The sequence below is a fragment of the Anastrepha obliqua genome, chromosome 1 (assembly GCF_027943255.1).
Source record: "Anastrepha obliqua isolate idAnaObli1 chromosome 1, idAnaObli1_1.0, whole genome shotgun sequence".
Lineage (NCBI taxonomy): Eukaryota > Metazoa > Arthropoda > Insecta > Diptera > Tephritidae > Anastrepha > Anastrepha obliqua.
Window position 1 is genome coordinate 168,468,532 of NC_072892.1, and position 130,260 is coordinate 168,598,791.

At 36.0% G+C, this 130,260-nt stretch overlaps 2 long non-coding RNA genes across 3 annotated transcripts; one reads left to right on the forward strand and one right to left on the reverse strand.

Moving 5' to 3' along the window:
• Positions 1–57,641: 57,641 nt before the first annotated feature.
• On the reverse strand, positions 57,642–117,702 carry LOC129240563 (uncharacterized). 2 transcript variants are annotated; one of them, XR_008582083.1, is made up of 3 exons: positions 117,650–117,702; positions 99,544–100,870; positions 57,642–57,959 (listed from the first exon to the last, which is right to left on the reverse strand). It is a non-coding gene; the product is annotated as an uncharacterized LOC129240563 (long non-coding RNA). The 2 variants fall into 2 exon arrangements; XR_008582082.1 differs by having other exon boundaries at positions 117,645–117,702.
• On the forward strand, positions 57,883–58,533 carry LOC129240558 (uncharacterized). The gene is made up of 3 exons (XR_008582081.1): positions 57,883–58,013; positions 58,082–58,290; positions 58,362–58,533. It is a non-coding gene; the product is annotated as an uncharacterized LOC129240558 (long non-coding RNA).
• Positions 117,703–130,260: the final 12,558 nt, after the last annotated feature.

Below are 130,260 nucleotides of genomic sequence, written 5' to 3' on the forward strand. Positions count from 1 at the left end.
AAGATATTTCGTTGATTTAACTGAGCAATTACGAATTGTTTCACTACGTTGTGTTTATAATTTTTTTTAAATAATTTTTTTATAAATACAATTTTTTATAAATTTTTGTTTTATAAATTTATTAAAAATTTTTTTTTGGTTTAAAATTTATTTTTAAAAAATTTACTCCTTAAAATTTTTTCTCAATTAATAACCGCTCTTGACTTTTCCTTATATTTCATTGATTTAACAGTTACCAATGTTACTCTACATTGTTTTTTTTATATAATTTTTTAAATGTTTTTTATAATTTTTTTAAATTTCTTTTACAAATTTAAATTTTTATAAATTTTTGGTTTATAAATTTTTGGTTTATAAATTTTTGGTTTATAAATTTTTGGTTTATAAATTTTTATTTTATACATTGTTTTTTGTTATAAACTCTTTTTCTTCACAATTTTTTTTCTTATAATGTTTTTTTTTGCAATTAATACCCACTCTTGACTTTTCAAAGATATTTCATTGCTTTAACTGTTAGTGTTACTTTAAGTTGTTGTTTTATATAGTTTGTTTTTAATAAATGTTTTTGTTATACATTTTTTTTTAATTTTTTGCTTGATACATTTTTGTTTATAAATTATTTTAATTAATTAATAAATTTAGTTTTTTATAAATTTTTTTTATTAATCTTTTTTTTTTTTTGATTAAAGCCTATCTTCAGTTTTGAAAGATTTTTCATTCATTTAACTGTGCAAATACCAATGCTACACTACTTTGCTGTTTTTATGTAATTTTTTTAATGAATATTTTTTTAAAATTTTGTTTTTATATAATTTTGTTTTTATAAATTTATTTTTAAGGAGGTTGAATTAGTTTTAAAGGTGACACACAGATGGCGCTATTTATCACTTTATCGCGTTGGCAATACTGAATATATATTCATGACAAAGCCTCATCCCTAGGCTTTGTTTATCAGTATCTGTCATTTCGCTGAAGTATAAACAACGCAGTGTTTTCGTGCTCCGAGTATGTCAACTTTCGTGCCGTCGAAACGCAATTTGCGGGAAGCTTTGCTTTTCTGCTTCAGTTTGAAAAAAAATACAGCCCAAGCCCGTGAATTGCTGCAGGAGGCCTACCCAGACCATACTCCGTCGATTTCAACATGTGAGTACTGGTTTCGACGATTCAAAAGTGGTGATTTTCACACCGAAGACAAGGAGCGTCTTGGCCAGCCCAAAAAGTTCGAGGACGCGGAATTGGGGGAATTGGTAAACGAGGACTCGTGCCAAACCCAAGAAGAGCTTGCTGAATCATTGGGCGTTGATAAATCAACCGTTTGCAAGCGTCTAAAAGCGATGGGAATGATCCAAAAGCAAGGACATTGGGTCCCGTACGAGTTGAAGCTGCGCGACGTCGAACGGCGATTTTTTACGTGCGAATTGCTGATCGAGCGACAAAATCGGGTGGTGACTGGCGACGAAAAATGGATCCACTACGATAACCCAAAACGCAAAAAATCATGGGGTTTGCCCGGCCACGCATCAACGTCGACGGCCAAGCAGAATATTCACGGCAAGAAAATCATGCTCTGCATTTGGTGGGATCAGGTCGGCGTCGTATATTTTGAGCTGCTCCAACCGGGCGAAACAATCACGGGGGATCGTTACCGACTGCAATTGATGCGTTTAAGCCGGGCATTGAAAGAAAAACGGCCGGAAACGGTAAAAAGGCACGACAAGGTTATTTTGCAACATGACAACGCTCGGCCGCATGTTGCTCAACCTGTCAAAAAATACCTTGGAACGCTTGGCTGGGAAGTGTTACCCCACCCGCCGTATAGTCCAGACATAGCTCCCTTCGATTATCATTTGTTCCGGCATATGAGTCTCGATTTGGCGGACCAGCGGTTCTCCTCGTACGAGGCTACCAAAATATGGGTTGAGTCATGGATAACCAAGCAGCGGCCAGAATTTTGGAGAAACGGCATCCGGAAATTGCCCGAAAGATGGGCGAAAGTTGTAGCTAGCGATGTCCAATACTTCGAATAAAATATTTTGTACCGTTTTTTCACAATAAAGCCCCAAATCTTCGAAAAAAACCTTTAAAACTAATTCAATCTCCCTACATTTTTTGTTAAATTTTTTTTAATACATGTTTATTTTTTATATAAATGTTTATTTTTATAAGTTATTTATTTTATAATTTTTTTTTTTCAATTAATACCCGCTCTTGACTTTTCCAAGTGATATTTCATTGCTTAACTGTGCAATTACCAATGTTAGACTACAATGTTTTTTTTCTTTAGTTTTTTTTCTTGTTGTTTTTTTTTTTCTTGCAGATTACACAATATAACTATATGTATGTATGTGCTTGCATATTTGTCGTCTTGTTTGTGTCTTGCCTTCACAATTGCAATGAAAACGAAACAAAGCAAAGCAGTTCTTTCGAAGGCAAAGCACAGCAACTGCAAGCAATTGTGTAATCACGCCTGCACCGCACTTGCTTGGCTATCGTGCCCAATTGCCTTGGCTTGTCTGGCTTTTTAGTGCAACATTTGCTACCCCCACCATCTCCTCGAAAACCGTGTGTCAGCCCCACAGCGGATGTCCTTATTTTCACTTTTCCCAAACGGTCATAAATATTTATAGCAATGCTTTATGGCGAGTGCTTTTGAAATGTGCACACACACACCTACAAATTCGTTCGTAAATACCCTGCAGGGAAGGCTGAGATTAATGAAACGAACTTTTTAGTCCACTTTGAAGGTAATCAGTGTTTCTAGGCGAGAAAGTGAATGGAAATTGAAAAATATGCGCTAAGTATTAGAAGGGTAAAAGTTGGTAAGCGGTGGATTTCTGCGCAGGGTAATTTCTTTGGTGAGTGCTGCTTCTATCTGTCTTTTCTCTCTTTCTTTCCTGTCATTGCAGTTGTTTTTGTTGGTTGAATAGCTAGCTATTATTGCATTATTGCTAGTGCGACTTTCTTTTGCTATTTTTGTTGCAATTGCTTTTTGCTGGCTGTGTGTCTGCTTGTGCCTGCAATAGCGTCGCGAATTCATCGGCATGGGTTTTGGATGCAGGCCAGCTAGTGTATTTATTTTTGGGGCCATCATTTTTAGTGCATTTTATTGCTACCTAGTTGTTGTTGCTGTTGTTGTTGGTCTTATTTATATTATTTTATAGCCATTTTTCAGTTGTTAGATTGTTGCTTTTGTTCTGGCATTTCTCTTCTTGCCTTTTGCTTTTTGCACTTTATAAATTTCGAAAATCGGCGCAGCTCGCACTCGTAGCTGCTTTGCCGATATTTTTGTGTGCATCCTTGCACGCTCCTCTAAATCAATATATACTATACGGATGCATAGCCCTCACACAGGCTGTCTGCTTAGTGGAAACGGCGCCGATTTATTGGTTATTCGCCTAAAATGAGCACAGCGTTGATTTACTTATGTACTCGTTTTTATTGGTAGTTTAGCTACCGCTAATGCAGCTCTTGGCACCTACTTCATGGCAATGAGACTCAAAGAAAGCTGCTTGCTGTATTTGGTTGGCGTATGTTTGTATGTATGTGGCGTACGTAGTTGTCGTACAGTTTGAAGTGCAAAATGGCTACTTGTGATGGCTATATTTTGCTGCCATATTGTAATAATGCGATAATGCCATAATACAAATTAAGCAGCGGAAAAAGTAGATTGAGTTGTTTGTATGGCGAAGGGAAGTTTAAGCAGTTGTCAAAAACGGAACCAAAAAAAAACAAAAAAACACAAGTTGAATATGAAAAGTGGAGCAAAATATTGCAGCCAAAAGAAAAAAAGAAACGTTTCTCGCCTTGAGTTGCTTTTTAGTTTTCTATGTGGGCAAATTCTCATAAAGTGACTCATTGAGGGCATACGAAGGAAAATATTTAAGTCATTAAGACATAAATAGATTATTGAATTGGACAAATTGAATAAATTTGCTGTTGTAAATTAGTTTATAGAGATGTAAAGTCGCATATGGAATACCAAAAATATTGAACACTGCATATTTTTGTGCATTGAATGCAGTGAAAACTGGAATGAGTCAAAGCAATCTAGGCGCACCGCTGGCACAGGGTGTCAAGCGCGAGTGCGCTTGAAATGAAATTGAAATTTGAAAGGTTGAACCAAGAAGCACCGATTGATTTGGGAACTCCTAGAACACTCAGGCTAAAAAGCACATTTTATTTAGAGCTCTGAAAAGTGAAAGTGCAGATAGTCAAGGAGAAAAGGAGAGAAGTAGCAAAAGGAAAAAGATAGCATAGAACAGAAAAATAATGGTAGTTAGACCTGTGAGAATTTTCTAGATTCTTTAGTAAATCTGAAAGTATCTTCCAGTTTGAGAGAACGAATTTTATGCGTTCTCGTGCCATCGTAATCCCAAATTTGCAGCCTAGCAAAGGCATGACACAGAAAAAATGCTCAGTGCTATCCGGCTCCTTTAAGCAAGACAGGCACTTCGGGTCATCGGGTCAGAATGTTGACTCCATGGATTGTGTCCTGTAATGATAGAGACCTTTAACCGAACATCTTTTCCTCCAAGTTTTAAAAGAAAGTCCGACAGTTGTGAGTGGGCTTGATTAAGGATTTATTAATTAATTTATATAAAAAAGAATTCGCAGAGAAAATTGATTTTATTGAAGAAAAGGAAATATAAATAATAAAAAAAAGTAACTCAGGCTTTGAAGAGATGTGGCTTTTAAATAAAGAGGTTTTGAAAGCTTTAGAAGCTTTACAGTTTGCCATCAAATATTTTGCTGCAGATTCATAGTTTTTAAGTAAATAATTATTATTATTTTTAGGCTACTGCGAATCGCGACCAAAAAAAATGTGTTGTACAAAGTCTGCGGAGGTGCCCTATATTTTAAGGCTTTTTAAAAATTTTAGCACATCACGAGACTTATTGCATAATTTATATGGAGCTACGGCAGTATCTCCAAGGTGCTGTAGCCGTTTTCTGCCGTATTACAGGACATTTAGAAATAATTTGTTCTGAATTTTCAGTGCTCATTTCACAGAATCGGCAGATGATGGTCTCATAGAGTCCAATTTTGTTCAAGTGGTATCTCAGGCTACAGTGGCCTGTAAAGAAACCAGTTAAAAGTCTTACGTAAGTAAGCCTTAAGTAAGTGAACACCCTGCTAAGTGAAAGAAGCTTTTCAGAAATTCCTCTGTCCGGCGCTAGGAATTGTTTCGCTTGGTGAGAGGTGAATAATAAATAACAATCACAAACACCAGAGACCCGACCGCTTGAAGATAGGAAGGTCATTGATGATTGAGAAAAATGAACAGCTGCAGGTTGAATTACACTCAGGGTACCCTTAACGACTTCCCTGCCCACACAAAATACACTTTAGAAATGCTTCACGTCCTCTTTTTTCCTCTGATACACTAAATGAGATCCATTTATGTCATAAAATATTATTTTCATTAATTATTTTACACAGATTTACATATATGAGCTTGTTTATTATATGAAGAATTTTTGGATATTTTGGTTATTGTATAGAGAAATGAGTCACATCTGACTGAGAGGACAGGGAAGTTAGCATGTCTACCTTGGCACTTCTGATATTTCTAATTAGTAATTTTAGAATTAGAATTGGGTATAAGGGTTTTGCAAAAAAAACGCTGTGCCAGGGAATAAAATTAACAAGAATCAAAGAGAATTTTGAGCCGCTTTGAATTTGCAATTTATATAAAATTAAATGCGCTATAAAACTGCAAAATTAAGTTTTAAAAAAACTCAATAAAAAGGTTTGAACTTTTAAAGAAAATTTGTTGTTTTTTTGGTATATTAAGAGACGTTTAATTTTTGCAAATGACTTAAAATTTTTGCACTCATATTTGATACTAGACAACTGTAGCATACAAAGAGGCAAGCAGTGATGAACGTAAAGGTTAAAATAAAGATTTCCATCACTCAAAATCTTTTTTGTTTTTTTTTTTCATAAAAAAATTATCCAAAAATAAAATTGGAGGATTAATTTTGCACCACCTTCTATGATATGTGTGTCTTATTAAAATTAAGAAAAAAAGAAAATTAGTTAAAGTGGTAAAAATGTCTTGTATTTATAATTTTGACCATCAGTGTGCATAAACAAGGAGACGCAAAATTAATCATCCAACTTCTTTTTTGAATAAAATTTTTACTAAATATCTACAAGAACAACAAATATTTTCAGTAATGGAATCTCTAATTTTCATTTAGCTTTTTATTTAGTAAAAAAGTTACTTCAAAATAAAATTGGATGATTAATTTTGCGCCACATTGTATCATATTTGTGGTCAAATATTTATATAAAAAACAAAAACTAAAATTAAGACGCCCAAAAAAAAGAAAGTTGTCAAAACTGGGCAACATATCATGTGCCAAGGGGGGCAAAATTACTCATCCAACTTTGTTTTTGGAGAACATTTTTACTAAATAAAAAAAATGAAAAAATGATTTTATTAAAAAAAGAAAAAAGTAGTCAAAACTGATCACAATATCGTATATTTATTATTTTGAGCATGAGTATACAAGGTGGCGCGAAATTAGTCATCAAACTTCGTTTTTGAATAACGTTTTTACTAAATAAAAAAATTGAAAAAAAAATTTTATTAAACAAAGTCAAAAGTAGTCAAAACAGCTGAAAATATCGTGTATTTATTATTTTGACCATGAGTATACAAGGTGACACAAAATTACTCATCCAATTTCCTTTTTGAGTAACATTTTTATTAAATACAAAAAAATTTATCATTAGAGATTTAGATTCCATTTAACTTTTTATTTAGTAAAAAAGCTACTTAAGAATAAAATTGGATGATTAATTTTGAGCCACCTGTTGGCGAATGAACTAAATTTTTATAAAAATTATTTAAATATTATAAAAAAAACGGAAAAGCCAAGCCAAACGTGTGCCAAGGTGGTACAAGCTCCAAGAATCCCAACAGTCTCAGACTTTCAATGCAGGTTTTAGTAAGTGGAAGTTTTCGAAAAAAGTTTGTATCTAATTTATCAATATTTCTTACATAGTACAGCAACTTTAACATAAATAATAAGAATTTCAGCCCACTTATTGCACCTTAATTAAAATAAAAAATTTTGGAAATAAAAAAAGATTATTTCTAGGTTATGCAAAAATGGTCAGTTATTTATGCCTCGCAATGCATACAATTCAAAAAATCCAAATTTCAAAACTCTAAACGTGCGTTTATTGCATTAAGCATAAGCAACCCGGCAAAGATAATTACAAAAAAGAAAATGTTTCACACATTTCACAAATCACAAGTTTTCACTTAGCGCTTTGATCTTTGGATATTTCATACTTTGGTCTTTATAAATAAATCAAACAAAGGGAGGAGAAAAGAAAATTAACATGAAAATAAAAAATTGTCCATATTCCACAAGAAAAAAAAATTTACATGAAAAGTAATAATTTTTTATATTCCTTCATAGTTTACAGTACTAAAGTTTAGCATCCCTTTTCAAATTTATGTCAAGTTACCAGTAGAAAGTATGCGAAACTTAATTCATTAATGCACCACTAATCGCTTCGCGTTGATTTATTCGAAAATCCATTCAAGTGATGTAACTTGGACGCAAAGCAATAAAAACAGCTGACCCACACACATTTAACGCAACTGCAAACTGCATAAATTCAAATCAAGGTTGTCACCAATGGTATGAAAATTAAGTACTGAAAGCAAGCACACAAACACCCACACGCACGTCAAATGCTTTTGTCCTTTTAAGGACATGCGAAACAAAACGCTTTGCGAGCCTTCAAAAAAAAAAGGGACAAAAAATACGCTTTCACTTTAAATTTGAGTGCATATGAAAAACGCACATAAATTAGTTTACACACACACACGCACACACAGCGGTGGCACTCATACAACGGCAAGTTTGTATTAAATATAAGTATACCTAAAAGTAGGTCATAGCATTGACCCAATTCGCATAGTTACAACAACAACAACTCCATATACAAGTGCCTGCTGTGTAAGAGCACAAAAACAAAAAAAATCGGAAAAAGATGGGTATAGAAATGCGCAAATACTGCAGCTGCCAACACGTACGTGTGTGTGTGTGTATGTGCATGGGGAAGTCTGTGTATGTGTAAGGGGAAGTGGCAGATGCCTGCAGACCCTTAATGCATACATACGAACACTTGCACAATGACACGTGTTAAGTGCAACTACTGCTGCTGCTGCTGATGTTGCTTAGGGAGGCAAAGGGGGTGGTAAGCGGGTGTTGGGCGGGGTGTGCTATGTAGTTATGTATGTACGTATGTACTCGTAGTTGTTGTGTGCTAACTCTGCACTTGCAACGAAATTTGCAGCTGTGCGCGCCGAGTGACCTTTCTTTTTTCAACGAAGGTCATGCGATAAACTATCCATGCGCCACTAAAACGTGTATGTATATGTAGATGCATAAGTAGAGTGTGGCCATAGCATACACACACGCACACACACAGTATGTTTTTTTTTATCCGAAGGGGGTATGAATAACTTTGTAAGCGTGTGTTTGTGTTTTTCAGTGCAACTATTTACTTACACACACACACACATACACATGCATATGCATGTAACTGCGGTGAGGCAGCATTGGCATGCATTTCAATGGCAGTTATTGATGTACATATGCATGTGTGTATGTAATTATGTATGTATGCACTGCTTTCTATGTGGTTTGGCATACACATGCGCTTATTTTTTTATTTGTATGCGCGTGTGTGTGTGTGCAAGGGAAGGCTTTACTTATTATAAATACAAAGCAAAAAGTAGTGAAAAGCAAAAAGGTTTGCAGCCAGCTAAAGTAGTGTAATGCAGTAAAAATATGTATGTCTGTATGTATGTATATAAATATGTAGCATACATAAATATATCCCAGCTTAAATATGTAATATTAATTTATTTATGTATAGCAAATTGACTGCTTTCTCATTGCTTTCACAAAGCGAATTTGCTGACCCATCATTGCATGCATTGAAAATATGAGAACATTAACATTTTTAGCGAAAATTGTTTCATAATTTTTTCATTTTTTTTATTGCCAACACAACAAAATAAAATGCGTTTAATTTTAATAAATTTTGCGAATCAGCATGAAATTTTATATTATAAGAAATAATATAGACATAAAAGCTGCTAAAAATAAATCTGCTTGATTGCTGCACAAAAAACGTTTTTTTTGTATGATTTCTTACACAAACAGACCGAAAAGCGAAATGTGTAGTGAAGATGGATGACTAAATTTACTTGAAAGTAACTTTCACTTGCACACAGAGGCTGTTATGTATGTACGTCTCAGCTACCTCGCACGCCGATCAAGATTTTAAGTGAGTGCGAAAACGCTAAAGCATCAATAGAAGAGAGGAGAAGAGAGGAGAAAAAATGCCGCAAATGTTAGAAGTACAACGCAATAAGCGCAAACATTTGTGTAGTTATGAAAAAAATAGCTGCAAATAATGTTACTTGGTCAGCAGCAGAGTATTTTCTCAATAGTAAAGTGAGTTTTATAAAATTAATATTTTTCAAAGATCAAAAAGATACTGACACGCCGGTACATACCAATCGGGTTAAAGACAAGATTTTTAAAATGTTATGTATGGTCAACACTCTTATATGGATGCGAGGCTTGGACATTGAAAACCGTAAGCATACACCGATTAGAGTTTTTCGAAATGTGGTCCTATAGAAAAATGTTGAGAATAAACTGAATGGGTATAATCAGCATATGGCTGCCATGGGGGTCGTTGACAGCCCTATATGCCTATCCTGTCTTGTGGATGACGACACTGCAGAGTATTTGCTCTGTAGCTGTTCGGCGTTGTCCAGAATTAAACTTGAGTTGCGATATACTGAGTATGGATAAAGTTCATACTCCTCCTCTTTCGGATCTCTGGATCTTTTAAGGTTCATCAATGAATCCAAGAGATTTGTGGAAGAGTGACCTCAAACTAATTTATCCGTCCTACCACCCACATTTTATCTTTTCTATCTCTCTATTCTTTCTACTGAAATATGTATATCCGGGTGTAGTACAATGGTCTTCTGATTGAGTGCTTGGACTTCTCCTACCCCTAACAAATCTAATCTAAACTAATCTAGTCCTGTGGATGAGGAAAAAAATCAAGAGAAGAAAAGGGATTTTTACCACAAACGTATTAACGACGGTTACTACATGGTGCGAAGACCTTTTTAACTCAACCTTACCCCCAAAAAAAAGCTTTCATTAAATGTATTATATCAGGCTCTATTTAACCTAAATGTTTCCTGCTTCAGGCTGGCAATTGATTGAAAGTCAAATTATTTCAGTACACTCTTTGCTTTGCTTACAAATTTCAAAATATCTGCAATAGTAGCATTCTTGATTTCATTCGGATCTTTTTCGGATCTGATGTCTTCTCTTTGCCAAAGCAACACCTGTGGTTTCATCCTTCTCCAGGCAGAGTTCTCTCTCATCCTCAATGTGAATTTTTGAGAGATGGTAATTTAAGTAATGGTGACCAGTGGATCTACGACCCTTCTAAGTCTGTCATTAACGACTTACCTGGCTGCCAGAAAACCTACTACTTTCCTGATGTCTACTTTATGCGTAAATCTTTTGATGTCTTATAAGCCCTTTGGCTTGACGTAGTCTTTGTATGACTTTCTAATGGGTAGTTCTTTGAGTATTCTCCCCACTATTTACCATGCACTCAGCTTCTGCTCAGTTGATTTGTTGTTGTAGCAGCATAAACATTCTCCATACTTACATACGGGGAATGCTGCTGAGTGACGGTCCTTGGCCGGATATAAATCCGGGTCGTTTCGGTAACGTAGAACCGACTGTCGTGGAAAAGTGCTCAGTTGATATTACAGTTTGGTTTTGGACCGCAAAAATCTGCTGCCGACTCCGCCCTAGCGAGTTCATCAGCAATTCCATTACCTTCCGTTCAAGAGTGAGGAATCTTACACACACATTCATATAAGTATATTACTCAAGAATATACAAAACTAATCACCCTATAATTTTTGCAAATGACAACGCACGGCAATCATATCTGACACTTGTGAACCAGCCAGTTGCAGTATATAGTACAAACAGACATGAATGTCGCAATAAATCTTTTTTCAACATCTGTCGCTCCGTTGGACACCTTTTTTAAAACCTTCGGTAGGGCACACGGGTCTAGCCTGTTTGCGTCCTGTTAGAGGATCCTTTAGGAAGCTACTTGGTAGCTCAAGTTGTTAGCTATAATAGAAATTTGTTAAATTCACGTTGAAAGTTGGAAAAGTCTGGCTCAATGGAGGACTATAAGTACTAAGACGACCGTCTTATCTTAGTGGGTCTGCATCTTTCTATAATATAAGAGTATCACATTGAACATGCAGTTATAACGTCATCAAGTAATATAAGGTGCGAACAGCTGTTGCGTGACTGGTCGATGGTTGCCCATATTGTGATTTCACAAGTTGGATTTCGTGTTAGTCATATGGGATTTTCAAGAGATATGTTCGTACACTACTGCCACTATGCCTATGTAAAAAAAAGAAAAAAAAAAACAATCAAAAACTTCCCATTGTCTTCAATCAATCCATTAAAAAGAAAGAGAGAGAGAGAGAGAGCGCCCATTCCAGCAGGCTTTAAAAACGCTTCACATCCAACAGAATTTATTATTTTCTGCTGGTAATTCTAATAGCAAAAGTATGAATTGGTCAAATCGTAGACGTACCCACTAAATTGTTTATAAGTGGCATATCACACATACATACATACATTTGTGCGCTTATATGATGATGTCACATAGCATTCGTTAAACATCGTATATACATATGTATGTATGTATTGTGGCGTAGGCTCCAATGAAGAGTCATTCAAAAAATTTGCTAGGTGCGCAAGCATGCTAACATGTTTATACACGCATGACGTATGACATGCACGCATCAGCGGCGTGAATGGTTAATGGTGCGCAAATGTTAAAGAAATATCTGAAATAAACAAATATTTAGAAGATGACTAAAAATTTCCTCAGCCTGTTTCATACACTTCTCAATTACTTTCTCCTTAGCTGCATGCGTCAATAACGGCAGCTCTCTTGGTTCTCGTTTAAGTACGTAAGGTGGGGAAAAATACTTGTAAATCCGTTATTTTCTCGGTAGAAGGCTGTAGTGATCGATATCTCGTAAAGTATCGATCGAAGAATTTAAAATGCTCGTTGTCAGGGTGACATTGTATTTTGAAAAAAAAACTATTTTTATTTATTCCATTCAGCTGGGTGTGTTACAAGGTGTTAACAATGGAAGCCAAATAAAAGAGAGAGTCGGTAAATTTTACAGTTTTTCTTTGATAAAGTTTGGTGTGCAAACTGTAAACTGTCAGGCTGCTGAATGGGTGAAAGGTGAATGGTGTTTATGATGCCGATACTGTAATTGTTATTTGGTGCAATTTTGGTTTCGTCGATTCCGTTCAGATATTTTTGAAGTTAAAGAAAATGTCGATAATGTCGATAAAATCACAGAAATAATCGTAGTTTGAGTGGCATATTAGTAGTCGTAGTAGCGCTCAGTAGCTAAAGATCGGCCATAACACAGTTTTATGGCATTTGCGCAAATATTCAACGGAAAATTAATGGAAATACTACAGTTTGTGGTCAGTTGGTTGGAGGACATGGCTTGTCGAAGACCTCACAGAAAATTGGAGAGTTTCCAACAATCTTTGTTTCTAGCAGCGACGTGCGATATCCACGCAAATCGTGCGTGCTGCAATAGCTAAATGGCCTTGAAGGTTTGTGTAAAAGCAAATGGTAATCATTTTTAATGAAAATTTATCTTTTTTAAATATTTACAAGATTAAATAAGACTAACCTCATTAAAAAAAGTATGATATTATAATTTCATATCTCTTTAACTTGTATCGTAACTTATGGCAGTACTAAGTATATAATTAGGTAATTTGCTATGCTTTCGTGATTGATTGTTTCTGGTAAAAAAAAAATGTAGGTCATAGAACACTTTTTTTTTTTAATTTCCAAATATTTTATTTCGCTTCTAGCGTTCTTCGCCATGTACATATACATACATATAAGTATATCGTCCTCCACTACAAGCCCTCGTACATCAAATTGTATGAAGATTTTCTTATCATCAAGCGCGCAGTCGACAAGTTCCGGCGATTTATTGTGTGGTATTACGCAAAGAATGCTATTCTGCTACTAAAAATAAGTTGACAAAAAATTTTACCCCAAAAGCTCACCGCCAACCTCAAAATATTTACCTACATATAAAAGTATTATCGCTGAAAATTTGTTGCCCAGACATTTATGAGCACAAAGTCTGAAGAGTATATCGCCTGCTAGCCGCACTTGTACGTCTACTGAAGTACTCACATCAGCAGTCAGCAATATACTCCAGACCTACTGATTACGCGCACAAACAGATTGCGATGAGTCGTTGAACTTAGTTCAGAAATATAATACATACATACATCCACTGTCTACTTATATATATGTATATATATATAATTGCATATTTGTATATGGAAACAATTTTTATTGCAGGTTTTTCTCGCCCTTTCTCTCTCTCTCTCGGTCTCTAGATGCTTATGATTTTCAATTATTTACTTTTCGTATGCAAATTTGCTTCTGGGTGGCATTGTTTAATAATAAAAATAATAATTTTCTAGTAATTACATTGCCACTTTGTTATAGTCGTAAACAACAATTGTTGGCTATTATGCCATTTATGTAAGCGTGAATATTATTTTCATTTTTATAGCAACATTATAAAAAACGCGCATTTTTGATCGTATTTTAAGTAATTGAATTCAAATGGTGATGAATTTGCGTATATATGTATGTATTTATATGCGATATATGCAATATTCAGTCAACGAATTTTATCACCAAATGAATTTTATCGTGAAATACCACTGGGACTCCATAAGTGGCTTGCATATGCACGCACAAACAACCGGCAATATTTTGATCAGTTTTGTATGTTTTCATTTTTGTTTTTGAATTTTTTTTCAATTTTCTTATAAAGGCATAACTCAGTGTCTAATAAAGTCCACATAAATCAAGGCTTCAAACTTTATACAAAAAGTAGTAAAATTTCACAAACTTTTCAGCATAATCCATAGTTTTAAATTCGAATTTCTAGCAAGCTTTAGGGTATGCAGTTTTATAGCTTATTAAATTTTAGCATAATAAAGTGCACGTTCAAAGTTGCTAAAAAATCGCTTTGATTTTTAATAATTTTTTTGTCACACGGTGTTGTGTGTTTTCTTCATATAAAAAAAGTCATAAATTGCAATAGCAACCTGTAACTCACAATTGAATGGAACGAACAGAAAATAGAGGAACCAAATTAAACTAGGACTTACGGCCAAGAAGGTGCTACTGTGTATTTGGTGGGACTTGAAAGGAATCAGTTATTATGAGACCAAACACTAAATTCAGATCTCTACCGTCAACAACTGGACCGTTTGAAGCTAGTGATTGAGCAGAAACGGCCAGAATTGGTTAGAATTGCCCAAAAGAAGAGATGTTGTCTTCCATCAGGGCAACGCAAGGTCACACACGTCTGCAGTGACTCATCAAAAATAAGGGGAACTTGGTTGGGAAAACCGCATAACACTAGGCTTCCAACTTTATACAAAAAGTAGTAAATTTCCACAAACTTTTCATCACAATTGCGCGGTTTTGAATTTCTAGAGATTTTTCCGGTATACAGTCTTATAGCCCATACAATTTTGGCATATATAAAGGCATAACTAAGTGTCTAACAAAAATCATATACAACTAGGCTTCAAACTTTATGCAAAAAGTAGTAAAATTTCACAAACTTTTCTGCATAATCCATACTTTTAAATTCGAATTTCTAGCAAAATTTTTGGTATGCACTTGTATAGCCTATTGAATTTTAACATAATAAAGTGCAAGTTTAAAGTTGCTAAAAAATCCCGTTGATTTTTTATAATTTTTCTCCCCGAACGATGTTGCGCATTTTCTCCATATAAAAAAATGCCATAAATTGCAGTATATTTGTATGTATGTGTAGATAATATTCAATCGACGAAAAGCAGCGGCATTGAAAAGATTTATTAAGGCATACTAAATATTAAATATTAAATACATTTTTTTATGGCACATTTTGTTTGCTGATCAAAATTTTGTAGTTTTAAATTTTTTTTGTTTATGTCTCTGCTTTTCACTCAATTCGCAGTATTTGCGGGCAGAGTTATTATCACGTCTATTTATAAATACATAACTCTATAAACCGGTTGCTAATTCATGTACAAAAGAATCGTTCAATTTGCTTTAGATACTCAGATGCATTCAATATACGTAAATGCTTAGGAAAGTTCGAGTTAAGTTTAACTGAGGAAGGCAGCAAACTGTGAAGCTACATCAAATCAAGGCCTTACTGCGAGTGAACAGAATCGGAAAAGAAGAAATTTAAAGATCCCATAAACCTCGCTAAGCACAAACTGAGAATGCGTACGTCAGCTACAATGGGGTGGGGATGAGTTGCAACTATCATCTGTGGCTTCAGCGAACATCATCACCATTTGCGGCTGTCATTGGGAATTCGAAATATTTGACGTGAACATAACACTAACAAATATTTCTATATACACATATATTTGTACGTATTTTTTATATTTTTTAAATTTTTTTCTTACTCGGAGGAAGCAGCGAAAGCGCAAATGCACACTTTTGCATATCTGCGTCAGCGCCATGCGTTCAATAGCGATTTGAAATTAGCGCTGAGCTAATCATCCGCACTAGAGAATTGTGAAGTCATATACATAAATAATCATAGTTTGCTAACAAAGTGGCTGGAATTAGTCATTATTTCACTGTTAATTGACGGTAGCAGCAAAATGACAGTTATGCCAGTAAACGATTTTCTAGTAGATTTTCTAGGAGGCTGCCAATCTAATTGAGACTCAGCGTAAAATATTGCTTCAGAAAAACGCACAAAGTGAATGGATGTGATTTGACTGAAGGGTGAAAGTATAGATAGTTAATATAGAGATTGACAGCTGTTGTGAAGCCTTTTTTAGCTATAAATTTCATCTTCGCTGTAGAATATTGTCGTTTTAGTGACCTGCTTGGAGGTAAAGGATTTTGAGAAAATAAGTAATAAACATAACGCCATCATTGCCATATGCGTCAACGGAACATAAGGCCACCTTGTATATAATTGAAAAAAAAGAAACAAATTACATATTTTCAATAGTTTTCCAAATGTGCCTTCCATGTTCGAATAAATTCTAAGTTTACAATAGTTGTAAAAGAAGTAAACAATTTTGTTGCAATTTCTGTAACTATAACAAAAATCAATAGTTTTTGTTTTTGCAAACCTCTAAAATAAATGTGCGCTATCTCAACCAATCAGTGATTGTTCTTTGATGAGAAAACACCGACAGGAAATAAACATCTGTACGCGCCATGTACAAAAATATGCATGAATGCATAGACCGAAAACTGAGTACACACAAATGTAATGCAATTTAAAAAAAAAAAGGCAATTGCAGGCTGCTTGGTTGTTCAAAAAAAAAATATATACCTATATATAAAAGAAAAAAAAAAAATTGAAAATATTTAAATTTAAATTAAAAAAATTTTTTTTTTAGCTAAAATTTTTTTTTGTATTTTTTTAAATTTATTTTTAATTGATATTTTTGTTACTATTTTTTAAATTTAAGTTAAAAAAATTTAAATTTAAATAAAAAAGAATTTTTTTTTAGGTAAAAAAAAATTAAAAAAATATTTAAAAAAAAAATTTTAATTAAAAAAAAAAATAAAAATAAAAACTAAAAAAAAATACAAAAAAAACTTTTTAATTAAAAAACAAATAAAAATTACTAAAAAACAGACAATTAAAGAAAATTAAAAAAAGCATTAAAAAAATTCAAAAAAAAAAAACCTACATGTTCACCTCTGTGTGTAGTAAAATGAAAATCTAGTTGCTCTTGGGTGAGTGGGTGTCTCAGTGGCGAACCGTAGAACGCATATAGCCTATATATCAAGCAAAAATACTCGTAAACACACACATGTTTACTTGCAGTTATACAACCACTGTTTCACACACACACACACATACAAGTAAGCACAATTTTCGTACCAAACGGTTTATGTGCCACCCATTTTAATGCTTTTGAAAATATTCAAGTAGCCACATGTGCACATACATACGTGTGTTTCTATTTATGTACTCGTATGCCTAAATAAGCGAAGTATAGCTGCAGAGGTGAATATACACACATAAAATATATATTTGATGTTATTCTTTTGCGGAATATTTGTATCTCTGAATGCCTATTTAATATGGGCAAACCGACCATGCCGCGCTTGTAGGCACGATAAGTTATTATAAAATTAAATTTTATGTTAAATTATTGTTTAATAAAATTAAATGTTTTATGAGACAATAAATTCCCTTTTTTATATTCTCAAAATATGCACTAAAAGTTATGTACGATAATATTTGCAGAGCATTCGGGGAGAGAAGTTGTAAGCGATGGTTGATAAAATAAAACAAAAAAAATTATAAGAAAAATAAATATTAAAAAGAATATTAAAAAAATTATGATAAAAAAAATATTTAAAGGAGTATTAAAAAAAATAATAAAAAAATGAATATTAAAAGGAGTATTGAAAAAAAAAAATAATAAAAAAGAAAAAAGAAGTATTAAAAAAAACAGCAAAAAAAAAAATATTGAGAAGAAATAAGAAACAAAATCCTTATTGAAAAAATTAAAAAAAAAATATGTATTTAAACAAAAAATAAATATTAAAAAGAATATTAAAAAAAAAAAAATAAAAAAATATTAAAAATAGTATTAAAATAATCATAATAAAAAAAATAGTAAAAATATATTAAAAAAAAAAATTATTATAAAAAAATAAAAAAAAATATATATAAAAAAAATAAAAAAAATGCTTCCAACTTCTTCTGCAACACAAAAACTGTAAACTAGAATCATTGGGTATTACCACGCCATTGCAGTAGTAGTAGCATAACACATGAGCTAAAAACTCCCAAGCCTAACACATAGATGAACCCAGCTTTAATGCATTCACCTTTTTTCAGTTAGTACTAACCTTAAAAAGACAGCTGCTCAAATTTCATGATATTCTACACATTAGTTCATGAGTTATTGTGCTAAGATTGATGCTATTTGTTATTTTCAAAGCAGTGGGTCAAAAAGGTTTTCGTGTTTTGATTTCACACTGCTTCTTAATGCAAGAAAACAGCGTTGAAGCAAAGCAATGACTTCAAAAGTGTTATGGGGATTCCGCTCCATCAGAAACAACACTAAAAGGATGGTTTGCGGACTTCAAATGTGGACGTAGAGACCCCGATGATGCACAACGCAGTGGACGTCCAAATGAGGCGGTAACACCAGAAAATATCAAAAAAATCCACGAAATCGTTTTGAATGATCGAAAAGTGAAGTTGCGTGAGTTAGCTGACATTGTAAAGAAATCGAAAGAATGAGTTGGCTTTATATTTCATGAACATTTGACTATGAGAAAGCGCTGCTCAAAGTGGGTGTCGCGTTTGCTCTCTGTTGACCAGTAACAACAAGGTGTTCATGATCCGGAGCAGTGTTTGGCCATGTTTAAACGTAATAAACTGGAATTTTAGCATCGATTTGTGACAATTAATATATTGGTTCACTCCGGAATCAAAACGATGGTCATCTGAGTAGATAGCACCTGGTGAACCTCGTCCAAAGTGCCCGAAAGCACAACAATCGACGTCGGTATTTTGGAAAGTGCGTAATGTAATATTCATCGACTATCTTGAGAAAGGAAATACCATCAAAAGTGGATATTATAAAGCGTTATTGAAGCGATTGAAGGCCAAAATTGGAAAGAAATGTGCGCATATGGCAAAGAAAAAACTTTTGTTTCATCAGGACAACGCACCGTGTGACAAGTCAATCAAAACAAAGGCGAAGCTACATAAATTGAGCCCTGAATCGCCCCACATCCACCGCAATCGCCAAATTTAAGTCCCAGAGACTAGTGAGGCCAAAATATTTAGTGCTGTTCGCAGACCTCAAAAAAATGCTTGTCGGTAAGAAATTTCGCTTGAATGTAGATGTTATCGCTGAAAAACTGAGACCTATTTGGAGGCCAAAGATAAGTCGCTCTACAAAAGTGGTATTGAAATGTTAGAGCGACGCTGGAATGTTTGCGCTATTTCTGATAGAAATTACGTTGATGAATAAAGCTGATTTTGAACAAAATACAAAAACGTGTTTTCCTCGTCCGGGCCTTTCAGCCCATGTGTTATACTCATAAGTAGGAATATGCCACGCATGAGTGTATAAGCATTTACTTGCAGTTTTTAATTACGCCTACATATGTAAGCAAATGCCATATGCTCATACTTAGTTTGACTTGTCATTGCCATCATCGACCACTCTCGCGACAGCAAGTGACGTTTCTCAAGTCAAAAACACAATGTAAGTAGAGCCACTGAGGCAACACTCGGCGAAATATGCGACTATTTTTCCGCTACTACACAAGCGTAGTTATGTATGTACATACATAAGTATGTACTTGTTACCTAGCCACACTTAGCAGAGTGCAGAGGAGTGAGTAGAGAAGTGACACATGTGTTCAAAAAATTAATTGGCAATGAAAGGGGGTGGTTGCGGGTGTGGTTGCTACGCTGTGCAATATTGACTATTGTCTGGTGAGTGAAATACATAGTATGCACATATAAATGGAACTAAGTAGATACTATGTATATTCAACTAGGTGCAGTCACATGTGGCGTATACGTAACCTTAAACTAGGAATGGAGCTATTTTGATTACGTATACGCAGCGACATGCAGTGATGGAACTTGAAGCTTACAAGCAAACGCAAATACATATATATGTGCATGCGTGTGTAGAAGTATGTGTGCGTTGGGGCGTGCGAAAGAACAAGCATACTTACATATTTACAAAAATAGATACATGTGTATGTGTGTGTGCACTTATTATATACATACGGCTAAAATGGCATGAGAGTGCATGCCAGATAGTGTACTTGTATACTTACACATGTATGGATGTGTATATAACATACATATGTACGTATGCACACACACACACAGCTCGTTATTTCACATCTAAGCATCTCCTCTAAATGCCATACGAAACTATTGCAAGGTCAAGTAGTTGTGCGCTCATATGATTTGTTCTCTCTCCTTTTAGTTTGCATAATATAATTTCTGCTTTATATTTTCCCATTATTCTAAATTGTATTTTTATTTTTCTCAGCATTTTTTTGTTTTCACCGCACGTTTTCCAATGCAACTACCTTTATGGCCACTGTCACTTTGTGTGATAATATGACATACACGAGCAAGTAATTGTGTTTTTTGTTGTTGTTTTTGCTTTTTTTAATTTTCTTCAACTTTCATACACTATGCATATATACGAGTACGTACAGCAAATGTTTGATGAGTAATATTATATTTTCCATATACATTTTTTTTACTCACAAATGCCTGAGCAATAAACATCTGTTGGCTGTTAAAATATGTTTGTATGTGCAATACACCTATGTACATAGTATACACCTACATGTACATATCTGTGTACATATATAAATATTTAGCTAATTCGCCTACTCGTTTCAAGCTAATCAAATGCGATCTTCTAAGCCTCACAATCTTTTGAGTGATGAAGTGCGGACTGTGGCTTTTGGACTCAAAGTGCATTTGGAGGCGCAATAAACATTTTGTATGCACAATTATTAATACATATTGATTTGTAAAAATCCGCTTGCATTTGCACAGATAGTGAAACATTATAGTCGTTTTTTGTCATTGCTTTAATGTGGGCTTTTCGCAAATTTGTATGCCCACTTTTGTTTAGTTTTTTTTTCTTACTCACAAAGGCAGCTCCCAATATGCTAGCACTTATTCGCTCGCTGTGTGTCTACGTATGTATTTGTGTACGTATGTATATAAGATGCTATCTGAAGCACATTTCTACACATTTATATGCACAACCTACATACGTAAACACTGTTCACTTGCTCATATGAATGCATCCGCTTGTATTGCGCTCGAGCTGATTTTTATCTTTTATTTTCATTTAACAGCAGGGGAAGTACAAATTTTTGCATCGGAACAACGCTGTGTCTAATTATTGTGCATACAAGCGTACAGATATGTATATGCATATGGTTGAATACGTATGTATGTATGTACTATATGTCTATTCCTATTCATTAACTTAGCTTCGGAAATTCAATATAAATTAAGTGGCATTATTTAATAGAGATTTAATTGTTTCAGTGGAATTGAAAATATAATAAAAATGACAATGAGACACTAAATGAGTTGCCGCGTATGTATGTATTTATGTATGTGTAACAGTTTTTGAAAATAAAACATGTTTGCGCTTAGCGAAAATTTGAAGCAAGAAAATGTTTGCAAAGGTTTAGGAAATTTGGATACGTTTGGGTTTCATATGAGTTGCTTTATGTGGCTAATTCATAAATATTAATGAGCTCAAAATATTTTATTGTGTATTTTTTACTAGCAATAGAGTGATGGACGCCGTGGCTTAATGGATTGGTGTTTGACTAACATTCGGTAGTGATCGTGTACGAAGTCCTTGACATGAGAGAAAAATTTGCAATTATTTTGAAGTAAGAAAAGTTCGTGGAAAGTCAGTGTAATGGCACCACTGACGCATATCGAGGATATATATTTTATTTTTAGCACCTCTTGAAAGAACAACCACCAAGTTTCAACCAGATCGGTTTATTACTTTGTGTTTGGCATTCATTTGAATCGAGGAAGTCGAGTGATTTTCCGTTTCTATAACAACAACGCACCAGCTCACGCCTCAGCAGTTATGTACGCAAAATTATTGGAGGCGTTCTCACTTCGCAAAAAATGGAGGCGTTCTCACTCGTTTCGCATCGCCTCTATTATCCAAACTTGGCTACCGCGGATGACTCGAACTACTATTTGTTGCCCGATTTGAAGAAATGTCTGTCGGAAAAAAGATTTTATTTAAATGTGAAAGGGATTGCAGAAACGAATTGCTTTTTCTCAGACTTGGACAAATCCTATTATTCGGAAGGGTTCAACAAACTAGAACAGCGTTGAATGAAGCCTATAAAATAATGTTATTATTATGTTAATATTAAAACAGAAGAGACCATTGATTAAGATGGGAAAAGGCAGCTCGGTCTGTTTTAATCTACAACAGGAGTGCAGTGTAGCGCTTTCTTGTTACAAGTGATACATCCAGATAAGAAGAATCTTTGACCGATTAACAGTTCAAAGTTTTTCGCGCTTTTTCATCGGAGTTGAGCTTATATTTGTTTTAACTTCATGAGCCCATATCCTATTCATTTTCTCCATATCCTAGGAAGCGAATAAGTCTAGTTGACAGCACGAAAAACTAAAATTTTAGTGACTTGATGTACATTCTTCTCTAAACATACTGATCTAGATGATAAACGAAAAAGGCAAAAAGGCGCAACGAATACATAGAGCTCTATCAAGACTTATGCCAAACATAGGAGGGCCATGCGAAGAAAAATGTCAGTTACTCTCCTTAGTAATCACGTCTGTTATAATGTATGAGGCACCGACAGACGCTTTTTGTCCTGTCTGCCCTGACATTTTGTCAACGTTTTAGCAACGAAAGAAATGAGCTGTTCTAGGCCTTAAGTGAATCCCCAACAGAAGTGAATCTCATAGCGCAAATGTGCGATAAGGCTGAAAAATGGCGTGCTTTTAGCGTAGCTGCAGCGCGTATAACAAAAATGAAGAGGAATGGGCCCGAAAGTCGAACTTCAAACAAGAAGAACTGACGCAATAGACTGCTGGATGTGGCGATGAGTCCTCGCAAGGTGAACACGGGACCTATACTGGCACTCACAATAGACTGATGATTTGAGTTAAAGTACTCGATAACGGCCTTTCCATGCATTATTTACAGGTAAGGTTCTGAGAGGAGCTATCGTTCAGAAGAGAGAAGGTTGTAGTTAGGGTTACACTCGCACACTGCCGCCCAACTGGCCAAGTAGGCTTTTGACGTTTGCCTCGTAATAGAAAAAAAGATGATAAATGGATTTTATATGGGATAAAATATTCGAGCTCGCCACAACAGAAGCTTGAGCTGAATGAAATGAGTTTTGCAGGTTGAACTAAACGAGTGCCGTAAGAGAGATCTATAAAAATATAGATTGAAAAATTGAGATAACTTGACGTAACTAGAATCAAATAACCAATAGGACGGAAAAGCACAGGATTTTGGAACTAATTTGCATTAAAATTAGGTGAATTTAACTTTGTTTTGATAATAAAAAACATAAGCATGTAGTAGAATAGCCAAAAAAAATGTGTTTTCTTGTTGCTAACCCCTAAATTTGCTCTGAGGTCAAAAAAATTATGCAACTTTTTTTTATTTTTCATTTATTTAGCATTTCTTCGTGCCGTCATCACTTCACTGGCTTGGGTTTCATGGCCCGAAATTATTGAGGAATAGTAAAGATTAATTAAAACCGTTAAAAAAGCAATTTAGAAAAAATGTTTACTTTTATGATAAATTTGTTGAAAAAAAAATGTTGGCTTGACTTTAACCAACAGCCAACTAACAGTGGAAATGTTAATATTAATTAAAACTGTTACAAATCATTTTAAAAAATTGTTTACCCCTATGAGTAAATGTTTTTAAAGCTTAATTTTTTTCAGCCAATAATATAAATTCTGAATTTTTTTAATATTTCGGGAATAACCAACAGCCATCGAACAGCGGAAATATGAAGCCCGTAAAATAAAATAAAGAATAACTAAAACCGTTAGAAATCAATTTAGAAAAAATGTTTACCTCTATGAGTAATTGTTTTAAAGATAAACACCTTTTCGGCTTAATTTTTCAATCAATAATATAAATTTTGAATTTTTTTATATATCAGGAGTAACCAACAGTCAACTAACAGCGGAAATATGAAGCCGAAGCCCGTAAAATAAAATCAGTTAGTAAATCACATGATTCACACGCCTTAACCCACATATCGTGTAAAATAATTATATATTCCACGTTATGTAAATCATAACGAATCATTTCGACAATTCGACTTGGCACAACAACTGTGAAGAGCCGTAAAACTCTATGAAATTTCACAAATGCAGTCGAACAGCGACACACTGAGCGCAAAGCGCATCCAACAGCTATACTAGAATACATATATAAAATGGTGCTACTTATAGTATATCTGCAGTACTACATACTTACATATTTGCATGTATGTATGTACACCTGTCTTTCGGTCGGCGATTGACTGTGAAAAAGGCGAGCAAGCAAACATGCTGTGAAAATTAGTTACGATGTGTAAAGTTTAGAAATGGGGTGCTGCTGCTCAATCAAGCAGTTTTTGTACTATTTGTTGTTGTTGTTGCTGTTGTTTGCTCAGTCTTGTTTTTGCTGTTTGCTTGTTATTGCACATAGCTGGTGCTATCTTTCAAGCAGCACGGCAAATCAGCTCTACTCTAATTCATGCCACACACATATGAATGGGCTAATTGTGCACACACACACATAGATATATACATATATGCATATGTGTATACATAAATATATGTATATACGATTGCCTGCATTTCTATTTTGTTAGTTTTACATTAGATTTTCGGTTATTTTGCTATTCTTTTTAATCACCATTTCCATGCCTCTGTCATTCCTCAATCATTCGTTGCAAATGTTGTTATTTTTAGTTGCTTAAAATAAATGTGCATACATTTTTCTAAAGTATTTCGTTTTTTTTTGCTTTTTTGTGCTTTCTATTTTGCTTTAAAAAAGCAAAAAGAAAAGAAACTATCTAAAAAACAAAATCCGAAAGAGATTTAATTTTAGCATTTCACGCCAAATGCTGTGGCTAGCGTTGCTTGCAAGTTTAGTCACACACACAGGCACATACATATAAATAATAGTGCATATATATATATACGTGTGACGACGCGCGCATGTAAAATAGCTAAGCACTTGTGCCCGTATGTGTGTAGTGTGGCTGGTGTTTGTGTGTGTGTGTTACGCACACATACATATGCAGTAACATAGTAGTCGTGCCAACGAGGTTCGAAATTGTAATAATAACACCACTGACAACAGCAATGAAAGCAAAAAAAGCAACAACAAAAAAAAACAGAAAACCAACAAAAAGGAAAAAAGACAGCCCATGAGTGAAAAGAACAACAAAAACAGAAACAATAACAAAAACTGCTTGCAACGTGAAGGTGAATTTTGTGCCATTGCATAATAATACAAAATGCGGGGCAACGCGGCGATGCAGCTGGGAAATTTTGTTTCATCAAAAGTGAAAGAAGTAAAAACTGTGTTATATATTTGAAATTAGCATTTCGGATTTATATATTTTTTATAATCAAAAACGTTATAAAGAAGCCGAATATTAAAGCTTAACTTTATTTTTGATATTTTTATGCACTGCACTATAAAATTGATGTAAAAGCAGGTACATATGAAAAAATACACACACACACACAGTTAGCTTAAGTGTGCAAACATCGGGACAGATGTTGTATTTAGCTGTAAATGGTAGCAGATGTTTGCTAACCCTGTCTTTTTTTTAATATAAATATTGTGCCTGTTCGTGTAACTCACTTTTTCAAACAAAGTTTGCGCCAAAGTGCAATGAGTTTGAATTATTAAACATCAAGAATTGCAGGATTGTTTTTTAAATTTTTTTTTATTCTTATTTTTTATATATATTTTTTTATTTTTTTCACTTAATTTTTTTATATATTTTATTTTATATTTTTATTTTCTTATTTTTTTCTTTAAGTTTTTATATGTATTTTTTTTTTTTATTTATTTTCTATTTTTATTCTTTATACATTTTTTTCAATTTTAATTTTTTTTATATATTTTTATTTTTAATATTAGTTTTATTTATTTATTTATTTTTGTATATTTTATTTTTTCTTTTTTTATATATATTTTTTAATTACTTATTTTTTTATTCTTTACTTTTATATAATATATTATATATTTTTTATCTTTATTTACTTAATTTTTTCTTTTTTTATTACTTTTTAGTTTGTTATATATTTCTTATTTTTATTTACTTTCTGTGTTTATTTGCTTTTATTTTTACTAATTTTTTATATTTTTTTCTTATTTCTATTTTTATTTTTAATTTCTGTTTTGTTTTATATATTTTTTTATTCTTTATTTTTTATTTTAATGTAATTTTTTTCTAACTTTATGTTGTTATATATTTTATTTTATATTTGTATTTCCTTATTTTTTTCTTTTTTTTTACTCCTTAGGTTTTTATATATATTTCTTTTATTTTTATTTATTTTCTATTTTTATTAATTTTTTTTTATATATTTTGTGTATTTTTCATTTAATTGTTTTTTAAATTTGGTTTATTTTGATTTTAATTTTGTGCATTTATTTATTTTTTTTTTTAATTTTTTATATTTAGTTTTATTTATTTTATTTATTTATGCTTCCTATATACTTTTTTCAATTCTAATTTTTTTATTTTTATTTTTCTATATACTTTTATTTTTAATATCAGTTTTATTTATTTATTCATTTTTTATATTATTATATTTTTGTGTTTAATATTAAATTTTTATTTGTTTATTTATTTTTTATGAGTACGAGAAGGCAACTGCCTGCACTAGCTAAGCGTACTGTGGCGGCATTTGCCCTTACCCATGTGGATATGTGGCTAAGAAAGCAACAAACTATACCTAGGAAGGTCCCAGAATATATTTAAATCCTTAGAAATCTACTCAAAATGTTTGCCATGTCATGTGAAAAGAAGTACTGATACATAGAAAGCATTGGCATTTTAGCCTGGAACTCAACCACTAATCAAAGTGTGATCTATTGACTCAAAATGTCATTGCTAATAGGGGGCGACGTTTTTTCATTCTTTAGCCTATAGACGTATTTCGAATATTTGATTATATTATTTGACTTATTTCCTTAACCCAAATATCTGCACAACCAGTTTCAGTTACGATGACGTTTTAAATAAGCCGTGCATAGTTCGCTTTCAAATAGACAGATAAAAGGGCATGTCATGTTAACGAACGGACATGGATAGGATGCTTCTTTTTGAGCGTGAATACTAGGTTTGGGGAAAAAGAAATCCATTATTTTCCCGGTAGATGGCTATAGTGATCGATATCTCGCTGAAGTATCGATCAAAAAATTTAGAATTCCTGCTCGTTGTTAAGGTGTCATTTCTCACTAAAATCTTTTCTTGGTTTTTGTTTGCTCCATTCAGTTGTGAGTTACAGGGTGTTAATAATGGAAATCAACAAAGAGAAAATTCGATAGATTTTATAGTTTTTCTTTGATAAAGGCGAAAATGCAAGCCAGGCCGCTGAATGAGTGAGTTGTGAGTGGTGTTTATGGTGCGGATACTGTAACAGCTGATTACGTGGATTTTTGGTTTCTTCGATTCTGTTCAGGTATTTTTGAAGTTAAAGAAAATGTCGCTTATGTCGAAAATGTCAATAAAATCACAGAAATAATCAAAGTTGACCTTAGTACTCGTAGCATAACTCAGGAGCTTAATTTTGGTTTTTTTTGCTCCTCCTCACTCCTCTAGGGAGCATAGGGCCTCGACAAGACTTAGTCTTGCGTTGGTTTCGTTAATCTGTTTGGATTTCTGACAGGGTAGATGATTAGCCTGCCGCCAAGTATCGACCAGGAGCTAAATATCGTCCATAAAATAGTTTTAAACCATTCGCGAAAAAATTTTACGCAAATATGGGCTTCCCAAATTGTATTCTGTTACCTCAAATTGAATTCTTAATCCCAAACTATCCAAAAACTAAATTTGCATTAAATTATGAATAAAAAAAAAATAGAAAAAATTTGCTCAAAAACGTTTGTGAACTAAAAATTTGCCTCCTTTAGAAACAGTCACTTCCCAAAAAGAATTAAAACAAAAAAATTTCATTATAAACCACTTTAATGAAGTAAATAAATGGAAAGCTGTGCGGAATTAATCCAAATTTGGTACAAATTCACATATACAGTTAGCCCTAACTATCTTTCCAAGTGACTCAGCGAGTGACGCTCGAGTCTCGAGTGCTATTCACAGTGGTAATAGGAGCAAATTTGTATAAAAACTAATATTTTAGTGAAGTTTTGTGCCTGACACCATTTGTTTGCTACCAGGAGATAAATCAGCAAATAATAGATGCAAATTTTTCTAATAGCGGCCGACATTTGGCAGACAGTGGCAAATTCCAAATGCATTTCTAAGGTGGAAAAGCTGCTCATAAAAACTAGTGGCTATTCAGAGCCGATATATCATTGTTAGGGCCTGCATTTCTGAGGCACCGCTGGTATGCGCACTAAAAGAGAAGCTAAAAGTCGCTTATTTGCTGCAAGGGTGCCTTAATTCACGAAACCAAAATGTTGAGAAAAACGGCTTGAAAGTTTTCATTGTACTATGCCTGCCTAAGGAAAGGTACTATACAAATTTTCAGCTAATGTTTAATATTAATATGTATCGAAATTAATTCTCTATTTATTTTTAATTTTAATTTTGTTTTATTTTCTATTTTAAAATTGTTTTTTTTTTATTTTTATATATTTCTTTTTTTTATTTTTTTTTATTTTTATTTTTATTTTTTTTTTTATTTTTTTTGACATATTTATATTTATATTTTTTTGAATTAAGACATTCTTGCAGCAGCTGGATGATAATTTTGAATCTACGAAACTTCTAGTATTTAATTTTCTTCGCCACTATTTGGACTAGAGGACAAATTTTCATCTAATGCGCGTAGAAACTAAAATCCATTAGAAATAATGCAACATTTTTCTCACTTCCAACACAGAAAACCAATTTTCGCTTGACAAAAAATTATTTTAAATTCTCAAATTCCAATAGCGAGCAGGCCTGTTACATCAGCTTGTGAAAAGATTTTCAAATGTCCCTTGCACAAAATGTGAACAGTTTTTTGTTTTTTCAATTTTTTGTGTTTTCGAAAATATTATTTTCAGCGGATATGCGATACCACTTTTCACACATAATATAGCAAAACATGCACGCACACACATACATACACACATATTTACACGCTCTGTTTGGCGCTTTCAAGCAATCACGTGTTTCAAACCAATACAAATGCATGCACCCACATACATAGCTGCCAGCTGCCATATGTGTACTTAGATGTGTGCTTCGATATTATTCACATAAGACACACACACAAACACTCACACGCGCGCTTGCAACGGAACAAACGATCCTGCCTGCAATTTAGAACCTAACCACACCAGCGTGAAGCAGAAAAACGCGTAGGCGTACACGTGATTTTTGAGCAAACGTCGTTTCGAGCGCAGATTTTGAATGTCCCTTTTGCGTTAGTGCTGCTATCAGTTAAAAAAATTAGTTAAGTCACCCTTTCTTGCGTGCTGCTAAGTGAACGCACAAGAAACTTGTATTCAATAAGTTTTTCTTCTAGCTTTTCTAACTCAACACAGCGAAGTCGTATGTGGTTTGCGCTAATTAGCAACTGTCACCGACTGGCTGCTTGCTTGGGGAGTAAAAATAAAATTTTGTTATTTGCTGCGCACAGCTACCAATCACAATAATTAAATGCGGCTGTTGCGTTCGAATTTGCTGCTGTTGAAATTTGAAATTAAATTTTTTAACTTTGGCGGTGGTGTCTAGTGGTGCTCCACTTGCTGCTACTGCTGCTGCTGTTGTGTCGGCGTATAAATCAACACTGACAATCGACAATTTGAAGAAAGTGCAATCGCGTTGCTGCTGCCGCTGCTTTCTTGCGTGTCGTGCCCGCTTTTCAACTGCTTCAACGGCCATGGCTGCTTCTTCACTGCTACTTCGTCGTTGCCGCCGTTGTCGTCGTCGTCGTCGTCTTTCGTTAGAATTTGCTTGTACGCCATGCCATTCGTGTGCGTGTGAGGCGACAACAACAGCAAAACAGCTGATGCAATTCCCTCTTGGCATTTTATGGTATGTACATATGTCGCGCATGTTGTTGTTGTTATTATTTAAGTGTTTTTTTTTGTTTTTTTTTTTGTTACGATATATTTTTGTTTTTGCGTTTTTGGTCGTTTTAACGAGGTTGGTGCTGTGGCGAGGCGCGCGCACGAGGTTTCAATTTGAATTGTTTCGGATTTTCGATTTTTCATGAAACTGATTCCTTTCGCTATTATTGTTGTTGTTTTGCATTGTTAAACGTGCATTTGATTTGACAATAGTCTTTAAAGTCTTTCTTGTTATTGGTATTGCAATTGCCTTGGCCGAAAGCGTACCATCGTCATAAGCGCGCCGCCATACGAACAGCGTTGACCTTCAATGCATGTCAATGCGTTTGCAGACCGTCAACATTCGTACATCTAAACCACGTACACACAAACACCACAACGCGCTCGCGTTTTAAATGCACGGAAAAATTAAACCAACCCAACCGCGTCAACCGCCCAGTTGGCTACTTATTCGTCAATGACTGCTGTTGGCTTAGTTGGTTGGCTGAAAAGTCGACGCGCCTCACGGTAGCGCACGAAAACGACACGAACAGTGCCAGCGACAGCGACAATGCCAGCTACAAATGTTAACTCACTCGACGACGAGGAAGTGAGGAGAAGCAAAAACGCAGAAAAGTGGCAATGATGTCAGTGTGACAGTAGCTGTGGTGGCATCATGGTAAAAGACGTGCTGGTGACAAAAATGTCTCATCGCCCAGCAGCTGCCAGCGCCAAAGACGTCTAAGGTGAAATATACTATGTAAGTGTAAGTGAGCGCATTCGCTTTCAGCTTGCAGCTTGCAGCGTGCCACATCGATATTGCAGCGGCGTTGCAAGAAGAGCAACAAATACCTTTGCACACCACTGCAAATGGCAAGCTCAAGCGACCAGCGCTCCACCTGCAGCCCTGCGTGCAACACATTTGCCATTACGCGTGCGAGGCACACGACTCTTGTCTGCTCATATCTGCCTGCCGAGCACTGTCATGACTACGTTTGTTTTTGTTGTTACTGCTTTTTTAATGGGTTTCTCGCTTCAAGTGCTACCTTCGTTGCAGCTGCGTTTGTTTTTTTTTTTTTGTTTTCGTTTTTTGCGTCTGCCACCACTCTCGACCACTAACCACGCGCGACTCATAACTTAAATCGCCAAAGGCCACCGTCAAACTTAAGCTGCAGTAACTAGTCGAGCGTGTGTTTGGCAAGCGCGCAATGCTAGTGGCCCACTAGTTGCTGTGCAAAAGCTCGCTCGTACTCTCACGCCCACTCTCCCATTCGCTCTCTCTCACGCCTTCGCTCACTCGCAACGCTAACTGGCAAATGGGGCTACAACTTTAAGCAGCTAATGAGCTTTCGCCCCAATGAATGCAGCAGCCACGCGCGCTCTCAATGCAATTGCAGCGAGCTCCATCAGCTGTTTGTGTGATGATGCTGACAAGTTGTTGCTTTAAAAGTCTATTTTTATTTTTCATAAGTTTGTTCGCTATTTTTGTGAGCATTGCCGATTGGCAGCGCAGCAAATATTTTTCCAATTAATCGAAGCAAGCTATGTGTTTGTGTTCATGTGCGTGCGTGTGTGCATCGCATAAAGCTTTTTGTTTTACATTTGTAAACTTGCTCAACTTGCATCACTAAAGTTTCACTTGAATCAATTGTCTGAGCGCACGAGAATGCAGCTTGCAGTGCGCTGCTAAAAGGGCAGTTCGCGCTCTCGTGCTCACCTACTCTTGAGCGCGCTCGCTGCTTCTCACAAGCAACACAAATGCACAAATGTAAAATAGATATGTACGTGCACTCACTCTACTTCAAGGTGATTCATTAGTACATACGCGCAGGTGGGCGCGAAGCGCGAAGGGGGAAAGTTAAAAGATATAAAATACTTTTATGTGAAATGCCTCAAATATCAAAAAAAAAAAAAAAAAAACATGACACAAATATTCTATGACGGTCGCACTCCTGAGATTATGTGAAAATATCGATTTGACAAACGCTGCGCCAAAAAGAAAAACCTTTTGCTTGACACCATTCGTGCAAGCACAAAACAAAAACTCATAATCAATAATGGCTGCAACAACAACAAATGCAAGAGATAACTGGTAATGCATTGCGTAAACGATATCGCCCATTTCTACGCTTCGTCTAAAATGAAATACCCAGCAATGCTGGTGCGATTGAAGGTTCCAAATGTCGAGCTGCCGTCAAGCGAAATTCACTTCAATGTGGCAAAATACCAATTGCTGCCAGCAACATCAAGAAAAGTGTTGGCAGTGCTTAAAAAACAAGCGCATGCAACCTTCACCCATGAAGGCCTTGCTCCTCAATGCCACCCTGCTGGTGTGAGCCTTGTACGGCGAATGCAAGACCTTTGAGTTTTTTCGGGCACTCGCAGGCTCGTGAAAATTTCGAATGAATTTGGAGCAGATGTTGAAGGTATATGCAATTTGAGTGATGCATTTTGATATTTTAATTTGATAGAGGAGAACAAATATATATTTATGTATAAAATGTTTATGGACAGTAGACCAATTTTGAGACTAATAAATACATTTTTATTTTATTTTTTATTAAGCACCCAAGACAATTGGTAAGTTAATTCTTATTATTACTGGGGCGTGATTTTTTAGGTATTATCTTTTTAAACATTTGTCAAACATCTTCAGTTTGGTCTATAATTTAACCATAAATCGTCTTACAAACGAACAACGCTTGCAAATCATTGAATTTTATCATAAAAATGCGTGTTCTGTTAAGAAAGTTTATCGTGCGTTGCTTCCATTTTATGGTCAGTTTAATCGACCCACTCAAGCGGCTAATCGAGCTATTGTGACTAAATTTAGAACCAAATTTACATTATTGGACATCAAGCCACCAACACGTAGAGTGGGAACTGAAGAAAATATCGCAGCTGTATCGGCCAGTGTTAATGATGACCATCAATTATCGATTCGTCGCCGTTCGCAGCAATTAGGCCTGTGTTACTCAACAACGTGGAAAATTTTGCGAAAGGATTTAGGTGTGAAGCCTTTCAAAATACAGCTGGTGCAAGAATTGAAGCCGAACGACCTACCGCAACGCAGAATTTTTGGTGAATGGGCTCTTGGAAAGTTGGCCGAAGATCTACTTTTTTATCGAAAAATTGTGTTCAGCGGCGAAGCTCATTTTTGGATCAAAGGGTACGTAAATAAGCAGAATTGTCGATTTTGGAGTGAAGATCAGCCAGAAGAATTGCAAGAGCTACCAATGCATCCAGAAAAGGTCACAGTTTGGTGCGGTTTATGGGCTGGAGGCATCATTGGACCGTACTTCTTGAAAGATGCTGCGAATCGTAACGTAACTGTGAATGGTGAGCGCTACCGTGAAATGATATCCAACTTTTTTTGCCCAAAATGCAAGAACTTGACTTGCATGACATGTGATTTCAGCAAGACGGTGCCACATGCCACACAGCACGCGTAACAATGGACTTGTTGAGAGGCGAGTTCGGTGAACATTTTCTTTCACGTTCGGGACCTGTCAATTGACCACCCAGATCGTGCGATATAACGCCTTTAGATTATTTTTTGTGGGGCTATGTTAATATAAGGCTTATGTCTATTCAGACAAGCTTGCTTCAATTAACGCATTGGAAGACAACACTAAAGCATTTATATGTGAGATACCGGCCGAAACATTGGAAAGAGTATGCCAAAATTGGACTAAGCGGATGGACCATTTGAAGCGCAGTCGCGGTCAACAATTGCATGAAATAATCTTCAAACATAAAATTATATGGACTGTAATTAATATCGATTTAAATAAAAATTTCTTGCAGTTTTCTGAATTTTACGTGTGTTTTTTTGAAAAGCTTTCCTATAGCTCTTAAAAAATCACCCTTTATAACTAACAAGAATGTGATTTGTAGACATTTCAAAATCCGCGACCTCAACTTCAAAAAGACTTAACGGTACGCTTTCCACCGAGAGCCGAATGGAGCAAAGAGAAATTGATTGTTAGTTTCAATGTCGAAATCTACATTGACGGTTCTAAAATGAACTGCGGTGTGGGAGCTGGCCTCCAATCGGAACCGTTCAACTTATCGAAACCAATTTGACCTCCTGACTATGCCATCATGTGCCAGGCAGGTCTACTAGCAATCAGAGAAGCTTGCAAATCACTACGACACTACAAAGAATTTAATGCAAGAGTAGGTATCTTTTCAGACAGTCAAGCAGCTACGAAGACCTTAGATTCCAATTCAATTTCATCCAAACTAGTTTTACTGTGTAGAGAGGAACTAGAACTGCTCGTTCATTGGCTTCAAGTTACTCTGATATGGGTTCCCGGTCATAGGAATATAAATGGTATTGAGATAGCTGTTGAGCTAGCTAGGAAAGATTCAGCACTAGGCATAGCAGAGGCGATGGTAGTTGCTACCCCCCTCGTTACAATAAAATCATCCATGGTTTTAACTACTATGCTTTAGCCGAAAGAAGGTGAAAGCAACTAACTACAGGTACTACAACAAGAAAAACATGGCGTTGTACAACATCCAGAGGACGAATTACTTGTTAGGATGCTCTCGCTCAAACATTTCACTTATTACTGCATCCCTCTACAGGTCACTGGAAGGTAGGGGACGATGTAGCCAGACTTAACCTTCCTTTCAATCCCATCTGCAGAAGCTGTCAACCGGACGCGGGTGAAATAAAGTATTTTCCACTATTTATGGGAATGTCCAGGTTTACCCAGAGCAAGACTTCCTTCTGTCAGTAAATTAATGAAATATCCCACAACAAATCCGTAACCGAATTTGCGCTCCTTTACATGGTAGCTGTAATAGACGTCGCAAGGTTCTATGCTTTTCTTGCCTTGCCCCATGCATCGCGTCTCTTGAATGGCAGTGATGTCGGCCTTTACTCTCACGAGTATATCAACCAGCCGGGCAGTGGCACCTTCCCCATTAAGGGCCCGGACATTCCAGGTGCATGCCCTCAAATCGTAGTTCTTAGTTCGGTAGTCATTAGTATAGGAAGCAATCATTCGAGGCTTTATACATCTTTTGAAGGCTTTATACACTTTTCAAGTGGCGGATCCCAAACCCACCGCACAACCAGCTATCCTGGGACGCTTTGCCTTCTCACGTTGGCTCACTCTCGAATGGATGTTCAGAGGATACTTAGGCTAGCCCCCATATGTAGAAGAATCGCCCTGGCCACTCCCAAGTGAATGACGATCAGTAACTTTCTTCACTTGCGTGGACTTTTACAAATAGAACCAGGCCTAAACTGCGTCGGAGAGAGATCAGATGTCCTCCTCCATCTCCTGGCTTCTCTTGATGTGCCCAACTGGCACAGATTAGTACGAGCAAGAAACGAATGGCGCGCTTTGTTAAAGTCGCCAATCAAGAAGAAGAAGAAGACGAAGAAGAAGCAGAACAAGAAGAAGAAGAGTAGAAGATTTTACGGCAGCTTGACTGTCAGAGGATTTCGCGCGCCTATAAGTATGTCATTTTTAACAGCAAGTTGAGAAATTCGGTTATAATTCAATACCTGCACTTTTCAACCGGGTTATGAAATCTTATATTGGAAGGGCTAATTGCTTGCACATTGCAATCATACATCATGTTTTTTCCCTACTACAGCTAAACTCTTCTCATGGATTACTTACACCGCAAAGCTGAACACTTTTGGAATAAATGACAGTTAGCTTCCTCGCTCGGGGGTGCGTTCACAAACAATAGGTGCTCATCTCAGAGCTGTGCCTGGCATTTTTACAATTGCAAAGCAAAGACAAGCTGGCCTTTTAATATTCCACTGGGTGCACCGAAACCAGCGGTATTAGATAACCGCAAAGAAATTCACACATCACTGAGAGGGTAATACATAATTTAGATACCTCTCTTCTACCAACTTCTCGTCTCTCCTCGCTACTCTCATTTTGATATTCTTTTCTTAAATCCCATTCATACGAGTTTTGCAAGTAATTTGCTCTATATACATACAGACGTACTTATTTTATTTTTACTTGAATGGCCTTGGAACGAAAGTTTAAAATTACACAAAGTAGAGCACTCACTTTTATTTTTGTATTCTAAGGAGGCATGAAGGTCGTAATGAGAACATGTAACCGCACACATACGAAGATATTTGGCATTTGGTGCAGAGTTTGCCAAAAATTTGTGTTTGCCAAAAGTGGTTGAAGGTGAAATGGCCTGCAGTGATGACACAGTCTTACCGATAAGCTGAAAGTGCAATATTACACAAGACCATCATATCAATACCTATGAAGATATCCTTGACCTCCTGAAGTGATTTATTTTCGACTGTGAGACAGCAAAGCGCTTGAATGCTTACACAAGTACATACATACGTACGCACGTATTTGAATATAAAAATCTATGCCTGAGCGAATGGGGAACTTTAAAAAAATATTTAATTTACTGGGATCATTGGCTCAAAAATGAGCTACGCTCAATAGCAGTGGGATGATAGCTTAAAGCAAACAATTGAGCTTTGGCATTGTTGTTGGAACAATATGCTGGAATAACAGTTCTTGACCAAATTTAAATCTGGTGCGTTTCTCTTTCAGAGTTTTGTGTTTGCTGCATCAGCCAGTACTATGTTTCAGCACACCAAAAGGGGAGTAAAAATAAATAAAAATCGGCAGATTCTTCGGTGAAGAAGTGAAAAGTCGTAGCAGGCCACTAAAACATTTGTGCTGTGCTGTTGATTGATCTAGCAGAGTGCAGAAAGTAATAGCAAAGCAGGAAGATGCTAAGTAGCGAGGAAAGGTGGTAGATCATCGGTGGTTTCGCGGAACGAATTCTCCGTATAAAAAAACGGGACTTGGACGCAGGCACATAGGCATAGGCCTTTGTAATGAGGAAGATGTAACGCCACTCTGAAGTAATGCGAAAGCGGTTCCAGTTTTTTAGTCCCCAAACTTATCATTGCTGCGGCATCAACTTTGATGATGCATTCGGCATTTTAAGCCCCTTCAGCCGCAAAAAAACAAAAAAAAAGCAAAGCAGGAAAGCAATTCGAAGAGTCAAGCACTGGTAGTTCGAATGCCATCGTTGAAAATGTCAATAAGACCAGGCAAATTGTGTAGTAGGACAAGCAGGCGAGTACTTATCCCATTACCCAGGAACTTAAGAATAGCTACAAAATATTTGAGAACAATTTGTATCAGGCTAATCTTAAAAATTGGCTCTGTGTATGGAAGTTATGTGAATTGGAGAAAAAGTTACTTTTGAACCGAGTCGAAAATTCCGACTCTTTGCTGAAGCGTAAAGATTGCGACCCATTTCTGAAAGAGATTTTATTACGAAATTTAAGGGGTTAAAAAAAAAATTTTCAAAAAATGGGTAAAATACAGAAGTTAACAACCGCAAACGAGGGTGCTCAACTCGTGGTCAGGCGGCCTAGATGATCGCCAAGCCCTGTTCCCATGATAGTTGGTTCTACGCTACCGGAAGGATCCCGATTTATAAGTATACCGGCCAAGGACTGTCATTCCAGAAGCATGTATGGGGAATGTTTATGCTGCTACAACACGATCCAATAACAACAACATCGTCAACCCATCCCAAGCCAACCTAGTGAGCAAGAAGGATTTGCTGTGTATTTGATGGCGTTAGAAGGGAGCCATGAGTTCGATGCAAGATGAGTTACTCTCTGAGTGCGCTAATGACTCAACTGGAACACCTACCGTCAACAGCAGACTAGATTGAAGCAAGCGAATGGTCAGAAGCGGGCAGAATTGGTAAATTAGATGGCTGTTGTGTTCTACTAAGGCAATGCCAGACCCCAAACTTCTGTGACGAAGCTGAGGCCCCTCTGTTGGGAGCTACGATTGAAATCGTTTTATAGTCGAGGACGAGTATTTTACGGTTAGCAGTAGCGATTACGATAAGCATTAGCAAAATTTTCTCGATAATATAGAAAGCAAGCCGGTTTCATAAAAAGCTATGAAAATGAGCCGATGAAGTTTTTCACCAAAAGGGACGAGAGCCTTTTCTAAAGCAAAATACTGATGTTAGCGTACCAAACCAGGGGATATTTGACTTAATTCGAAAATTCCTAACTACACTCATTTCATCGTAGAAATAAAGAGGCACATTTTTAGAAATTTCTATTTACGGATGTACTTATATCGGGTGTTTTTTGAAGAGCTTGAGAACTTACAAATGATAATACAAAACAGAAATATTGTTGGAATGACTTTTTTTATTATAATCAGATAGATTCATTTTGTTAATTAAAACAACACAAATATGTGCTTACGCAGATGACATTGCTATTCACTCGAGGAATACGAACGATTTAATAGAAACATTTTTAAAAATGAACAAAATTGCGAATGGCGCAAATGAGAGCTTGTAAACGAGAGCAAAACCAAATATTTGTTGAAGTCGAGGCGACCTACATAGGTGTACAATTTTCATGTGGGCGCTCATACTTTTGAAAGAGTGCAGCATTTTAAGTATTTGGGAGTTATGTTCGCATGTGGCGGTGATTCAACTTCTGCAATCAGGGATCGCATCAACACCGCCAACAAAACGTATTATGCCCACCTTAACTTGTTCAAGTCTCGGCTCTTTTCTAAAACTGCAAAGCTAACTATGTATATACAAGACACTTATCCGTCCAATCTTGACGTACGGATGGAGGTGTGGACTCTTACATTGCTGATTGCTACCATGGAAAGAAACATTTTAAGAAAGATTTTTGGCCCAATAAGAACAGATGGTGGTACCTATAGAATCCGGTACAACTGTGAAATAAATGATTTTACTCAGAACGAGACAGCTGTGTGTTTTGTTAAAGCGCTGCGCATAAGATGGCTAGGTCATGTTACCCGTATGCCTGCTGATGGTGGCATGAAAAAGCCTTGACAGGAAAGCTAATGGCCGTAAAGACCAAAGGCAGACCGAGGAACCGTTGGATAGACGCAGTGGAAAACAAAGTCGAGGATTTGGGAATATGTAACTACGAAGCAAAAGCTCAAATCAATCGCTTTGGAGGAGCATTGTGAAGGAAGCTTTAATGCACCTCGCGTTGTAATGCTGTGAAAGAACAAGAAGGATATGACAGATAAGTTCATGGCAATTATTTTTTGAATGTGATATCCGGCATATGTCTGGCGCGGCTACGAGTTACTTAGTCCATTCAATCAGTCCAATTTTTGACTAGTTTTTTCAATACATCTGGCTGTATAGCGCAAAGGGCGGCTTGAACATTGACTTCCAATGCTTCAAAAGTTGCTTGTTTGTTGGCATAAGCCAATAACTTAACACAGCCCTTTAAAAAAGTAATCCAGAAGCGTTAAATCTTACGAACTAGTGACCACGGGACCACTTCTGGAAAGAATGTGGTAACCAATGATGGATGATTTTGCAATGAAGCGATTCTTAAGCGCCGTCTTATTGCAATCAAACGACATTGACGTTTAGCTGATTAATATTTGGAAACAAAAATTCAGTCAGCACGGCTCGATTGCGCTCGCTGTTTATTGTTAACCGACTTCCTCATTTCGAAATGAAATAAGGACCGATGATGTCGCTAGTACTCCATTAACTCGCGAAAAGATGATTGTTTTTTTTTTCAAAGAAAATTTCTCAATTCTGGAAGTGTTGGTCTGGCTTAGGTAGGTGCAATGGTTGAAGTGTGTCTGGCACTCCTCAAGTAGCACTGAAACACCGTTTTGATACCATTAAGAGACCTCCAACAGGCAGATATCTACAGCCAGCCAGAGCTTTTGATATAATGGAGAAGATTGATGGTATTTAGGTTGCCGCACTGCCGCAGGCTGCTGAATAAAGGAGCATCAAGTGAGCTTAATCGTCTAGCTGTCAAACCCGGACATTTCGCTGCCAAACCTTACTGAACAGAGAAACAGAAAAGCCAACATTGATTATAAAAATTGTATTTGATAGCTGCCGGATGCATTTTAATTTGAAGAAAAGTTGATGGATCGCAATGAAATCCTCGCCATTGTGAAAAAGTACCCTTATCAAGCACCCTATCATATATGTAAATATGTATAGCCCAGCAAGGTGAGGGAGCGCCGGCGGTAAATAGAATGCAATGCGCTCGTGTGCCGTTGCCAGCTGTGAGGTGTAAGCAATTAGACGATTGGGCGAATTGACTGTGAGCCAATAAATTGTAAGCGGGCAAGTATTTTTAAAACAAATGCGGAATGCTTTTTAGCCATGCCAAAATGAGCTGGTTAATACATACATACTAATGATGTATAAGTAATATATATATATAACATATGTCTTTTTTCTTGTACATTATTATATAACGGAATGCCAAAAAACGCTTAAGTGTATGTACACTTGAGTTCAAAATAATAAGCGCGCGATGAATTACCAAGTTTTAACTATTTTTTGTATATTAATAAATTTTTTTTTTTTTATATTTTTAGTATAAAAGTGTAGTGGATTCTACAACAAAAACCTTAAAACTTAAACATCTAACAACCACCAAGAAACCATTTGATGTGACCCCCTGCGATTTTTTCTGTTTGATCGAGTCAAAAACCTATTACGGCCGCAAGGAATGAATTAGACTGGTCAAAAGGTCTGATTTATTTAAAAAAATATGAGTTGGAATCAAGCTTGTGAATAATGAGGATGGTAATTTTTAATAAGAACAGCTTTGACACAGAAAATAAAATGTGCTCAATTTGTAATTTAGGCTAGCTTGAAAACATAACACATTTCCTGGCGCGCTGCCCAATATTAACCCTTTAGGGGCGAGTGTCGGCATATAGCCGTACAAATTAGTAGGTGCTGCAAGGCTCGCGACATCTGTCAGTCACGTTATCATTCAAAGGCATTAAGGGCTATTAGCGATGAAGTCTTATCTTCCTTATAATGTAAACTTACGATGTGAGACGACGGTGGAGTCAGAACGAATTTCAGTTGTTCGATTCAGTCTCTCAGCGTCACTGCCAGAGGAACCAGCAGGCTTTTTAAATATTTTATATTTTATTCTATGCACGATGGCTAAGCGATCTACATAAAGTGATATGTTAGATAGTGACAGTTCTGAGGAATATTACTTTGAATCCGATAAGACGACGGAAGATGACGGCATTACTTCGTCAAGTGGCAGTGAACTCCATGCAATAAGGAATCCACTCAGGCATTTTAACATTAGCAGTGATAGTAGTTTGTTTATAATTATTTTTTGATTTTATCAAAATTTCTCTTGTGTTAATTAAGACTTTAGTTTTTATAACGTTCAACGTATTTAATTTCATTATTGGGCACTCCAATACCTCACGTCGAGCGGCTCCATTCCCAAAGGGTTAAGAGAATATAGAAAAGTCTTTAACGGAAAATTTTGTTTAAATGATTCACAACTGATTGAGATTCTCAGTGGGGCTAATGAGCATTGGGATAAACTTTTGCATTTGGTTTTAAAACCGGAAATCGGATAATTGTTTTGCATGAAAAATAAATCGAAAGATGGCTCATGCCATTGTCTTTAATTAATTTGAAAATATCTGTTTCCCTTAATACCGGAATGGGTAGGTAGGTGAAATGGTTGAAGTGCCACTCTAACACTCCTAAAACTAGCACTAAAGCACGGTTTTGATACCTTTGGGGGACCTCCAATGGGCAGATATCAACAGTCAGCCAGAGCTGTTAATGTAATGGAGAAGATTGATGGGATTTAGGTTGGCGCACTGCACCAGACTTTCGAAGAAAGGAGCAGCTGGTGACTTTAATCGGCATAGCTGCCAAATCCGTAGAGTTACAGAGAAGGTGTTGAATAGTCATCGTCCCTGAAAGGTCCCCACAGCTTCCGCAATGCGGGTTAAATTGTAAACCGATCCTCCGATCGTCCAATGATCGGTAAACACAGCTACGAATTTGGAAATTGAATGACGTGCAGTCCCCAGAACTTTCTAAGTCCTCCGTCTATTGTATTGGGGCCAAAGTGTTTTCGAAGTACCTAATGACCGGGTAGGAGGTCTCTGAGGCAAACTCAGTCAATCTTGGAGCCATCAGTGAAGACAGAGGTACAACCTTCGGTGCAGAATTTCTCCCCGGTCCAAAACTAGAATAAGTAACTATTAATATTTTGTATATTTTACTTTATATCCAGGGTTCCTGGGTTCCAGGCCACAGAGATGTACCAGGGACCTGTAGGGCTGACCAACTTGCAAGAGATTGTATGTCAAACATAAGTGGGGGTACCTCTCGCAACTTGTAAGCTTCTTATTAAGGACTCACTAATCAGTTTTGTAAATCAAAGATGGATTAGTGCCAATGCTTAGTGAAATGGCTAGGCAAACATGGCCAAGGCTAAATCTATGTCTGTCCAAGAATATTATAAAATTGAGTAGACTTCAGATTAGGACCTTAATAGAGCCCCTCAGGACATTGTCTCATAGGAAATCATGCAAAGAAGAGTAGGCGTTTACATGCATGATTTCTGTAGTAGCTGCAGGAATGAAGAGGAGTTGGAAACAATTCAATACCTTTTTTGCACATGCCCGGCTCTAGTCAGAAGCTGGAACCGATATTTAAGATGCTACTTCTTAATGAATATATAATAGATAATCTATACACTTTAGGTATCAACAACCTTTTACGCTTCGTGAAAAGCTCAGGATGGTTCAATGTGGAAAGCGAAATGTAGCCCAGCCCCTGTGGCTCACAACGGACCCATTTCGGGGTCTAAGTAGCATCGTTGTCTCTAGGTGCAATGCGGCTGCCAAAACTAAACCTAAACCTTGTATACAAGGTAGCACAAAATTAATCACCCTGTCGGAAGATTTATAATTTTTGTAAATGACGTCGTACGTCAATCATATTTGACACTTGTGAACAAAAAAAACAAGAAATGCAGTGCGTACAAGCTAAATACAGATTTCCATCACTCAAAATCAATTTTTTTTTATTTAGTAAAAATTGAATGATTAGTTTTGCGCCACCTTGTATGTTCTACTCATAGTTACCATAGCAACTTAATGAGCTCTGCTGAAAGTCCTTTCAAATATACTTACCCTATAATCAAAAAGTACCGGGAAGGTGATGTTCACTATTTTCTTCGATTTCCAAGGCGTAGTGCACCATTCGTACCTTCCATCGGGCCAATAAAGAATATTATAAGGTTGTCAAAAAAGTCTTGCGGTATTTTTATTGAATTTTCAATTGTTCATAAAATTGGTTATAATAATGCGATTTAAGTCAAATATGCGCCGTTTTGTTCGATGACGAGTTCCCAACGAGATACCAACTTCATAATGCCCCTCTTATAGAAGCTCGCTTCCCTATTGTCAAAAAACTCGGAGAGCCAATTTTCACAGGACTCTCTTGAGGACAACTTCCGACTACCAAGCTCGTTCGCGATGGACAGAAATAGGTGGTAATCACTTGATGCGAGATCCGGACTATACGGTGGATGCGACAGAGCCTCCCATCCGAGCTACCGGAGCTTCTGGCGCGTAACCAAAGATGTGTGTGGCCTGGCGTTGTCCTGATGGAAGACAATTCGGCCTCTGTTGATCAAAGATGGCCTCTGTTGATCAAAGATGGCCTCTTCTGCATGAGTGCTGCATTCAAGCGGTGCAGTTGTTGGCAGTACAGGTCCGAATTGAGCGTTTGGCCATAGGGGAGCAGCTCATAGTGGATGATTCCCTGCCAATCCCACCAAACACACAGAAGAACCTTCCTGGCCGTCAATCCAGGCTTGGCCACCGTCTGGGCAGCTTCACCGCTTTTCGACCACGACCGTTTGTGCTTCACGTTGTCGTAAGTGACCCACTTTTCATCGCCAGTCACCATCCGCTTCAAAAACGGGTCGATTTTGTTGCGATTCAGAAGCGATTCGCATGCATCCATACGGGCAAAAATATTTTTTTGCGTCAAGTCGTGTGGCACCCATACATCAAGCTTCTTTTTGAATCCAAGATTCTTCAAATGGTTTATAACGGTTTGATGACTCATGCCCAGCTCTTGGCCGATGCTACGGCTGCTACTATGCCGGTCTCTTTCGATCAATTCAGCGATTTTATCGCAATTTTTGACGACAGGCCTTCCGGACCGTGGCGCATCTTCGATCACCTCTGCACCAGAACGAAAACGTTGAAACCATCGTTGTGCGGTGGAAATGGAAACTGTATCGGGTCCATAAACTGCACAAATTTTATTGGCAGCATGAGATGCATTTTTGCCTTTATCGTAGTAGTACTGTAAAATATGTCGTATTTTCTCTTTATTTTGCTCCATGTTTGCGACGCTATAACTCACGAACGACTAAAAGCAAACAACAATTAATCAAACACGTTTTAGCACGTGAAAAGAGCTTTCCAAAAAGCTCTAGCGTGAACCGATGCGACGAATACAACTAGAACTACGCGCTTGCAAAGACAAGCTTGCGGAAATACCGCAAGACTTTTTTGCCAACCTTATATTTATCCGTTTTGAAGGATTTGAAAGATGCTGCACGTCGCAAACAGTCGGAAAGGTGAGCAAACAATTCATGGATTTTGCATGATGATAACGCACCATCGCACCGAGCCCAAATTGTGCTGGATTATTTGACCAAACACCAAGTAAATACCATCGTGCAAGCACCGTATTCACCTGATATGGCCCCGTGCGACTTCTTTTTCTTTCTCAAGTTGAGATTACCATTTCGTGGAAGGAGATTTCAGTCGATAGAGGAGATCAAAGAGAATGCGACGAAGGAGCTGGGGGCCATCCCTTCGTCGGCCTACCGGGGGTGTATGGAGGACTGGTTAAACGTTGGCAGATGTGCGTTGCCTCAGACCGGTCATATTTTGAAGGAGATAAAATAAATTTGCCTGAAATTTAACTCTGTTTTGTTTTATTTAAACATTCCTGGTACTTTCTGATCATCCAATATATATTTATTTAAAAAAAAAAAATAATAGGTAGACTTTTATTTATTCTGGCTGAGTCAAAAAAATGAAAAAGAAGCGTTGTAAATATTTCAGTTACTTGTTTTTCCATTTTCTCCCGCAAAAAAATCTCAGCTCTAATTAGTTTTTAGTTGCTAGTTTTTCTTTTTCATATTTCCCCATACAAAAACAATTGTAAGCTCATTTTATTATCAATCATAAAGTGCTTGTTAGACACACATTAAATATGATTTAAAAGCATACATTTGTACATACACACACACACACACACGTGCATTGCTGTTCGTAAACTCATGGCACCGTTTTTTTGTGTTGTATGCAATATAAATTCATACATACTTACATATATACATACACATACATACCATACATGTACATACTTACATCCATACATGCATATACAATACATACAAACATATATGTACGTGCAAATGCGGCTTTTACTTTTAGAGCGCATTAATCGGTGCAGCGTTAAATGTTGCATGTTTGCGCACAAATGCTCGGTCTCGCTTACTTACTTTGACCGTTACCAGCAGACTTAGACTAGATAGTACGAGTATTAATATGCGCTCATGTACATAATCTAAAATTCAAGTATGAACAATGCGAAACCTACTTTTTCCATTGCTTCAGACTCACAAATTATTTATGCAATGGCGTAAGAAAACTAACAAAAATAGCACAAAAACAAATTATCGAAATAGAGAGAAGAGGAGCTACAATTTTTAGCACCAAAGTTTTTTTTTTTAAATCGATAGATATTAATGGTGGTAAAGAGTAGCAGCACAAGCATAGTAACATTTGCTATAGAAATATATGGCCTTGAATGCCTTCAGAGGATCCTTGAAAGTCATTCAAAATTTTGTTCAATTGAAGTATGAGAAGACGGTTTCTGCATAGTTGTTTTTTTGTTTGTGCTAATGACGGCCTCTGCTGCTTTAAACATAGTTGTTGTCTTTATTTGTGCTATTGGCCAACGTGGTCGAATGGGTTAGTGCGTGACTGCCATTCGAAAGTGCACAGGTTCAAAACCACGGGCATGGAACACCCGAATTAACAGAAACAGTTTCTTCTAATAGCAGTCGCTCCTCAGTAGATAATAGAAAGCCGCTTAGTGTATCCATGAAAAAACCTCTTCATAAGAGACCATCTGCATTCGGGCGTAGGTCCCCTAATTTGCAGAAAACATCAAGACGCACACTGCAAATAGGAGGAGGAGCTAATAGCTAATTTAAGAAAACGAGACTCAAACTAATTTCAGTGAGATTATCATCCGGTTGTGGTCCTTCTGCTTAATTTATAGGGTAAGCTAATCAAGCTGCTGATTTTTTTTTCTTGTTCACTCCACTTGGGAGCACAGGGCCTCGACAAGACTCAGTCTTGCGTTGGTTTCGTTAATCTATTTTGATTTCTGACAGGGTAGGTGATTAGCCTGCCGTTACCAGTTCTAAATAGTAAGAATACCTACCTGTCGTTGTTTAGGAACAACGCATTCTTGCTGCTTAGAGCGCCATCTGTGTTTCATATTTTTCTGGCAGAAGGATCGCACAGATGGTTGAGGATTTCGCTAAATTTGGTGTTTATGCGCTATTACCATGATTGCCCGCTTCCTCTTGCTGGCGCCACTGATGCACTGTGTAACTGTGTGTTTTTCTTTGTTTTTTGCTTGTTTTAACAGCCACAATGCAAGCAATGCGCTGACTTTTGTGCGGGAGAAGGATTGGAAGGATACAGTTTTTGGGGCTGAGGAATGCCCTTTTGTTTTTTGTTTTTACGCGGCCTCGGTAGTCTAGCTTAAGTGCACTAGCTTGCCAGCCCAGAGGTTGTGGGTTCGAATCTCACGTAAAGCACGGCCCTCGCACCTCTCCAAACTTACTTACTTTCCAGCAGCTGATGCTGTTGGTAATAAAAAACGAACTCATCTCGCTAGTAAAAAATGACCTTAAAGAAGTCCCAAAATAACTTTAGGGCTCCAGAAAGGTTCCAGATTGCTGGCCACAGTTTGTCGCAACTTACTCGGAGTCGAATTGCATTGAAATATTATTACCCACTGCTGCCTATGTTTGTGTCATTTCAGTTGCGGCTCTATTGAGGCCATGAGGAAAGTGACTTAAGGAATTCCACTCTATTGCAGAGGGTTGTAAATTATTAAGGGCCTTGAAGAACACCAGAAGAAGCAAACAAAGGTCCAGAAGAAATACCTTCAATTGTTACAACGCAATTTCAATTATAAAAGTCTGACTTAATGCAATTTCGAAGCATTGAATGAAAGCCCATACAAGACCGCATAAAAATCAGTAAAGAACGGAATTAGCTTGGAACCCATCGGAAAAAGGCGAAATGCCGTATTCACTACAAACAGAAAGAAACGCAATTGTAGATCGATTAGAAACAAAACCAGTTTGCCTATGTAGTTACAATTACACTGTAGTTACAAATACACTATTTTTAGATATTTTAGAAATTCGAGATCAAAGATATAAAAAAATCTGAGGTTGATTACATAAAAATGAGGTGTGATAAGTAAAGGGTTTCCCAATAACAGGTGTTACAGGTGAATGGATTGTGCTATCGAGAGATGATTAACGATTTTTTATGGCCAGAATTGGATGGTATTGATCTGGACAACGTTTATTTTCAACAAGAGGGCGCTACATGCCACACAAGCAACGAAATCATTGATCTTTTACGAGAAAAGTTTCCAGACCGTGTTATCTCTCGAAGAGGTGATCACAATTGAAAGAGTAGGTCTACGCCAACAGCCCAGCGTCAATTCAAGACCTCAAAAATGGAATTCGTGAGGCTATCGAGGACATAGTGCAGCCAGTTTGCAATTCGGTTATGGAAAATTTCATGAAAAGGATATTATCCTGTAAGCGTGGTCGTGATGGAAATTTGCCTGATGTTATTTTCCACTATTAATGGCATACCTTCCTCTTTATAATGAAATAATAATATCCGATTATTTATATTAAAAAAGAGCATTTTTCTTTGAATATCAATAAATATAAATATAAATTTGTCCTTTCGACCAACTTAATTCCTTAAGTATTTTGGTGGTACTAGCAGCTTTTCGTTTTTATATATATTCTCTCTGACTTGGTGAAGATTTTTTACAAACATGTTTATGTCCTCTATCCACATTTCGGGCTGTATACTATCTATTCGCCAGTTCATATTAGCATTATTGGAAAATTTTCTTAGTTCTTTAACCCAAAGTCTTTATTACCATTTGTGTCTTGTCTTATTACCATTTGTGTCTAATAATTAGGAAGACGGTTTTCTGAAAAAAAAACCTTGTATTCTAGTCTCAAGATGGAGTATATTTGTGGGTATATGAGCAGGAAGTTTTGATATCCGTTTGTCAAAAAACCCATAGCCCCACACTTGTGCCGCATACTATTGCAGTAAGGGGCACCCTGCCAGAAATAGTCGCCATTTCGCTTCTACTGATATTTCCTTCTTGCTGAAAAAAAGTGGTTCACGTAGCATTTATAGCATTTTTCGACACAATTGTTCTCCTTTATACGTGGTCTGTTAAATTGAGTTGTGGCGTTAATTCAACGCCTAAATTGAAAAATCGGGATACAATCTGTATTTCTTCACTACCACAATACCACTTCTCAGGTTTACTAATCTTCCCTCCTCCTCTATAACCATTATTACGTTCCAGCGCCGTTAACCTCAAGTTTGGACAATTTACAATACTTTTCAAGTTTATTTATCATTTCCTGTAACTTGATAGGGCTATCCACCAGTAAGATATCATCCAAAAAGTCTGATATTTTTTCCTTTTTTGTTTAAACCACATTCTAAGCAGTCATGAAGATCGTTTAAATGTAACGTAAATAATGTCGGCGACTGTAATCCTCCCTGCATCAGTCCTGAATAAGTCTTACACACTTTCGAAATTTCACTCCCATTCCATATGTCAGACTTCGTATCGCTTTAGATATTTTCTAAAAACCGTACTACTTTTGTTGATAGTCTAACGGAATGAAGCTTATATATCAACGCGCTTTTGGACACTTTGTCAAAATCTGTCTTAAAATCTACGAATTACGCATAAACCTGCTTTCTTTTTTCAAATTTAAAGTGCACAAGTTAAGTTATATATATTGTTCACTGTGGAATAACCCCTTCTAATGCCTGCTTGGTATTCATTCAAGGCCACATACCTTTCAGTCTTCAAGATCTTAGCGAGATGTATTGATCTCAATCTCAAACGAGATTCCGTGGTAATTTCCGATTTGAACAGGATCCCCATTTTTAAAGATCGGATCCCCATTTTTACACTCATCCTAAAACTCAAATCTGCTTTACTCCTTTCAAAAATCTTAGTGTAAGTTTTTGCCTAAATAGATATAAATTTATCTGGAGCATTTTGAAAAATTCATACGGGATTCTATTTATAGCTGGAGTCTTATTTATCTTTACCTTATTTAGCAAATATTTAACTTCCAGTCAGCATCGAACAGCTCATCAATGCAAAAGTTTGGGGCGTAGTAAATTTCACGAGCACCCATTGAGGGGTTTAATAAATTTTCAAATTTGTAATAATAAAATTGTTATATTTGAATATTTTATTTTGGAAATATACAAGTTTTTTTTTTATTAATTACTTAAAATATACTACTGAGCTGGTTCGGAAGGTCACGGTAATCCGGTCGCGCACACAAAATAGATAGCGTCAACACGACGTACGCAAATTGGGCTTCTAAATTTATTATAAAAATTAAATTCTAGCTTAATTATTGCATTATCAGCCATTAATGTGTGAATGTGTCTGTTAACTACATTGCTAAGATTTAAGTGAATTTTCTAATAGTTAATTTATATACTCTTGTGACCCCTTCGGTGGTATGTTGAAATCACTGTAACAGTGATTGTCAAAATGTGTGCATGTAACGCCTAAAAGCAAAAAAATAGTGACAAGCGTGACGACCAAAGCAGAAGCATAAAATCAGTTTCTATTAAAATCAAATAAAAATACAGCATTCAGGGTGGATATATTTATATATAATATGTACATATATAATTTCCTTTAACTCCGGTTGGAGCGTAGGGCCAGAGGATATGCTTCAGTTCAGCAGGCTCCTACTCTTCAACTGAAATGCTGCTTATTAATATACTTTTAGATGCTCTTTTAATGCACTATTCTACATGCAAAACGCTTCAAAACAGGCTTTTATATACTCGTACTATGCCCACTTTTGTATCTGTCGCAACACTCATACGCCGTGTAGCCTACTCGCTCGTTGCCATAGCGCAATATAACAAAATGTCTCCCAAAAAATTTTCTCCACATTGGAACCACACGCAACTGAAAACTCATACAAAAATATGCAAGAAAAAATTCTACTGAAGCGCAGGGTAGTATATCTAATGAGTGCCAATTTAATTTACTCAATTAAATTGAATCGAAGCGGAACGAATCGAATCGAATGCAACTAAACGGCATTGACAATTACATAAAATGCATAAATGTCGTATTCATATGCAGTTATATTGCAAACATATACATATAAACAACGTACATACAAGAATACACAATTGAATGATGAGTGATCTTCGAGCCGAGCACGAGAATGTGTATAAAAGAGCAAATATCCAACAGTGTGGGCGGCGTGTGAACTTAAATCGTAATTGATAATGAATTGCTCAAATTAATAATTGTTTTCTTATTTGCAATAGCAATTAAATTGAATACGTTGAAGAACGCTATGAATCAAACAGAAATTATAAAAATGTCGAACAAGTACAAGTAATGTTGAAAATATGCAATTTTTTTTAAATTCACTAATTGAATTGTTTTTTTTTTTCGTTTTTTTTTTGTTATTGTTGAAAAAATTTCATTCTTTCTGTATTTTTCGTAAAACTAATTATTTTTAGTATGGCTAAGAAAATACTTAAAATTTAGACAAAACTCAAAACTGGAGCTTAATGCTATACGAATAGTTTTTGTTTTTTTTGAAAATATGTTAAATGTGTAGTTCATAAATTAAATATGGAAAAAATAACTAAAATTAATGATTAAATACTTTACTTAATTAGAAAATGATAGGCAAATGCGCAGTGAGTACTCACCTCTATGCAATCGGCATTCTTTTGTACAGGCTTCCGTTGAGTGAGTTGGAGTGTGAGTGCGCTATGGCTGGCTGCTGCACTTATTTGAAGCGCGCACACGCACGCACACATGCAAATAAATAAAGTGATATTTCAGGCGTTTATTGTTGCTGCTGTTCACATACAAGCTGTTGCCATACATGCACCAACAACTGAGATACCACCAGCTGTGTTCACTGATTCCAAAACGAAAATTTACGAAGCGAGCACAGGGTGTATCCCAGCAGCAGATGCACACGAATCGTTTATTCATCAATTATGTTTGCTTAGATTGGCGCTTTGTTATGTTTATTATTTTGTATTATTGAAATTTTACGAAAATTTTATTTTTCTCAATGCGAAATATTTTTGTTTACACGATGCAAATAAATGCACGTGGGTATGTTGTACTGCACGTAAAATAAAAGCTTGCTGCCATCTGTCCAATGTATTTGTATGTGTGTGTGTTTAGGTATGTCAGTGGCCTGCGCTGGCTTTAGCTGTGACAAGCACCTACGAGTGCTGCTGTTCGCTTGAAATACTCAGTACTCGCACAAGTTTTGTGTGCGAATGAGCTTTTCGTTTACGAAGCACGTTTTGTTATTTATTTTTTATTTTGGTTTTGGTTTGTTCTGTAACACAGCATGCCACTCTAAATGCGGGCTTTGAATGGAATTTTATTTGAGTGCTTTTTGATTTTGATGCGGCATGACAGAAATTTCTGACTCATTTCCATTAGTTTTTCATTTACTAATTTGAATGCATAATTTGTTTTACTATTTTCTCGATTTATTTTGCAATGAACTAAACAGCGATTTACTAGGGTCTTTTTTTAAGTTTTGCTGCATTGTTTTTTGCTTTTCAGAGGAGGCGTAAACAATGTGGCTACTTAAAATATTTTTCTTACTAAACTTCCTACAAAATTAGATCAACAGTTAACAAAAAGCAAAAAAAGGAAATATTTATATGTGTACAAGGTGGCGTAAAATGAATCTTCTTATCGGAAGATTTATAATTTTTGTATATTTGTAGAAACTATTTTTCCTACCAAATTTCTTACAAAATTTGATCAAAAGTTTAAATATATACAAGGTGGCGCAAAATTAATCACCCTATCGGAAGATTTATAATTTTTGTTTATTTATATAAATACCAAATTTTCTACAAAAGTAGATCAAAAGATTACCAAAAAAAAATTTAATATAAATGTACAAGGTGGCGCAAAATTAAGCACGCTATCGGAAGATTTATGTTTTTTTGTGTATTTATATTAATAATTTTTCCTACCAAACTTCCTACAAACAGAGATCAAAAGCTAAACAAAAAAAAAATAATATAAATGTACAAGGTGGCGCAAAATTAATCACCCTATCGGAAGATTTATGATTTTTGTTTATTTATATTAATAATTTTTCCTAGCAAACTTCCTACAAGCAGAAAACCAAGGCTAACCAAAAAAAAAATATAATATAAAGGTACAAGGCGGCGCAAAATTAATCACCCAATCGAAAGATTTATAATTTTTCAAATGTCGTTGGACGGCAGTCATACCATATTTGATGTTTGTGAATTAGACAGTATACAAATTGAGCGCGTAAAAAACAAAATATACATTTTTTTCACTCAAAATTTTTTTTGTTGTGAAAATGTTATTCAAAAACAAAATTGGATTATTAATTTTGTGCCACCTTGTATATTTCGTAGCCCCAAAGCTTTCAATGAACAATCGTTGCTTTTTTTTTACAATATTTTGAAACAGTATTAGAAAGAGTAAGTTTGAAAAAGATTAAATTCGAATGACTAGACTGAAACTCAAATAAGGTTCCAGAAATGTATTAAATGAACTTTAATGAAATGCTAATTTTTAACGCTTTTTAATTCATAATATTAATTTAAATTTTTTTTTTTAATTTATAATTTAATTTAAATAATTTTAAATTTTGAGCAGCGCCACTGATTTGAAATAATAAAGTTGAAAGAAATTACGAACGGTGTGCTGTGTGTGGGCTTCAATGCATAGCTGAGATTATTTCACGAAAATTACCCCTTAACGATTATGAAGAGAAAATCTCATCTTCTCCCGCATAGACAAACCAAATTTCAAACGGTGGTCTGATAAAACTTGAATCAAAGTTCTTTGTGAATATATTTATAAAAAATTAAAATATTTTCCAAATTATATTTTTATCCTTTTTTAAAACTTTCGGTTGTGCACCCGGGTCTGGCCTTTCGTTCTATTCGAGGAACCTTTTTAAAAGGTTATATCCATCGTTAGAAAATTTAATTTTAGGAAGCTACCTGGAAGTTCAATACCTCAAATTCCCTAAAAGCTATCAAACTACCAAGAAAAGGCTAACAAATGTTAGTAAAGGCAGGTGTACCTATTGCTTTTTGGTAAATATCTTTTATGATAGAATGTATGGAAAATTTACTTCTTGGTATTCCGCATACATCTGTGCAGAATTGCATTGAACAATACCACTTCTGCGTAAAACAAAAAAAAAAGTGGTCAATTAAAGCCACTCATAATTAGTTGTCAACTTGCTCTAAGAGCTGGGAGTTGATGCTTGCCACATGAGAAAAATTATTCACTCGACATGCAAAGCTATACCCTACTGAAGGTCTACTTTGCCAGCATGGATTAGAAGTAGCAAGCGATTAGACTTTGCTGATCGCAGCTAAACGATTTTAAGTGTGACTTTTTCATAAGAAAGTAGGAAGAGAAAAGTGGAAGTAGAAGTTAGTTTAGAGGCAAACGTTGGCCAAACGTTGGCTGACAAAAAGTTAAATAAGCGTAGACTTGCAGTCTGATATTAATACGACGACTTTACTTGGTGTATTTATGCGGCACGGCGCTTTATCAGTCGCAAAAAGTAAAAAAACTACGATATCACAAGATGAAATGTGATCTAGAGCGATACAATACCTATACCTATAGTCGTATGCTGATCTCACCTAGCACCCTACTCGCTGACCTCACCTACCACCCATCGCTTTAATACTATTCTTCATACTTAACCATGCACTCTTACTAACATCTGTAACATAACACTGTACGTATTCCCTTAACATTTTCTGTTATCATTTAGTGTAAGCCTTCATTATCTTCATAGTTAACTAAATTCTCTTACTCACTTTAAAATTAATTTCTTTCGCTGATATTTGCAATGATCGTGTCGAAACTTCGTGTGATATATTTTTGTCAGAGACGAGTTGAATAAGGAGACTAGCTTTGGTGGCAAACTGGACTAGCTGTTGCGCCAGCAGTAACAGGAGAAGTAACAGACCCTGTAATGGGGAAATAGATTTCGATACTGTTTGACAAACTACTCTTGACACTATTCAGCAAACTATCTCTGTTTTACTTTTACAATTAAAAAAAAATTATTTGTAGACTGATGTTGAGTAGGTCACAAAATAAAAAAAAAAATATAAAAAAAAATCAGAAATTTATAAATGAAGAAATTATTGCTTTTAATAAAATTTTAGTGCTCTTTTATTACTTCAAAAATATTTTGGAAATCTTTTGCATTTTTTTATATTTTTTTATGCATTGTGCTTTTTTGCTTCATATCTCAAAACAATTATCACGTGAAATTCTATAAAAGCTAACGTCAGAGCATAAGAAACGCCTTGTTTATTTATAGAAATCCCTTGGTCTCGACTAATGTGCCTTTCGCTCTTTAATCGCTTAATGAGTTTGAACGAACAGCACTCGCGTGCGTTGGACATGCTCTAACGGACCAACCCAAGTACCCGAACAACAAAAGTGCTTGAATTAAAAACAAATACAAAAAAAGACAAAAACAAAAAAAAAATACAAAACAAAATAGGCATCACAGTGTCAATTTGTAATTATTTTTTGTTTAGTGTTAAGAGAAATACAAGGAAACAAAATAATTGAATTAATTAAAAATTTTTTTTTTAATTTTAAATTTTGAATTTTTAATAAATTTAAAACTTTTTTTAATTTTAAATTTTTCATTTTTATAAATTTCAAATCTTTTTAAATTTAAAATAATTAAAATTTTATTAAATATTATCTTACCTTTTCTCGATCTCTGACCTACACTAATAAACATTTTTTTTATAATTCATATTTCACTTTGCTTGCATTTACTCTGCTTTCAGCTACACCGCAAGAAACAGTATCCCTATAGCGCCACTCACATACAGATACAAAATACCAACAACGTTCTTTACGTATACGTGCATATGTAGGTACAAGGTGGCGCAAAATTAATCACTCCATCGAAGCAACTGGCGACGTGCGTCACTCATTTTTGACACTTGTGAACTAAAAAGCTACAGCACACAAAGAGGCAAGCAGTGAAAGGCGTAAAATGTCAAAATAACAATTTTTTCCACTCAAAATAATTTTGTTATAAACTTTTTTTGTGAAATTTTTTTTTTCAAAAACAAAATTTTATGCTTAATTTTGCGCCACCTTGCGTATGCAGCAGTGCGTCAATGTAGTTTTTATGCAGTCTTAATCGCCTTTGTAAGTTGAACGTCGTTTTAGCTGTCAATTGGTTTAAGATGTCATTTAGTTGCTTTCTTCACTTTTCACTTCGGATTTATCGCGCGTTTATTTTTAGCAGTTAATCAATTTTCACGCGATTAGTACTCATTTTCATGCCGAGATTTACGTACAAGCATAGGTTGGAGTATTTGCTTGTGGTTGATAAAAAAGAACACACACACGCGCGCGCACAGTTAGGTTGCAGATTTGCTACTTGTTTGCACAGCAGTCACCGATGCGTGTTCTTGTTACACACATACAGTTACACATAAATATTTATATATGTATGCAATTGCAAACGCGTCACCGAGCAAATATGAGTTCACTTGCAAGCGAAAAAGTAAATGTGGTTTAAAGTCAAATTAAGGGCCAAAGGTTAAAAGTGAAATATACACAAATGCTGAATATTTACAAATAGATAATTTTAACTTATAAAAATTTTAACTTTTTTCCTGCATACTTTTCGTTTAAAAATAACTTACTTTCGCTTTTTATATCGTTTGCGCTTAGTTACTTTCCACAAGTACTAGTTTCGACGACGACCACGTCAACATATGTGACGAACTTTCCATAAATCAGGCGCATATCCCTGTAGATATGCAACGGAAAAGTGGGAAATGCTGTTATCGGCATCGGGTTGATACTGCTTGTCGCATCACGAATATAGGCTACAAATAGGCGCACACACACACACACACAGTTAGGCACTTCGACATAGGCACGTGTTTGTTTGTGTCTGTGCCATAGCACTCAAGGCTAAACGGGCGAGTGGTTGTCTCCCACGCCAAAGCGAAGCGAAGCAATGCTGGAATTCAAGCAAAAGCACAGCGACAAAAATACGCCGACAAAAGCTCCGTAAAGAGTGAGGCTTTTGAGTGTACGAGAGTGTGTGTGCATATTTGGATGTGTGCGTGTGTGTGTAAGAGAGAGAGAGAGAGGAAAAAAGACACAGTAGCGAGCTTTCGCGTGAAGTAAACAACTTGCGTTGTGTGTTTTTGTAGAGATTGCACGCCAGCTTTGTTCATGTGCGCTCTTCCTTGCAGTCTCTGTCCTTCCTTCTTCTCCACTTTTGCGTGCTTCCGTTTATTGCTTTGCTCTTTTATTCGCTGCAATCCAGTTGAAAAGTGAAATTTTTATATTTTTGATGGCTACATTTCGGAAGCTTTTCGCTCCTATGTAATTAACTAACTTCACCAACACACCAACACCACTTGCCGCGTACAGTGCACAATCGATTTCCGTAATTACAATCCACTTCGTATGCTTGCGCAATTTGTTATTTATCACATTAACCTTTGACCTTTAACATAACTTATTGAATTCGTAAATAAATAAAATCACATACCTGATTGATTTGCCAGTGCGCAAAAACAACAAATAATAGCCGAAAAGTATTGCTCCCAAGGTCCATTCCGCCAGTTGCTGATTTACATATGCATCTATTTTGTCAGCTGCTGATGCAATTGCACAATTGTCGCTATTCAAATTTCCTGCCTCAGTGTTACGCAACCTCTCGTGTCCTTGTACTCCTGTGTTCTGTGCCCTATGGGTTCCTTGCCCGTATGGACGGTATGGACGTTGGGATTGCATGGACGTCTGTTTCTGTTTCTGTTGCTGTTTCGGGTTCGGCTTCTGTTGCTGTTGCAGCTGCAATTGCCTTCGCTGCATGTCATGCAATCATGAATTTTCAAGTTCAAGTTGAAAGCAATTGCGCATGTCCGCCATATTTGCTTTATACTACATATATGCTCATGCATACATACATACATATGCACCATATACAAGGCATATACGAGTGTTGTTATTGTTACTTTTCTATTTGCTTACAAATAGTGCTGCAATTGACCAACAACCACCCCGCTGATACATATTTTGCATTCACTTTCAAATCGACGGTCACAGGCGAATGCAATGGCTATGTATTTGTAGCTACTGAGCGTAAGTAGAAATGCCGAACTAGAGAGAGAGAGACGTGTATGTATACGTAATACTCAAGAGAGAAAGTGCGCGCATGTGAACTATTGAAACTGGCAGGCGGTTCTCATAACTATTTAAATAATGCCTTCCGCCTCCCTTTACATTTGTTCTCACTGCACACATTTCCGTTAACATCTCCGCGTTTCCTTTGCTCTCTTCATTCAATGGTGGTGCTGCGCTTCTGCTTGCGGTAAACGTCGGCGTTGATGACTTTGTTAGTTCCTCTAACCTCTAATGCTGTTGTCGTCATTCATATTCCGCCCATGCTTCCTCTTCCATTTACGCGATTTGCCATTCGTGATATTTATGTTGCTGTTTTTTTTTTTTGTTTTTGTCTTTGCATCTTCTGCAGTTATTTTCATTCTTTCTCACATTCGTATGTGTGTACCCCTTCCTTTCAAACGGGATGTGGTGTTCAGTGTTATTGCTGGCAGTTTCTAATTAAATTTCCTTACAAGCTGACGCATTTTGCAACTGAAAATATAGCAGAAAGAGAGAAAAAGTTTTACATTATTGAATGATGCAAAAGTGATTTAAATTTTATATCCTCAAAACTGATAGAAGAAATTGTAATAAATACTCAAATGTTTTCTCAGATTTACTACACGAAGCTGGAATATATAAAATTTATCAAAGGCGTTCATTCATATAATATGCATATAGGCATACAGGCACACATATGTACTTATATGTGTATGCAGCCCCACACGCATTAATACACCAAAACAAGTTGTTGTGTATTGATTGGAAAATCGATAAAATTGACGCTAGTCAAGGACATTCTTCCTTCTTCGAGTTTAAATAGGTTTCTGAATATTAAAAAAATGCATACAAAATTGTACAGATTGGAATGAAAAAATAATTTTTTTTTTTCAGTTAACGGCAAATATATTTTTGTTATACAGACTTTCAAACCCTTTGCTAAGCTGCTGCATAAAGAAGCGAAGCGAATGGATCTGGTAATAAACGAGGACAAGATGAAGTTTCTGCTGTCCTCAAATAAGCAGTCAGCTGAGTTGCTTATCGACACCCACGCCACTGTTGACAGTAATAAAGTGGTAATGCTTTGAAAGTAAGTACTGGCGGTGGCGCTATGTTCCACACTAGAACTCTCGGAATTCACGATCATAATGACTGGTAATCATTTCAGCCTTTAATCCAACGGATCATCTACTTTGGACTAAAAAGACAATTGAGTAGTAAAGCCCTATCTCGACGAACAAAAATCGCATCTCATAAGTTCCTCATCATGTCCGTCGTATTGTATAGGGTGGGCCATGTAAACGATGCAGCAGCCAGCTTCCGTCGGCTGAATTCTGCTCGAAGACATTTAAAGCGCGGAATGGCAGCAGGCCTTATGGAGAGCGAATAGCGAATATATTGTAAAAGGCTTCTTAAAACAAGTTAAAGTATCAAATGAAAATTGCTTATCGCCTTATTGCCTATATCCGTTTACAAGGTGAAGTCCAAAAAAAAAAAAGACTGGCGTCATAAAAATGCTTGTGATGTTTATCAAAAATGAACCGAAATCATAGTTGAAATTCATGAAATCGGAATTGAATATCTCCAAAACATCGATTTGTCGCATTTTAACTGCTCATTTGGGCTTACGAAAGGTCTGTGCACGTTTCATTCCGCACAAGTTAACTGAGAACGAGGACCAAAAATTGCTCAGCATTTAACATTCGAAAGACCTCATTAAAGAGAGGAGAAATTATAAGAACTTCCTTTACAACATTGTAATTGGTGATGAAACGTGGTGTTTCTAACATCAACCTGAAACTAAGTGTCAAGGTGTCGAATGAAAGGTTCCAGACGAGCCACCACTCAAAAATCGCGTTTGGAAAAGTAAAAAATCAGGTCGATGCTCATTTGTTTTTACGATTCCAAAAGAATAGTTTACAAGAAGTTTATGACAACGGGCCTAACCGTCAATGCAATTTTCCATCTTGGCGTTTTGAAGCGTTTGTTGCATCGCATTCGTCGAATTCGCCTTGTGTATCGCGAAGGAGGAAGCTGGCGCTTATTGCATGATAATGCACCATCTCATCGATCCACTCTTGTGACTGATTTTTTGACTAAAGATCGGATTTTAATCATCAATCAGCTATTCGAAAAAATTCCATTTGGCCTTGGAAGGAAAACGTTTTACGCCAGCAGAGGCCATCCAAAAGGCTTGTACCGACATTCTGAAGAACACTCCGGTCAATGACCTGAAACACTCTTTCGAAAAGCTTTTAGATCGCGGAAAATAGTGTATTGAGGCCAGAGGAGACTGTTTTGTCGTTTCTATTTTAGCTCAGTTTTGTTTATTTTGGACTTTATCTTGTATATATACTATATGCAATTGTACAACGCTTCTAAAAATGAATAAGAATCGTTCATGACGCATAGGCTTGGAATCTCACAACATCCGATGAGGCGTCCCGTGGAGTGTTTGAGAGAAAGATTCTGCGTGGAAGATTTTTGGACCTTTTCACGTTGACGACGGCGAATCACGCAGACGATGGAATAATGAGCTGTATGAGTTTTACGGCAACATAGACATAACATAGACAAATCAGAATCGGAAGTTATATTTTTGAGCTCATGCAAGAGTTTTAATACTTAGGCGTAGTACTCAGCATAAATAAGGATCCGTCCTTCTCAATACGCGAACGTATTCAGGCAGCTAACCGAGCATATTTTGGCCTTATCGAACTTAAGAAGTCTTAATTGATATCAAAGGAAAAAAGCTCCAGTTGTATTAAACGATAATAAGACCGCTTCTTATCTGCGGCTATGAAAAATATATCCTTAAAGTTAATGACGTGACATAATTTACTGATGCGCTTTGAAAGAAAAATTCTCAGAAAAATATTCGGCCCTATACGATTAGAAGACGGTACATACCGTATACGGTAAACCACGAGCTCAGTGTTTTAATCGCGGCACGAAATGTAATGTAGGTTGATAAAGTCGCAAAGATTCCGGTGGTATGCACACGTCCTAAGACTGAGCTCAGCGAAAAAGCGACCAAAAAAGTATTTGAAGTAAACTCTGAAGTAGCAAAAAGGAGAGACCGGCCAAGGAGATGATGGTTGCAAGACGTAGAAGATGATACACGAAGGATGAGAATCTCACAATATACTTGTAGAGCGAAAGCGGGCTGACGGGAAGAGTGGAAGCGTATTGTAGAGGAGGCAATGGTCCACCCCGGACTGTAATGCCAATATAATGATGATGATGAGACATAACATAGTGCAACGCATAAAGACGCAGCGCCTCCTTTTAATTGGACATGCCATTCTATATTTTGCTAGTTTTTTTTTCCTGCTCACTTCACTCGGGAGCATAGGGCCTCGACAAGACTCATTATATACGCAATTCAATATTCAGCAATTCTCAAAATTACCGTTATATGCAAAGTTGGCGTTTTATTGCGAAATACCTTGTTATTTTGCAGAGAGTTAGATACGGGTACCGGGTGTTTTTTAAGAGCTTGATGAGTACTCAAAATGATAATACAAAATAGGAATATTGTCGGGATGAATTTTTTAGTTTTGTATAAAATGGTAATTAATTTCAGGGCATTTATTTTTCAAATAAATGGCTCACAAGAACAGTCCAATTTTTGACTACTTTTTCCAATAAATCTGAATAATAAATCTAAATGAGCCCAATCAAGACAAATGTGACGTAAGAGATGGCCATTTGGCTTCAATTCTTGCATGAGCTGGATTTTATAGTTGTTGTTGTTGTTGTTAACAGCATAGGTAGCCCTGTCAGTGTAGGCATATCATCGTTCGTCTTCGTCTAGCTCATCTAGGGGTAGGCCCAGGAAACATGCTGTTTCGACAGGTTGGGTCCAGAGGGAGAGGGGGGTTAGATGAGTCGGTTTGAGGGGGCATGTGAAGAGGTGGTTAGTGTCGTGCGGGGCAGTCACTTAAGCCAACATAATTATGTAAAATTTTCCACGCAGTCGAAGGAAAAGAAGACCAACAAGTTAATAATGACGAAAAATCGACATTTCGGTTTCTTTTTCAACATTTCGCTCTATGAATTTCGCGAATAGATTTTTTTTTTTCAAAGTAAATTTCCACAATTTGGAAGCGTTGTTGTGGCGTTAAGCGCTTATGATGACTTGCCCAATTTTATTGAACAGGGATGCCCACACAATTTGCCATTCTCAGCTTAAAAAACACCCGATACAATATTATTGAAGCGTAAATAATAAGATCTCTGACCTGATCTTTTGGACCTGATTATTCCCCATGTTTGAGAAAGTTTCTTATTGATTTTAATCCAACAAAAATATGGAATAAAAATTCTGAAGATTTGAGATTTTATTGTTGTAGTAGTTTACAGGATGTACAAGTAGGATCACACCACCTACTTAGGCGCCAAGTTGACGGTCGAGGGCATGGGTGATAAAGTGCTCTGAGGTTTCACCGTTCAACTCGCTAAACGGCAGACAGCTCGGAATTTCAGTTTACTCAGATTTAGGGGTTAGGGGTAGTCAGAATATTCAAAAAATTAATTATAATGTTTTAAAAATATTGTGTGAAAATTTGAAGTGAATCCGACAAATACTTTTCGAGTTATTCAACAATTAACAATGGGCGCTTGGGCGCTCCGGAAGCTGCTACGCCGGTTGAAGAACTATTATATGGCCCAGGAATAGATGACATAGAGTAAGTAAATAAATAAATAACTCGTATACCTCTACATAAATCGATAGCAAAACTTCAAATGAGTTTTCCTCAATTCTATGTTTTTTGAACTGATGATCACCATTTCTTAAAAATCGCTTGGTCGACTTCAGTAAAATTTATACTGCTTTTGAAAAGCATAAAAAACGTCTTAGGCGTCGATGGACGAGCGAGAATGGAGAGTAAAATTTCAAGGTCATGCAACGTTTCGGGCATTTTCGTTCCGCGAGAGAGAAAAAAGATGTAACGTAGAGGAAAAGGAGAGGGAGAGCTATTCCTTATATATATCTTAGATACACTTTAGGCTATTTTTCCTGAGTTTTTCATCGTGGTTGCTAATTTCTAGTGAGAAATAACACTGCCTACTTTTTGGCGCTTGTTTGTTGGTGCAAACTTGTAGGAAATATATTTTTGGTGCCTACTTTTTGGCGTTATATTTCCTTAGTGCCTACTGTTTGGGGCGTTTTTTGTCCCAATTTTTTGGCGTTTTTAGTGCCTACTTTTTGGCGCTTATTCCGTTTCCTGGCTAGTGCTTGTGCGTACTATAAAGTGCTATCCATTCTGGCGTCGGATTTATTGATATTGCTCTGCGGTAATTTGTGACGTTGCTGCGGTCCTGGAATCGTTACGCTTGTGCGGGTGCTAAACGCTCGGAGTAGTGCGCGTTGTTGCCACGGTTTGTGTCCGGCGTTTACCTATACTGTTCAACCTTTCTCTGTTTTTTGTAAATTTTGTCTATTTGTATTCTCTGCAAATACTGTGAATTTATTTAGATATATATTCTTTCCCTCTCTCTCTCTCTCTCATTCTCTCTGGGGTCTCTCCCTCTTTCTTTGTCTGCATTGAAGGTTTCACTTCTGTTAACAATTTTTTTGTTTAACAATACGTTTTTTTTTTTGAACATTTCGATTTTTTCAAAACAATTTATTATCGGGTTTTTCCTCGAAAATCTGACAAATATTTCCTGAGGCCGCCATATTGTTAATTTTGAAGGAAGAAAAAGCTTCGATCAGACACAAAATTATCTATTAATAAAACTAATTTCTCTTGTCCGATTGATTTTAGATGAATTTCCAAGGTTTTGTGATGAGCACCGCAAGGGACTTCTGGAGAAACGGGCTCCACACAAACAGCGATCACTTTTACAATTATTAATTTTTGACGTGATAACGTCTTATAATTCAATTTAATCGTCGTTACCTTGCTTGAACTGCAAGCGAGAACGCGGAACGAACGACAAAGAGCACAATCGGCCCCCGCGTTCGGCAACGTTCGACATCTAGCTCTGTCCTACTTGAGTGAGCATATATATGTATGTATATGCGCATGTGTATATAAATTCACATATTTGTATTTGCATATGCTTTCTTTCTGTGTGCATGGTAATGAACCATTTCTCTGTTGAGAGTAAGACGATGACAGGAAAAGTAGGAAATATGAAAGGGAGTGTTTCGAGTGTAATGTTTCTTGAAAAAGTCAAATCGATGATGGTGCCTCTTCGTGTTGTGGACTTATTAACGTCTGACGCACAATCGAAATTGAACATATCTTTCATGAATTTGATAAATGTTTCGTAATTTTTCACGTTTGTGTAAATGTAACTTGACCTATTCTATTGCGATTCGATTTACCTCCTTCTCTATATCCATACAAAATATCTATCAAATAAATAAAATTAAAATTTTGTTTTGAAAATTGCAACCATTCCATCAATATTTTCTTATGACGTTGTTACGTTAAACTATCGTCAGTAAACCGACTTTACAGACAACCTCTTTTTTTTGAAATTTTGCAGAAGTCAAGTCGAAACATGATGTATTAGTTCTATGTTTTTAGTTTTGTAAAATAAAGCAATTGACTAGCAAAAAAGAAAAGCTTATTGAAAATCATCATTTTTTCGTGCCTCTGACAACCCCTAACCCCATAAAGCATACAAAAAATGCATTCCAACAATATTTATGTTTTGTATTATCGTTTTCAATTCTTAAGCTTTTACGCAACACTCGATAAATATTTATGAGTTCATTTTTTTAAGATTAATTAAAATTGTTAATTTAATGTTTATAAACTATTTACCCATCAAAGTAGGTTAAATAAATGCATAATAATTTCAAGAATTAATTAGGTACGCTCAATAGGTACATATGCATAGAGATACACATCCATACATACATACATATTTTGTTTTTTTTTTTGTTCTTCTCGCGATTATGTTACAAAGCAAATATTCGTTCATTCAACTTTGGCGTGCGTGCTTTTTCAGTTGTTTGCATTTTCAATTACATCAATGCATATCAACTAGATGTGTGTACATGTGTGTGTATGTATGTAGTACATATTTATGTATATATATGTACATGGAATGTAATGTACGAATGTACGAATGCATCGCTCACAGTTATTAATATTTATAGCCTGTTTATGTGCGCATTATTTTCGCTATTTGGTAACAAATGTTGAATTTTATTGTTTATGTTAATTTTTCTCACGCTTTGTATGTTCAAAGGTCATTGCTTTTGCATGCAAAAAGAATGCATTAAGCGAAATAGAAATCCTAGGAAATATGGATAAGAGGACAGAATCAAATAAAAAAAAATTGAAAATTAGAAAAGTTTATTTGTCAATTAAGGGGCTAGGGCTAGTCAGAGGCACGAAAAAATGATGATTTTCAATAATTTTTTGCTAGTCAATCTTTTTTAATTTACAAAAATAAAAGCATAGCATTAATGCATAATGTTTCGACTTGACTTTAGCAAAATAAAAAAAAAAAATTTTAATTGTAAAAGTTGTCGCCGTTTTTCCAGAAGTCCCTAAAATCAATCGGACAAGAGAAATTAGTTTTATTAATAGATAATCTTGTGCCTGATTGAAGCTTTTTTTTCAAAATTAACAAATGCAGTATTTCGAGAAAAAAACCGACATTGAAATGTTAAAAAAAAGTGCGTTTAGCGTAGTATACATAAAAGAAGTGAAACTTTCAAGGCAGACAAAGAAAGAGGGAGAGACCAGAGGGATAATGACAGAGCGAGAGAGAGAGAGAAAGAATATATATCTAAATAAATTCACCACATTTGCATAGAATAGAAATAGACAAAATTGACAAGTAAATTCCCCTTCATCGCTCGACATATTGACAACTCGTACTTTTACGATAGATAAAGGGTGATTTTTTAGCTATAACCTTTTTAAACAGTTGGTTTAAACAGCTGACGCACGTTTCGTGTTTTGTTTCACTGTCAAACATCTTCAGTCTGGTCTATAATTTAACCATGAATCGTCTTACAAACGAACAACGCTTGCAAATCATTGAATTTTATTATAAAAATGCGTGTTCTGTTAAGAAAGTTTATCGCGCGCTTCTTCTATTTTTTGGTCAGTTTAATCGATCCACTGAAGCGGCTATTCGAGCTATTGTGACTAAATTTAGAACCAAATTTACATTATTGGACATCAAACCACCAACACGCTTACGTAGAGTGCGAACTGAGGAAAATATCTCAGCTGCATCGGCCAGTGTTAATGATGACCATCGACTATAGATTCGTCTCCGTTCGCAGCAATTAGGCCTGTGTTACTCAACAACGTGGACAATTTTGCGAAAGGATTTAGGTGTGAAGCCTTTCAAAATACAGCTGGTGCAAGAATTGAAGCCGAACGACCTACCACAAGAAGATCCACTTTTTTATCGAAACATTGTGTTTAGCGACGAAGCTCATTTTTGGATCAATGGATACGTAAATAAGCAGAATTATCGATTTTGGAGTGAAGATCAGCCAGAAGAATTGCAAGAGCTACCAATGTATCCAGAAAAGGCCACAGTGGGGTGCGGTTTACGGGCTGGATGTATCATTGGATTCTTCAAAAGATGCTGCGAATCGTAACATAACTGTGAATGGTGAGCACTATGCAAGAGCCCAAAATGCAAGAGCTTGACTTGCATGACATGTGGTTTCAGCAAGACGGTGCCACATGCCACACAGCACGCGTAACAATGGACTTGTTGAGAGGCGAGTTCGGTGAACACTTTATTTCACGTTCGGGACCTATTAATTGGCCACTCAGATCGTGCGATATAACGCCTTTAGATTATTTTTTGTGGGACTATGTTAAAGCTCATGTCTATTCAGACCAGCCTGCTTTAATTAACGCATTGGAAGACAACAATAAAGCATTTATATGTGAGATACCGGCCGAAACGTTGGAAAGAGTATGCCAAAATTGGACTAAGCGGATGGACCATTTGAAGCGCAGTCGCGGTCAACATTTGCATGAAATAATCTTCAAACATTTAATTATATGGACTGTACTATCAATTTAAATAAAAATTTCATGCATTTTTCTGCACATTTTACATGTGTTATTTCGAAAAACTTTCCTATAGCTCTTAAAAAATCATCTTTTATATATATAATAGACATTCGAATTCGTAGGTTTTCTACGACGTATTCTATGATAGGGCCGATTGTGTGGATCCACAAATTTTGTAGCGCAAAATAAAGGTAAAGAAATGAGAAGCATTTCAAAATAAGATTTATAAATATGTAAAATAGTTTCGGTTGATTTCATAGTATCTTCCCTTTCCTGCCTTTTCCCATAGCATCTTAGGATTTCATATGAAATGAGAACTGTAAATTCAAAGTTAAAGTTATGAAATGAAAAAAATTGCCAATACAAACACTTGGTAAAATACTTGCCTTCTTATTTTCCTTAAACTATCAGGAAAATACTATGCGACCTTAGTACAGAGTTTGGAATGAGATTTCTTCTGATTTTTCTGGTTTTTAATTTTTTTTTTTCAATTAAAGATGGCGAAGGGAAATTTTATCACCTAGCGACGCAGTGATATACCATAGAAATGCATCACTTCAATTCATCTATAAGTAAATTTAGTTCATATACTTTATTTCCGTTAGCACAAGCAGCGGTAAAAGCCTAAGTTAAGAATAATGAGGCCTTACTAAAAATTCGGCAAGAACAGTAGAACTGGCTCTTAGTAGATGAAGGAATGGTGTGTACTCGTACATAAAAATATAAAAATAAAATGTATATGATATTCAAATAGACAGCGTTTCCAATAGAATGATACATCACTAATATACCTACATGCCCAAAGGAATAAGTCCAAATCCATTAGTTTACTTAGCAGAAAATTACAATTTCCATCCGGGCATCTTTCAGTATTCTTATTTAGTACCACCACATTTATTTATTCCCGAACGAAGTGAAGGCCAGCAATTCATTTACCGCGTGAGTTGGCAAACATTGGAACGTTTACCACACAAGTAAAGCTGCCAGCAGAAAGGGGATCATTAGAGCACAGGCGACGGACCATTCGTATCTCGAACACTCAATTTGCACTCCCAACATACACAACTAACTACTGTTGCTGGGACGAGTCCAATGTGTCCAACGAAGTCATCTGCCGAAGTTAATTCAAAAAAGAAGAAGAACACAAAAAAAAAAAACAGAAAAAAATGTATTTCAAACATGCCCAAGCAGCCATAGAATAAAGTACAGGCAAACAAGGCACACTGCATTGGCTCATTAGAAAGTGAACGGCGCACGAAATGGCATAAAGGGGGCATAAACAGCTGTGGTGGTTGTGCGACAGCAAAGTTCGTTTGTTGTTGAAGTGTGCCGGAGAGGAAACGACTGTAAACGATTTGTTGCTTTTTTATTATCACCATTTCGCTACACATTTTTACTTGTTTTGGTTCCAATTTGTTGTTTTTAGCGAAATTCTGCGGTGTTCTGCCTCTGCCTCTGCCTCATTCAGAGGCGACCGATTTGCGTCAATGTGTTTGTATGCCAAAAGCAACTCGTTGTTGAGCGTGCGCGAGTATTTGGGTTGTGCTTATTTTGTTGTTGTTATTTGTCTCAAACAATTTGTGCGAGTAACGAGTTCGACTGGTTTTTGCCTTTTGTTTTTGTTTGCTGTTTGAGTTTTTTGTTTTTTTTTTTTTGCTTTGTGTAGTGTGAGAGAAAAAAGTATCTATAACTAGTTTTTAACCTTGAACTTGAAATATATTCTGCCTCTGTCGCTGCCTCTTCTCTCGTTTACGCCACTGCGCTGCCACTGCACACACACACACACATTTGTATGAATATTTCATATTTCAGCAGCTGTACTCTGGGGTACTCTCTATTCGCAGTATTTATTGTTGGTCTTGCCGGTGGTGATGCCGGTGGTTTCAAGTACCTCACGGCTGTTGGTGGTTAGTTTGTTGTTTGTTTCTCTAGTTGGATAGGCTCTTTTTTGCGCTGACTTTGCTTTGGCTTCAACTTTGCTTAGCCATTAACTTCGGCTGTGGTGTTTTTCGCTTGGAATCTCTTCATTTTTATGCCATGCTCATATTTTATTACCATCTCTGTTGTGTTTGTTGCTTGCTTTATTCAATTCACACTTTTGCAATTGTTCGCATTACAAACAAGTTTATCTTAAAAATGTAATATGTACATACATATGTACGAGTATGTATATAATTTCTCACACAATCGGTTCTTCTCCATATATGTATGTATGTATAGGTATAGTCATATGTACAATGTGCATGCCATACTATTTAATTTCAATTCAATTTCAATTTAATTTATTTTCTAATTTCAGACCAGTTGACGAGTATTTCCGTATTCTGCGTTCTAACATTTCCAGCATTGACTTTTACGCTGGTTTGCTCCACAAACAATTTATTATGTTTTTAAAAAATTTTGTGCATGCCGAAGTAGTGGTAGTAGGCTTTCCATTGAAACCGGGGGGCGGAAATAGAACTTTAAAATAATAAAGAATAAGCCTTTTCTTATGCCTCAAACAAAATACGGACGGATATATGGAAGTGTGCAGTTCACGTGCGATGATGCCAAGCATGGCTAAATCGGCTCTTCTCATAATTCCGAGCAGCATTTTGGTTTTAATGCTGTTACCTACTGCCGTTACATGATCAAAATTATAATACTCTTGGACAAAAATGTTTCGTTTAATGCATGAAGTTTCGTACTCGTATAACGACCAATGAAAAGGGGTCTGTGTCTGTGTGTACCTTTCGTTTCAGTAAAGACACATTAAACAAGTAACAACAGGTTTGCAATTCAGATTTTTTTTTATTGATTTGGTCTCCAGATTGTCGAATTTTGATTATAGATTTTCCTATTCTAGAGACCAAAATTGAAGAAAAAATACATTGTGTTTGTGGTTTTTACTCCACTGCTAGTCAATTTGTCGTGGTTTTAGTAGCATCGTTGCTTTACTTGTGTTCATACATTTAACAACACGTGTTGAATCGTACATATGTATGTGCATACATATATTACTTTTATTGTTCTGATTTTTTTGTTGATTGATGATTGATGTTTTGTTTGGTTTGTTTTTTTTTTTGTTTTTTTTTTTGTTTTTTTTTTTTGAAGCGTCTAAAGGTGAATAGCAATGATATCGATAGCATGCAAAACGTGGCGCAAAATTAATCACCGCATCTGAAGATTTACAGTTTTTGCATATGGCGTCGTACGTCAAAATATTTGGCATTTGTCAACTAGTCAGCTGCAGTATTCAAACAGACAAGCAATGGAGCATGCAAAAATCAAAATAAAGATTTCCAACAGTCAAAATCGAGGTTTTTATTTACATTTGATTTATTTAGATTTATTTTATATTTTTTGTTTAAGCAAAATTGCATTATTAATAAAATTAAAAATAAAAGATTCTCGTCACTCAAAACAATGTTTTTTTATTTAGTAAAAAAGTTAGTCAAAAGCAAATAACTTTGCTTGTAGGAGGAAGCATATTGAGGAGCTGACTACCAAAGACCTTATGGAGTTGCAGTTTGCTTTACCGCCAGAAGATTTTAATGAGCTTTCAACAGGCGAGGAGGTAACAGACGGGGAGGTAACTACAACCTTCTGGTGTAGTTAACATAAAGAGATGCTGAAAGCATGGGAGCTCTTCATCATACATTAAAAAGGATCACCGAAAAAAAGGATGGCGAAACGTGAAACGGATTTTATTTTATTTTTGTCTGGTTATTTTAATTTTAATTTTTTATTTTGATTTGGTAATGTCAAACTAATCGGTTGAGCTATCCGATGAGATGATGTTGTTTCAGGCACGACGGTCTGTTGTTGCGTGTCTGCAAGTTTTGTATTTTGATAAAAAATTAAATTCGCTCATAAAAGTCGAAGTACTTTTTAAAATTATGCTTTATATATAAACATTTTTTTTATTCATTTATATATTTATTTTTATTTCTGAATTTTTATTTTTTATTTTTATTTTTTGTTTTATTCATTTTTATTTCCTATTTTAATTTTTTACTTTTATTTTTTTTATTTTTTTATTATTTACAAAAATATTTTTTTTTTTACTTCTATTTTTTATTTAAAATTTGTATTCATATATTTATTTTTATTTCCGAATTGTTATTTTTATTTTTATTTGAATTCATGTAATATATAATATTTTTTATACTCATTTAATTATTTTTATTTATTTATTACTTATATATTTACTTTTATCTTTTTTTATTTTTTTTTTATAATTTATTTATTTACAAATTTATTTTTATTTTTTTTCCTTTAATTCCTTTTTCTTACTTTAATTTTTTATTTTGTATTTATTCATTTATATATATATTTTTTAAATTAATTTTTATAAATAAAAAAAAAATTTTTAGCTTCTTTTATTTATTCAATTATATATTAATTTTTCTTTCTGAATTTTTATTTTTTTATTGTATTTATTTACTTATATATGTATTTACTTTTATTTTTTATTTATTTTTTTATTATAATTTTTTTTTTAATTTAATTTTGTTTTTTCCTTTTATTTTTTATTTAAAATTTGTACTTAGGTATATATTAATTTTTATTTCTGAACCGTTATTTTTATTTTTATTTTATTTTTATTAGTATTTATATGTAATATATTTTTTCTTATTTATTTATTTACTTTTATCTTTTTTATTTTTTTATAATTTATTTATTTACATATTTATTTTTATTTTATTTTTTTCCTTTAATTCTCTTTCCTAACTTTAATTTTTTATTTTGTATTTATTCATTTATATATATATTTTTTAAATTAATTTTAATATACAAAAAAAATTTTTTTTAGCTTCTTTTATTTATTCATTTATATATTTATTTTTATTTCTGAACTTTTATATATTTTTTATTGTATTTATTTACTTATATATTTACTTTTATTTTTTATTTTACTTTTTTTGTTTATATATTTATTTTTATTTCCTATTTCCTATTTTAATATTTCACTTTTATTTATTTTTATTTTTTTTAATTTTTTTTTTATTTAAAAAATTGAATTTAATTCTTACTTTTATTTTGTATTTAAAATTTTTATTTATATATTTATTTTATATCTGAATGGTTATTTTTATTTTTATTTATATTTATTTTTTTATTTATTTACTTATACATTTACTTTTATCTTTTTTATTTATTTTTATAATTTATTTATTTACATATTTATTCTTTTTTCTTATTGTAATTTTTTTCCTTTAATTGTTTTTTTACTTTAATTTTTCATTTTTTCATTATTTATTTAATCCCCTGTCGCATTTTCAACAACACCAAAACAACCAACTCTAGACAGCTCTTTGTTAAAGAAGAATTTTTATATTTATAATTAAAATTATTTTCTACAAAAAAATAAATATTTCATAAAAACAATATATTTTTTTTTTTAATTTTTGGTTGTTTCCATTGCAGATTGCTTGATTTTGTCCTGTGTTCTATTCCTTAAAAATATTGCATACATACACCCCGCGTCAAAATAGTAGCACATCAAAATTTTTACTGATTTTTGTTTATTAATTAAAAAAATAGAATAAAGTTAATAACTGGCGCTACGTTCTTTTTAGGTTTTTGCCCGTACTCCTCATCCTATTTTTGGTGTGAGTCTTGATATTTTCTACAAATGGAAGCACCTACACTTTTACGCCACCTCCGAACCGCAGAAGGTTTTCATGAGGAGCTTTTTCATGGCAGAAACACACTCGGTGGTTTGCCATTGCCCGCCGGGGGGCGACAGATATTAGAAAAAATATTGTTTCCATTATTCGAATCTATGCACCTTCGAATGGTAGTCCCGCACCAACCCAGTCGGTTATGGCGGCCTCCATATAAAAGTATAGCTTTTGTATAAAACTATTGCTCATTACCTAACAAAAACTATATAAACTCTGTTTTCAGAGTTTTACGCTAAAATTATAAAAGTTCCAAAAACTTTTCATGCAAATTCCACGGATTTTAATTAGAATTTCCAGACAGATTTTTTTTTTATATAATTGGTTTTTTAAATTTTATACGAAAATTTCAAAAATTCCACACCATTTTCACCAAAATCCACGGACTTTCATTAGAATTTCCAAAAAAAAAATTTTTTATATAATCGTTTTTTCAATTTTATTCAAAAATCACATCACTTTCACCCAAATTTCCCGGACGTTAATTAGAATTTCTAGAAAGTTGTTTTTTTATATAATTCGTTTTTAAATCTTATACAAAAATTAAAAAAAAGTCCACATAATTTTCATGCAAATTCCACGGGCTTTAATTAGAATTTCCAGACAGATTTTTTTGATAAAATGGGTTTTTTAAATGTTATATAAAAATTAGAGAAATCCCCAGAAGTATTTCCAGAGAGATTTTTTTATATAATTATTTTTTAAAATTTTATATAATATAAAAAGTAGAAAATTTCCACATCATTTTCCTCCAAATTCCACGAGCTTTGGTTAGAATTTCCAGAGAAATTCTTTTTTATGTAATTAAGTTTTGTTTAATTTTATACTAAATTTAGAAAAAATTTTATACTAAAATTAGAAAAAATTTTATACTAAAACTAGAAAAATTCCCCATCATTTTTAACCCAGGCTTTATTAAAATCTCTAGAAAAGTTCTTAGTATACAGCTTTATAACTTATTAAATTATAGCATAAAAAAATACTAATTTGAATCTCGTTAATTTTCTGTATTTTTTTTCCTTGTAAATTTTTCCAAATAATTAATGTATGATATTTTTTTATATGGAGAAAATGTGCAGCATCGTCGGAATTTTTTTGCTATCAAGGGAATTTTTCAGTAACTTTAAATTTGCAGTTTATTGTACTAAAATTTGATAAGCTAGAAAACTGCATACCAAAGATCTTTCTAGAAGTTCTAAAGAAAGCCATCGAATTGAGATGAAAATTCGGGCGCATACTTTTAAAATAAATTTTGCATAAAATTTGGAAAAGCTTACAACTTCAAACTAAAATTTAATCAGCTGTAAAACTGCCCACCAAAAATCTTTAAAATATTAAATTTGTTTATCAAACGATTCTGTAATGAAAACTTTTCATTCCCCGAGGGCCCACTCTATATTTTTCAAAATACTACGCGCTCATGCGCTGATATGATGTTTACTTTTGTATTTCACTACGAAGTACTAAAGCATTTGATTCCATCTACTGATAACAATTCAATATGTCAAATGTGCATATTAATTTTAATTAATTCAAAATACTTTAATCTCTGTTTTTTTTGTCATTGCAGTTTTTATTTTCAAATTCCACGAGCAATGCCCCATTTCAAGGCTACAGAGAGGCCCATAAAAAGGCTGGAAAACAAACAGCAATGCGAATAGAAATTCTGAGAAAATTACTGAAAGTCTTGCCAGTGAATAACAAACGGTTGTTGTCTGTTTTTGATTGCATTCACTCTACGATTTTGCGCAGGTTATCTGTCAATCTTAGTGCGATATTTATTTGCTTTTTGTACTTTTTTTACTTCAATAGCTGCCGTTTGCCTTTTCGCATCTGTACAAATGATCTAATGAAATTTGCTGTCACACACTAAAGAGAGAGAAAAAAAAAACAAAAACAAGAGTAACAAAATAGTTTCATTTAGCTGCTGCTATTAAAATTTTAATTATTTACCGAGCACCTAGCAACAAACTTTACATTCATTGTGAGCATGCAAGTGGCTAAGTGCTTTGGAAATTGCTAATTTGCTCATTGATTGTCATAAAGTATTTAAGTAAGCAAAAATCTGTAGTTGTGTGATTACGTGAGTAAATAGTCGGATGAGGGTGTTTGCATAAACGTTTTTACTTAAAATGCAAAATTTTTTATTATGCACGATGAACGGAAATTGTTTGAGTTTTGGATGCAAATGAAAATTATGAATGCTTACATTAAAAAATATAGGTTTGGAAATAGAATTTTTCAACAAAAAAAAAAATAAAACCAAGAAAAATGAAAATTATGAATACTGTTATAAAAATAAAGGGTAGGTAGGTAGGTAGGTATAGTGGTTGTCGTTTGACACACCTAGGCCTGCTGTAGGTCCATTGTGATACCATCGAAAACCGAAAGCTTCGTCTGGAGTTTGAAAAAAAAGCACTTTAATAAGGAAATATAATTTTGGAAACTAGTTTTATTCACTGATGAGTCCAAATACAGCATATTTGGATACGACGGCAAAGCCAAAGTTTGGAGAAAACCAAACACTGCCATGGATCCTAGGAGTCTGATTCCGACTGTAAGGCATGGTGGTGGCAGTGCCATGGTTTGGGGAGCAGTTGCATCCACAGGAGTTGGAAACCTCGTTTTCATTGAAGGAAATATGGATCGCTTCCAGTACAAGACCATTTTGGAACAAAACCTGATGCTATCCGTGGGCAAACTAGGCTGCTGTATTATGCTCCACGGCAACTATTGAACATGTTTGGGAAATTTTGGAGCGAAAGATTCGGAAGCACTCTATTACTAGTGTTCCAATCCTCAAAGAGAAGCTGCTGGAGGAATGGCAGAATATCTCCGTGGAGGAGCTTGAAAACTTAGCAGCTTCAATGCCCAGACGTTTGCAAGCAGTCATCGATGCTGGTGGTGGCCCAACAAAATATTCATTTACACAAATTTAATCAGTTTTCCTAGATAGTTCTTATTTTCTAAGTTCGTATGTACACTTTTATCAGTGCCGTTTTTTAGTTTTTCGTGATTAACTTTTAAAGTAAATACTGAAAATAATTTTTTTTTTTACATTTGTTATATAATTAGACTTAAAAGAAAACTGCAGCATTACATTTCTTTTAAATACTTTAGATCGGGAGAAATTAAGAAATAAGGGGTCGTACGGAGAGTTTTGTCCGCAACTGTATATTTTTATAAAAAATTAATTAAAATTAAAAAAAGAAATTACTATAATTAAAACTACATTTATGGAACAAAATCAAGCTGCCCACAAGTTGTCGAAATATAATGTATTTATAATATGATATTATGACCATTAGTGTATGTATGTACTTGTGCTCTTGCCAATATATATATACAAATATATGCATTTGAGCTGCGGACGAATGCACTCAAAATTTTTTTTGTGCTTTTTTCACTCTGTTCACACTTTTTATCTTTTTTCAGTCATTTTTTAGTGACTTATCTGTTACTCACACTTCGCGCTGTTGTAGTTACATACCAGCGGATGTATCGGTAAATAAAACTGTAGATGCATATTTGGGTGTTTTAGAGCGAGAGAGTTAGCTATTCATTTGTGAAGGAATGCATCGCATTAATCAAAATAATAGTTTCTGTTTTTTTTTTTAATAGTTGCGGAAAATGTCCCTAAATAAAATATACAACCCGATCGTGAATTTCCTTTCAAAAAATCAACCCCATAAATTACACTACAGCAAAAATAAAATTTACCACATTTCTTTTTGTGTTTTATTGCAATTTATGGGAATCGGTTACAATGGAATTCGCGTCAAGGATATATATATTTTTTAAATTTTTATTTTTAGTTTTTGACAAAAAAGTGTCGTTGTCAAACAAATAAATTTTAGGGATGTGAAATGGAATTTTATTAATCTGAATTTCAAACTTTGTTTAGCGATTTAAGTGAGCAGTGGCTTTTTTACGCTTTGACTTTTTAGTTGGCAACACTATTTGTAATGATAACAATTATTGACATGCAATTATTTTTAGTGAAGTAATTTTTATGATAGCGCTGTCATTTTAATGTGTTTTATTTAATTTTTAAAATGTATGCCTATAAAAAAGACCTTTGCAGGTAAATTTCACTATAACACCTTTAAATTTTCTGGCTTCACCTCTCAAGCAATTTCTCCTCATAAACCCATCATCTGCCATTCGGAAATGGCGAAAAATTTTAGCAATTTGTGCAAAAACATCAAGACGCACACCACAAATAGGAGAAGGAGCTCGGCCAAACATCCACCTACGGTTTACTAAATGGCTCGATTTATGTTAGAACGCTATGGAAAATACTAAAAATTTGCTTCAGAAATGTAGAATCACCTCCTGTAACGATTAAAGCTCGCAAGAATAATTAATTGGTGTAGCCATCTATCAAATACAGCTCCATACAGTTGGAAATGAGCTAAAAACTTGGGTTCATCGTATCGGCTACTGCAAGGCCAGCTGTGGATGTGATTTTCGGGAAATATTGTTCTATTACTTGCACTTTCTAATTGAAAAAAGGCCTTAGTTTTTTGCTTGAAGCTATTTACAGTTACAGACGTTAGATGATCCACCCTGTATATGCATATTTTTTCTATAAATCTTTCTTTAAACATAATAGGTCTAGGTAGAATATAAGTAGGATAGTAAAAACACTTTGGCTAGGTTTACATTGCTAAGTACCTCCAAACACGAGCGGGTTTAAAATTGTGACTGACTGGTGCTATCTACGAAAAACATTTGTTTTATAATCTGTTGCATCACAAAAATCACAACATTTTGCTAGTTTGCTTGCACCATAATAATATTTTAGTTCCACCTAAACTAGTACTGATGATCGTCTTGTAGGTGCCCAAGTTTCCGGTTAAGTAGTACAAATTTCATTTGATCGACACTGATAGCATAATTTCATTGTATTGTACGTTTTTTTTTTCAATTTCAAACGTTTATTAACAAAAAATGGTTACAAATTTAATCTTGAAAATAATAGCCATCGCTAGCGACACATTTTTCCATCTCTCAGGCAATTTGTGGATGCCGCCCCAAAAAAATTAGCCGTTTTTGGTCGCAAACCAATCATCGAGACATTTTTTGGCTTCTTCGTTAGAATTGAAACGCTGATCGGAAAGTGCGCGGCTCATCGATGCAAACAAATGATAATTGGAAGGCGCCAAGTCTGGTGAGTAAACCGCATGCACCAGCGGTTCCCAGTCGTACGTTTCCACCAATTTCCGGGTCGCTCTTGTTCGATGTGGCGCGGTGCCATCGGTGATTGTCATCAAGAAAAATTACTTTGTGACGCCGATCGGCATATTCTGGGCGTTTTCGGGGTATAGCGCTGTTCAAATCGGCCAATTGACGTTGGTAGCGCGCACTGTCAACTGTTTCACCTGGTTTTAAGAGCTCGTACCAAATCATGCCACGCTGATCCCAGAAAACACACAGCATTGCCTTGCGGCCGAAGCGATTTAATTTGGCCGTTGTTTTTGGCTTGTGGCCGGGCGGACCATACGATCGTTTAAGCTTGGGATTGGAGAAATATACCCATTTTTCATCACCCGTAACGATTCGATGCAAAAAAGGCTTCCTTTTGAACCGGGAGAGCAGCATTTCACAAGTTGTTTCACGATGTCCGCAAATCGTAGTTTGAAGGCACGAAATTCGACATTTTTAAGAGCGACAAAAATGCATTGTTGTATCAAACGTAACAGACAATGAACTGAATATTGATGACAGATGACAGACGAAAAAAATAAGACATTTAAGAAAGGTTTAAAAATACTCTTAACGACATCTATGGACTAATAGCTGAAAGTCTCAAGTATATACCTGGTAGTTCAGCATGATTTGCAGCCTTCTGTTTTCTCCAGATTTTTTTCAGTGATCACTGCACACAGTTCAAATCAGCTGCTTTTTTTATTTTGTTCTTCTTTGGGATATATGACACTATTTTTTTTTTTAATTTTTAAAAGTATCGAGTAAAGTACCGAGTTCATGTTGTTGGAAGCTTAGAGGGGAAGTTTAGGTTAGATTGACCTGGTTGACTTGGTTGACAATCGGGTGCCTGTCGTTAGCTTCGGTAGGAAGTATGACGTTTTGATCTCAGATAGAGATCAATGGTTAAGTCCAGAGAACCTATTAACGGGATATCAGCACACTTTCTACACCGACGGATCCAACACCAGTAATGGAAGCGGATCTGGATGGTACTTAGACGAAGACACTAACTACTCTTATGCCTCAGGGTCACGGTATTTTTTACGAAAGTCTATGCCATCTTGAATGTGGCGTACTGGCTAATTGAGAAAAAGTAGCAGGGTAGCAGGATTGGAATTTGTAGTGACAGTGAAGCTGCACTGAAAGCCCTTGCTAACCCACGCTGCTCTTCGAAGTTAGTCGGTGAATGTAAGACAAAACTGAACAGTGTTGCAAAACACAAAAATGGGTGCCTGGACATTGCGGTTTTACAGGGAACGAGTTAGCTGATAAACTGGTTAATGAAGGCTCTGCAAGTATGCCACTAGGCCCTGAACCCTTTCTAGGTGTTAATTCCGCATCGATTAAACTATGGATTGACTACTTCATGAGGTCTACCCGTAGAGAACGTTGGTCTGGGTTGAGCTCGTGCAGAGTAGCCAAGTGCTTTGTGAAAGAACCGAACAGAAAAATAGCGACCTTTCTCCTAAAACTCAGCAGAGAGGACCTGAGAGTACTGGTGGGTGTAATTACAGGGCACAACGTGTGTGGTCAACATATGGCTACGATGGGGGTCGTAGACAGCCCGATATGACTATCCTGTCTTGAGAATGACGAAAGCATTTTCTCTGTAGCTGTCCTGCATTTTCCAGAATCAGACTTAGGACATTGGGTTGCGACACACTGAGTATGAACAAAGTTCATACTCTTCCTCTTCCGGATCTCTTAAAATTCATCAATGAGTCCATGAGATTTATGGAAGAGTGACCTCAAACTAATTCATCCGTTTTTACCACCCACCTTTTATCTTTCCTATCTCTATTCTTTCTACTGATATCTATCCAGGTGTAGTACAATGGTCTACTGACTGAGTGCTTGGACTTGTCCGGGGGGGCAAATCTAATCTAATCTAATCTAGCCTCGCATAGCCCGGTTTGGCTCATAGCGATACCAATGGAGTTCATTGGTTACGCGTTTTGAAATAATCTATCCGCATGGTGCCTGTTTCTATTGCGAATTCAAGCATACATTTCCAGCCCACTGCTGATATGTCTTCCAATCCATCAAACTGTTCTTTGAATAACGTAAGATATCTGCAAAGAAGATGCGCTACCGTTTCCCTTGAGCCCTACATTTCCTGCATTTTTCACTGTCCGCGATTCCTATCTTATAAGCAAACGCTGCTACTGAGCTATGCCCCGTCAGCACACTCAGTTATAATAGAAGGAAAACCACATTAAGCAACATTGTTATATTTTTTACTCGGCAGCGAGAGTAGCTGGGTTGAAGCCTGGCAGGCATTGCTCCCATGAAACTATTCGTTTAAAGTTTTTTATTACTTGGTTCTGCAGAGGTTAAGGCTTAAAAGCATTTCTGGATTATCTGCAAAATATCAATCTCCAAACACGAGCAGCAAACAAATCAAATGGGATCTGGTTTTGAAAACGAACTTATTGCGTAAATCGTCGCTTGTTGCTTTTCAGAAACTAAAGATCGTTTAAGTTCTTGTCGTCAACTTAAGAACAGTAATTGCGTTAAGTGGTCTATTCGAATCGAAATGGGGCTAGTAACATCATTCTTAGGAACAAAAACCAAAAATTAAAAATTTGCAAATAATGCCAACACTCGAAAATCAAGGTCAAACTCTGACTCGATGGTTGCAAGCGCTTTTTGACAATCACGTTCGGGTTTTTCGATCAGGCGCTCCATTTTTGTTAGTTAATGTAGGCTTCGCGATGAAAATGCATCTCACACGAGGAATTTACTGGAAGTAAATTTTCAATATTTTAAAACGTTATTCAATCGGAGAGCAATCTATTTCGTGCAGCGCAGATATGAAGTTGAGTTAGTACTCTTTTGAGCGCAATATAACTGTTAGGGGGGAAATAACATGTGATTTGAAAAGAGACCAGCAGATGACCCACCTTTGACACGAGTAAGTACGAGTATAAGCAGAGGAAATAGGAATTCTGTGTAAACTTCCTTTCGTGTTCATATGTTTATGTATATATGTACTCGTATGCCTTAGTAAAGCGCTTCATAAGCTTGAAACGCAACACCTTAGGCTTTTTCGTACATAAGCACGTGCATATGTACCCAATATCGAGATTAAATATCACAGCAAGTTTGTATAGAGAATATTGAGTTCTACTGTTTGGCTTAAATTACCAGATGGTTGCACAAGCAAGCGCTGACGTATCACGTAGTATAAGTGAGCAATCTTTTGTGTGTGTATGGTACATATGCACGTACATACGTACTTATATAAGTGAGAAAGTACGAAGGTGTGTATACACCAGTAAGTAAGTAAGTAAGTAAATCAGCTTAAAAGCGCATCACCAGTAACGAGTGAATTTACTGCACACGTATGGGCATCCATATGCGTATATAGCCAAATACATACATACATACATACACACTCGCTCGTATATTGCACGCGCATATATTTGCATTTAATTTTTATTTGTACAAATATGGCATATTAATTGAAAAGGTACACTTTCTTGTGTGTGTGCGTGTGTGTGTATTAGATGTTATATTTAAACACACAACACAAATGCACATCTTCGAAAACGAATGTAGTAAATACTTGCAAACATTGTTTTCTGCTATAGAATCGAGCTGTGCTACATACACACCTATGAAACTGTAAGTTTGCAGGTATTGCGGCTGAGAATAATAGCACTTTTGTGTGCACTTTTGAAATCAAATCAAAGCAAAAAAAGTGTAGGTACGTATGCATATATGCACTTACGTATCTACATATGTATGTATATAGGTTCGTATGAATGTATGTATGTAACTGAAATGCAATTTAGCCTATTTTTATATGAGCTACAGAACAAAGAACTTATTTTGCCTTAGAATTGACGTAAGAACTTTCGTATTTACACACACATGCACCTATACTTATGCATAATTGTATGTATAAATGTCTATAAATTTGCAAAAAATGAAACGTTTATTCAATTAATAATATTTATAGCCATTATACGCATATATAAGGGCATTACATATACTTTTATTGCCATTAGAATTTGAGCGATTTTTGGGAGGTCGATGCGAAACAAAGGCATGCATTTTTTAGAAATAATCGAAATAGGTGCATAAAAAATTTTTTTTTTCACTTATTTATTAAGTGAAAAATTAAAAGAGACCTACTATTTTACAAAGAAAGAAATCTATCAGAACATACGGCTAAAAAAAGAAAAACAAATATTATTACGGAACTAATCCGCAATCGGTATATTGTGACCGACCAAAACGGACTTTGTGACCGAAATCGATGCCTCTATTTATTTTGAACAGTTTAGTCAAGAATGATAGAAACAAGATTGCGCCCATCAGCGAGTGTGTGACGTCATGTTTGCCAAGTTGTGCAGTGTTGCCAACTATTTGCTCTTCGCAATAAATTTAGTGCGTTTTTATACCCAATATGCGAAAAATGTTTAAGTTTCGTGTTTGTTTCTTTTTTTAATTTAAAGCTAGCGAAACTTTAAACTCAAAAAAAAACCGTATTATTAAACAAAAGAAGGTTAAAAAAGGGCACTCTGAGAAGATTTTAGTGCTAATGAAAATTTGTTGGTTCTTATAAAATTTGATATTTTCAAAGTGCAAATTTAATTTTTTGCTCCTTTTAAGGTTATGCATCCTTTTCTCTCAACTCTTCTTAATATTGAACACCTTTTCACACATTTTAAAAAGCGTTTGAATTTACTGAGTGCGGATTGAAACCATAGAGCTGTAATCGTTTCTACCGATCTTCAATCCTTAGTGGGACATAGGGCAGCATTAAGAGGTGTATTCATAGTAAAAATAAGAAAAAAATACCAGAAAATACTAAAGAAACCATAATGACATTTTTACAAAAAAGTACCTTACCTTGTTACATAACCTCAAATATAGCAAAAGAGTCTCGCTTAACAAAAAAACTCATAAATTAAATTGTAACACATTTATTTAAAAAAAAAACACGCATATTTTAAAGACAATTTGTTACGCATACAAAGTTCTTTGAGTCATTCAATAAAAATTCGTTGGGTTATTTTCTTTGAATGGGCATTTTAGTGCGTTTGTATATCCAAAGCTAGGCAACACTGCAGTAGCGAGAGAGAGATTTGACTGTTGGAAGGAGAAGAACACCAACAATAACCGCAATCGCGAGCAATGCGACCAGAAGTTAAAAAGAGTAAAGCTAAATAAAACTGAGTGAATTATTGAACTAATTAAAAAAAAAGTATATTTTACAAATTTATAAACATTACATTTTAATTAGAACAGGCTAGAAAAATGTCGTGAAGAAAGAACGAAAACTCCGAGACTAAATAACAAAAAAAAAAAAATTCTAAATCAAGTTACGAAAATGGTAATCTGGCCATACTGGTGCTAAAACGACGTAACTCATTGTCAAATTCGCTGAGAACAAAGTAACGGTACCACGATAGGCGCCATCTCATTATTCTTTCCATCATGAGTTTAGAATATAAATGCCGATTAATCACCGATTTAGTTTTTGAATAACTTTTTATTAAATAAAAAAAAAATGATTTTGACAAATTGTAATCTTTTGACTTTTATGCCCCGCATTGCTTGTCTGTAAGTTTCAAGCCGACTCCCGACGGCAGATATTTTTATGAGGAGCTTTTTCATGGCAGAAATACACTCGGAGGTTTGCCATTGCCTGCCGAGGGGCGACCGCTATTAGAAAAATGTTTTTCTTAATTTTGGTGTTTCACCGAGATTCGAACTGACGTTCTCTCTGTGAATTGCGAATGGTAGCCACGCACCAACCCATTCGGCTACGGCGGCGCATAGCAATAATTACGCGTACTAAAAATAAAAAATTGCACTTGTCAATCCATATCTAATCGCATGCATACAAACGTGAATATTGCACCTAAGCGCAGAAATTAATTTTTCTTTAAATAGAATAATCATTTTATTTATTTATACTTGTGAATTCTTGTATGCTTGCGCGAATGCAGAACTAAGCCAATTGGTGCAACGAATTACTAGGGGCGAGAGCGCCATTTAATTTTTATTGCGATTTGGCGTTGAAAGGCGTCGGCTGTGCTTTGGAATTTTATATGGACGTTAAGTAAGGAATTTCACATATATGTGCATATGTATATACATATAAATACATACGTACATATGCAAGTTGCAGCGGCAATAAGAAAAGCGCAGTGTCTGCAAACCGAAATATTTAAAATCCATAATATTCTTACTTGGCATTAGGAATGCCCGAATACTGGATTGAAAAATGCTGAAGAAAAACGTTTAAATAAACAAAAGACCTAATTTTTCCTCATAAGTTAATTACTTAATGCTCTGTGTACCAACATTCATACATATATTGTTGTTATTGTTTACCCATTGTTTGCAATTGGAATGAATTGTTGATTGAAATTAACGCTATTTGCATATTCGTCCAGAAATAATAGCAAAGATTATGAAAATCGAAAAATTCCACAAATTCAAAAGCCATACATACATATGGACATGCATGTATGCATGTGTATGTATAGGTACACGTATGAGTGTATGCAGATAAGTGAGTGAATACAAACCAAGCAGTCAAAAACCATGCATAAACTAGCAATTGATGGAAAAAGCGCTCCTGAGTAGTTTTAGAGTAATTCCAATTGTACCAGTTGCAAAGTGACCAATTGAAGGCATGAGGACAATAGCAAAATAAGTATTCTTCTATTAGAATAAAACAGGTGCTCTTAACCAAATGGATGCAATGCTAGTTTGTATTATTGATATTGCGAAGCAGTTGGAGAAATATTAATTTTAGTTTTGTTTTTTTAAATAAATAATTACACAGGCCAACAACCAAAAAACTTCTTCGATAATTTTAACTAATTAAATTGTAATTTGGTGTCCTGATTACGAAAAAAATTACTAAAAAGTTATATCACCCATCAATTTTTCACATTTTACAATTAAGTAAAATTAAGGTTTATGTACCAAAATGTATCGGATATATTTCACAGTCCTGCGAGGTACAGTTTCTAAAACATTTTTTTAATTTTTTTTTTGAGCAAGCTAAAGTTTTTTTTTTAATTTTCCACAACGGCATCGCAAAGTACTTTAAGGTCCTTTTTTAAAAATATTTTTACGATTAATATAAACAAAGTTATTCTATTTTGAATTGGAGACTTTTAGATATGCAAATTCAACCTTTCTAACTCTCTAACGCCCCTGTAAAGGGCGAATTCAAAATAGTATAACTTTTTTTATATTAATCGCAAAAATATTTTTAAAAATGGGTTTTAAAGCTGAAGAGTAGTACTTTGCGATGCCGTTGTGTAAAATTAAAAAAAAAAAACTTTACCTTGCTCAAAAAAAAATTTTTTTAGATGGCCAAAATCTGCATTTTTTGACTATTTGACCTTAAATTGCCAAAAATCCTGACGTGCTGGAACATTTTCAAGGTCATATTCGTTCTCAGCATAAAAAACCTTCAAGAAACACCCATAGCGGTTTTAAAAGCTGTAAAAAAGCGAGATTTTGCAGGCCTGTGTTATTTTCTAGTACCAGGGCAGCTAATACCCGTATTTGTAACCTGCGATCCATCTTTAAGTGCCAAATCTGTCCAGAAAACAAATCAGCTGTTCACTAATCTGCGTAACAAGCGTCTGTCCCTATCCAAGAGGCCAATAGGTCAAAGAGAGATGAAGCTACAGGCATAACAGCGGGGTTACTGTGGCCGCAAATAAGCAAGAAAAAGGCAAAGGAACTGCTTAGCCTCTCAAGAGAGGATATCTCGAAGGTCATGGCTTGTATTGCTGGGTAGGCATTTCTTGAGACTGGGAGCTTTCTCCCATGAATATTGTAGAAGTTGTAGAGATGAGGAAAAGGAAGAAACAGTTGAGCACTCCCTTCGCAATTGCCCAGCCTTAGCTAAAATCAGAGCAGGTTGACTAGGTAAATACTTTTTTAATTATCTTACACAACTATCTGGCGTGGGGATGGGACCAATCCTGCGCTTTTATAAGAGCCAAAAAATGGTCCCACGAAGAAAAGGGAATGAGGATCCCGTGTCGCACAGTGGTATCACAACGGACCTGTAAGGTCTAAGTGAGTTGGTCGTACAGCGTCCGATGGTTTTAATGAGGGACCTATCGACGACGGTCCGACACCACGGTGCTCAAAAGCACAACGGATCAAATCAATGCGTTGATCAGCGCCCCAAAAATGCAAAAAGCATTTAACAGTACCAATAGGCAGTGTGGGATGGACACACTGACCGCCTTGGTGGGGTTCGAGGTCTATTTAGACCTCTGCAGTACTATGGATCCGGCGCTCGGTTGCAATGCAACTCTACGTCGAGCCAAAAAGGCTCTACCCGCATTTGGTTGTTAAACCACGATACTCCCCGAGGACCCCTGTTCGCCGTGGTACCAGATTTAAGTCTCCGGTCAGGCTTCATAGCCAAGACTGCTACCAGTTGAGCTTCCATACAGGTCTGGACTGGTGGCCATACCCCAAACTCCAACCCCGATCTCACGATGGAACACACAGACTAAGAACTGGCTAAAACTAATCAACTGAACGCCCAAAATTTCTTCGCCGTTTAAAAACCTCTCGCGCATATTGCCCTAACATTTCGACATTCCGACGGCTGGCAATCATACCAATCACATCATACCGTCCATCAGTCCACACAGATCCCTAATGTCTGAGTACATCGGATATTCACAGAGGACACGCACCCAGTCCTCTCTTGCCGACCCACACGTACATTCCTCACTTGTAGTCAGGTGCCTCTCATGCAAAAACGCATTAAGAGGCCCATGTCCTGTAAGGAGATGGTCGTACAGACCGAATACTGCCATAACTTAACCTAACTGTTATACTACAATTTGAATCAGAATTAACTGCACCGATAATCCCGATTAACGCCGCCGTCTGTCTAGGCTATAAGAAAAGGGAGAATTTAAATAAAGGACAAAGAACGGACCTGAAGCTAACTTCAGACTGAAGCCCAAATATCGGCCGACCAAATAATCAAAAAAACTTTGTGTATTTCATTTAAGTTTCAGCTTCGAGTTCAACTAATTGAAGAGGAAAACAGGGCTCGTAGCATCACATCCGTGGACGTATAACTCGTTACTGAAATATCATTACTACTACTAGAAACTCAGATGTCTAAACGATCGACTTATGATTTCAAAATCATCCCGTTCGCAAAACTTCTTCTGCTTCTTGATTGGCGCGATAACCGCCAGTCATTTCTTTCTCATGCTAACCGGCGCCTTAGAAACACCAACTTAAGCCACCTGATCTTTCCAACGCAGAGGAGGCCTTTTTCTTACTCTGCTACCACCAGCTGGTTGGTGCCGCATCGAATATTGCGGAGCCAGAGCGTTGGTATCCATTCGAATGGCATGACCCAGCCACCGTAGTCGCGTAAAGCTCATACAGCGCATTGTTCCACCGCCCACGATACTCGCCGTCACCAACGGGCAAGGGTCTAAAAATCTTCCGCAGAATCAATCTGAGCGCTACTATCAGAATTGCAAGTAACATCTCTGAGCCGTTCGATACCAAGCGAGGCTTCAGACAAGGCAGTTCTGCATCCTGTGACTTTATCAAACTCTTACCGGAAAAATTGTTCGCGCTGCCGAGCTAAACCGCACTGGTACTTCCTCAATTCCTCAAGAGTCCCATGATACCAACATATGCCGGGGACATCGGCATTATCGGCGAAACCAACCCGCGTTGTATGCTCGACATACTCCAGTTTAAAGAGAGAGGCGAGCAATGTGGGTGAATCAGAGTAAAACAAAGTATCTGCTGGCAACACAAAGGAGTCGTCCCGTCTTGGACAGTAATTGAAAGTTGTTAAGGACTTTGTCTCTTTGGGACCACCATCAACAACAAAAATGACGTCAGCTTGAAGTTCGAGCGGAGAATAAATCCATCGAACAGGTGTTACTTTGGGCCCCGTAAGCAGTTGAGAAGTAGAGCACTCTATCGAAGCACCAAACTGACACTAGTCAAAACGCTCATCATTCCCGTCCTGCTTTATGCCGCAGAAGCATGGACGATATCAATAGCAGATGAGAAAGTTCTGGGAGCCTTTGAGAGAAAAATTCTCTGTACGATCTTTGGTCCGCTTCGCGTTGGTAAGCAATATCGTGTGCGGTGGAACAGGGTACTGCATGAGCTATATAGGGGCATGTACGAGTACATAGTTAAGCGTGTAAAAATACAGCAGCTAAGTGGGCTTGGCGAGGTCACCCTTATGAACGAAGACGCTCCAGCAAGGCGAAGATATAACACCGTTAAACAAAAAGGAGGACTTTGAAGGGGAAGGCGAATCGACGACGCGGTAAAACAAAACAGAAGACTTCGAAGAGGAAGGCCAAATGAAGGAAGACGCAAGGCGAATTTATGACACGGTGCCCTAAAAACGAAGGCGAAAGCCACATCTTCGTTGGAAGGACTCCATCTTCGTTGGAAGTACCACATCTTCGTTGGAGGGAACCCATCTTTGTTTGAAGTACCACATTTTCGTTGCTGTAGAACCTGTCAGCCCTCAGAGTTTCTAACTGGCACCAGGAAGCGCAGACCAAAAACAACTGGCTCGCTATTTGGGATTCGGCCAAAACCGACACACGGTTGGAGCGCCACATAAGTAAGTAGGTAAATAAGATATTTTTGAACTTTTCACTTAATAATTTTTTATTACTTCCGCAACTAGACCGAACCTGGTGATTTTCGTCACAAATTGGACTAGTACGTTTGGTCTGTATTACGGACTAGTTCACTAACTGGCATGCATTGGTTGTTTACTTTAAAAAAAAAAGTTGAAAATTGACATTTCAAAGACAGTGCCATAGTAAAAGTACCCACAGAAAACAATTACTAAAAAATTACCACAGCTGGAAGGCGAACTAGTAGATTTGCCTACAGGGAAGATCCACAAATATGTGGGAGTATGTGTTTGATTAGTAAATTCGCAGAAAAAATAAAAAAAAAACCAAAACTTCTCCGCTAAACAAAACAACTGAATCCACTAAAGCCGTTGATAGAGCAACCCATCGCGTAATACTTCAATTAAGCCATCCGTCGTCCTTCCTCATTTTTGTTGGCGTCTGTACATATTCTTAGAACGCTTTATGTGCGCGCCTAATCCACAGATGGTCTATATTGCAGATTTGCATTTGTTTATAAATAATTTATTTATTTTTCACTTCCTCACCGAGCATTCCTTTATTTTTCGTTTTTGCAATATTTTTCGCAATTTTAAGTAGATACGCATGTACGAGTATTTGTTAGAATGGGTGTGCACACATATATGTATGTGCGCATTAATGCTCAGCGCTTTGGTGTTGTTTTTGTTGAGTTTTTGTTTATGTTTTTCCAACATTTCGTGCTCAACCCGCCTGCCCTCTCCACTATTACCAACGCTTTTTCAGCGTGGCATTTTTTTTTGCATTTTTTTTCGCTTTTTAAACTTAAATTTATGTTAAAAATATACTTTACTCTGACAAATTCCGCGTGAAATAAATAAAAGTACACACACGCACACACACACATTATAAATGATTATTAGGAATATGCATCCATCGGCGAGGTTGGCGTCGGTGTGAACTGCAGAAATAAAATATTTCATTCATGCAAATGCCGACGCGTTTCTTTGGAATCTTTATGCATTTAGATTTTTGTTGACTTTTGATTTTTTTTTGTTGTTATTGTTGACTTTTTTTGCTTTACTTTGCGCAATTGAATGGATGAAAGGAATGCGTTGTCGGTTAGCAACGCGATTGAGCGATCAAATGTATTTTTGTTTAGATGTATTTTTTGCTTGTTTTGTATGTGGTTATGTATGTATTTGCAAAAAGTGATATCATTGCATAAAGGTAGATATTTGCATAGATATCTTCTGATTAGTATATATTTATGTGTGCAGGTTTTCCTTTATTGCACCCGGGTACAGCTTTTCTGGAAGAAATAATTTACTTTTTTCCCAGTTCCGTCGGCTTTGCCAAGAAAAAATTTAAATCGATTAGCCCTTATCTCTTTGTTTGTGCGTTCATTTCCACGAATTAACCCTAATCCCATGTTGATGTGTCGTTCGTGTCCGGTCAATTCATTGAGAAATCATGAATTTTTTATGAAACTACTGCACGGTGCATGTTTCCTACCATTTGTTTATAATTTATTGGGTTGTCTGGAAAGTAATTGCCGATTTTACGTATAGACGGCGTTGATAATTGTTTTGAACAGCTTGTGGTTATTTATTTTAATTTTTTCTTTTGACAGTTATTAGCTGTCACTTTTAGCTTGCTTTAGAAAAAATTGCGCGTAATTTTGTTTATTTTTGTTTGTTTGAGGTCAATTTTAATATGGAGCCCACAAAAGAGCATTTTCGTCATATTTTACTTTATTATTTCCATAAAGGAAAAAGCGCATAAAAGGTTGCTAAAAGAAGGACAGTGCCTTAAGAGAAAAACAGTGTCGAAATTGGTTTATCAAATTCCGTTCTGGAGATTTCTCACTTAGAGATGGGCCACGTTCAGGTCGGCCAAGTGATGGCGATGAAGACGTTATCAAGGCTTTAATCGAATTGGATCGTCCTGTAACTTTGCGTAAGATTGGAGAGAAGTTAAATATACCAAAATCAACCGTACATCAGCATATAAAGAGTCTTGGACTGGTAGAAAAGCTTGATATTGGGGCAGCACATGAATTGAAAGAAATTCATTTAGCAAACCGAATCAACGCTTCCTATATGCATCTTAAACGCAATGAAGTCGATGCGTTTTTTAAGCGGATTATCACTGGTGATGAAAAATGAATTGTCTGCAATAACGTCAATCGAAAACGATCATGGTCCAAGCATGATGAAGCGCCACAAACCACTTCAAAGGCTGATATTCACCAAAAGAAGATTATGCTGTAAGTTTGGTGGGACTGGAAGGGTGTGGTTTATTTTGAGCTGCTTCAAAGGAACCAAGCGATTAATTCGGATGTATACTGCCAACAATTGGACAAATTGAATACAGCCATCAACGAGAAGCGACCACCAGAATTGATCAATCGTAAAGGTTTCATATTTCATCAGGACAACGGTAGACCGTATACAACTTTGGTCACTCGCAAAAAACTGAGACAGCTTGGCTGGGAACTTTTGATGCATCCACTCTATAGACCTGACCTTGCACCACTCCTTAAATGGTAAAACTTTCGGCAATGACGAGGCTACAAAATCGCACTTATTTCAGTTTTTTGCAAATAAAGACCAGAAGTTCTATGAGCGTGGAATAATGAATTTGCCCGAAAATTGTCAAGAATGGAAAATCAAAAAATTATTAAAGTTCATTCTAAGTTTTAATAAAAATGTATTTACTTTCTTTTAAAACATTGGCAATTTCTCTTCGGACAACCCAATATAATATTATAGATTAATAAATTTTTAAAATCAAAAAATTTCAAAAAAAAACCTTTGTATATGTTTAGTCAATGAATTCATATCTGGACTTCCAGACAGTCAATTTTCTGTGGCTATGTATCCAGGAATATTATTTTTTAGCCACTGCTAGTTGGTTTTTGCCTTGTGGGCTGGAACGGAATCTTGCTGGAAGTTCCAAAGCTCTCCACTGAAGAGAGTACTGCTCAACTGCTTCACCACGCCTTCTAAGACATTCTCCTGACACACTTTTACCCCGGTCTTAAGCCTTTTTCCGCGGAAATGAAGGGATGTGACGCCTTTACAAGACACTCACCACCAAGCCATTACGGAACCGCGGAACCCTTGGGACAACATTTTTGCGTCTTTGGAAGTTTTAGCATAGATTTTGTCGTTTTGCTTATTAAGAACTTATTCAACAATGAACATTTTCTCAGCTGTGAAAAGAATATTTTAATGACTGTTACCCGCTCGCCACCAAAGAAGCATTTTGCATCTGTCGAGTCTAATTTTCTTCAAGTGCGTTGTCAAAAGATGACCAGTTGAGCGACAGAAGGACGGAAGTCTTTCATGGGAAGATCATCTCTAATTAGTCTTGATATGGATCTCGTCGATGCATTCATTTCCCTGGCCATGATTTTTTGTTTTCTAAGAGTATTTCTGCGAACTCTTTCTCGAACGGCTTTTATGGCTGCACTGGTTCGAACCACACAAGAACGTCACTTCAGACATTTGGGAAATACGATTCGTCGTGCGTGGGTTTAATTTATGAGTAGACAATGCATACGAACAAAAGCACAAATAACGGAACTTTTTTCCGTCATTCAAAATATTGTATTTTTTTAATATTTAGTAAAAAAGTTATTCATAAACAAAATTGGAGAATTAATTTTTTGACACCTTGTGTGTAGCAAATAATTTGATAGGAAACTAGCTTATACCCGTGGGTTTCACCCCACATTTCTATCAAAAAGTATGCAATGTAAATAAAACAACTTTAACTTTTTTAAGTCAGTTTAGGTATTATTTAAAATGATCGGATATACGACATTTTTTGTTATATTATTTTGAGTATAAATAAAAAGGTTTTTCGGTGCGCCAACTCTGGAGTAGGCTACATATAATTGGCCGTGGGTAAAACATAAGCTAGATTGACTCCTGCTACAGCTAATGATTGTCCCTGAGCTTTATTTATGGACATTGCGAAAGCCAGTCTAATAGGAAATTGGAGACGTTTAAAATTGAAAGGTATATCCGTAGGTATCATTGGAATTCTTGGTATGAAAACTTTGTGGTTTTCAAAATTTCCTGATAAAACCATAGCTTCTATAACATTCGGTAAAAGTTTCGTGATGATTAGCCTTGTGCCATTGCATAAACGTGGAGGATCCAAATTACGCAGCATAATTATCATGGCTCCCTTTCTAAAAGCTTTTTGCGAATATAGATATAACAATGGAATGCATCAGCTGTTTTTTGTTTACATATTTACAGTGATGGCGATTAAACGATGATTTTATAACTTGTGGTGCACACTGTCAATATTTTCCGCTAGTTAAACTTGCACTTCAGTTTGATGTGTGTTTGCTATTTTATTAATTTGGATTATTTCATATTTAATTTCAAAATAAAACTGTTTTAGCTTACATACGTAATCATATAACTTTGAGTGTAATATTTATGTAGCTAAACCGGCATTATTATCTAGGCATGGCGTAGTTTTTAAAGCATTTTTTTTTAAATAAAATTGATATTTCGCTTAGATTGCTGGACTGTTTACTTACCGATAAAGCTTTACCAATAAGAGAATGCATTCAATTCAGCAATACCTCTATCGTTGATAATATAAATTCGTTTCTATATCAAATGGTCTAACCCCCATTTTTCTCTAAGCTCATATTTTTTCTAGGTGTATTGGTATTCTACCATAAATGCGTCCAGTGATATGCAGTATGAAAAATCCCATTTGTATAGGAGGTGTCACGCCCCATTTCTAGCTATCACCAGTTTTCATGCAGGTGTTAGGTATTAACCTTATATAATCTCTTACCAAATTTCAGTTGTCTAGCCCAAATACTTCCGGAGATATGGACAATGAAAAATCGCATTTATAGGTGCCAAGCCCCCTTTTTCGTTTTTCTCAGTTTTCTTGGAGGTGTTAGGGATTAACCTCATATAACCCCTTCCCAAATTTCATTGGTCTAGCCTAAATACTTCCAGAGATATGGACTATAAAAAATTCCAGTTGTATGGGAGGTGCCACGCTCCCTTTTTCGTTATACGCAGTTTTTCTGGCTGTGGTAAGGTTTAATGTCATATAACCCTTTACCAAATTACAGTAGTCTAACGTAAATACTTCCAGAAATACGGACTGTTAAAAATTCCATTTGTATGGGAGGTCCCACGCCCCCTATATATATCAAAATATTTTTTAGCCCATGACCATCGCGATAAGGTATCCAGTTCGTGTTTCAAATTTGGTTACGATCGGTTTATGCGTTTAGGACGCAAGTCGATCTATAGATACATACATAATTTGAATTTTATATATATAGATAGATTAAAGATTTGAGATTCTGGATTTTTTTTAATAAAAAAATTTTTTTTTTATTTTTTCTGCTGCATATGCAGTTTTTTAGATTTAAAGAAGTACTTTGGTCAAATATTCATTTTTTATAGATATGTTTTAGGATTTTTTTTTTGAAAAAAATAAAATGCGATCGCTTTGTTTTTATACTATGTTATTATTGATATCAAATAGTATACAAAAACAATTTTTTTACATATTTTTTTTTCGTAGGGTGGCACCAAAGTGGGCGTACATAATCCTTTTTTCAAAAGTCCGCCATTTTGTTATTTTTCAAAAAAATTTCCCATTGTCACACTTGCCAGAATGGCAAGCCTACAGAATAATAATCAGTTTAACTTTTTCGTTTCCAATGCACTGAAGACCCAAAATCCTGTTGACAAGCCACCTATCTATTTTTTAAGATGCTTACTTTGGTGCCACCCTACTACAAAAAATATCTCAAAAAAAAAAAAAAGGTTTTGTATACTATTTGATGCCAATAATAACATACTATAAAATCAGAACGATCGCATTTAAAAAAAATCCTAAAAAATGTCTATAAAAAATGCGTATTTGACCAGACTACTACCTTAAGTGCGTCCCCTAGTGTAACGGCTGTTCATTTTTACAATGTCGCGGTACATTTTTGTAACAAACACCACAAAAAAACGTAATAGAGGATTTCACGGGAGCCAGACTAAGAAATAAAAGCGAAAAGTGGCCATAGAGCAATAAAAACATTTACAAGTATTTTATTTTTGGAACTTTTTCTGTAGATTGTCAAAATTTCGATAAGAATATAAAAACAAAAACATGTAAAGCAACAGCAACCCCTTTGAAAATCAAAAGGCAAAATCATAGCAATCAACTGCTCTAACGAACAAATTCGCTTTGATTCTGACGATGTTTCTGTAGGCCTCGTGTTTGCTGATTGTGGACAGTAGAGCATACCATACATACATATGTATGTAGCATACGCACACATTCAGTAATATTCTACATTTGACCAATAATTCTGCAATTGAATGTCAGTAGTATTTACATTCTTGCTGCTGCTTCCTATTTATACGCTAAGTTGACAAATAATAAATTCCAATATTTACATTTGCCGTAGTTTTTCTATTAAACTCTCTTTCAAACTTCGTTAACGTATGTAAATACGCGAACATATGCTTCGTTTGTTCCCTCACTCAGCTGACTGACTTGTTGTTTGTGCAAAATAATTTCAGTCACGGGTTGAGCTGTGCAAGAGAGTAAACTTTTGTTCAAGGCCAATTGTTATTGGATAGAATTTTTCTCCATTTCTTTACCTTTGTAATCCATGTTGCGTGAACACATCGGAGCTGTTGTTGCTCTCATACATACATACATTCATGCATATACATAAATATTTTCTAACTCTCCGAAAGACTTTTTCTCATCAATGAAATTTGCAGTCAACTGTGACTACAGGCATTTGAAACGGTACCAAGTCCTGGCATCTTAGCAGCGCTTTAAAAGTTCGACCTCTGCGACTAAGTTTTGAACACAAATACACGATTTTTGTTATTCTTTCATTTATTTTTCAACTTAATGAACGCAATGGCTTACATAAAAAGGATTCCAGTTGAAGCTGGAACTTTTGATGCGCTAAAATATCAGAATTCCTTTATTTCGTTAAATATTAGTTTGGGGAAAAAGAAATCCATTATTTTCTCGTTAGATGGCTGTAGCGATCGATATCTCGTAAAGTATCGATCAAACAATTTAAAGTTTATGTTCATCGTCAAGATGAAATTTCACACTAAACTACATAATTCTTTTGCTGTCTTTTGTTTGTTCCATTCACTTGTGAGTTACTGTGTGTGTAACACTTTTATGTATCCGTGAATGAAATTTTTATGGTTTCTAAGCGCGACATAAAAAACAGTAAAAACATTAAAGTTAATTTTCGATTTTTCTGTTTGCTTTTTACAAAAATTAAATTTAGTACCAAAATCGATAAAAATCAATAGATATTTTAAAACTTAAAGCTACCTTAAGGGGGGTGGTCTAGAAATTTCAAAACAGCGATTTTTTGTTTTTTCGATATATCTAAAGTAGTATCTCAAGAATATACTGGGAAATTTTCAGGTGGAAATTCCCAATATTATAGCTTCTTTTTAGCTAAAAGCATTAACTAGATAGAGAACGCGCTGCTGTACCACAAACTTTAAACTCATTTATCTCCAAAAAAAAAAAACAACTATTCAACCGAATCGTCCGAAATTTTAATATGTTGTTCACAACATTAATGGCTATCGCCCGTACTAGAATCATGTAATTATTTCAATTATTTCGTATTTTTTTTATCAAAAAACTGAAAAAACCGATTTTCAAAGTGCCAAATTCAAAACCGTGCCATTTTGTAAAATTTTTTATTTTTTTTATTCTAGTACGGGGCATAGCTACAGTCACACTGATTAATAATTTTTTTAGTTTTTTTGTTTCAGATGAATAGAAGAGCCAGCATGGACAACATCGTTTCGGTGCAATTTTTCGGGAGGCTCAACTTCAGCGCAATTTTTTAAATTGTTTAAATTAAAAACAATTTTTGTTTTTTCATTTTTGTATGTAAAAGAAGTTAAATAAAAAGCATAAGTGGGCTAATTAAATTAGGGTTATATTGTAGATATCCCCGTATAAATAATATTATTAATGAAATGCATAAAAAAATTTAAATATCGCTTTTAATTTTTTATGGTAACAAAAAAAAAACCTGAAAATACCCTAAATTTTCGAGCTATAGATCACCGGGACCCCTTAACAAGATGAATCCTTTTGCTTTATTTTTTGCATAGCGCCTTTACTTTTTCTGGGAGGCTCAACTTCAGCGCCATTTTTAAAAGTATTAAAATTAAACAAAAAAATTGTTTTTTCATTTTTGTATGGAAAAGAAGTTAAATGAAAAACCTAAAAAACTTAAATATTGTTTTTCATTTTTTTATTGCACAAAACATGCTTGAAAATACCCCAAATTTTCGAGCTCTAGAACACCGTGACCCTTTAAAAAGATTAATCTTTTTGCTTTGTTTTTTCCATAGCGGCTTTACTTTTTCCGGGAGGCTCAAGTTCAACGCAATTTTTAAAATTATTAAAATTAAACAAAAAAATTTTTTTTTTTTCATTTTTGTATGTCAAAGAAGTTAGGCATTTTGTACAAAATTTAAATAAATTAAATTTTTATTGTTAAAAGAATTCCTGGAAATATCCTACATTTTTGAGTTCTAGACCACCAGGACTCTTTTTGCTTTTTTTTCCAAAGCGGCCTTACTTTAAAATAATTCCATGTTATGATTTGTTTTGATTATTTTTCTTGCAGTTTTTTTACTTTTCTTTCTGATTATTTTTCTTGCAGTTTTTCACGGTTCTTTCTGATTATTTTTTTATAGTTTTTTTACTTTTCTTTCTGATTATTTTTTTAATGCTCATCATTTTTTTATAAAAGTATAACTTATTGTCTAACTTAATCCAATTTTCCAATTTATATTTATAAATTTAATTTACAATATAAAAAACAGAAAAATTATAGAGACTTTTCAATAGCAATTCCACGTTTTTAATTTCGAATTTCTATATGGATGTTTCGTATGCAGTTTTATAGCTTATTTTAGTCTTTAATTGAGTGCAATGAAGTGCAAAATTGAGTTTACTGGAAAATGCAGTTAATTTTTAAAATATTTTTCTTTATATTTTTCTCCACATAACGAATGTACAAAGTTTTTCTTTTTTTTTAATTTTTACTCTCCATTTATAAAAAATAATCAACATTCAAAAAAAGCACAGGGGCATAATCGAAATTGTTAAAAATGGTACACCTAATTCTCCTTTTACACGAATTTTTTGTTACACGAATTTTTTGGGGACGCATCTATCGAATTATGTGAAAACAATTTATGTCAAAAAAATATAATACATGTCAAAAAAATTCGTGTAAACAGAGAATTAGGCGAAAACGATATTAAAAAAATGCATGTAAAAAAATTCGTGTAAACAGAGAATTATGTGAAAGCAATATCAAAAAATGTATGCAAAAAAAATTCGTGTAAATTAGGTGAAAACAATATTAGAAATTCATGTCAAAAAATTCGTCTGAACAGAGAATTATGTGAAAACAGTATTAAAAAATTCATGTAAAAAAAATCGTGTAAACAAAGGATTAGGTGAAAACAATATAAAAAAAATTCGTGTAAACAGAGAATTAAAAGAAAAAATATTAAGAAATGCATGTCAGAAAAATTCGTGTAAGCAGAGAAATAAGAGAAAAAAATATTAAAAAATGCATGTCAAAAAATTCGTGTAAACATAGAATTAGGTGAAAACAATATTAAAAATATCTTTAAGAGTTCACTTAAAAATTTATTTCGTGCTTACTTGTTTTAATCCATTAAATATATTATAAGAAATAAATTATTAAACGGCGTGAGCAAAATCTACCGTGTCTCAGAGACTTTCCCTGAGAATAATTTAAACGCTTCGTGCATGCGTCGAAAAAACTCACTCTATTTACTTCATGAGATGCAGAAAAATTCATAAAATATCGAAAATCGTGTTAAAACAAAACAATTCCTGAAAAAAGCATTTTTTACTTTTTAACTTGTGTAAAAAGAGAATTAGGTGTATATACATACACACATAGGGGAGATCGGGGGGTCGTGAGACACGGGGGGTCATGAGACACGCTCACAGCCCTGAACTGAAGAGCGCGGCATCTGTCTGGTATCTGCGTAACTTCTTGCTAGCTTTCAATCATAATATTTACATGACAAATATTTTGTTCATGCAGGTTATTTGTGTGTCCTCATACCGCGACTCCACTTGTGTGATTGAAAGTTTTGCTGATAATCGTTTTTGTTGTTTCTTACACTTTGTTGAACAAGCTAATTATAAAAGTGCATGCATCAAAACCTTCCTTGGTGAGTAGCCTTTTGACCCACAACAAGAGTTTTGCGTAAATATTAAATGCATCCATAAAACAGTGGCCACATTGAAAATAAAGCAATTGGGGGGTCGTGAGACAGCGTATTCGGGGGGTCATGAGACATGCTATTTCCGTAATCTAGGAACATTTAATAGTATTCTACTCTGAAGATGAAGACTTTTGTATTATCTGCAAAGGTGTAATGCCCAAAAAATTAAACCGAAACAATTCGATTCACTGTAATACTTGCGATAGACCTGTTCACTTGAAATGTGCAAATTTAACAGCCGGCTATTACACCTGCATCCATTGTGAATCTGATTAATCTAATATTTTCTTTTTCGGATATTCATTGACTTGATTGATTAGGTATATTATTCATATTGTTCATATGAATTATATTGTAGAAGCCAATATATGCCTTTTTAACGATTGAAATAAAAAATTTTTATAAAATCAGGCCGTTTTCTTTCTGATGAAATTTGTGTCTCACAACCCCCCGAACATGCGAAAATCCGAAAAAAATGATTTTTGAGCAGGCAGGCAAAACTTAGAGATTTTTCTATAATTTTAAGAAATTAATCTTTTGTCAAAGTGTTGTTATACTTAATCACAATTAAAAAATTTTAATGTGCAGAAAAATGGATAGGTTATATTATGTTTATGGTCAAAAAACAAAACCCGTCTCATAACCCCCCGATCTCCCCTACATATTTAACGAAATATTTTTCGTTTGCGTATTTTTAAAATTAAATTAAATAAAAAGTTTAGTTGATAGCAAAATCGATTTAAGCCGTCACAAAACTTTTGAAACTCGTATGAGCAAACGTTTATCAAATTTGTTTTGTAAATGCCTACAAAATTCATACATACATACATATGTATGTATGTACACATAAGTAGATATTTAATTTTTTTCTGCTTCCCGTCGTTTTCCACTTATTAGGAAAATATTAACCGCAAGCAAATTTCTTCGTTTTACAATACAAACTTCCTGATTTTTCATGATGCAGCCCAATTCCTAACCTCGAATTTATTTGACCTTTGACACATTAGTTTCGGCTATGACAATAGGCAATTTAAGCTTTTCCACAATATAAACAAAGCGTACTTTTTGACTATTTCGCTTCTGCAGTTTTCTAAAATTTTGCTTAGCTCGCACATTTTTGTAAACTTATTTTTTCGCTTTTTCAGCGAATTTCACCACCAACAACAATACTAAGTGTACAATACAAAAATATTTGCTGCGACGCAATAAAATCTACTCACACTGCTTGAAAGTTTCGTACTGTCGCCGTCGTTGCTGCCGCTGCTTGTCGCCTGGTGGGGCTGGCTGCCAAGGGTTGTTGGGCGTTCGCTTAATGTGTTGGATGAATTTCGTTAGATTTCAGCGTATGTACGTGTACATACATATGTACTTATATTTTTTGTTGTTTTTTTCTTCTAAAATTTCGCACTGCCACGCAATTTTATTGAGTGTACACATTAGCGTAAATATTCCACAAATTAGGATCGATTAAAAATTTCTGGTTTATAAAGTCAGCATTTTGTTTTTTTTTTGTTAATTTAATTTTAGTGTAATTTTGAGAAGTGTTTAGGGTTTAGCTTTATTTGTATTTTTTTTCGGCTTTTCAATTGGTATCAGGAAAATGTGACTGCATTATTTTTCATTTTACGCATTTAACTAATAAAACACGTCGTCGCGCAATTTGCTAAATGTTTTAATTAATTTGCTTTCACTAAGTTTTTAGGTGCACTAATTTTGAATGAATTTCTGATATATTTAATTATGTAGTTAAATATTTTTGTTTTTTCACTTTATAGCTTCTGGTACTTTTGCTTTTTTTTTGTTTCTCCATATTATTATTAAACACTTTTTACTAAATAAAATTTTCGGCGCTCCGTATCATCGTCGCTGCCGCGATGCGGTACGATCACACAAAAGTTTCAGTTCTCAATGCCGCTGTCGTCGCTAGCAGACCGAATGGAAAGTTCAATTTTCTACCTTCATCGTCGTGGCGTCGTCGCCATCATAGCCTTCGTAGTCATCGTTCGTTTTGATAGCGTCAACGTTGCGGTCACCGTTGCTGTCGACGCCACTGTCGTCAATACCGCCGCCACCACTCTATCAACAACACATCGTTGTTGCTATTTTGCGCGTCTATTGTCCTGTTGTTGTTGCTATTATTGCTGCTGCTATTTTTGTTGTTACTGTTGTTTTTACTGTTTTTGTTGGCTTGGGTTTGACTGGTTTGCTCGTTCGCTAAATCGTAGTTTTCCATTTCTTTGCTGCTGCTTCTGCTGCTCCTGACTACCGTTTCGGGCAAAACTGGGAATAACGTCGTCGCCCCCCGTTCATATGCTAGCGCGAAGCTCCGTGCTGGCAGTTAATACATATGTATGAATGTATGTATGAACACACACATAGATATGAGTATATATACATATGTATACACACTAATACTCATGCATAATACATCGTTTAGCGATTGCATGCTTGTTACTCTGTTGTTGTTGTTGTTGTTTCTGGTTTTTATCGATGGTGTGCTGCTGGTTTCCTGTGCCGCCTCACACCGCCCTCTGTGACATGCCATGGCTGTACTTTTTAATAGCGTTTCATGTAATTTTTCTGCATACATACATACATACATACATATGTACAATAGTTAGTAAGTGTATAAATAAAGTGTACATACATATATACATACATACATATGTACCAAAACGCACATACCTAAATATGTACGTACATATATACAGACATACATACATGAATGCATGAGCAAACTTATTTGTTGCTTTATTATTTTTGTATCTGCTGCTCTCAATGTTCTTACTTATTTATCACTACTTTTTTGTATATTGGGATTCATTGTAATTTTCACTCTCATTTGCCTCGAAATAATATGCGGAACTTTTTTCCACTGGTATAAAGGTTTTGTTGCGTATTTCACTTTTATTTAGATTTTTCATATGACACAGTGGGATTGAGGGGCTTAATGTGTGCGAATGTTAGTTTGTACGAATTATCAGTGTAATGTAAAAACACGAGCAGCATTCGGTGCTTAGCATTTCTAATTCGTGCAGCAACAATAATAAAACGTATGTTAAAAATCTCAGTTCAGGTAGAGAGAAACCCTGAGTGTCCAATAATTATATTTATTGATTGACTTATTAGAATCAAATTGATAATACCATTTTTACCGTAGTTTTATGGTTTTATGCAAATTTTATGCTAAATTTAAAGTTAATTAATCGGAACAATAATTATGCGGCGCAACTTTATATAAAGGTGTGCTTAGCTTGAGTTCCCCTCCATATGCATGTTCTTTCATGCTCATGGTTTAGCAATTGACTGTAAAAAAATCTCTTTAGTGCTGATAGCTTACATATCCACAACGTTTTTCTAGAAAATTGCTGATGCTTGTGAACACTTTAACGCTTCGGATCTTGAGGGGTGGATTTGAAAGGCTGAGACGTTCAGATAATTTGAGCGGTCAATTTCTTCATGAGTCTTGGCGTTCTTTCTATAGAACAGGTATCTCACCAAAAAAAAATGCTATTGACACCAATCACACTTAAACCTACAAATACAGAACAGCAAAAAAAAAAAATCGACCGAAAGTCAAAGTTTAAACAGAGGAGATTTACTTTACTCTACACTTATGTACATATTCATGTACCTACGTATCTATAATGAGAGAAATGAAATAGTGGACCACTATAAGGGGCAAACATACCTCTAATTGGTCCTTAGCCTCTCTGTGGACTGTCAAAATGCCACATTAACGAATTGCTCAGGAGGTGGGAGGAGCAGAAATTCGTTCATCACTGGCGAAATTCTATCGGTCAAATGCCGGGCAGCGGTATTTTGGGGAAGCTACATTCACTCAGCAGTGTAGACTTAAGACTATAAACTGGTTACTTTAAAGGTCACTGTAGTCTGAGATACCACTTAAACAATATTGGTAGTATTGCCATGCATCCATATAAATTATAGAACAATAAACCACAAATGTGCTAAAAGTTTTAAAAAGCTTTAAAATATAAAGTGCCTCAGCAGGCTTTGGACAATTAGATCTTTGTTTTGTCGCAGTGAGGCGTAGCCTAATTATAATAATGATAATGAATATACATAGTTCCGACGAAAATTGGAATGAGCATCTGATAGTGAAAACGGGTTTTTCTAAAGGGTGGTTAAATTTTAACGGCCGATGTTGAATGTAAACCACACCTAAACGTAAAATTTTTTTCTGCATTTTATTTGACATTTTTCAATTTCAGACTAATTGAATTTGAACCATACAGATACAGAATCAAGCAACGCGTTAAAGCTATTCAGGCTTATTAGGAAAACGGGCGTTCAAATCAAAATGCATATCGCGCACTTCGTGAAGAAAATCATCTTCAGTGATGAGGCACATTTTCACCTCAGTGGATTCGTCAATAAGCAGAATTGCCGCATTTGGGCGAATGATAATCCAAGAGTGATTGCCGAAAAACCAATGCTCGCACAAAGAGTGACTGTTTGGTGCGGTTTATGGGCCGGCAGCATCATTGGGTTGCATTTTTTCCAAAATGAGGCCGGTGAGGCAGTTACTGTGAATAGTGTTCGCTGTCGTGAGATGATAACGAATTTTTTATGGCCCGAATTGGAAGATATGGATGTGGACGATATGTGGTTTCAACAGGACGGTGCCACTTGTTACACAGCTAACGAAACAATGGCTCTTTTGCGCGAAAAATTTGATGGCCGAATAATCTCACGTCGCGGCGATATCAATTGGCCGCCAAGATCATGTGATTTGACACCGTTGGACTTATTTCTTTGGAGTTATTTGAAAGAAAAGGTATACGTCGATAGGTCAGCAATAATTCAAGAGCTAAAGGATGAGATAATTCGGGACATTAACGGCATAGAACCTCAATTATGCCTCAGCGTCATCGAAAATTTGGACCAACCATAATTTCTTAAAAAAAAATTGTATTTAATTCAAAATCAATACCGGCTCTTAAAACTTAACCACCCTTTATTAGTGGCCACCTCTCGGTAGACAATGGCAAACCTCCGAGTGTATTTCACCCATGAAAAATATCTGCCGTTCGGGGTCTGCTTAAACCTGTAGGCCCTCCGCACGCCCCAAATAGAAGGCGGAGCTCGGCCTGTGAGAGCGCAAAATAGCGAGTTGCCACTAAATACACACAAAATGTACTGATTTCATTTGAAAGAATTTCTCGCAAACGCTTTACAAAATCTTGCTTCAGTATTTTGCGGTGCAGTGGTAATAATGGAAGTGGCAATGTTGGAAGATGTTAGCCCACTTCTTCAACTTCTACTAAATGTGTCTTAACATCTATGAAATTTTTTTGTTGACTTTGTCTCGCTTTCTTACGTGGACGTTGTCTTAATATTTTATTTTCATCATTTGGCATCAAACGATTCGAATTGCAGTATTCGCGCGGTAAAATGAAAAATGAGTTGTCCAACTACAAAATGCCAGCAATTGACTATAGGTAATGACAAGAAATTTGATAGGGTAGGTATGTTTTAATAGTGAAATTCGTGGTCTCCACTTGGTATTTCTGTTTGACAGATGATGTCGCTACAATTCAGTGCTGCCAACCAAGTAAAAAATCGACTTCCTTGCAAAAACCTTTTTGTGCTTTGTCGTGCAAAAATTTTTTGTATCCCTTTTTTTAACACGTGTTTTTAAATACAGTACTGTTATATATTAAAACGCTGTATTTACGCCGCAGTTTTGCAATTATCATTTCACGACAATCGAATCGATACCAGAATGACCAACATTTATTTTATTTTATTTTTATTTTATTTATTTATTATTAGAATTTAAAAATTAAAATTAATAAAAGCGCTAGCCGCAAGGGCTATTGGCTTGAGGCCCAAAAAGACTAAGGCTTCAGCAGTACTCCTCAAATTACGAAAATCTTATTGTTGTCCCTACAACAACAACAGCAACAGCAATACAAAGTTGAAGCTTCAGAATATTTCCTAGATTTAAACCAAGCATAAGGTTTGATACAAGAATGATAGAAAGAAGATTGCGCCCATCAGAGAGTGCGTGATGTCACGTTTTTCCGAGATGTGCAGTATTGCCAACCATTTGCACTTCGCAATAAATTTAGTGCTTTTTTATACCGAAAATGCGAAAATCTTGAAGTTTCGTGATTATTTGTTTTTTTTTTTAATTTAAAGCTACTGAAACTTTAAGCTAAAAAAACTGTATTATTATACAAAAGAAGGTTAAAAAAGCCATTCTAATAAGATTTTATTGTTAATGAAAATTAGTTGGTTCTTATAAAATATTTGAAAGTGTGAATTTAATTTTTTGCTCCTTTTAAGGTTACGCAAGATTATTAAATGTCCCTCTCTCAACTCTTCTTAAGATTGAAAATATTTTTACACATTTTAAAAGGCGTTTGAATTTACTGAATGCGGATTAAAACCATATAGGTGTAATCGTTTCCTCCGGCCATCAATCCTTAGTGGGACAGAAGGCATCAAGAGGTGTATTCATTGTAAAAATAAGCCACAAAATACCAGAAAAGACTAAAGAAACCATACTGACACAAACCATACTTACAAAAAGAGTACCTTATCTAGTTACATAACCTCAAATATAGCAAATAAGTCGTTCCTCTAACAAAAGAGTCTCGCTTAACAAAAAAAACTCATAAATTAAATTGTACATAACCATAACACATTTATTGAAAAAAACGCACATTTTAAAGACAATTTCCCACGCATACAAAGTTCTGTAAGCACTTCAATAAAAATTTGTTTTTTTATTTTCTTTAAATGGGCATTTTCGTGCGTTTTTATAGCCAACATTGCAGTAGTGAGAGAGAGATTTGGCTGCCGAAAGCAGAAGAACACCAACAATAACCGCAATCGCGGGCGATGCCACCAGATGTTAAAAAAAAGTAAAGCTAAATAAAATTGAGTGAATTATTTAAATAATTATTAAAAAATTTGTATTTTACAAAATTATAAACATTACATTTTAATTAGAATAGGCTAGAAAAATGTCGTGAAGAAAGAACTAAGACTCCGAAACTAAATAACAAAAAAAGAAGCTAAATCAAGTTACTAAAATAGTAATTTGGTCATACTGGTGCTAAAATCACGTAACTCGTTGTCAAATTCGCTGAGAGCAAAGTAACGGGAGCACGATAGGCGCCATCTCATTATTCTTTCCATCATGGGTTTGATAAATCGCAAATTCATTTTTTTCTCACCCCTTATAAAACCGCTCTCTGTTGCGACCTTGGCTCTCCAGGGGAATCACTTTCCCAATTCACCAATCCTGTCCACCTTAAGGTGCTAGAACTTTTTCCAAAATAACAGTGGATCTGGTAGAGGGGCAAAAGAAAATATGCGAGCATCGACGAAAGCTTACATCTGAGTTGCGGAGGTCAAAGTTCACACCTCTCACACAGTCTTATGATAAATCGGCATAGAAAATCGATTGATCGGATGGGATTCTGGTAGAGGGGAACAAAAACAAGTATCAGCGATAACGGAGTTGTGGAAGTCACTGAAATAAATATTCATACAGAGTTATTCATACATTTCATAATATAAAATTCAATTTGAATAATGAAAGGTAGGCCAAATATGCAATCCGCTTGTATCAACCTATATATTCGCCATAAGAATATAACAAAAGAGCACTAACCAAATATAGAAATATAAAAAGTAAACTCAATAACTTAGTTGTGCACTGTTGATAAAGCCACTACATTTAGTTCTACTCATAGAAAATAAAACGCAAGTTCAGCTACAAAAAAACAAAAAAAAATACCTACTTATATATATTTATTTACTTCTCCTGTAATCTGATTGGTGAGTCTAAAATTTAATTAACACACTTCCAATTTACTTGCTATGTCACTTTCAATATACATATTTGTAGGTATTTTCTGTCCTTTCAGTACATTGCTAGTACTCAAAACTTGTCAGACTATTCACCAACCCGTTAACAAAATAATATAAACTTCAATATAAAAAAAAAAAAACTAGCATTGTACATATTGTTGTTGACTATGTTGCACTGTACGCCTGTGGATATACTTAGTCCCATTCATGGCTCAATCGCAGGAACAATTAAGAGCGCGCTCAGTTTCTATATTTTCTCAACTCTGTAATACTTGACTTGCTCCGCTCTCGTATGTATTTGGGAAAAGACTCCATACATATATTCTGCATAGGTGTATTCCCCGCTAACAGCGCCTTAATGTATGCGTGTGGTTAGTTGCTCTCTCGCTTACTGTTCTTGTGTACTTGAAAGCGTGAGCGTATACAGATTTGTGTGCTTCTGTGTATGGAATACGAAAATCCTATCGCCGTAGTTCTGTTGCTGCTAATAAGAATTTCATTGTTGTTTACTTCTCCACTTTCCTTTCGCTTTTTCGCGATTTGCTGTGTTGCCGCTCTCGCGCAGTTTACTCTCCTAACCTAGGCTCAAACCCCTTTTGTACACACCATCGTAGCACACTCAACTATACATACTTATAATACTAACTCCAGACAATAGCCAGGAAACCCACTCTATTGGGAGTCCCACGCAAAAAAATGGGGAATTTGTTGTGTTTAAAATAGAGAAGGCAACAAATGTAGAATAAAAGTTGTATAGAAAACCAGAGAAAAAGAAAAATACTGAGTCTCACTTCTAATTGAAGAACAAGTACAATAATGGGGCGAAATCGATTTTCTAGCAACCTATTTCAAATATTAAACAGTGAGAAATATTCGGTTTAACAGGCCTTTAATTGATTCCTGTGAAGTTATAGCATAGCTAACCGAGGCGACTTGTGATTTATGTAGGTTTGACCAATAAATCGGTAGGTTAGTTTAAGGGGTTAGGCCACTCTAGGATTTTCAAAATATCGAAATTTTTTTTTTTTGCTTAAAAGATGCTTTAAACTCTTTAGAATATAAAACAAAAAGTCCTATGCGTGAAAAAAATGTTTATCTCTAATATTTCGCACTTTTGCGCGAGCGCCTCTGACGTCTCTGAACCGACTATTCAAATTTAAACCGTGTTTATCTCAAAACGTGATTTTTCAAAACGGCAAGCAGCATAACACAAACAATTTTTAATATTTTCACTTGTAATTGTACAAGGATCTTTAGAACATTATTCCGCACTGAAATACGTACGGATTTTTTTATTAATTAATTAGAAAAATTTTTATAAACAATTAACGGTTCCATTTTAGACGAAAAATTCTACTTTTGACTTCAAACATCTGCAAAATACACAAATTTCAATATTTCTAAAATCCCGTACGTATTTCTACAGCTATACTCACGTCGATTGAGAAGAATGTTTTTAATTTGGTTTAGGTGGACATTTACGTCAGTTGTACTGCGTGCCGTGAAGTGCCTTTTTCGCAGGGCGCGTTCAGAGATTCACTCCAAAGGCGCCATTTTGTAATATTTTTCAATAAAAATATTTGTAATTACACTTAAATACATGCTTAATAATATACTTAAAAAGTTTTTTCCTAGCACCTTTCTTTCAATGTAAAAAAAATCCTTAAAAAACTGCTTTTTTACAGTAGCTAGAGTGGCGTAACCCCTTAAATCAGTTTTTTGAAATTGGAATACAAATTCTCATATTTAAATGCAAATCCATAATTACACTTCATTTTCGATCTATAGCCTGTTTCTGTAGGAAATCGATAAAGGTATTGATTGGTCCAAAAAAAATGTTTCCGAAGGCATTAATCGACAAATCGAACAGTTAGAGAAGTGATGATATTGCGAAAATTAGGTCTGGAAATCAAACTTGTATTCCAAAATGTTAATATTGATAGATAATTTTTATTTTTTGGTATTTGCAGCTGTGAACTTAGTGAGCCGAGAAGTCGTGGAAGATTTGCTCCTTTCTGGTTGCCCATCAACGTCTTGAACGGATGAAAACGATGACAAAGTCAAGGAAATGGTGCTGGAAAGTCACCAAACCATCATTTAAGTTTGAGGGAGATAGCTCGTGAGCTTAGCGTGTCTCACGAATCAATTCGCAATATTTTACACCATCAATTGGGCATGAGACGTGTGGCTACTCGACTCGTTCCAAGAGAATTGAATTTCTTTCAAAAAATTCATCGGAAGAAGTTGGCTGAAGACATGCTTGAGCAAGTGAAGTCGAACCCAACGTCTATCCAGGTCATCAGTGCATCATAACAGGTGATGAGACGTGGGTATATAAGTTTGTGATGCAAATCAGTTAACAGGCGGCTGAATGGCGCTATCCACATGAGCCGAAACCCAATAAACCACGTCAAAGTCGGTTTGAAGTGAAAGTTATGCTACTCGTTTTCTTTGATTCTCATGGTGTTGCGCAGTCGGAATTCATTCCTAATGGTACTACGGTAAATAAATAATATTATTTGGTGGCCGCCGTCGCCGAATGGGTTGGTGCATGACTACCATTCGGAATTCAGAGAGAATGTAGGTTCGAATCTCGGTGAAACACCAAAATGAAGAAACAAAATATTTCTAATAACGGTCACCCCTCGGCAGGCAATGGCAAACCTCCGAGTGTATTTCTGCCATTTCGCACCGTCTCACAAGACTCATTTTGTGAACACTTTTTTGGCCAAACACTCGACAAATATGATCGAAAAACCACCGTATCGACTGGATTTAGCTCCCTGTGACTTTTTCCTTTTCCCAAAACTTAAATTGGCACTCCGCGGACCACGCTTTGAGTCGATAGAGTCCATTAAGGAGAATTTGCTGAAGGAGCTGAAGATCTCTTGGCATATGTGTACGAGTATTGCTTCGAATGGAGCCTATCTTGAAGAAGACACAATACATTTTGATGATTAAACAATTACAATAGTTTTCGTTTTATTGAAGAATTCCTGGTACTTTTTTGACAGAATATATGTATATACAAATCATTAAGAATTTTTTTTAATTTTTCCTTTGAGTAGACAGTCCTTCTATAACACCTGTTTTACAAATTTCTCTTATGTAAGAGGACACCTCTCATAAGCGAATAAATTTTTCAGTTCCCCTTAAGTATTCCCCCTTTAAGTATTCCCTTTCACGCGCAGAGCAGTTAGTTAAAGAAAAAAAATCTCTTTCACTACCAAATCTATTTCGCACTTAGGTTTGTCTATGGACTTAGGTTTGTCTATGGACCTTCTTATCTTTCAAACCGATTGTTATTTTTTGAAATAGAAAATTGCAAGTTGTACTCTTTTATAGCATCTTTAGGTGCTCTAGGAGGTGGTATAAGTATAGTATACTTGGTTCAATTATATTTATTATTTTTATTTGTAACATTGGTTGCTGTTTCAAAAATTCGAATTTTCTCACTTTATGCAGATGACTTCAAGATTCGTGATATTACTTGTGAGACCCATATTCATCTCTTGCAAGACGACCTAAATAATCTTGGCCATTGGAGTCGCAGGAAGAAATTATCGTTGAATATTAGTAAATGTTTCCAAATGTCTATTTCTAGGTCTATCGATGTCCGTCAAACGTGTTATACAGCCTTTAATCACCAACTTCTTTGAGTAAATGATTCTGTTGATCTCGAAGTTGTCTTCGATAAAAGTTTTACATTCAAAAATCATACTCGTATACAGCTGCCTTCCTAAGGTTTACAGTAATCTGGCGTTTACGTACAAAAATTTCAAAGATCCGTATACCAGGAAGGTTCTCTCCAACTCTTTAGTCCATTCAAAACTCAATTATGCCTCGATTATATGGTATTCAAGCTGCAATCTTCATGCTTCCAGAATAGAAAGGGCGCAACCCTTTGCACTACAACCGCTAAACCATTTCCATCTTTTATGTTAGCTCACGTTGTATGTTAATTAGTTTAAAGACACTTGAAAGTAGAAGAATAATTGAGTCCCTTATATTTTTTATGATATCAGTGGTTCCATTGAGTGTGAACTTCTCGTGCTGAATAATCTTAATAGAACCCAGGAAAGCGTTTCGTGTTATCTTTCTCATGCACCTACATATAACCAGAGCACTTTTGAAGCGCTAATTAAATATCAGAAAAAAGACGAAAATAAATATTGATTTTTTATCTCAGAGGACTGCTTCTAAATCTTCAATTAACCCTGTACTGTTAGTTTTTATTGCTCTTTGATAGGAGAGTTACTTCTTTCATTTATTCATTTAGTAAATCTAGACTTGATGTTTTCATCCAAGGAGAGGCCTCGAAGGCCATCTGCAGGCTGAAACACAATGGGAATTGGTACGGCCTCTGTCAGGCATTGGATAACAGAGTCGTGCATGACAAGAGATACAGTATGGTGCTGCCAGAGGCTCAACTGTGATCAAACTCAGGAAATAAGCCAGGCAAACGCCGTTGCCGCATTTTTGCGCGTGGATCCAGGGCCGAGCATGGTTCCGGCTTTGGTGTTTACGTGGAATCAAGCGGGACAAAACTACACTTCGCTCTTGAAATGCATGCATCCGTGCTTCAAGCGGAGGTGTATGCTGTTCAAGAAGGGATGAACTTTGTTGTGGAAAACAGATGGAGGGGCAGATCTGTATGTGTCTGTAGCGACAGCAAAGTTGCGCCCATGGCCTTAGACAGCCCTCCAACCACTTCAAGAGTAGTCGATAATATCCTGGCGGCAGTCATAATATCCTGATGTTAATATGGGTCCCGAGACATGTGGGTATCGCGGGTAACGAGACCTCGGACTCTTTAGCCAGAGGCCAACTCCCTTAGTCAACTTCCTTGGTCCGGAGTCCGTTCTGCCACTCCCTTCTCCAGCCGTCAAAGCCACGGTTAGCAAACGGGTTACTCTAACCCGCAAGCGAGCTTGTCATGGCTAAGAGACGCTGCAGATGGACAAAACTGATGTTACCTGCCATGTCCGACCGACTGTCACAGTTCCTCCTATCACTAAGCAGAAGGGACTGTAGGCAGCCGGGACTGATGGGCCACTTTCTATGGGCAAAGCACATGTAAAAGGTGGGCACTGTGCACTCTTCCCAGCATGTGGACAGGAGGATGAGACGTCGGACCACTTTCTGCGCGGCTGGCCAGCCTTTGCTCGAATCAGGCTTGAGGTTTTTGGCATTGATGTGTTAAGAAGCGACCACCTTGGCTCCTTGGCACTACTCAGATTTCTCGGGAGATCGAGTAGATTTAAAGAAAATTAAAAAGGGAATCCGGGTGCAGTACAAAGCACTTAATTGTGTCTGAGTACCGTACGTGCTAGTTTGTTCCGCACCAAAACAAAAAAAAAATCTTTAAATACAAAGATTAAAAAAAATACAAAATATGTACATATTTCGCAACTATTTTAAAAAATTCATTGAGTGATAATTTGAAATTATATTTAGTTAGCGATAAATCAAAGGCAAAAAAACGTGGAATCTGGTTATACCCATTCAATGTCCTAATCAAGGGTGCTTTCAAGGCAACAACAGTTCTAACCCGCTCTAGAAAGAATAAATAATTATTTCTAAGATTTTTTGAGGTGTGTTAAAATCAATGCACTCTAAGAGTAAAGGCGAGCAAACGTTCCTATTTATAATAAAATATTAAATATTAAAATATTATTGCAACGATTTTAAATTTAGTAAGGCACACCTGGCATTGTATGAAGGAAAGGGATCAGTGAAGTTCGAAGATCTGACGACGAAATTTCTTTTGAATGCGTTTAAATCTATTGATGTCTTTAATGATTTGACCTCGAAATAAAGACGGCATACTATAGCTTGGACCGAACGAGTGAAATAAATAGTGTCGTCAAAGTGTAAGGATTCGTCAAAGTGAATGGCATCGAAAGCTTTGGAAAAGTTCGTATACACTGCATCCACTTGAAGACTATCGAAGACTTGAAAGCCGCCATATAAAAATCCAAGCCGCATTTATTGAAGGTGGGGGCACTATGCCAACAACAATGATTTGTACGTTTGAATGTCACGGCAAGGTATTGGCGAAGCAGAAAACAAAAAATTAATTCGCTTTGTTTTATTCTGTGCTGACAGCGACATGGACGCAGCGAAGAAAAAAAAAAACAAATCAGCTGGCTTACCGACACCACCTTGCAAAAATCTGAAAAACAGCAAGATTAGTGACAGTTGACCCACCAGCCATGCTGATTAATAGAAATATTACGTTTCACAGCGAAGTATAATTTTTGTTTCATAGTAAAAGGGCGATGAAAGTTTGAATGTGGACCTAAAGTGCGCGAAGTCGTTTTTATTCCCAGCTTTGAAAATGGGTGTAATAGCAATAACTTCCCAAGCACCTATGAATTGTTCAAAAACTAACGATTTTCTAGTGGAAATGCATAGGTAAGAGCAGAACATTTTTTGACAAAATAAGATGAAAAACCAGCAACTTCCACTGACATGCACTTTTGATGTGCTGAATACCATCCCAAATATCATTGTTTATATATAATTAATTAGTTTTACGTAAAACTGCGTACCTCTGGACTAAAGTAATTAAAACGAAATGTATGACTACTTTTAAGTATTTTCTATAAGAATTATCTTCTCTGTAGCCATACAAGGTGAAGTCGAAAATAAACAAAACTGGCGTCATACAAATGATTTTGATGTGGCCATCTTTTTAATAAGTTACTGCGTTGAAAGTTACATCCCTAGCTAACTTCCAATGAAAGCTTGGCGACATTCGGTTCAGTGGAAGGGAAGTTATTGCGTCTAAAGCGTAAGTATGTTGGTGTCATCGGTACAAAAATGAGTTTCGAACAAAGAGCTAATAAAAATTTTGTTTTAAAGCGAAAAAACGTTTACCGAAACATTTGAATTGATGAAAAAAGTTGATAGCGACGATTGTCTCTCTCGTGCCACAGTTCATGAGAGGTTCACACGTTTCAGAGATGGTTGTGAGGACATAAATGACAATGAACAACAGGGCACCCAAAATCAGTAATCACAGACAACTCCATCGAAATTGTTCATAAATTTATCAAAAATGAACAGAAATCAACGATGAAATTCATGGAATCGGAGTTGAATATCTCCAAAACAACGATTTATTGCATTTTAACTGATCATTTGGGCTTACGAAAGGTCTGTGAACATTTCATTCCGCACAAGCTAACTGAGGACCAAAAATTGCTCAGAACTCAACATTCGAAAGAACTCATTAAAGAGGCGAGAAAAGACGAGAACTTCCTTTACAACATTGTAACTGGTGATGAAATGTGATGTTGCCAACATAAACCTGAAAATGGCCCCAGAAGATCCACTACCCAAAATTTGGGGTTATCAAAAATTAAGTCGATGTTGATTTCTTTTTACGATTCCAAGGGAGTTGTTCACAAGGAGTTCATGCGAATGGGTCAAGCCGTGAATGCAATTTGCTATCTTGGACTTTTGAAGCGTTTATTGCATCGCATTTCTCGAATTCGCCTTGAATACCGCGAAGGAGGAAGCTGGCGCTTATTGCATGAAAATGCACCACCTCAACGATCCACTCTTGTGACTGATCTTTTGACTAAAAATCGCATTTTAACCATCAATCAGTCAACGTATTCACCTGATATGGCTCCCTGTGACCTCTACCGATTCGGAAAAAAGCATTTGGTCATGTAAGGAAAACGTGTTTTGTCCGAAGAGGCCATCCAAAAGCCTTATATCGACATCCTGAAGGATATTCCGGATTCTGGTCAATGACCTGAAACACTCTTTCGAAAAGCTTTTAGTGTATCAAGGCTAAACAGTGTATGGAGGCCAAAGGGGACTATTTTGAATTAATAAATAAACTCGAAGTTATCAAAGCAAAGCTCCTGTCATTTCTATTTTAGCTCAGTCTTGTTTATTTGGGACGCCACCTTGTAGATTTATTAAAAATAAGTGAAAAATTTCGCAAAACTGCTTAATATTTGAGCGAATACGCTGAGAATTTGGCCTTTTATATTTGTTTTTATTTTCGATACAGTGTTACCATATTGTTATAACTAACGAAATTTTTATTATTAATTTCAAATGTAGCAACGAAATATCAGTTTATTGCAAAATTTGCTAAGATATGTTTAAAAAAATGTGTTAAAAAATTATTTTATAAAAATTTAATTAGAAAATTTATAAAAAAAAAGTTTTATAAAAAATGTTCTATTTTCACCAAAAAGTGAGCAGCAAGAAGTGTAAGGCAGAAAAATGCTGGAAGATACACTTCTCACAAAAATTAAGGGAACAGTAAAATTTCCTAAATTTCTTAGCGATTTTTGAAAAGCTGTATCTCGGCGAAAAATGGTCGCACGGAGTTCCGAGCTTTAAACTTCAAATTTTAAGATCTTTGAGCAAAACTTTTTTTTTAATAAACGGTTATTTTGTAATCGTCAGTTAAAGGGCGACACACAAATTTACGAAATTTTTTTTTTCATTGCACGGGCTTGGCAAAATTTTTCCGACTAAAACTCAGCCATACAGTCAACTAGCTTGATTATTTAGCTTCAATTTGCTTTAAAATTTAAAATTTCTTTTTTTTGTTTTTTTTTTTTTTTAATTTGCAAAAAAATTTTGTTCAGCAACAATACTCATTTTATTATTATTAGTGGAATATTAAACAGTAAAAATCAATGGAAACATGAGTCCCCACATTAATATTTGTAAGTAAGCGATAGATTTTCTGATAGGCGTTTGTGTTCACTTCAAACCAACGTTAAGGGTGAAAAAAAATTTTTTCTCACAAAATTTAATTAGTATCTTAGGAAATGTATTCTACATACTTTTCAAAATCATTGCTCCGTTAATTGATGGGTTATTAGTTGCTGAGATATCAATGATCAAAGATAAAAAGGTCTGTTTTCATAAAATGCGGATATCTCAGAGAGAAATGATCGTAGCGAGAATTCAAAAAAAGCAAATTGAAGCTGAATAATCAAGCTAGTTGACTGTATGGCTAGTTTTACTCGGAAAAATTTTGCCAAGCCCGTGCAATCCGAAAAAAAGGAAAACATTTCGAAACTTTTTGTGTCGCCCTTTAACTGACGATTACAAAATAACCGTTTAATAAAAAATTTGATTGCTCAAAGATCTTAAAACTAGAAATTCAAAGCTTCAAATTGCTTTTTGTCGGAACTGCGTGCGACCATTTTTCACCGAGATACAGCTTTTCAAAAATCACTAAGAAATTTAGGAAATTTTACTGTTCCCTTAATTTTTGTGAGAAGTGTATTTTATGTTGTCCTGATGTTAATACGAGTACTATCTAATATGCCTTTCATTTCGTGCAGGGTATCACACAATGCTGAATGTTTTTGCCTTTTTTGAAGAATTCACATAGAATAAACAATTAATAAAATTGCTATTAACAAGAACCAACAACAAAAATCGAATGTAAGTCAAAGTGAAATGAACAGATAAATTATAAAAATAGGTGAACGAAAATGAAAAACAGTATAGCGCTGGCTGGGACGACGTTCTGTTGTGCTATATAATAACAAAAATATAATATAGAGGTATAAAGGGTTTTCCAACAACAGGTGTTACAGGTGAATGGATTGCGCTATCGAGAGATGATTAATGATTTTTTATTCCCGGAATTGAATGGTATTCATCTGGACAACGTTTATTTTCAACAAGACGGCGCTAGGCGCCACACAAGCAACGAAACCATTGATCTTTTACGGGAAAAGTTTCCGGACCGTGTTATCTCTCGAAGAGGTGATCACAATTGACCACCGAGATCTTGTGATTTAAAACCTTGCGACTTTTTTCTTTGGGGCCACGTGAAAGAGAAGGTCTACGCCAAGAGCCCAGGGTCAATTCAAGACCTCAAAGATGGAATTCGTGAGGCTATCGCGGACATAGGGCAGCCACTTTGCAATACGGTTATGGTAAATTTCATGAAAAGGATTTCGTCCTGTAAGCGTGGTCGTGGTGGTCATTTGCTTAATGTTATTTTCCACTATTAACGGCATATCTCCCTCTTTATAATGAAATAATCATCCGATCATTTATATTAAAAAATAGCATTTTTCTTTGAATATCAAGATAAACACCTCTTATTGGAAAACCCTGTGTGCATACATACATATGGGTATGTGCAAGAAGGCAGTCGCTGTAGCTAAGTCTGTTTGTGTGTTACATACAGGTAGTAGGTCCTGGGTTCGAGCCGCACTACACACGAATGACATCAACAAGTTTGCTCTAAAACGGGCTGAATAACGAGTTTATTTTCGAAATTAAAAAAAAAAACAAAGTCATATAAAAAATCGCCTGCAGTTCTGAGGTGGCACAAAGCTTGAGATGCCTCCGTTTGCGGAACAACATCGAGGCGCACACCACAAATTGCGCAGGGGAAGCTTTGCTTCAACACCTTTCTGAGATGAATGTCTATTATATAACAATAGATAGGTGAAAGAGATTCTTGTACATATACATGTATGTATGTGTATGTATGTATGCATGTATGTGTGCCTGTACGGGCTATATACTGAGTTGCTCGCAGGTATAAACATTCACATGCATGGGGGAAATTTTCGCATGACTGTGTGTTTTTGAAGTACGCACACACACACACATACATACACATACTGGGTGATTAGTTAATACTTATTATTGTCATTATTGTACTTTGCTTGGTTGTTGCTTTTATTTATTTATATATTTTATTAGATGTTGTTTTGCGTGTTTTTTGTTTTTCTTTTGTTTTTTTTTTTTGTTTTTTGTTGGATGGTGCAAGTTTTCAATTCTATTGTTAGTGGATCGTAATTATCGCTATTCACTTATATACATACATACACACAAATTTGACGTTTGAGGTTTGCTGTTCGACGTTTGACGTTTGGCGTTTGATGGGTGCGCCGGTTAAGTTCTTCCCCCGTTCGCTGTGCACTTATATACATACATATGCGTGTATGTATGTGCATGCATGCATGTATATGTATGCGAGTATACATATGTATGTACCTATGTAAGCTTGTAGTTTGTGTTCCGCCCTCTCCACCGCCCATCCGGCCGCACACCAAATGTCGGTTGATGTCATTTTCGTGTACCATTTTTACTTGGGCAAACAAAGGAAGTGCCGCCATCTACGCACACATACACACACACAGGCGCGCACTAATAGTGTTACACTGATGTCATATTGCACACTGAAGTTGTTGCTTTTATTATTATAATTTTTTTACAGTGTATTTGTTTTTCTTCTCTTTTTTTTTGTTTCAATCATTCCATTTTTGTTAAGTACTTTTCCACTGCAATTATTCTCGAAGTTCTTGTGGGGACTTAAATTGTTTATAAATGATTTTTTTTTTTTTTCAAACACTAAATAAATTTGTTGTGGTGAGTATAAAGACTTTGAGCACTTAATTTAGCTATCGAGAGCTTAAAATGAAAAATATTCAATTTGAATCATATCTAAGTACTCAACTGTACCACTGTCGTGGTGTCGGATGCGTCGTCAGGCGGCGACAGCTATGGCTGCAACCGCCGCGCTGCCTGGTTGGTCGTCTGGTCGTTTGGCCGCCTGCCTGGTTGGCTGACGTCTGCTGACTGCTCGGCTGCTGGCTGATGGACTCTTCTTGGGTCTGGTGGCGCATTTGTTGGGCATACATACATATGTATGTGTGTATGTATGTGTGTTTATGCATATTTGTACATTGCAGACATTGCATTTTTTTATTGTTGTTGTTATTGCGGCAATAGCGCAGCAGTTGCTATGTTTGTTCAGCTTATTTTCTGTATTCCTTATACGATTCGCTAGTTTTGTGTTCGTTGCGATTTTCAATGCCAACAGGGAGTCCGAAACATACATATGTACGCCTATATGTATGTATCTATGTATGTAGCAAAAACAGCAAATGGCCTGAAATTCCACACAAAATACAAAAAAGCCACTATAAAACAAAATAAAGCGCAACAACAACAACACCAAACACATAACCATACCGAATTGTGGCTGCTAACGCGACGAAGCTGCAGCCGAAGCTCTAAATCCGATGGGCTCGTACAAAATGTGCAGAAATGCACACAAACGCAACGCAACGCAACGCCTTGCAAAACTGCAAACAAGTGAGGTGCTGACGGTTCGTTGAAGTGCTGTGCGGTGTGGTGCGGTGCCGCCATTGAAGACCTACCAACCGAGAGACCAACAAACCGAGCGACCCAAAGAGCACAACGCCGTTGCTGTTGCTGTTGCTGTTGCTTTTGTCAGTGACGCTGGCGCTGGCGGACAGATAGATAAGCAGACAGTCGAAGAATCAGCCGTTCGGTGAAATGTGCCAAACGACCAACCAGCGAAACATCAGAAATCCCATATATTTTTTTTTTTTGCTTTTTTTCGCTCGCTTTGTACCTCTTGCGTGGTTGCTTGCTTCACTTCAGCTACTTGCGCCTCACTACAGCAGCACGACACTGACAGCGTCGGCATGATGGCGAAGCGTTGTTCAAGTTCAAGGATGTTATGTAATATCACGAATGCGTTTGTGCAGCGCTGCAATACATTTGCCCCAGCCTCAGCCAGCTGCTGGTAAATCCAGTATGCCGCTGCTCCTCCTCCGCGTTCACTGGTACTTTTGGGAGCCCTTCGTTGTGTGCGTCGGCAGTGATGCCGCCACACCTTACATTTGATACAGTGCATATGTATATGTGTGTGTTCGCTATGAATGTGTGCGTGTGTGTGTGTGTACGATATATGCAAGTTTATGTACTTAAATGTGTATATCGGAAATATCTCCAAGTGTCGTATATAAATGCATGGACTATATTAGGGATGCCAATATTAGCGGAAAATTTTGATGCCGCAATTTCGGGACTCATTTAGGGATTTACATTGATGCATAGCTTTCTTAATACGAGTAAAAATGCAATAACTGTAATCATCTCAGCGTATCGTGGAATAAAACCATTTACAATTTTGGATAAACTGATTTTAAAAACCATAGATTTATTAGAGGAGAAAAAGTAAAAAAAAAATATTTTTATTTTGTACTGAAAAATCCGTGTGATTCATAAATCACAAATAAGAATGCAAAAGAAGGTGCTTTTGGAAGTAACAATTCGAAGAAAAAAAAAAAATTGAATGAAAATTATTAGATGCGCAACTAAGTTCTCGCTGTTTTTTTAATGAAAATACAACTTCATTCTGAAAAAATGGTTACAAGTGAATCATTGAAAGTCGCGGTAAAACTGTTCATCTTTTGAGGCTATCCACGGCTCAAGCCTTTTTTTGATGTCTTCAAATGAATGGAACTGCTGGTCAGCTGGTCAGCTAGACCATGTGTCATCGATCGAAACAGGCGATAATCGGACGGCGCAATATCTGGAGAATACGGCGGGTGGGGTAGGATTTCCCATTTCAGTGTTTCCAGGTAGGTTTTAATGGGTTTGGCAACGTGAGGCCGAGCGTTGTCATGCTGTAGAATCACTTTTTCATGCCTGTCCGCGCATTGCAATTGAAGCCGATACCGATGAAGTCGATCCCCAGTGATGTTTCCGCTTGGTTTTAAAAGTTCATAATAAATAACACCAACTTGGTCCCACCAAATACAAATCATAACCTTCGCAGTGTGAATATTCGGCCGAGGCGACGACGTAGAAGCATGACCAGGATGTCCCCATGACTTTTTTTCTTTAGATTGCTGTAATGAATCCATTTTTCATCGCCCGTCACGATGCGATGAAGAAACCCCTTCCTTTTCCCTTTGGAGCAGTTGTTCATAGGCGAAAAAATGAAAAAACGACGTTCGCATCCCTTGTCTTTGACTCATAAGGAACCCAAGTCCCCTGTTTCTGAATCATTCCCAAAGCATGCAATCGCTTGGAAATGGATTGGCGGGTAACTTCTAATACTGACGCGAGTTCTTTTTGCGTTTGACACGGATCCTCATTGAGCAATGCCTCCAATTGAGTGTCTTTGAGGGTTTTTGGCCTTCCTTCACGCGGACGGTCGTCAACATTAAAATCTGCGTCTTTGAAGCGACAGAACCAATCTCGGCACTTTGTTTCACTTATCGCAGCATCTCCATAAACTTTTTGTAGCTCTCGATACGCTGCAGCCGCCGTTTTTTTTTCGAATGAAAGAGGAAAATCAACACTTCCCGCAAATGACGATTATTCGGCACAAAATCACATTTTCAAACCAAAAGTTTATGATACCAAAATAAAATCACTAATGTGTCGAAGCAGTTTATTTACCATAAGTCTAAGCTTGGTTTACGACGTTTAGGTTATGTTAGAATCGACTAGCATAACCTGCTGGAGCGGCATCTATTGACAAACAGCGGGAACTTAGTTGCGTACCTAATAACAAAAATATAAAAAATACCCGAACATTTTTATTCTACTCCATGAAACAAACGTTGCTAATCGAATATACGGCCATATTTAAAAAAGCCCATATTTAAAAAAATCAAAATTTGTTATTACTATTGCCTTTAAAATGTGTATTTCTGGAGCCTTCAAATCTGGACCTAAACCTGTTGCATGCAAAACCATTTTTGATCTCATCCCTTGTCGGCTGAATTGTCAAAACAGTCATAAGCCAAGAATAATAGAATACGGGATTGCGCCGGCGTGACGCCGAGATTGAGAGGCGTGACGTCACACTGTTGCAGTTGCTTGAGATAAATGTGGAAATGCGTCAAGAATACAAGAAGAAGAATAAATTGCAGAAACAACATACTAATAAATGCACAAGTATGACGTCATATACCTTTCCACCATAAGATAAGTAAAGCTACAGGGTACCTCATCAGCGACTGCTATATCCATGAGTTTTTTTTTCTGGTGGGTGAAGTAGGGTTCAAAATGCCTTCGCACTTACAGCGATCTTCACCTACTTTGTTGAGTGGTGTGGCCACTGAAACAATCCCTCCTCTCCTTCTGGACTTCTGGAGAGACACCCATCCCGGAACTACTTTCTATATCACTTCGGGAGGACCCAGAACGGCTCAGAACGGCATCCATAAAGAACCAATTTTATGCACGCACGTCTGGGTTCACCGTATTTGTAGCCAGCTTTCATGATATGGGCTCGTCTTTTTGTGTCTCTGTCTGTGCGGCTTCGCTTTGTTGCACTATGTCGAGCTCTACTTTTTTTCCGTAGTACGTTCTTGATGTATCTCTTATCCGCGTTCCAGCTGTGCTCGCGTTCGAGCGTTTTGCTGATTATGTTGCTCGGCGCGATGACGCGAAGCTACTTACTCAGATCGTCTATGTATATCCGCGAGCCATCTGTCACAATTAAAAAACGTGTGTTCAGCGTCATCGCTCGGTGCTTTGCTGTACATGCGATGTAGGTATCTTCGAAAGTATCTGTGGCCCGAGAAGAACTGAGTTAAGAAGTTCCTTTGGACTCATTTGCCTATTGAAGGAATGAGTTTCACCGTTCATCTGCCACTCGGTTCAGTGTTCCGCCGCACCATGGCTTGACATTCCCATTCCGCGACGCTATTGATGACGTGTTTCTTCTTGGAGTACCACGCAACCATTCTTTCCTGGGTTATGAGGTCGACGATTATCTCCCGCTGATCACAAAGACTGCAGCACCAAAGACAGTGCGACAGGCTAAGGCAACTCTGAGTGCCGCTGTTGCTTGCACAACAGCCGTGCTTTGCGCTTTGGCATGGGACCTCGTGCCATCAGGATGACTTCGATCTTATGTTTGGCGAGTTCCAGGCCATGGCCTTCAAGCCATATTGTCGGCTTTATCATAATTTTGTTCAGCTTCCTCTTAGCGCCCTCAAGCTGCTACGCCCATAACGACCATCGGTCCATCGGTACGCTATTGCCATCGAAACAGTCCAAGTAGACGCGATACCTTACAGATAGTACAATGGGCGGAAATCGGAAAACTTCGCGGAGTAGCTCTTTGAGACTTTAAGCGCTTCAACGACATCGAGTGGATACCGTGCAAACTGCATACTCGGACAAAGAGGTCACCAAACACGTAAAGGCAACTGCCAGATCCGGCAGAGGTGGCTCTTTCCTGCAATGATTTTACAGTGGGTGGTAACAGGTAGATGCAACTTCTGACATATGGCATCAGGACAGTAACTGACGTTGAGTGTAACGCTCACACTGAATCCCGGAGAAATATTTGACGGTAGTACCGGTGGGATCGTTATTTTCGTCAATAGTGGGCTTAGTTCGGTTTAAAGTCCCACACGAAGGGGTTAGGTCTTTGCGTATCATTCTTCTAAAAACCAAAACAACAAAATTCAAGTTTACTGAGATTGGAATAGCGGTACGAAATGAGCCTATGCCTACCATTAAAAAATATTTCAACGTATTTTATCAACCCATCGGAAAAATTACGAGCGCATCAAAGTTTATGCTGATGAAATAATAGATGAAAACCAGTGTGGCTTTAGAAGGAATCGATCGACAATTGATCAAGGTTTCCTGGTAAACCAAATTTTATGTCGGGATTAGAGAACAAAAACAAATTTTAATCATCGAAAATCACTTTATTGTTTTTCAAAATATGAGGGGTGCCTTATATATGTTGAGATTTGGCAACCCCCGCGACCTTCGACCAATCGACACGAGCCTTTTTTTGAGCGATTGACAAATTGTGTGGGATCCAACGCGAACAAATTTTTTTGACAGTCAAATGTTTATGCAATATTGAATGTATGCTGGTCCCACTAATGCCTAAGATTGTCTCAATCTCACGATAGGTCACATGACGATCTTGCAATACTCGTATCAGTTCGCGCACAGCATCAATGGTTTTCGGAACAACAACTGATTTTGAACGACCTTCAGGAAATTCGTCTTGGAGTGAACTACGACCACGATTGAATTCACCATACCATCGATAAGCACTGGTCCTTGATGGAGCTTCATCGCCAAAAAATGAATTAAGTTCATCCATGCAATGTTGCTGAGTTAATCCACGTCGGAAGTTGTAAAAAATAATTGCACGAAAATGTCCACGATTTAATTCCATTTTTGGACCAAGATGAATCTTTTAAGTTACTGTAAACAACACAAATAGCGCTGGTATTTCAAAACGTTCTGAGTACGTAAAAGCCAAAAAATGTCAAACTTTGCAATACAGCTGTCAGTTGCATTTATTCAGTTGTATTTATTGACTTTGAACAAGCGTTTGATAGTCTTGACAGAAAGCCACTCTTTCCAAAAACTTGGCTTCCGTTGAAACTTATTGAACTGGTTCTCTGCACGTTCTCTGTCTGGTGTTAAGCAAGGAGACGCATTGTCCGCTCTGATTTTCAACCTTATCATGCACACAGTCTGCTAATAAGTCGTCTATGCAAATATGAAACTGTTCAGATCAAAGGTCTTATCACGAATGCAGAAAATCAAGACGCATAAAACTTTGTTACATCCGGTTCTTATTTATGGTGCTGAAATGTGGACACTAAAAGTTAATGATATAAACTAGCTATTGCGATTTAAAAGAACCATAATGAGAAAGATCTACCGTCCTATTCGGCTAGAAAACGGCACGTATCGCACCCGTTACAACAACGAAATTAAAAACCTTATTGGTACTGAAAATGTAATACGTATCGCACCCGTTACAACAACGAAATTAAAAACCTTATTGGTACTGAAAATGTAATACGTTTTATTAAAGCGGAGCGGAATAGATGGATTGGCCACATCATAAGAATGCCTAATGAAAGAATCCAATTCCTCCAATTGGAGGAAGAAAGACGGGCCGACCTTCAAAATACCTTGCTCAACTCTTATTCGCTCTCGAATCTAGGTACCTTTTTCGATTTCCCTATCGCCTACCAGACTTGACTGTCGACACAATCCAATTGTTTTGGGAACAATTGGATATGCCCATCGCCACAGATCTCCACCATCATGCCGCTGGCTGCTGCCTCCAACGGACAATAGTGGATCACTAGGCGGACCCGGTTTCGCGTTCGCTACTGCGCTCTTAGCCCCCGCAGCACTCGTTCCACTGGATTCGTTGGTACTACTACTAGGTACTTGATTGCTGCAAGAGGCTCCGCCTGCAGTCCGGATTCCGGTTTATTACCCTTCCTCCTCTTCTTCTTCTCCGTGCCGACTGGTGCGCTCACCGTCGCTTCATCTGTCAATGTGGCCAGATCAGATGGGTCATCATCAGATCTGTTCCTCTTGCCAGATTCGGCTACAGGAGTGGATGAAGACACATGAGCCGTAACTCCGGCTCGAGTGGCAGTTGGCATAACTACGTTAGCCGTAGTCATACCTACTGTTTCTTTTGCTTTCTTCCCGTTCCTCTGCCTTTGCCGCTTCTTCTGTCTATTAGACAGATTTTCTCCTGAAGCTGGCATCTGTTCCGTGGCCATTGGTGCACTGGTACTTTCTGAGCCGAAACTGGTGCCAGGAAAGGAACTAATTTGGTTTTCTCAGTCGTGGTGACATGACAGGCAGGGGTTACCTGCGTCATAACCACGTCTGCGTCCTCCAAATTGCCTCCCGCATAAGACGTGTTCTTTGTAGCCGTTACAGCAGTGGTACTTTTCGGATTTGCATCCAAATTAACCACATTACTTCCGTCCGCAGAGGAAAGCGTCAGGGCACTGAGACGTAAATGAGCTAGCGCAGCCTCCCCACGATCAGCTAAAGGGTTTGCAGGGGTCGCCTGCATCTTCATTGCTTTCGCTGGTTCCACTGAGCCAAGCTCATTTTCGCCCAGTAATAGGCTCTCTATAGAGCTGCGTATAGAGCCTGACGAGGTTGCACCGTCCAGTAGGTGTCCATCCTCAACCAGTAGCTTGCTTCCTCCAGGGCCCTGATTTTCAGCCCTTGTCGTTTTGGTGGTGAATGAGTTTTGGGCCTGCACATCCGATGCTCAAGCCGCTGGAGAACCAGCGGGAGGATTGCCACAAGTGTGGGTACCCCGTGCAGAGTAGTCCTGGTTTGAACTCATTTCCGTTTGGTGGCCCTATTAATACTCTTCATGGGAGCCACTGTTGAAGAGGAACCCGTCATCGACAGTTCAAGTCTAGATCCATAGTGTTCTGTTTTAACTCAGTAATCACTCTATTTGCCAACCGACAACAAGGGATCTTACTGAGTTAAGTAGCAGGGTTACCTAGCGCAGGATGTGATTTTTCATCACGCACTAACGGTCTTGGCTTAGTAGAGGCTATGGGGTTGGAGTAACCCTCTGTATTGCGCATATCTACGCCTTCTGCCGTCCTCATAGTAGTCATAGACAGTCCTAAGAAAGACTCATACAGTGAGAACAAACATTTAACCTCATTTGAAGAACTTTTATTGTAATTCAATTTTGTTACAAACAAGTTTTTACCTTCTTTCAATTCCTTACATCAAAATTTTCGGGATCCCGGGCGCAACACCAGCTTATCTCGAGAACACCGGTATACCTAATATGTAAGTATGCATGGCATCTTCCAAATTCGCATCCCGCAAACTGCGCGCCTCCGCGCTGTGCAGCATTCAAATGTATTTCTTCCATATATGTACGAGTATACATATACATACACACATACACACATATATGAGTATATATGGTAAGTATATTTTAAACTGGCATATAGGGAAACTATACTTATAGATAAATATTTGCATCGCCTTCAATTGTGCATTCCCTCATTTATTCTCTCCCATGCCGGACTATTTGAAATATAATATAATTTTCCCATATGTTCTCCAAAGATATTTAGCGAATTGTTATCGAATTTGTTGAGTCATCTGCCTCGTATGATTTGCTTTAAGTATACACTTTGGCGCATATATCGATTTGTTAGAATTGTTTACGCTGACTGAATTACAGTAAATGACACTTGAAAATTGCACAATATTTTCTAAAAATGTAATAAATTAAAGTTTTATATTATTTTTTAGGAAACCCTATTTGTAGCGCTCTATGTCAGTAAGGCCGAAAGAGCCTTTTAACTTTAGTAATATTGGATCGTAAGGAATCAGTCCCACTTTTAACAAATTACAAAAAGGTGAGACCATCTCATTCATTTGGAGCCTCCTTTGCGTCATCAAGAGACTGAAAATACCATTGATTACTGCGTTATGGGGCCTCTTCATGGCAGTGGAATGACTCTGCGGCAAACGACTTTTACCGCTGTTGCCTGGACGCTGATGATATCGAAAGCTCTCTCTCGATACTCTCTTACTCTGTCGGGTGCTAGAATGATATTCTTTCATTAAGTGGCCCACCTTTCAAAAAAATGTGCCTTGGTCCTAAATATGTACGGAGGAAGATCACCACAGTGTTTTGATTTCTCCATTTAAGAGATCCGTTTTAAAATTGGCAAATTTTGATTACTCAAAAGTTCTCAAAGCATATATTTTTCAAGTTCCTGAAGGGTGTTGAACATAAAAGCTGTGACTGTAAGGTCAAGTATTTCCCCTCAATGGTTTGTGGCATTAAAATTTGCTCCCCGGTTACGGATGCCCGTCGTAAGAGGGCACGCCAGAAGATACGCGCACCAGCTTTTTAGTACGAATTCAGCGCTGAAAAGATGAGCGAGGTACAGAAAGGACCTGGTGACGATGGGAACACTGTGCTAAATGTACTAAAATTTAATGAGGAAGTTGGGTCCGGCAAAATACTCTAAACTCAAGGATGATAAATAATTAATTCTTTCCGCCATGTTTTCAATCCATGAAGAGAGCGCAGTAGATCTTGCAGGGCTCAGTGCTAAGTCCCTTCATAATACGAGTATAAAGGGTCCGGCAATCGAAGTGTAACCAATTAAGAAGACCATACATTTAGTTTAGAAACTTATTTTTATTCAATTCAAAGTAAAAAAATGTGTGAAAATAATACAAAATTAAGAATCAATTTACTTTTGCTGGATATGACCACCTTTTGACTATGGCCTTGAGACGGTCCAGAAACGAATCGCAAACTGCCCGAATGTGACTTGCAGGTATTTTAGCTCACTCGCGGACAGTGGCTTTTTTTAGTTCGGACTTTGCTCTCCGAAATGGCCCGAAGAGAATAATCCATCGGATTCGCGTCTGGTGAATTTGAAAGCCATTATATACCATAGACGTTATGAAGTTCGGAACGTTGTTTTTCAGCCATTCTTGGTTCACTCGAGCTTTGTGAGACGGTGCCGAGTCCTGTTGAAGCGTCCATAGTCTGCCACCGATATGTTTATCTGCCCACGGCTTCAAAGCAACCTCTAGAATACTTTCCCGATAATATTTCGCTTTTACCTTGACGCCAGGCTCGATAAAAACGATTCGAGCGCGCCCATCTGCGGCCCAAACCATTACCTGTGGCGGGTGCTGCCTCCTTGTGGCCAATCGATGACTCAAATTCTGGTATGAACGGTCGCTCAAATAAACCCTATCGTTTTGAGAGTTAACGAATTGCTCAATTTGAAAAATTTTCTCGTCAGAAAACACAGTGTTCGGAAATTGCCCGTGCATCAGCTGCACAAGCGGTCTGAAGTTGGTTACGCTTCGAGTGCCGGATCCTGTATGTACGTTATTATATGTATTCTACTATAGATAATTAGTTCATTCAATTTAGTTTATTTTAATTTTATTGTATTTTCTTTATTTATTTATTTCACATTTTAATTTAATTTAACTTACTTTGGTTTTATTTCATTTTATTTAGATTAATTTAATTTTTAAATTAATTTTTTTATTTTTCATTTAAAGTTAATATAATTAATAAAAAATCACTCATTTTTTATTTTTTTTTATTTTATTTTATTTTAGTTCTTCTTTAATTCCTTTAGTTTAGTTTAATTTCGTTTCATTAATGTAATTAATTTAATTTTATTTTATTTTAATTTTTTTTTTCTATTCTATTATTTGTTACATATTTTTTAAATTTAGTTAAAGTTAATTTTATTTTTATATTAATTTATTTTGTTTTATTTTATTTTAGTTAATAAAATTAAATTTATTTAAATTATAATTAAATTTATTAAAATTTTAATTTTATATTATTTCCAAAAACAAACTTTCACAACTCGGAACATCTCGTACATATACCTGCCTACTCTATTTTAATTCATGCCCACGCTTATGGCTAAATAAGAAACGTTCATATTTCTATTTTGCATTAGATGTATCATAGAATAGTGAAATGCGCTCGTTAGTACAAAAATAACAACAGTTCAGCAATGGGTTGAGGCGGAAAATGAAATGTAAAGGTGTGTGTGATGCACAGCGCAGTTTCCTTTATTAATATTTAGTCACATACACACTTACATATACACACTCACACCTATGCATTGCACTTTTCCTGCTTTTCCAGTTCCAACGACACATCTCAGCTTAATTCTTCGTCTATAATGCAAATGCGTACATGGAGGCATACACAGGCACTTATACATCTATTTTTCTGAATGTATACTTTTGTATGTACATATATTTCCTTCGATTTCTTCTTTCCGCTCTTCGCTAGTTTCGAGATAACATTTTACATCTTCTAATACCAGAGTCTTTTATACAAACCTCTACTTTGTCGCTTCTGCCTTCTGCCCATCCATAGGTAAATGTTATACGAATACCTCACCCATTTCTCGCTTCCCGGTTCACTTTTTTTCCTCTGTTTATTACGATTCGGTTGTTAATTGAATTTATTTGTTCCTGCTATTTTTGTTGCACATACATCATTTCTAATTCTTTAATTAAATTAAATGTTGCAAACGCATTGCTTCGCAATTGCATTATTTTCAATCGAGATACATACAGATGTGCATTTATTCGTATATACACACTAGGCCAGGTCGATTTGTGGGGACGCAAAAAAATTGCCCATTGCTCTGTGAAAATCATATTTTAGGGATCAAAATAAGAAATTTTGCCGAAGGAACCATACCTCTAAAACGAGTTCTGATGTCCCCCAATTTGGGTCGAACTTTTTAGTTTTTTTTCTCATGTAAAGGCCAAAAATGGTGATATTTTGAAATGATTATATGGGGAACCCCCCAGGGGAGTTCCAGGGGGTGTGCCACTGGCATGGGTGGATCGGCCGTCCAAAGTTAGTGGGGGTCGGTCATACATTTGGACTCGATTAGACCACTCTAAATGGGTCAAAGTGCGATTTTTCGTTCGACCCAAATTGGGGGACATCAGAGTTCGTTTTAAAGGTATGGTTCCTTCGGCAAAGTTTCTTATTTTGAAAGCTAGAATACGATTTTCCCAGAGCAATGAGCGATTTTTAAATCGATCCGCCCTAATACACACATACGTATGGGTGTGAGTATGTGCAGCTGGGTGCATTGTGCACTATCTAAGCTACTTTTATTCTTTAACTAAAGATTAGCATCTATATCTGTTTTAATCCCTGCATTTTGAGTAGGTTTTGCGTTCGCAATATTCAGCTTAATTTAGGAATTTTCACAAGTTGAAAATTAAAAAAAAAAAAAAATTGTTCGAAGCTAATATTTCGAACCGCCGTGGGCTGGATGCTTGGCTGGGTTCCTCGCTAACTTTGTGATGTTTGTCTGGAAAAACTTTGAATGGAGTCAAGGCATACTTTTGACGCTAAAATAAATAATCGCCCGACCGTTTTTATTCTGTGCTAGATTTTGTTATTAAAAATATGGTTACCGATTTGCTTGTTAGAATATTGAAGAGGATTTAAAGCAAGTGAGGAAGGCGAATTTTTCAAAGTTTTACTTGCTGATTTTTTTTCGCTCTTCTCAAGCAATCATCAAAATATTAAAGTTACTAACTGCCTGGTTAAACTTGGATGTTTGGTTAAGCTCCTCCTCCTATTTGTAGCGTGCGTCTTGGTGTTGTTCCACAAATGGAGGGACCTACAGTTTCAAGCCAACTCCCAGTGGCATATATTTTTTATGAGGAGCTTTTTTCATGGCAGAAATACGCTCGAAGGTTTGCCATTGCCTGCCGAGGGGCGACCGCTATTAGAAACAACTTTTTTCTTCATTTTGGTGTTTCACCGAGATTCGAACCTACGTTCCCTCTGAATTCCGAATTGTAGTCATGTACCAACCCATTCGGCTACGGTGGCTTAAACTTTAGGTTAGGTTATTAGGTGCGCAACTAAGTTCTCGCTGTTTTTTTGATGAAAATACAACTTTATTCTGAAAAAATGGTTACAA